This window comes from Lepidochelys olivacea (assembly GCF_965140295.1).
Source record: "Lepidochelys olivacea isolate rLepOli2 genome assembly, chromosome: 1".
NCBI lineage: Eukaryota > Metazoa > Chordata > Testudines > Cheloniidae > Lepidochelys > Lepidochelys olivacea.
The window spans coordinates 169,205,593-169,349,771 of record NC_140411.1 but is presented as its reverse complement, the minus strand read 5'-3'; the positions used below and the strand labels follow the sequence as shown (position 1 = coordinate 169,349,771).

General features: G+C 40.8%; 4 protein-coding genes and 1 long non-coding RNA gene across 11 annotated transcripts; 2 read left to right on the top strand and 3 right to left on the bottom strand.

Annotated features, from left to right (window-relative positions):
* Positions 1-42,088: 42,088 nt before the first annotated feature.
* Positions 42,089-48,912, bottom strand: LOC311527894. 3 transcript variants are annotated; one of them, XR_014713475.1, is made up of 4 exons: positions 48,791-48,908; positions 44,959-45,053; positions 44,367-44,587; positions 42,089-42,819 (listed from the first exon to the last, which is right to left on the bottom strand). It is a non-coding gene; the product is annotated as an uncharacterized lncRNA (long non-coding RNA). The 3 variants fall into 3 exon arrangements; XR_014713474.1 differs by lacking the exon at positions 44,959-45,053 and having other exon boundaries at positions 48,791-48,911; XR_014713473.1 differs by lacking the exons at positions 44,367-44,587; positions 44,959-45,053 and having other exon boundaries at positions 48,791-48,912.
* Positions 48,913-49,520: 608 nt separating this feature from the next.
* HEMK2 (HemK methyltransferase 2, ETF1 glutamine and histone H4 lysine) lies at positions 49,521-63,681 on the top strand. Its single transcript, XM_084642308.1, has 6 exons — positions 49,521-49,652; positions 54,598-54,684; positions 55,883-55,973; positions 58,650-58,733; positions 60,562-60,703; positions 62,836-63,681. Exons 1-6 carry the CDS (start codon positions 49,522-49,524, stop codon positions 62,940-62,942), a joined length of 642 nt encoding a protein of 213 aa, XP_084498434.1. The 5' UTR covers position 49,521; the 3' UTR covers positions 62,943-63,681.
* Positions 63,682-69,047: 5,366 nt separating this feature from the next.
* Positions 69,048-110,418, bottom strand: LTN1 (listerin E3 ubiquitin protein ligase 1). Its single transcript, XM_084635791.1, has 30 exons — positions 110,329-110,418; positions 105,779-105,982; positions 105,033-105,131; positions 103,569-103,799; positions 102,644-102,696; positions 101,626-101,806; positions 100,630-100,803; positions 97,686-97,876; positions 96,979-97,126; positions 95,734-96,522; positions 94,851-94,892; positions 93,531-93,723; positions 92,057-92,296; positions 89,098-89,251; positions 88,681-88,831; positions 87,182-87,383; positions 85,973-86,132; positions 85,621-85,725; positions 85,188-85,330; positions 82,936-83,071; positions 81,787-81,931; positions 78,231-78,444; positions 77,661-77,898; positions 76,662-76,736; positions 75,935-76,121; positions 74,199-74,370; positions 72,666-72,886; positions 71,657-71,851; positions 70,869-71,036; positions 69,048-70,346 (listed from the first exon to the last, which is right to left on the bottom strand). The coding sequence occupies exons 1-30, from the start codon at positions 110,368-110,370 to the stop codon at positions 70,284-70,286; spliced, it is 5,316 nt and encodes a 1,771-aa protein (XP_084491917.1). The 5' UTR covers positions 110,371-110,418; the 3' UTR covers positions 69,048-70,283.
* Positions 110,419-111,841: 1,423 nt separating this feature from the next.
* On the bottom strand, positions 111,842-118,806 carry RWDD2B (RWD domain containing 2B). 3 transcript variants are annotated; one of them, XM_084646181.1, is made up of 6 exons: positions 118,708-118,806; positions 118,477-118,537; positions 115,708-115,937; positions 115,548-115,615; positions 114,469-114,834; positions 111,842-113,841 (listed from the first exon to the last, which is right to left on the bottom strand). In XM_084646181.1, the coding sequence occupies exons 3-6, from the start codon at positions 115,921-115,923 to the stop codon at positions 113,607-113,609; spliced, it is 885 nt and encodes a 294-aa protein (XP_084502307.1). In that variant the 5' UTR covers positions 115,924-115,937; positions 118,477-118,537; positions 118,708-118,806; the 3' UTR covers positions 111,842-113,606. The 3 variants fall into 3 exon arrangements, with proteins under 3 accessions (XP_084502307.1, XP_084502306.1, XP_084502305.1); XM_084646180.1 differs by lacking the exon at positions 118,477-118,537 and having other exon boundaries at positions 118,708-118,794; XM_084646179.1 differs by lacking the exons at positions 118,477-118,537; positions 118,708-118,806 and adding an exon at positions 118,339-118,467 and having other exon boundaries at positions 111,843-113,841.
* Positions 118,485-141,385, top strand: USP16 (ubiquitin specific peptidase 16). Of its 3 annotated transcripts, none has more exons than XM_084646149.1 (18): positions 118,485-118,617; positions 120,501-120,602; positions 123,765-123,943; positions 124,591-124,694; positions 126,793-126,896; positions 129,165-129,352; positions 130,999-131,091; positions 131,916-132,046; positions 132,439-132,526; positions 133,555-133,630; positions 134,125-134,216; positions 134,910-134,966; positions 136,328-136,501; positions 137,148-137,814; positions 138,511-138,605; positions 139,866-139,952; positions 140,820-140,976; positions 141,098-141,385. In XM_084646149.1, the coding sequence occupies exons 2-18, from the start codon at positions 120,539-120,541 to the stop codon at positions 141,217-141,219; spliced, it is 2,478 nt and encodes an 825-aa protein (XP_084502275.1). In that variant the 5' UTR covers positions 118,485-118,617; positions 120,501-120,538; the 3' UTR covers positions 141,220-141,385. The 3 variants fall into 3 exon arrangements, with proteins under 3 accessions (XP_084502275.1, XP_084502274.1, XP_084502276.1); XM_084646148.1 differs by lacking the exon at positions 118,485-118,617 and adding an exon at positions 118,896-118,999; XM_084646150.1 differs by lacking the exon at positions 118,485-118,617 and adding an exon at positions 119,335-119,432.
* The last annotated feature ends 2,794 nt before the right edge of the window (positions 141,386-144,179 follow it).

Here is a 144,179-nt window from a genome sequence, read left to right as displayed (position 1 = left end):
GATATGAATGGATAGCTTCAGAGTACCAGGTGCAGGATTGGAACACCACTTTGTACTGCACAATTGCCCTAGAAAGTTTTCTTTTGAGGAAAGGAGATGATCATCCTCACTGATTACATTATGTGCCCCAAAATGGAACTTTTCAAACACCTTTTCCTCTAACAATATATGTACTTCAGATGGCAGGAAAATCATTTTATGTAAAGTGTGAAGAGCTGCATTCAGCCAGTTTTCATCTAAATTAAATTTAAAAAAAAAATCTTATGAAGTGGTTTGCACAAATTTGGTTAGAATAGATTTCATAAGAATTTTTAATACCTGGTTTTTATACTTTGTGTACTATTCAAATACATATAATTGAAAATGACACTGTAGTTTCCTCTAAGTCTATACCTCCAAGAAGTCTCTTAATGGTTGTTTTGCTATACCTAGAAACAGTCCATGTTATTGCATTCTCTGTAGCAGCAACTTGAGTAACAAGCAGTCCAGCTGGTAGTACTTCCTGGAGAATATGACTGAAGAAACACTGCCTGCCGTCTGCTAGATGGTAGTGTCCTGATTAGTTCAATGTTGCTTATGAACTTAAAGATGCTTGAATCCATCTTGTAGCTAAAATGGGGAGGGGAAACCTTACTTTAGGCTTCCTTTTTCTCCCTAGTAAATCACAAGAAATCCCTTATAAAAGTTAATGATATTGTATCGGTTGCTAGTAGGGACCATTGCAACACAGTTAGCACCTGTTTCAGAAATACAAAATTTTCCAAAACACCCACTTTACGAGCTGAATTTCTACATGCTTGATCTGTGCCCAGAAATGATTGTTTTTTCACACTGAGAAAAATCCCTTCAGTTGACTTGAAATTGTAAGAAGATAAACAAAATACATTTTCCCTACTGTTAAAAAACACAGTGGGAGAAGCTAACCAAAGCCAGCAGAACCTTATATATATGAAATTTGACTTGTCCATTGTAAATGGAACCCTTCTGCCTGTCAGAGTTGGCAGCAACAAGGGCCGGGTTCAGTATCTAGGGGTTCCATTCCAATAACACAGTGCAAAACCGGCTCGAGCCCCCACCCAGTGACCTGGGACAAATATATACCACCCCTGCTGGGCGCCTCCAAGAGGCAATACTTCCCCTCTCGCAAGCACATAGTCTGAGTGTAGCAAAAAGCCTTTTAATAACAGAGAGAAACAATGTGGCATTATGTTGGGGAAACACCACCAACAGGATTCATAATACAACCCATGAGCAAAAACTCCACCCCAAGCAAATTGGGGCATGTCCTTTCCCTTTGGTTCTTGAGTCCAGCAACCCAAAATCACCCCAAGTCCCAAAAGTCCAGCGACCCAAAAGTCTCTGTCCCTGGTCAGGGCAGCCCCAGAGTTCGAAAGTTTATCTGCAGAGTTTTACCTCCCAACCTGGGTGGAGATGGGGCGGGGGTTTAAGGGGCACCTTATGTGGTCCCAAGCTGATGGCTCCACCTCTCCATGGGGCTCCGCTCTGCCAGCCGGCCCATGAGCTGCTCTAGGCATCCAACAAACTGCTCTGCTCCACCAGCCGCTCGGCTCACCGTCCCGCAAATTGCTCTGCTCCACCAGCCGCTCGGCTCACTGTCCCGCAAACTGCTCCACCATATATCTTCAGGCTCCCCCACTACTTAACACAACACTCAGTGATTTCAGCTCTTAGTAAGTTTAGCTCTTTTGTGATTTCAGCTTATAGTAGGGGAGCCTCAGTGCTGGTGCACCATTAGTCCAAAGTGAATTCAGTTCATCAGCCTGTAACTAGACTTCTAATGGAATCAAAATTAGCTCTGATATTCCACAGTGGAGCGAGGAGGAAGTGCAATTAGCATGTAAGGCCCTCACCAGCGGGCCCATGCCACCAAGTATTAATACCTGTCCCCAGCCTCTCTCCATTCACAGAGTTTTGGAACTCATGTCCCTTGCCTAGCGAGTGCTACTTAGTTGATGGCAAGTCCCTCCATCATAACAAAAGGCCACGTACAGTTCCACTGTCCTTGATTCCCATAATCAGGGTAATAACAATTTATTCTTCCTGCCCCAAAAACAGAGACACTGGGGATCCCACAGCAGCCAAAGTGACCATTTGGGCAGCTATGGCCTCATCCTAGGCTGGGTGGGTGTGCCTATGCAAATGAGATCGGCCCCTGAAGTTCTTTACCACAACTTGCCACACCTCACCACCAGATGTCAGGGTGGAGCTCATCCTGACTCTGCTTACATAAAAATGTAAATAAACAAAAATGAGCAGTACATACCCTGGGTCAAGTACATATACTGAGAAGGAATAGGAGGGCTTAGGGGAGGGCAGAAGTTCAGCAATTTAGAGAGGAAGGATGTTAGGGTTAGGGTGTTATTAGGGTGTTAGGGTGTTATTGTTAGGGTGTTATTGTGTGATATGCGACACCTGGGTTCAGATCCCCTGATTAGCCACAGGCTTCACAGGTGACCTTGGTTAACTTACTCAGGTTATGCTGATGTCAATTTTTGGGTGACCAATGAGATACCTTATTTAGAGCTTGTCTGCTCTGCACTTTCTAAAACTTTTTCACATTTAAAGTGTCTTAGGTTGATGTATGCAAGAACTGAGGTACTCAACATTACTACTCACTTTGAAAACGTTGACCCAGATGATATATGGTTCCAAAATGTCATTAGCAGTCCTTCATATGTTCATTAGTGTTTGCAGTCTTATTTATTGACATGTACACCATTTAAAATCACCAGTCTGTCTTTATTAACGCTTATATCAACAAGTAAATAAAAAACCACACACACACAAAAGAGACCTAGTCATCTTGAGCACAGCTGCTATAAACTATTCTGTAGCATTGGAAAGATTATTCCCAACTAAATAATTGATTATTTGGTGCATTCCATAATTATGATATTCAAATGGGAAAGTTTAATTTAGACCAAACAAAAATTGTTCTAGATGAATTTAGACTACTTGGTCTTTAAGCTTCATGCAAAAAGAACAGAAGTACTGTACTGATTCTTCAAATTAAATCACTCTTATGCCTCTTCTGCAAAAAGGATGAGACTCTTTTAAAGTCTCAGGAAGAAGCAGCCAAATTAGCTTTGCATTCACTAAAAGAAGTAAGAAAACAAAGTAAAGCACTGTAAATAATATGAGATGAAATATATAGGATAAAATTCAGTCAAATGCTGTTTGGAATAAGTAAGTGAAGCTAACAGACATTTCTCATCCAGATTCAGTAATGTTGCATACAGTGGTGTGAGTTCCTAGCAAAATGTAATTCAAACTGGCAGTGGCCACCAATTCTGAGAGAGGTTGGGAATTCAGTACACAGTATATACTTTACCTGCTGCTGACCTCTTCAGTTAGGCTTTTCTGAAGTGGTTTGACCCTCTGTGCTGGTAATTGTATGGCTCTCTCAAGTGGCTCCTTTGCAAGTGTAAAGTATCAGAGCTTTAACTTAAAACCTAAGGAGATGCCAGAGCCAAGTCAGGATCATGTATTTAATGTAATCTAACCATCACTTACTCAATTTACAAGAAATTCAGGAATCTTTATCCAGCACAGGAGTGTTAAAATATGGTAGGTAGATCAAAACCAGGCACACTTTCTTTTAAATATATTAAAGATGGAAAAGCTGAACAAACATCCCATCCAGTCATCTGTAAGGCATGGCTCCATTCTGTAGGTAGGCATGCATATTACTCAAAACACTGTGCAGATAATTTGCTAACTAAATTATGCTATTGATTACATAGGGCCAAAAGGAAAACATAGGTGCCTGAAGTTATGGTAGGCATCTACATTCATATTTAAACACCAAAAAAATGGCCTGATTTTAGTATCTGCAGCTTCACTTGCCTGTGGGTACTCAATCTCTGAAGCATCAGGCTGCTTTTATTTAGATGCCTAAATGTAGGCACCCAAATTGGAAAGTTTGAGTCCTACTGTACAGGTAAATGTAAAGTAATGTACTTTAACTGCCTAGTGTAAAGTAATGTATGTTAACTGCCTAGTAAGTATGTAAATTGTAATTTCCAATATTTTCCTGATTTATTGTTATGTGATCAGAAGGATGACATTCTACTATCATCTTTTCATACGTCTCACACTGAAACTGTTAAACTTCATGGCACAGTAAAGGTAGGCAAGCTACTGAATTTTTACTGTAGCTTCTTCATACACAGAAGTATCATGTACTATAAAACCCATAAATGGGAATCGTTAAGTACAATGGAATAAGAGAATAAAACTAGTTTAAAAGTGATATAATAAAACTAAGACCTAAGTGAAAATATAAAACTGTATCATACAGGCATTTACAGATTTAGCATCGGAGATATATGTTCCTAGGGAAAGTTACAGCTGTAAATTGTTTTAGGTCTTGTAGGAATCCATTGCAAATTCATCCATTACCATCTTAAGAAAAGGTTAATATTTTTAAAATGTTCTTCTTACATGATCATACGTTACTTATCAGCTTCTCTTCCATAAACCTCATCTTCTGAGAGCCAAGAGCTGTGTCCTAACCACTGGAACCAGAAGGTTTCAACAAGTTTTAAGTCACATGGTTTTTTCACTGTCACGCACTTTTTTTTCCCTAAAGACCTAAACAGCAAATGAGAGGCTGAAAAACTTAATTTCTTAAAAAACTAGAGCAATGCTCAGTTATTATTTATGTGCCCAATGGTCTCTGATATGGTGTTGAACAACTGAAAAATTACTTGTTTTTTTCTCAAACACCGCTAACTAGAACAAATTATATTTCTGAAATTGCAGGCTTATGTTTTGAAGTAGCTTTGACTGGCATTGTGAAGTACAGAAAAGTGATTCACAGTGAGAGAGAAGATATATGCTTGCATAATGGTTAGAGAGGTGCATAGCAGAAGTTAGGAGACAGCCCTACATTCCAGAATTTCCTTTTTCTTCTTCTATAACAAAGTAGTACTGTTAGAAGTCTGTCTCTTTGGAGAATTGTAGTAAACTTCCTCCTGAATATCGGTCAAGCTGGATGACATGGGATTTGAGAGAGATAAGGCAGAACTGGTGGTGTAAGTCCCCAGATACTGAGGAACTTTGAGGTGGAGGTGAAAGTCGATCTTAAATTTTAAGTAGGGTCTGAAGGTAGCTAGTTCAGAAATAGTTATGAAGCTTAATAGGCACAGACTTTGTAAAGTATTGGTTAACACTTAGTGGGGAAGGTTAGACCAGTGGTTAGAACACTAGCTTGGGATCTGGGGGAACTGATTCTCTGCTCTGCCACAGACTTTCTGTGTGACCTTGAGCAAGTTGCTTTAGGGCATGACTACACTGGAAACTTCAAAGCGCTGTCGCGGGAGCGCTCCCGCAGCAACGCTTTGAAGTGCAAGTGTGGTCATGCACGAGCGTTGTGAGAGGACTCCCAGCGCTCCTGATAATCCACCTCCACGAGGGGATTAGCTCCGAGCACTCAGAGCCTGTCTACACTAGCACTTCACCCCCCTGAGCACAGCAAATCTGAGCCCTTTGATTTTTCACACCCCTGAGCCAGCAAGTTAGAGCGCCATAAAATGTAAGTTTAGCCAAGCTCTTAGTCTCTGTGTCTCTCAGTCCCGCATCTCTAAAATGCAGATAACAGTACTTCCTCATCTCAGGGGAGTGTTGTACCTGGCTAGGTTGTTATGCAGTGCCAAGCCTTTGTGCCAGTAGGTGGAGCAGCACCAACACCTGTTGGGAGAAGAATTTTTCATGTTGGAAATCCCCTGTCTCCTTTCTAGAACAGTACTTGTTCTTTGGCTTTGTGTCTTCCTGGGAACATGCACTCATTTCGGGTACGTTTATTTCCTTGTCCCCAGTCTCTTCCCCGTGCCATATCCCATCACACAAGATGATGCAATGTCATATCGCCACAGGATGTGAACACCCATAATGACAGAAAAGCACCAGAACTGGTGAGTTCCCTTCTATTTTGATCTCTTTTTACCACTAGTGCGAAACCAGTTCCTTACAGAGATCTTTCCACAGAGCCCAGCAAATTAGATGTGGTGAGTCAGTGAACTCACAAAAACCTGTCCCTTGAAATCAGTCAAGCCAGATAGCAGGGCTGAGCAGTGTAAACACTCAAAGGCCTGTGGTTTGGCTTCAGCCTAGCAAGCTAGCACTTCTGAACTAGTATACTCACAGACTGCTACTTCCAATCTAGGAAGTTGTATCTACTGAGCCTGGAAACCTCCCAGAGACCTCAATGTCAGCTCAGCAAGTTGGAGAGATAGAGCCAGGAACTTTTAAGAGGCCTATAACCTGGCATTCTCCCAGCAAGGCAGAGATATTTAGTTAGTAACTTCACATAGGCCTATGACTTGATATCAGCCAACAAGATGAAAGTGCCCAGCCAGCTACCTCAAAGAGAACAGTGCCTTCATTTCAACCCAGGATGGTAAAGTAGCTGAGATAGTAACCTTGTCATAAATATAAAGGGAAGGGTAAACACCTTTAAAATCCCTCCTGGCCAGAGGAAAAACCCTTTCAACTGTAAAGGGTTAAGAAGCTAGGATAACCTCGCTGGCACCTGACCACAATGACCAATGAGGAGACAAGATACTTTCAAAGCTGGAGGGGGGAGAAACAAAGGGTCTGTGTCTGTCTGTGTGATGCTTTGGCCGGAGACAGAACAGGAATGGAGTCTTAGAACTTAGTAAGTAATCTAGCTAGATATGCGTTAGATTCTGTTTTCTTTAAATGGCTGAGAAAATAATCTGTGCTGAATGGAATGGATATTCCTGTTTTTGTGTCTTTTTGTATCTTAAGGTTTTGCCTGGAGGGATTCTCTATGTTTTGAATCTAATTACCCTGTAAGGTATTTACCACCCTGATTTTACAGAGGTGATTCTTTTTACTTTTTTTTCTATTAAAATTCTTCTTTTAAGAAACTTAATGCTTTTTCATTGTTCTTAAGATCCAAGGTTTGGGTCTGTGGTCACCTACACAAATTGGTGAGGATTTTTATCAAACCTTCCCCAGAAAAAAAAGGGGGTAAGATTTGAGAGGATTCTGGGGGGAAAGACATTTCCAAATGAACTCTTTCTCAGTAACCAGTGTTAGACGTTTGGTGGTGGCAGCGAAAGTCCAAGGGCAAAAGGTAAAATAGTTTATACCTTGGGGAAGTTTTAACTTAAGCTGGTAAAAGTAAGCTTAGGAGGTTTTCATGCAGGTCCCCACATCTGTACCCTAGCGTTCAGAGTGGGGAAGGAACCTTGACAGACATTCTATGACTTCCAAATGTACTTTGTGACCTAAACCTATTCCAAATGGCTGGAACTACTTTGCAAGACATCTGCAATACCAGCACATGTCAGTGAAGTACTGTTGTTTGCAAAACCTGGTTTCCCAGAACAGATAATCAATGATGTTCCAGTTTACTTAATCAGAATTTCACGAGTTCATGAAATTAAACAGAGCCACACATCTAGCCACTAACATAAGAACATAAGAATGGCCATACTGGGTCAGACCAAAGGTCCATCCAGCCCAGTATCCTGTCTACCGAAAGTGGCACCAATGCCAGGTTCCCCAGAAGGAGTGAACCTAACAGGTAATGATCTAGTGATCTCTCTCTCCTGCCATCCATCTCCACACGCTGACAAACAGAGGCTAGGGACACCATTCCTTACCCATCCTGGCTAATAGCCATTAATGGACTTAACCTCCATAAATTTATCCAGTTCTCTTTTAAACTCTGTTATAGTCCTAGCCTTCACAACCTCCTCAGACAAGGAGACCCACAGGTTGACTGTGCACTGTGTGAAGAAGAACTTCCTTTTATTTGTTTTAAACCTGCTACCCATTAATTTCATTTGGTGGCCCCTAGTTCTTATATTATGGGAACAAGTAAATAACTTTTCCTTATTCACTTTCTCCACACCACTCATGATTTTATATACCTCTAGCATATCTCCCCTTAGTCTCCTCTTTTCCAAGTTGAAAAGTCCTAGCCTCTTTAATCTCTCCTCATATGGGACCCGTTCCAAACCCCTAATCATTTTAGTTGCCCTTTTCTGAACCTTTTCTAATGCCAGTATATCTTTTTTGAGATGAGGAGACCACATTTGTACGCAGTATTCAAGATGTGGGCATACCATGGATTTATATAAGGGCAATAAGATATTCTCCATCTTATTCGCTATCCCTTGTTTAATGATTCCTAACATCCCGTTTGCTTTTTTTGACTGCTGCTGCACACTGTGTGGACGTCTTCAGAGAACTATCCACAATGACTCCAAGGTCTCTTTCCTGATTTGTAGCTAAATTAGCCCCCATCGTATTGTATGTATAGTTGGGGTTATTTCTTCCAATGTGCATTACTTTACATTTATCCACTTTCAATTTCATTTGCCATTTTGTTGCCCAATCACTTAGTTTTGTGAGATCTTTTTGAAGTTCTTCACAGTCTGCTTTGGTCTTAACTATCTTGAGCAGTTTAGTATTGCCTGCAAAATTTGCCACCTCACTGTTTACTCCTTTCTCCAGATCATTTATGAATAAATTGAATAGGATTGGTCCTAGGACCCACCACTGATTACCCCCTCCATTCTGAAAATTTACCATTTATTCCTACCCTTTGTTCCCTGTCTTTTAACCAGTTCTCAATCCATGAAAGGATCTTCCCTCTTATCCCATGACAACTTAATTTATGTAAGAGCCTTTGGTGAGGGACCTTGTCAAAGGCTTTCTGGAAATCTAAGTACACTATGTCAACTGGATCACCTTTGTCCACATGTTTGTTGACCCCCTCAAAGAACTCTAATAGATTAGTAAAACACGATCTCCCTTATAGAACCATGTTGACTTTTGCCCAACAATTTATGTTCTTCTATGTGTCTGACAATTTTATTCTTTACTATTATCTCAACTAATTTGCCCGGTACTGATGTTAGACTTACCGGTCTGTAATTGCCAGGATCACCTCCAGAGCCCTTCTTGAATATTGGTGTTACATTAGCTATCTTCCAGTAATTGGGTACAGTAGCTGATTTAGAGGACAGGTTACAAACCATAGTTAATAGTTCCGCAATTTCACATTTGAGTTTTTTCAGAACTCTTGGGTGAATGACATCTGGTCCCGATGACTTGTTACTGGTAAGTTTCTCAATTAATTCCAAAACCTCCTCTAGTGACACTTCAATCTGTGACAATTCCTCAGATTTGTCACCTACAAAAGACAGCTCAGGTTTGGGAATCTTCCTAACATCCTCAGCCGTGAAGACTGAAGCAAAGCATTCATTTAGTTTCTCTGCAATGACTTTATCGTTTTTAAGTGCTCCTTTTGTATCTCGACCGTCCAGGGGCCCCACTGGTTGTTTAGCAAGCTTCCTGCTTCTGATGTACTTAAAAAACATTTTGTTATTACCTTCTGAGTTTTTGGCTAGCTGTTCTTCAAACTCCTTTTTGGCTTTTCTTATTACATTTTAACACTTAATTTGGCAGTGTTTATGCTCCTTTCTATTTACCTCACTAGGATTTGACTTCCACTTTTTAAAAGATGCCTTTTTATCTCTCACTGCTTCTTTTACATGGTTGTTAAGCCATGGTGGGTCTTTTTTAGTTCTTTTACTGTGTTTTTTAATTTGGGTATACATTTAAGTTGGGCCTCTATTATGGTGTCTTTGAAAAGTGTCCATGCAGCTTGCAGGGATTTCACTCTAGTCACTGGTTTCAGAGTAGCAGCCGTGTTAGTCTGTATTCGCAAAAAGAAATGGAGTACTAGTGGCACCTTAGAGACTAACCAATTTAGTCACTGTACCTTTTAATTTCTTTTTAACTAACCTCCTCATTTTTGCATAGTTCCCCTTTCTGAAATTAAATGCCACAGTGTTGGGCTGTTGAGGTGTTCTTCCCACCACAGGAATGTTAAATGTTGTTATATTATGGTCACTATTTCCAAGCAGTCCTGTTATAGTTACGTCTTGGACCAGATCCTGCGCTCCACTCAGGACTAGATCGAGAATTGCCTCTCCCTTTGTGGGTTCCTGTACCAGCTGCTCCAAGAAGCAGTCATTTAAAGTATCGAGAAATTTTGTCTCTGCATTTCATCCTGAGGTAACATGTACCCAGTCAATATGGGGATAAATGAAATCTCCCACTATTATTGAGTTTTTTATTTTGATAGCCTCTCTAATCTCCCTTAGCATTTCATCGTCACTATCACTGTCCTGGTCAGGTGGTCGATAATAGATCCCTACTGTTATATGCTTATTAGAGCATGGAATTACTATCCACAGAGATTCTATGGAACATGTGGATTCATTTAAGATTTTTATTTAATTTGATTCTACATTTTCTTTCACATATAGTGCCACTCCCCACCCCCACCATGACCTGTTCTGTCCTTCCGATATATTTTGTACACTGGAATGATTGTGTCCCATTGATTGTCCTCACTCCACCAGGTTTCTGTGATGCCTATTATTTCAATATCCTCCTTTAACACAAGGCACTCTAGTTCACCCATCTTTATTATTTAGACTTCTAGCATTTGTGTACAAGCACTTTAAAAACCTGTCAGTGTTTATTTGTCTGCCCTTTTCTGATGTGTCAGATTCTTTATGTGAATGTTTCTTGTCCGATCTGGCCCATACTTTATCCTCTTTCATCCCCTCCTCCTGACTAAAACCTAGAGAATCTCTATCAATAGACTCTCCTCTAAGAGAAGTCTCTGTCCGATCCATATGCGCCTCTGCAGCAATCGGGTTTCCCCCATCTCTCTAGTTTCATAGATTCATAGATATTCAGGTCAGAAGGGACCATTATGATCGTCTAGTCTGACCTCCTAGAATCTTTTTAATGATAAGTGCCAGCGGTCTGGATCCACTTTGGTTTAGGTGGAGCCCATCCTTCCTGTATAGGCTCCCACATCCCAAAAGTTTCCCCAGTTCCTAATAAATCTAAACCCCTCCTCTCTACACCATCGTCTCATTCACGCATTGAGACTCTGAAGCTCTGCCTGCCTACCGGGCCCTGCATGTGGAACTGGTAGCATTTCTGAGAATGCCACCACAGAGGTCCTGGATTTCAGTCTCTTTCCTAGCAGCCTAAATTTGGCCTCCAGGACGTCTCTTCTACCCTTCCCTACGTCACTGGTACCTACATGTACCACAACCACCGGCTCCTCCCCAGCACTACACATAAGTCTATCTAGATGCCTCGAGAAATCCGCAACCTTCGCACCAGGCAGGCAAGTCACTGTACGGTTCTCCCGGTCATCACAAACCCAACTATCTATGTTTTTAATGATCGAATCTCCCACTACTAACACCTGCCTTTTCCTCATGACTGGAATTCCCTCCCCCGGAGAGGTAACCTCAGTGCAAGGGGGTACCCAAACGTCATCTGGAAGGAGCGTCCCAACTATGGGAATGTTTCCCTCTGTTCCCGTTGACTGCTTTCCTTCTCTGGGCCTTTCATTCTCCTTAACAGTGCAGGGGTTGTCTGACCGGAGGTGGGACAAATCTACGGTGTTCCGGAAAGCCTCATCAACATACCTCTCTGCTTCCCTTAACTCCTCCAGTTCTGCCACCCTGGCCTCCAAAGCCCGTACATAGTCTCTGAGGGCCAGGAGCTCCTTGCACTGAATGCACATATACGCCACCTGTCCACAGGGCAGGTAATCATACATGCTACACTGAGTGCAGTAAACAGGATAGCCCCCACTCTGCTGCTGGTCTTCTACCTGCATTTTCTCCTATAGTTACCTAGGTTAATGATAGGGTTTTTGTTTAAATCAAGAAGTTGTTATTATAGTTTAGTTTAAAGGTTTTAAAGAATGGCAAGTGTACCTCACCTCCTTCCCACTCCCCTTCCAAACTCCCTCTCGAAACTCCCTGTTAGTGGTCCCTGGTCAGAAAGCTCCCTGGTCGCTTGCTCACTTGTCATCCATCTTCCAGTACTTTGGCTGAAATGTTTGTTCAAACATTACCAAGATTAGTCTTTGAAGTCAGAAAAGGGCACTCAGAAAGTGAAACTGGCTAGCTTACTACTATTATTACAGTAATACCTAAAGGCAAGTCAGAGCAATATCCCATTTCAGAGTTGAATTTTGATTACTTGATCAACAGAAAGCCAAAACAAAGAGGAGACACAGGCAGTTTACCCACCCAAATCAGCTGCATATTTATTGTAAAGGGAGCTGCTGCCTCTACTGTGTATGCCTTCCTCCCATCCCCCAAAAACACACACATAGCCCTCACACTACAGTGAATAAACTGCTGTCTGCTGGGCCTGTGGCAGACACAAGTCAGAAGGGAGAGAGGAGATTCCTGAGAGTTTATTTAATTGTCACTCATATCCTGTTGCCAAACCCAGATCCTGTCGGCATATTTGATTTGTTCAGAGCATGAGATATTTACCCAAATATATTTCCTATTGACACTCAAACACAAAATATGGTTTACTGTCTCAAAGAGCTTTTGCCATCCTATTTTTAGGATCTTTGGCACTAGCCTATCTGCCCCTATGATAGTTTCTGAAGCTTTTCTCAGCACTGCAGGATTTGATGGCTCCTGCAAGACATCAAAGAAATGTATAATTCAATAATTCCTTCTTCAGTGAGGAATTTCCAGTGCTTATATACAATACTTTTCAGCTGTTCTCACTGTATGACAGTAGACTAACTCTGACTAATTCTTCCTCATAGCTGTTACTGAAAAAAAATCAGTATTAATTTTGTAGTGTGGTGACCAATGTAACATAATACATTCAAAAAGTGATCAGAGAAGCCCCACATATGTCTATTCCTTCTCCGCATATACAGAATAAAAACAAGACTTGTTTGTGCTTTTCACTATCACTGAACACTGGGCAAATGGCTCTATGGATTGTCAACAATGACCCCCAACACTTATTCCCTGTGGATGAAGTCCTGGCCCACTGAAATCAATGGGAGTTTTGCTATTGATTTCAGTGGGGCCAGGATTTCACCTGATGTCTTTATCTAATGCTATATTTGCTATAAGGCCAAATATTACATTGTACAAACTGGCTAGATGAATCTTTGACTTTAGTATATAAGCACAGTTTGGAATGTGAATGCCAGGATTTGAGCAATGACATGAATACTTGAGTCTTGGCTGAACAGCTGTGCTCCCAAACAGATGTGTTCCCCAAAATTTTCAACCTCTCTAAGTAGTATTTTAGTAGTGTATTTAACATACTAGATTTATCCAGAGAGATGGTCTTGAGCTCAGTGTGCCTTTCACATTGTAACTTATTTTTTTACTGCAAGGAGTGATGCCTTGAAATCTCTAATGTCCCAATTATGACGAAAGGCCTGAGATTTTTGAATGAGAATTTTAACGGGTGACATGCCAACGTTTTCAGGATTTTCTCCTAAATTGTTCAAAAGTGTTTGACTGGTAAATTTATTAATGAGAAAGAAGTCCCACTGTGTTACTCAAGTTACTCAAGCATAGCATTTTGGTTTCTTGTGCAGGAGCAAGCCTACACAGGGTATGTTTACACTGCAATTAAAAACCCACAGCTGGTCCCTGTTAGCTGACTCGGGCTCACAGGGCTCAGGCTAAGGGGCTGTTTAATTGTGGTGTGGACGTTTGGGCTCAGTCTGGAGCCTGCGCTCTGGGACCCCATGCAGAGAGGGAGTAGAACTGTTGCAACCAAGATATGAGTCACTTTAGAGATATAGATTCCAAGTTGCATTCAGATGAGATGACAAGACCGTTTTGTAATGAGGCCACACCTCCAGGTGGACACAGAGCAGATGTACTGGTGTAATGCAGATGTGAAGAATAGAATTGAGACATAGAAAGCATATTTAATGACCCCACTACAGCTTCTATGAGGCACAGGTTAGGCAGACCAAAGAATCGAGCCCCACATTTTTAATATATTCAGTAAAGCTAAAATACTTTTGTTTGTAGCTAATGTTCATAGTGCAGATTAGTAAAGCTTCTTAAACATTTGATAAAGATGGCAGAGCCAGTATGCAAGGATTGAAATGTTATGGGATTTTAATTACTGCTTATTATTAGTTACTTGTATGATAGTAGTGCCTAAAAATCCCAACCAAGATTGGGGCCCCATTGTTTAAGCACCACACCCACAAGAGACCATGCCTGCCTGCAATAGCTTACAATCTCAACGGAGAAGACAGATAAAGGGTGGAACAGAAAGAGGCACAAACATAATGTGATATTTCTTTATTCCTAAAAGTAACTTTTTCAATTTGTATTTCTCAGTACATCATTAATAAAAGAACAAAACTTACTAATTAAGAGCCCCCATCCAATTCCTATTAAAGTCAGTGGGAGTTTGTCATTTATTTCAATGGGAGCACGACCAGACCCTAAATGATGGACCTTGTGAATACCAAGATTTAAAAAACCAAAAGACTTTTGGGGTTAAATTCTCGACAAACAAACAGAACCACCATGTATTATTTAAAGGAACATCTACTAAAGAGCTAAGCAGTTCTATAAGCAGATAAAACTGTGTTATGCTGGCATACAATGTCCAACACTAAGAGATATCAAGAGAAGTCAAAATAAAAATATTCAGATTCTGGAAGTAAAGATTCATTCAATAATTAATTCATTTCTTTAAGTGGCAATTGCAATGTTAAAGTTATTAAGTTCTGCCTTCATTCCTTCAGCACCCCACACTGAAAAAACACCCTGCAACTATTTGTCAATTCTCTCAACATTAGGAAACAACATCTAACTAACTTAGAAATGTTTGAATTGCAGCTGCTCCAGGAAATAGCTGAGCAAGTTTGAAAATTGGATGGCTATACTTCTTGCATTGAATTAAAGCTGGTGTTGCTGATAAAAACAATTAGATTGTGCAATTTTTTTTATTTGTTATTTTTGAAATACAAGACATTGGGCTACATGAGTGGCAGAATAGTTTTCTCTGTTCCAGCTGGCAAGTTGGACAATGCCTACAGCTTTTTTGCTGTTACAAGAACACCTCCTACTGGCTGGATAATGAAATTGTGATGCTAGTGGTAATTAACAGGAAGGTGCATCTTGCAATATCAGGTTATGTCTACATTGCAATTAAACACCCTTGGCTGACCCGTCCCAACTGACTCTCAGGCTCACAGGGCTTGGGCGGTGGGGCTGTAAAATTGCAGTGTAGATGTTCTGGGCTTGGGCTGGAGCCTGAGCTCTGGGACCCTCAATGGGGAGGGTCCCAGAGCCTGAGCTCCAGCCCAAGCCCAGTGTCTACACCTCAGTTTTACAGCCTCACAGTCTGAGCCCTGCAAGCCCGAGTCAGCTAACACAAGCCAGCCACAGGAGTTTAATTGCAGTGTAGACATAACCCCAGAGACCTCTTCAGGTAAGCCCTCTCTAGAAGTCTTCTAGGGGGATCCTTGGCCTAAATAGCGTGAGACGGGAAGTGCAGCTAGAAATCTACTCTGAGATTTAGATCTTCAGAAATACTGTAAAGTTTGAATCTAAACATCAACATTCAATGAGAATAGGCACTTTTAGATGCCTTAGTCTGCCCTACATTTACTTTCATGCCTGTGTTATCTAATCCACCTCTCCACTTCAAATCTGTAATTAGACTCTCTTACTTATGTTAAATGTTTGTAAACAATTTCACTTCACGAAACGTGTTCTACTTTCCTGTTCTATTTCCAGTTTCTCCAAGGAGGAAAAAAAATCACATTGCTCACAAATCACCTTTGAATATAGTAGTAATTCTAAATGGCTATGTTTTTCCAAGATTGCAAACATTAATGTGTATCCTCAAGGGTGAGTTGTACTCCCTAGGACTGTGCGCTGAAGGGACTCTAAATTGCTTGTAATGGAGTAAGGCTATAACTAACTCTATAATATGTTGAGTCATTACATTTTTTCTGCTAGGCAAACAGAAGCTCAGTTCTGTTTCTCTGGCACAGTTACCACCTTTACCATCATACTTTTCCAGTTGCAACAGTAACACGTAAAAGGAGGCTGAAGCCCTACCCGGTTGCTAAATGTGCCCAGATATGTATTTGGAATTCTGTATTAAATGTCTTTTTGGAAAAAGGATCCATTCATGAACTGTCCATTACTTTTTAAATGGGAATAGAGAATAGCTGGAGACAGATGCAATTCAGTACTAGAAAGGAAGTTTGACCTTAACAAACCTCACCAGTACTTAAATGGATGACTCAGGATAGAATACAAAACAGACTAGTCTAGAGCAATCATCCATTAATTTATTATAATCCTGCCAAATCTCATGTCTTACAAAAGATTCATGCAAGAGAGTATCATGCCATCTACAGCCATCTCACATGAACTAGCAGTTTTTCCTTTAAAACAGGAGCCACTCTCCCTAATAGCTGCTGCATCCACTGGTGCCAGTTGTTAACTCACTCTTACCCCTTCCATGTCCAACACAGAAATTCCATCGGTTGAAAGGAAGGCTGAACAACCACTTTGCCCCATGCTCCACATAACCTGCTCAGGCTCCTGTCTGAATCCCCTTTTTTCCTTTAACTTCCCTCCCTACAGTTTCCCTCCTTGTTCTCCACATTCCCTTTCAAGTGTGCAGGTGGGTCCACATGTGTGCGCGCGCACACACACACACACACACACACAAGCACCAGTTTTCCTCAATTCCATTGAGATTCTCCTGCCCTCCTTGTCCCATCATGTTCACCTAGTCCCCACAGTGTGTCTGTTGGTCTCCTGACCGCTAACATCCTCTGAGAGGGCAAGCTAGGTTCAATCCTTTGGGGACAATGTGAGATGGTGATCCTCTTTACCTAAACTTCTGCCTGACCAGGCTGCAGGGAAGTAGCAGCCATCTTAACTGAGGATAATCTGTGGCTTCAGTTCCACTGAAACAATCATACATAGCGGATACGTTGAAAAAGAGCAAATTTTTGTATTTACAGGAGATTTTATGACACTTAATCCTAAATATTTCTGTTCAGAAACTACCAATGGTTGCAGATCACCTTAAGAGTCACTTCTCAGCCAATTTTTTTTATAAATTTAAACATAAAATCTGAGGAACCCTAACAAATTTCAGCTAGAACCAATTTCAAACACTCCCTATTCCAAATTTATTACACTAAAACAAGCAAACAAAAACCTACACAGAAAATTCAAAGGACATAAAAACTAACACTGAAATTTCACACTGAAACCACCTACAGACAAGTAGAGGGGAAAAAAATGTATGTCCTACTAGAACACCATCTTATGTCTGGACTAGCACCTCCATAGTATAGTCTCATTATGATCTCTGATGGATTTTACACTGGAGTAAGTCCACTGATTTCAGAGAAGTTAATCCTGATTTACATGGATGTAAATAAGAGAATCACTATTATGGGGAAGATTCTCCAGTCTTTAGATTTGGAGTATCCTTATTCCACAAGTAGTCCCCGCTTAAATTTATTCACGAGTAGACTCATTAAATCTATGTGACTACCTGCACGCATGAAGTTATGTTGACAAGCATAAACATTTGCAAGGTTGGGAGCTAAGGTATTTCTTGATATGGGTGTAAGAATCTGGCTCTGTGTACGTATTTCTAATCCATCCACTGTGCAATGGGGTTTCTGGGCACCAAAAGGGAAAGATAATGAAACAATTTTTCATAAAAGAAAATTCTGTAGGATTCTTGGCTCCTCATTTTTGAGGAATATTTTTCCCCTAATCAAAATTCAAACCACAGTTTAGCTTTTCTCTTTCCTGAGAGTGCCTGGATTATATCAAATCTCTGCAACTGAGCTAATTCTGCTTTTGTGTGATTAAATTAGTTTTGACATTAGGCTAGACTTGGAAACATTTTAAGGTACATATCACTGGGGAAAGGTGAAATTGTAATAACTTTTGTTTCCTTGATTATATTATAAATCTATCCAATGGAATCTAAGTAATTTAGACAAAAGTGTACTGAAGCAAATTGACTTTTATATAGATTTAACTTTTTTATAGAGTATATATTTTAAATCCTATAGACAATATTAGTATAACCACATTTTATATCATGAATCATATGGAATAGTAATTTGTTTTGATAACAGATTTGCTTTGCCAACATTTTAAATTATTTTATAAAGGAGCCTGGATATATCCAGAATTTTATAGAATTTTTGTGGAATAAAAAATTTGAAGAATTACTGTAGTTTATTTATTTCCTTAAATGAACCACACGATAAAACTAGCCAGAACTTTAAAAAAACCCATTTCCATAGATGCTCTTAATTGTTGGCCTGCTGCACTACACCGCTATGAAATGGCTGATGGTCACCATCTGGAGTTCTTTATTACACAAAGGGAAATCATTGAATTAATATATTTAATTATATAACTTGATGACTGTAATTAGCCAAGATAAAACATAATTACTCCAAATATAGACTTAGAATCCTACCATGTCTTGGCTGGATGTTTTTAAAAATAGCTTTTCTCCTGCAAGGGGCTTAGCAACATGGGTTAATGTGCATTCAACTCCACCTATTTCTTACCCCAGAGTGTTTCTGTAGTGTATGTTGACAACTGTAGCCTGTTTATAGTACAAACTGTACTGTGAACTAGGCATTTAAATTTGTTCAAGCTTTTCTAATGTAAGAAGAATGTGGGCAAAGCTAGGGAAACAAAGAACAGGTTTTCAAAATTTCCCTTCATAAAAAAAGAAACTTTTTATCTACAGTAAATGTGATGTGAATGGGACAGCAGAAGAACATTGTTTTTGTTTAATGAGCACTGTGCATTTTGCTAGTGGTTATGTTGTCAATAGTGTGTGACCATATTAAACTATGACATCTACTCAGATTTATAATAAGCACTAAATAATGTTATTTTGGATGGAAATTACTGTGTATCAGTTTATTTTAGAACTGGTTATTATGTTAGCTCAGAGGTGGGCAAACTTTTTGGCCCAAGAGTCACATCTGGGAATAGAAATTGTATGACGGGCCATGAATGCTCATAAAATTTGGGGTTGGGGTGCAGGAGGGGATGAGGGCTCTGGTTGTGGGTGCGGTCTCTGGGGTGGGGCCAGAAATGAAGAGTTCAGATTGCAGGATGGGGCTCCAGGCTGGGGTGGGGGAGTAGGGTCTGGGAGGGTGAGGGTTCCTGCTGTGGGGTGCGGGCTCTGGCGATGAGGAGTTTGAGGTGTAGGAGGGTGCTCTGGGCTGGGATCAAGGGGTTCAGAGGGTGGGAGGGGGATCAGGGCTGGGGCAAGGGGCTGAGGTGCAGGAAGGGGTGCAGGCTCCGGCTGGGGGTGTAGGCTCTGGGGTGGGGCTGGGGATGAGGGGTTTGGGGTACAGGAGGGTGCTCCAGGCTGGGATCGAGGGGGTTCATAGAATAGAATCATAAAATATCAGGGTCAGAAGGGACCTCAGGACGTCATCTAGTTCAACCCCCTGCTCAAAGCAGGACCAATCCCCTGGATAGTGGGAGAGGGATCAGGGCTGGAGCAGGGTTGGGACATGGGGAGAGGCTCGGGGTGCAGGCTCTGAGGGGTGCTTACCTCAAGCGGCTCCCGGAAGCAGCAGCATGTCCCTTCTCCGGCTCCTACGTGGAGGTGTGGCCAGCCGGCTCTGCATGGTGCCCTATCTGCAGGCACCGCCCCTGCAGCTTCCATTATTGCGCCGGAGGTGGCCATTGGAGCAGAGCCATTGGACTGCGTAGGAGCTGGACGGGTCCATGCTGCTGCTTCCGGCTCCCCAGCTGGAGTGCCGGAGCGGGGCAAGCCCCAGACCCTGCTCCCCAGCAGGAGCTTGAGGGTCGGCTTAAAACATCTCGTGGGCCACATCAGTTTGGTCACTCCTGTGTAAGCTGTAGGAGTTAAAAATTTACTTCTCGACACAGAATTTTGTTCAATATGCCATTTATATTTTAAAATGCATTCGTTTAGTCCTGGATATGTTCAGACAAGAAACTTGACTGCACATCAAATTTTCAAAAGTGCCTAAAGGCCTTTCAATGGAATTATGATCTTTTGGGCTTCTGCACTGCTCTGAATCTCCTGTGCTGTGGTCCCATCCTTAACATGCTCTTCCTGGCCCCAGCCTTGCTTCCAGCATGCCCCTATATGAGGCGATGCTCGGAAGGCAGACCTATAGCTGCCTGTCAGAATGCGTGATAGAGGAATCCTTCCCCACCAACTTGATCAGCTGGCAACAGCAAATGGGACAAATGCCAACTTTTGTCAAAAAAGCGGCATGCGGTACAGAGGAACGTGCAGGGGGATGAGTGGAGATACCAGCCCCTTGCAGTGGAGAAGGGCTTGTGCGGGGGCAGGCAGGGTTCCAGCGACCCTAGCCTCACGTGTGCAGAGAGGGCAAGCAGGGTTCCAGTGACCCCAGCCTCATGGGGGGTGGGGACCCCACGCAGTGTCCCGTTTTCCTTTTGGGAAATATGGTCACCCTGATCACACACTATTTTTCCACAGAATTTGTCTCATTCAGTGAACATTCAATGTACTGTTTCTTCTTATATTAGGCGCTGGAACTAGCGGTGCTGCCCCACCCCACTGGCTTGAAGTGGTTTCCACCATATACAGGGTTTACAGTTTGGTTTAATGGCTCTCAGCACCCCCACTATACAAATTGTTCCAGTATCCCATCATCTTATCTTCCTCATTCAGTGTGTTATTTAATGCACACCATTCAAACTCTGCGCACCTAACTCTGCGCTGAATATAAAATTATATATAAAATAATGAATAATTAATAAAGGAATAATTTTTCAGGTGTGTAACTCCTACTGATTTCAGTTGATTGCCATTGATTTAAAGGGGATTTTAGGCACTTCTGAAAATCTCACTAGCCACCTATCTGCATCTTTAGGCACCTGAATACCTTTAAAAATCTGGTCCTTAGTTAATATACCATATATCTTTTCCTGCCACATAAAAATGGAAATAAATCTGAGGTAAGGTCAACTTGCTGTACATACCGGTATCTATTTAGTTAACCAATTCTCCATTTCTACACGTCTTTTCAAGACAACAGGCATTAACCAAGGACTGACTAGTAGCAGATGTTCAACTGAAGAATTGGGTTTTGTAACAGAACTGAAAAGAGAACAGATCCCAAGTCACACACAGCTTGAATTTAGCTTGATTCAGTTATTAGTATTTATTATTTGTATAGAGGTAGTCCCTAGAAGTTGCAGCCGCGGACCAGGGTCTTGTGATGTTTTGGGGATCTCCCAGATCAGTCAGGGTTCTGTCACCCTTGTAACTTGTAACTTTGCTGTAATGCTATGCTGCTATGGCTCGTACCCCTAACCAGTAGCCACCCCACAAGCATTAAGGTCTCACCCTGACTACCAGCAGCCTAGTTACTCTGAAAGCATGAAACCAGCCCCCCCAGTTATCAGTTCAGTTTGGCACACACTCCACGCAATTTACACAACAGAGACCCGCTTGGGGTAAAAACAAACAAAAAGATTTAATAGAAAAATCACAGATTCAAAGATGAAATAGTAAGAAAAAGAAAACACATACAAGTTACACAGAAAACAAATACAGAGATGCAACTTTAGGCTTTGCACTTCTATGTTAGATAAATTCCCTTTTCTCATACAAGTTACCTATTGCCTTTGAATAGTTTCCCAACATGCCCCCTAGCCCTCCAGGTGGATCCAGCATGCACAGAAAGCCCCCTGCCTTTGAAAGAGTCCCTCCGTTTGGATAACTTTCATTTAATCTCTGCCCTTCTAACAGGGTTTGCAGGATTTTTTACCCCCTTTCTCTCAGACAGCGGTGATTCATGGTGGGAGAAATTCCCTCTCAACGTGGTAGTCAGGACATCTCAGTGTTTGCCCCTTAACCGTAATGGTCCATTGTTTGTCTTTTCCTGAGTTGTACCAGGGATCGTTTCTTTCATCTGATTTTGTTCAAACACCTGGTTTGGGAGGAGGCCCTCCCTGCTGTGAGGTTTATTTAAAATTGTAGTACACGCCATGAGCATAGTATTCTATATACATAAATACATAGATTCATAGCCACAATCTGTACACATCTCATAATAATCAACAAGTTCAGAACATTATAAGCTTTCATTAAAGATCTTACTCAACATATTTTTAAACACAACAGCATTGTATATAACTAGTTGATTCAATTGCTTATTTTTGGGGGTTCAGACCCACTGTTCTCCCCTTGAGATGTCTGGACCCTGATTGTCACAGAGGAATACTAAAGATAGGTCTGTCAGAGTTCAGGGCAACTGCACCTGTATACCCTCTCTGTGGTCCAGCAAGCATACCCATTCTAGGCTCCCGACTCCTCAGCTATTGCCTCTCTTGGACAGAGACCCATGTCTCTGTCCCTTCTGACTGGTAGGGTTGCCAACTTTCTAATAGCAGAAAACTGAACACCCTTGCCTCACCTGCTGCCCCGCCCCTTCCCCAAGGCCCTGTGCCTGCCCTGCCCCTTCTTTGAGGCCCTGCCCCCTGCTCACTCCATCCGCTCTCCCTCCCTTGCTCACTAGCTCATTTTCACCAGACTGGAGCAGGGGATTGAGGTGCAGGAGGGGGTGAGGGCTCCGGCTGTGGGTGCAGGCTCTGGCATGGGGCCGGGGATGAGTGATTTTGGGTGCAGGAGGGGGCTCCGGGCTGGGGCTGAGGACACTCAAGTGTGGGAGGGGGTTTGGGGCAGAGGGTTGGGGCATGAGAGGGGGTATGGGCTCCAGGAGGTGCTTACCTCAGGAACCTCCTCGGAAGCTGCCGGCATGTCTGGCTCCTAGGCGGAGGTGTGGCCAGGCGGCTCTTTGTGCTGCCCCTGCCCACAGGTGCCGCCTCCACTCTCATTGGCCACAGTTCCCAGCCAATGGGAGCTGCGGAGACCGTACTCAGGCAGGGACAGCACATGGAGCCCCCATGGCCACCCCTATGCTTAGGAGCTGGACATGCCAGCAGCTTTCTAGGAGCTGCATGGAGCCAGGTAGGGAGCCTGCCTGCACCACCAACCAGACTTTTAATGGCCCGGTCAGCAGTGCTGACTGGAGCTGCTAGGGTCCCTTTTTGACCGGGTGTTCCAATTGAAAACTGGACACCAGGCAACCCTACGGACTGGGGTTTTTCCAGGATGCATAGTTCCCTGTCTACACTGATATTCCTAGTCAGACTGCCTAAGCAGGCCAGCATCTGAACGGTGTTTATTCTTTGAAGACTATGAACAATGTAATTGCCAGCAGCCAAGATACCACATAACTCTTTATAAGCAAGCACATTTATTCTTAAGGTGAAAACATTACAGAGAAAACATATTAAAAAGAATAAAAGAACTTACACGCATGCTAAAAATCTTATTTGGAGCTGGCAAGTGCCAGTCCTTCCAGCCCTTCCCAGGAAGGATTGGGGCCACTTTGGACATATCAAGTATTATCTTTGGCATTTAATACAGTAATACCTCCCAAAAATATTGCAGGAAACTGCCATATCTGTCACAAGGTCGTGTGGCTGTTAAACCCTTCATTTATTGAAATAACATGAGATCAGGAGTATAAATGGGCCCTCAGATTATGTTATGGAATGACAGAAACAATAACCTACTCTTACCTTTGTGTTTTCTGGTTATGACCCTGTGGTTTGCCCTAAAAACACCATGGTATGTTAAAATATACTGAAAAGCTAGAATATTTCATTAAAATATTGAAATTTTGCCTTGCAAAAATCCCTGCAACTGGGATAATTTGCAAAGCATTCATCTAATTTATGTTACAAATGAATAGTTCAAAGGAAAAGCATTTAACCAGAAAACTATATGTAAAATGATACGTAGCATATGAAGACAGATGACTCCCCTCCCGCTTCCCAGTAATAATCAGTGTTTCCACCATAATAACAGTCCTTACAAAGTAGCTGCTTTTGATTCTCCTGGGGCAACTACCCCTTCGCTCGCCCAGACTGAAGCTGTAGTGAGCCAGAAATTACACCAAAAAATGTTGGGTCAAGTCCAGGAAAAAAGAAAAACAAGACATTTAGTGGCTGTTTTATTTTTAACCCTGGGTTTTGCTCCCCAAGACAGCTGACCCTGAGAATGCTGTGGAGACACTGAACTCAACCACTTGTGGGAAGAGGTGCCTCACATCCAACATCAGTAAGCTTTCTGGTTGATTCAGAAACAGCACTCAACACTTCCAAGCCCCCTCATCCAGTCTTCCTTGGCCAGAAAGCTGGTATCCACAAAGCAAGGACTAATCAGCAAAGGATGGAACCCTGAAGGATATAGGAAGCTCATCAAAAATGAAAGAGGCTTCCCCTGAAAATGTGCAATTCCAGATTAAATGAGCCCTCGGTCTCCTTAATGAACTTCTTTAGAAGATATCAGTAGGGACTAAGTGTTAAGTGTACAAGTATTCACATTCACATTGTGGTTCCTTCTCATTGAGGAAGTTGTTCATGATGCTTTTGACAAATTATAAAATCTGCTTGGGCAGGTTTCATATCTCTAATTTCCATGGTGTCAGTTCTGCTTTCACAGATTACTCTGGTTTTCAGTGGAATAGCTGAGGGCAGAATTGGGATCAACATTTCTATGGTTCAGCTACATACGTGAGGCTCCCATTGACTTCAGTCAAGTTGTCTTACCAAGGTACGATGTAGTGTATTTGTTAGCCTGTTCAAACGCAGGGTTACAGCTTCACAACTACATGGCAGAGGTTTATATTACTAATGCTTTGCATAGTTGTCCGTTATTCTGGTAACCATTGCTCCAGCAAACTGAGCACAGGTACCTGCCTAAACTGCTTATGAAACTGTGTTTTGAGTTGTGTCCCGTGTTGAGTAGAATGACAAACCCACACAGTGAAAAACACAACAGCATGCAGCCAGGGGAAGAAGCTGGCCTTCAAGGAAATCTAAAACTAGATTAAGAACAGTTCTGGATCTGACACATTTTTTCATTATAAAGTGTATACCATTCTATATGCATTTGAGTCCTAGTCGCTACAAAGTTTCACTTAACAGGAGACAGTTTACCTGGCAAAAATCCCCTCCTCCTCTTCGTCGTAGGAATGGTAGTAGGGCTGTCTTTCAGCTCTACCAAATCTCTCCCCTGCATTGCAAAAGATACTGGAAGCCAAGAAGAAAAATGGTATGATGAGGGAGGAATCATGGTGCCATCGTCATTCCAAGCAGGATACAGCTGTACAAGACTTGCCCTGTTCCTATTCATTCTGTGCTCTGTATGAGCATATGTGTCCTGTTTGTTTAAAACTATAAACAGATGCTAGCCAGGAGGGGGCCTTGAGACGGTTCAAGGCAGAAGCTCTACAGCAAAGCAGTGAGAAAAAAAAAAAAGGAATAATGCCATTTTCCTCCTTCTAATGAAGTTACTTGTTCAGTGTTAGAGGAAGGAGACTCTTTCTAGGACTTCTTACCAGTCATAGGACATGGTCCTAAATTGATTTATTTTGAACCTCCATAAGTCAGAGAAAAACAAAAATGTCAAAATTTAGCCCTGCCCAAGACATTCAGTGAGAAAAATCCACAGAATGGCTTGACAGGATGAAGCATTAAACTCAGAATCTGTTAGAGAATTCTCATCCCTCCTCTGCCTCTGACTAGTTAGGAGACCATGGGCAAATCAGATCCCTTCTCTGCCTGAATTTCCCCATCTGTAAAATGGAGATTGTAATTTTAGCTTCCTATTTCACAGGCAAATTGGGCAGATTAATTATTGGGCACAAATCTGAATTCATTTACTCTATGTTTAAACCAATATAATTCCATTGTTCTGATTTACACTAGTACAAGTGAGAGGAAAATCCAGCCCAACAGCTTTATAATACTTTGAAGAACTATATACATATCAAGTATTATCTTTGGCATTTAAATACAAAGGTAATAAGTGCTTTAGAAATAACCAAACTAGACAGCGAGAGCCAGAGTCAATTTTATGTACTATGAAGCTCTTCAGCAAGTGCACTGATAGTCTCAGATGGAAAGCGACAATATGTGAATGAAAATATTACAGTATTACTATTGCTACAAAAAGTATGTTTACTGTGATTTGTGTTTCTAATTTCTTGAACTTTGCAGACTCTGCTTTTAATAGACAGTAACTTTGTGAACTACTACTTTTACACACTTTGCAATTCCTGAGGGGTTTTTTAATGAATTATATAAACAATAACAATCAAGGTGTAGGAAATTTCCTGGGGATTAATGACTGGCTGGGAGGAACTAAAGGCCCAAGGCACAGCCAAGGATCGTTAACCCTACTTGATCATTAATCCAAACAAATTGTCTTGTGCCAAGGTTGTTATTGTTATTATAAACTGCAGATGGAAAAAGATTGTCATATGGATTTTTATTGGAGATGCAGTTATCATTGTTATATTAAGCACATTTCAGAATTAATTATATTCAGGAAAATTACATTAGCCAGTCTGAATGCCAGAACCATCTTCAACATTTCATTCATCTTATTATCTTTAGTATATCTACTGGAACTCTCACAAGCAAAAAGGATTTATGGAATTATTTTCCATGTGCTATTGTTGTGGACTTACTAAGTAATGGTGTTGTTTGTGCACAATGCTTTTATACATTTTGATTCTCCTCCTAAATGTTACATTTCTAAAGTTTGTTTCTCACCCACACAAAACACCTTTTTTGTTGGGAATACTGTTTTAAATTTATTACATTTTTAAAACTGATGTTTCAAAATATTAGCAAGACAAAGAGGGTGAGGAAATGTCTTTTATTAGATCAACTTCTGTTGATGAAAGAGACGAACTTTTGAACTTACACTGAGCTCTTCTTCAGTTGAAAATATGGCTGTTCACAAAGGCTTGCCATTTGGAAGAGGTTATATTTAACGAGAGAGCTCTTACAATAGTGAACCCCATAAGAGTCATAGGAATTCTTTTAGGGGAAAGGTATACTGGTGACTTAGCTTAGATCTTCAAAGATATTCAAGCAGTTAACTCCTATTGAAGTCAATGGGAGCTAAGCACCTAAATACCTTTAAGGATCTAGGCCTTAGTGCTGTAGGCTAACACTCACATTTAAATCCATCACCTAGTATTCTAGTGGTTTTTAAATTAATAAAAAGCACTAATTGTTTTGAATTGGAGTGTACTATATTTAAATACATAGTTTACTTACATTTTTTCTCAGTCAGGGCCTCACCCAAAGCCCAATTAAATCTATGAAGGGACCACAATGACTTCACAGGACTTTCAGTCAAGACCTTGATCATGATCTATCCCAGTTCTTTTCACTTGTTAAGGAGAAGGAAGAGAAAACAAACCCTAACTTTGACACTGTCTCAAAAGTAATGGTTCTCAAATGAGTCTATTACTACAGGGCAAAGATTTAGTCCATGAGGACCTGTATGTGGAACTCTAAACAAAATATTTGCATTGTTGGTAAGTCCCCTGTGCTTTAACCTCAGCTGAATTTTCTGATTTATGGCACTAAGAGCTAAGTGCTGAGCTGGATTGGGGTCACAATATATGAATGCAAAGTCTTAAGGTATTATTATAAAAAGCATTGTTCACTATGATTTGCGTTTCTAATTTTTATTTGTGTTCCAATTATTATCCTTAGGGTACGTCTACACTAAGAAATTAGGTTGATTTTATAGAAGTCGATCTTTAGAAAGCGATTTTATACAGTTGATTGTGTATGTCCCTACTAAGCGCAGTAGGTTGGCAGAGTGCGTCCTCAGTACCACTGCTTGTATCGACTCACGGAGTGGTGCACTGTGGGTAGCTATCCCACAGTCCTCACTGCCCATTGGAATTCTGGGTTAAGCTCCCAGTACCTGATGGGGCAAAAACATTGTTGCCGGTGATTTTGGGTACATGTCATCAGTCTCCCCTCCCTCCCTGAAAGCCTTTTATCCTGGGTTATCTGTGCATACGCCATAGCATGGCAAGCATCAGCTGTGCACTGTTGTTGTGAGCACTGCAAACACCTCGTGCATTATCCTGCAGTATGTGCAGAGCCTGGCGAGGAGCCGCCAGCACGAGGATGATTGTGAGGAAGACATGGACACAGACGTTCCTGAAACCACGGGATGTGGCAATTGGGACACCAACGCGGCGGCAGTGGGGCCGGTTGATACAGTGGAACACCGATTCCGGTCCCAGCAAACAAGCACAGACTGGTGGGACCACATAGTGTTGCAGGTATGGGATGATTCACAGTGGCTGCGAAACTTTCGCATGCGCAAGGCAACTTTCATGGAACTTTGTGAGTTGCTTTCCCCCACCCTGAAGCGCAGGAATACCAAGATGAGACCTGCCCTGACTGTTGAGAAGTGAGTGGTGATAGCCCTGTGGAAGCTTGCAACGCCTGACAGCTTCTGGTCAGTCGGGAATCAATTCGGAGTAGGCAAATCTACCGTGGGGGCTGCTGTGATCCAAGTAGCCAAGGCAATCAATAACCTTCTGCTAACCAGGGTAGTGACTCTGGGAAATGTGCAGGTCATAGAGGATGGCTTTGCTGCAATGGGGTTCCTTATCTGTGGTGGGGTGATAGGGATATGCATTCCGTCTATTTTGACACTGGACCTTGGCACTGGACCTTTTTAAACAGTACATAAACCACAAGGGATACTTCTCAATGGTGCTGCAAGCACTGGTAGATCACAAGGGACGTTTCACCTTCAACATCAACATGGGATGGTCAGTAAAGGTGCATGACACTCGCATCTTTAGGAACTCCAGGCTGTTCGAAAAGCTGCAAACAGGGACTTTCTTCCCAGACCAGAAAATTACTACTGGAGGTGTTGAAATGCCAATAGTTATCCTTGGGGACCCAGCCTACCCCTTGCTCCCAAGGCTCATGAAGCCGTACACAGGCAGCCTGGACAGTAGTAAGGAGCAGTTCAACTATAGCCTGAGTAAGTGCAGAATGGTGGAAGAATGTGCCTTTGGACGTTTCAAAGCTCGCTGGCACTGTTTGCTGAGTAGGTTAGACCTCAGCGCAGTTAATATTCCCACTGTACTGCTGCTTGCTATGTGCTCCATAATATCTGTGAGAGTAAGGGGGAGACGTTCATGGCAGCATACGAGGTTGAGGCAAATGGCCTGATGGTCAATTTTGAACAGCCAGACACCAGGGTGATTAGAAGAGCAGCACAGCTAGGCACGCTGCGCATCAGAGAGACTTTGAAAAACAGTTTCATGACTGACCAGGCTACAGTGTGACAGTTGTGTGTGTTTGTCCTTGATACAAAACCTCCCCCTTTGTTGAATGTACTTCCCTGTAAGCCAATCTCTCTCCCCCCTTCGACCACAGCTGGCAAAAGAAATAAAGTTCCTACTGTTTTGAATCCATTCATTCTTTATTTATTTAAAAAAAAAAAAGAGATCACTGACAAGGTAGCCCAGGTGGGGTGTGGGAGGAGGGAAGGACAAGGCCACATTGCTTATTGTAGCCACACTACAAATCAAAACTGCTTGACTGACAGCCTTCTGTTGCTTGGCCCATCCTCTGGAGTTGAGTGACTGGGTGCCCGGAGCCTCCCCTGACCCGCGTTCTTGGGCATCTGGGAGAGGAGGATATGGAACTTGGTGAGGAGGTCAGGCGGTTATACAATGGATGCAGTGGGGGTCTGTGCTCTAGTTGCCTTTCCTGCAGCTCCCACCAGATGCCTCATCATGTCCGTTTGCTCCCCCATTAGCCTCAGCATCTCCTCCTGTGTGTTCTGATCACACTCACTGTATGCTTTCCTGGCCTCTGCCACCGAATGCTTCCATGCATTCAGCTGTGCCCTATCAGTGCAGGAGGACTGCATGAGCTCTGAAAACATGTCATTGCAAGTGTGTTTCTTTTCGCCTTCTAATCTGCGATAACCTCAGGGATGGAGTTGATACGGGGAGCATAGAAACATTTGGGATAAAAAGGGAGAGTACAATTTAAGAAGATACATTTCTGAGAACAAAAGGGAGACTCTTTCACAGTGAATCAAGCAATTCATAGCAGACAGCACATGTGCTTTAGGTACAAGGTCACATTTTGCCTTTTATATTGAGCACCTGCTGGAATGGTGACACATCACACACGGCTGGGCAACAGAATTCAGTTTCCAGGCAGCCATGGTAAACCAAAGGGTACACGGGGTTGGCATCTTCCGCCTTCATAACATGTGGGAATGGTTTCAAACTGCAGTGCCCTCATTTCCCATAGTAAGCAATGCCAGTTGGGTTTGCCATTTAAAAGGAGGGGCTGCGGTTTTGGGGTAAATGTGCAGAACACCACTCCACCCACCGTGTGGCTATTCTCCAGGATGATCCCTGTTAGCCAAGCGCAAACAGCCCAGCATGAATGGGGTCCTTTTACTGTTCCCTTACAAAAATTCCCCTATTCCAACCAGGTGACCATAAATGATATCATTCTCCTGAAGCTGACACAGAAAGATAAAGACCGAATGTTGCATGAATGTGACCAAAACCCAGGACCATTTGCTGCCATGCTTTGTGCTGCAATGATTCCAGACTACTTGCTACTGGCTTGGTGTGGTAAAGTGTGCTACCATGGAGGACGAAATAAGGAAGCCCTCCTCAGAAACCTTCTGCAAAGGCTTTCAGAGTACCTCCAGGAGAACTTCATGGAGATGTCCCTGGAGGATTCCCACTACATCCCCAGACACGTTAACAAACTTTTCCTGTAGCTGTACTGGCCACAAATGCATCTCAATTCTTCAGGGCAAATCAAACATTAAACACAATTGCTTTTAACACCTGTAGTGTAGTTACAAAAGTTCACTCACCAGAGGTGCCTTCTCCACCTTCAGGGTCCGGGAACAATTCGCCCTGAGAGATTGTTGGCTCCAGCGTGATGAAAAGGTGCTGGCTGCCGGGGAGAACGGATTCTCCGCTTGCCTGCTGCGCATTCTCCTCCTTCTCTTCCTCATCCACAAAATCCTCCTCCATGTTGCATACGACTCCCCCTTGCAGGTGCCCAGCTGATCATAGCCCTAGAATGGCATGCAGCTGATCATAGAAGCGGCATGTATGGGGCTCTGACCAGGAGTGACTCTTTGCCTCCTTTGTCTTGTGATAGGCTTGCCTGAGCTCCTTAACTTTCATGTGGCACTGCTGTGTGTCCCTGCTGTAGCCTCTCTCCACCATGCCCCATGCAATTTTGGCATATATATCAGCATTTCTTCTGCTGGATTGGAGTTCTGCCTGCACAGATTCTTCTCCCCATACAGCAATCAGATCCAGTGTCTCCTGTTTGCTCCATGTTGGAGCTCATTTGCGATTCTGGGACCTGTTCTGCTGAGCTCGCCATGCTGACCAAACTGGAAATTAAATTCAAAAGTTCCCGGGGCTTTTCCTGTGTGCCTGGCTAGTGCATCGGAGTTGAAAGTGTTGTCCAGAGCAGTCACATTGGAGCACTCTGGGATAGCTCCCGGAGGCCAATACCGTCGAATTGCATAATCCTGCATCTGCACTACCCCAAATTCGACCCAAGAAGGTCGATTTTAGCGCTACTTCCCTCGTTGGGGAGGAGTACAGCAGTCAATTTTAAGAGCCCTTTAGGTCGACGGAACGGGGTTGGTTGTGTCGCCGCATTGCTTATAAAATCGACCTAACACAGCTAAATTCGACCTAACCTCATAGTGTAGACCAGCCTTAGTCACAACCATAACATACTTTTACTGTCATGGTAAGCCCCTCTTAAAGTTCTAATTATTATAGCTTTCTTTACAAGTCAAATTCTATTTTTAATCCGTACTGCAGTATTAGAAAAAACACAGCCATTGCAGTATGACCTCTGCTTCAGTTCTTTCAATTAAACCATTAAACTACAGCTGCTCTCAGCGTACTACACGTCATATCCTGAAAGAGTGCTCACAAATTCTTCTGTGTTAATGAAAGGTTCCCACTGAGTAAGGTGAAATTCAGACCACGAGCTTTTCCTATTTACTCATAATATCTCAAAAAACATGACAGAAGCTTGGTACGTGGACAATTTCTGCAAATAAACAGACCTTCTAAATCCTTTTAGGAGCAAGACTGTGATAATTCGATTATTTTAGAGAACAGATTTGTCTCAAACTCCCTGATGGATTGGAAAACATATTGAGGATAAACCCCTAAGTCCTTCCAGAGCAGCGTGGCAGGAAAGTGGAATAATAGCATTAATTTAAAACACACTGCCTCTTCTATTATTAGCTTTTCCATCAGTACTTAATTTTCGGAAACAGTACTCGGTGCCTTGTGTTTCAGAATGGATAAAAACAGAATGTTTTCAGGAAATATACCACTGAGATATTTTAATACTGTCAGCAGAGTTGTCAAGCGTTCGGTTTTCAAACGGTATGCTTGGTTGAAAAGGGACCCTGGCGACTCTGGTTGGCACCGTTGACTGGGCCATTAAAAGTCCAGTTGGCAGTGCAACGGGGGCCCGGGACTAAGGCAGGCTCACTGCCTGCCCTAGCTCCACACAGCTCCCGGAAGTGGCCGTCAGGTCCTTGTGGCCTCTAGGCGCATAGGTGGCAACGAAGGCTCCGAGAGCTGGCCTCACCCCAAGTGCCTGCTCCAGCTGCCATTGGCCAGGAACCGCGACAAACGGGAGCTGCGAGGGCGGTGCCTGTTGACGTGAGAGCAGCATGTGGAGCCTCCCTGGCTGCCCATGCACCTGGGGGCTGCAGGGACCTAGTGGCTGCTTCCTGGGAGCTGCAGTAAGTGCCGCTGGAACCCTACACCTCAACCCTCTGCCTGAGCCCCCTCCTGCCCCCCAACCCCCTATCCCAGCCCGGAGTCCCCTCTCACACCCAAACTCCCTCACGGAGCCCACCCCCCCCCAACACCACAACACCCTGCCCCAGCCCTGACCCCCCCTCCTGCACCCCAAACCCCTCATCCCTGGCCTCACCCCAGAGCCTGCGCCCCCAGCCAGAGTCCACACCCCCTCCTGCACTCTGAACCCCTTGGCCTCACCCTCCTATGCCCCAAACACCTCATTTCTGGCCCCACTCAGAGCCCACAACCCCCAGCCCAGAGCCCATACTCCAATCCCTTTCCCCAGCCCAGCACCCTCTCCTGTACCCCAAGCCCCCCATCCCGGCCCCACTCCAGAGCTCATACTCCCAGGCCACTTCTGGGAGCCACATAAGGTAAGTGCCGCCCGGAGCCCACACCTCAACCATCTCCCGCACCCCAACCATCTGTCCCAGCCCTGAGCCCCCTCCCACACACAAACTCCCTCCCAGAGCCTGCACACCCTCCTGCACCCCAAACCCCTCATCCCTGGCCCAGAGCCCCCTCCTACAGCCCTCATCCCTGGCCCCACCTCAGCGTCTGCATCTCCAGCTGGACCTGTCACCCCCCACACCCTAACTCCCTGCCCCAGACCAGAGCCCTTTCCCACACTCTGAACCCCTCATTTCTGGCCCCACACCAAACCCTGTACCCCCAGCCAGAGCCCTCATCCTCTCCTGCATCCCAACCCCTGGCCCCAGCCCGAAGCCCTCTCCCACACGTCGAACACCTGGCCCACACCCCAGCTAGAGCTCCCTCCTGCACCCCACATTCTTCACCCCTGGCCCCACCCCAGAGTTCACACTTCCAGCCGGAGCCCTCACCCTGTTCCACACCCCAACCCCTTGCCCTCAGCCTGGTAAAAATGAGCGAGGGGCGGGGGGTGGGCAACACAGCATGGGGAGAAGGTGGCCAGTCCTCTGTGGAGAAAGAAGTGGTTAGGGACTATTTAGAAAAGCTGGACGTGCACAAGTCCATGGGGCCGGATGTGTTGCATCCGAGAGTGCTAAAGGAGTTGGCGGCTGTGATTGCAGAGCCATTGGCCATTATCTTTGAAAACTCATGGCGATCGGGGGAAGTCCCGGACGACTGGAAAAGGCTAATTAGTGCCAATCTTTAAAAAAGGGAAGAAGGAGGATCCTGGGAACTACAGGCCAGTCAGCCTCACCTCAGTCCCCGGAAAAATCATGGAGCAAGTCCTCAAGGAATCAATCCTGAAGCACTTACATGAGAGGAAAGTGATCAGGAACAGTCAGCATGGATTCACCAAGGGAAGGTCATGCCTGACTAATCTAATCGCCTTCTATGATGAGATTACTGGTTCTGTGGATGAAGGGAAAGCAGTGGATGTATTGTTTTTTGACTTTAGCAAAGCTTTTGACACGGTCTCCCACAGTATTCTTGCCAGCAAGTTAAAGAAGTATGGGCTGGATGAATGCACTATAAAGTGGGTAGAAAGTTGGCCAGATTGTCGGGCTCAACGGGTAGTGATCAATGGCTCCATGTCTAGTTGGCAGCCGGTATCAAGTGGAGTGCCCCAAGAGTTGGTCGTGGGGCCAGTTTTGTTCAATATCTTCATAAATGATCTGGAGGATGGTGTGGATTGCACTCTCAGCAAATTTGCGGATAATACTAAACTAGGAGGACTGGTAGATACGCTGGAGGGCAGGGATAGGATACAGAGGGACCAAGACAAATTGGAGGATTGGGCCAAAAAAACAAATCTGATGAGGTTCAATAAGGGTAAGTGCAGGGTCCTGCACTTAGGACGGAAGAATCCAATGCACTGCTACAGACTAGGGACCGAATGGCTAGGCAGCAGTTCTGCGGAAAATGACCTAGGGGTGACAGTGGACGAGAAGCTGGATATGAGTCAACAGTGTGCCCTTGTTGCCAAGAAGGCCAATGGCATTTTGGGATGTATAAGTAGGGGCATAGCCAGCAGATCGAGGGACGTGATCGTTCCCCTCTATTAGACATTGGTGAGGCCTCATCTGGAGTACTGTGTCCAGTTTTGGGCCCCACACTACAAGAAGGATGTGGAAAAATTGGAGAGAGTCCAGCGAAGGGCAACAAAAATGATTAGGGGTCTGGAACACATGACTTATGAGGAGAGGCTGAGGGAACTCGGATTGTTTAGTCTGCAGAAGAGAAGAATGAGGGGGGATTTGATAGCTGCTTTCAACTACCTGAGAGGTGGTTCCAAAGAGGATGGTTCTAGACTATTCTCAGTGGTAGAAGATGACAGGACAAGGAGTAATGGTCTCAAGTTGCAGTGGGGGAGGTTTAGGTTGGATATTAGGAAAAACTTCTTCACTAGGAGGGTGGTGAAACACTGGAATGAGTTACCTAGGGAGGTGGTAGAATCTCCTTCCTGAGAAGTTTTTAAGGTCAGGCTTGACAAAGCCCTGGCTGGGATGATTTAATTGGGGATTGGTCCTGTTTTGAGCAGGGGGTTGGACTAGATGACCTCCTGAGGTCCCTTCCAACCCTGATATTCAATGATTCTATGAGAGCAAGCGAGAGAGGGAGGGGGATGGAGTGAGCGGGGCCATGGCCTTGGAGAAGGGGCAGGCAGTGGCAGAGCCTCAGGGAAGGGCAGGGCTCAGGTGGGGCAAGGGTGTTTGGTTTTCTGCAATTTTTCTGCAATTGCAATTCTGCAATTTGGTTTTTGGCAACCCTACGGAGGTGGGAGAAGCTCTCTGGAAAAGAGAGGATCTTGGGGGTGAGCTGAGGGATCCTGAGGAAAGAACCACAGGTATAGCCAAGACTGGAAAGAAGGTTTGAACTGCTCGTTATGTTATCTTATTGTTGTTATCATTATTGATAATACCAAACTCTAGGGAAGAGGTGAGTTTGGGCTTTAAATATTATATAAAGAATTTGGAAAGCATCTGCTCATATGTCTATTGGGTTATTTTTTTTTTTTTGCACCTTCCTTTGAAGTATCTGATATCAGCCACTGTCACAGATGGCATCTTGGGCTAGAGAGACCACTGGTCTGATCTGGTATGGCAATTCTTATGTTCATAAATGTTATGTCTCTTTTTCTCCTGGTGTTACAGATAGGCACTCTCATCCAATACTATTTCCTGGACAGTTTTTATGTTTGAATAATCAAAAAGGGAAAGTATATTATGTAACTAAACAGAATCTGTGTGCAAGTATATCTTTGGTGGCAGTTTTCTCTGTGCGTGTTTTAATATGAAAAACTAATAAAGAGAATATTAAAAACGATTTTTGTTTCAAAATAAACATGTTTTTCATAGTGACATTTGATATGCCAGGGTACTGATGAATGGCAAGTAGTGAGATTAGGTAGCTGTTTACCAAAATACTGTATCTTGATTAGCAGCTTTAGTCAGTACTAGATGGGACCATATTATTAGCAGCAGCTGAGGAGGGTTTTCCAGAGGACACTAGTGGGCTGTATAAATAATGCATCTTGACACCATCAGCAGAAAATGACCCAATGTTACTCATCCTTTTTCTCTGTCTCTACTTACTGTAGTTAATTCAAGAACTGTAAAATCACAGCTCATTTTTATGTATTCATGTAGGGTCAGATTTAGTGTCCCTTACTGAGATTCATTTCAATAGAATCACTTGCGGAGTCACATGCTATTCCCTGAGAAAGGGTGGCAGAATCTGGCCCATAAGGAAAGACCATAATGCAATGTAGTCGAGTTACGGTTGCTATGGAAATGTTCTAATTTAGACCCAGTTCTATTGGATACTGACATTTTCTGTGGCTTTGTACATCGACAAGTATCTGTTTGCACACCATGAATAATGAAATATTAACTGAATGTCATGGGTATTGCAGGTTTAAACTTAATATTGTTTTGAGACAGTTCTTTACACACACATTTCCTAGGGAAAAGCACAATAGAAAGAAGTGAAAAGAATGAAAAGTTAAAAAATGAAAGATTGGTGGGGAGGCACAGGACTAGCTTGTCGGACAAGTTACTTTTCTTTCTGGCTGCAGAATCGGTATCTGATCTTCTGGGAATTATTTTTTGGCTTTTAAGGCAATGCAATTCAACATTTTATTGGATTGTGCTCATGTTGAGCCTTTGTCAAGCAACAACAGTCCTCTTAAGCTCTACATCTTTTCATGTGCACATCTATTAACATATTTTAAAGGAAACTGTAAAAGAAAACATATTAAAATTACAGACAAAAGTATATGCTGGTAAGAACATATTAAGTAATTTGGAATAGCACACAGATTGCAATTAGTAATCAAGGGGACTGTTCTTGTCTCTGTTGTTCAGTGATTTCCAGCTTGAGTGATTCTAGATTTCCCAAGGTGGGTTATGGCGGCCTAGAAGAGAAATTGTGGAGGTAACAAAAATGGAATCATCTCAGATTCCAACTAACGCCACTAAAAAAAATAACTTCATGTTGTCTGCTTTCCCTTCCTGCTTCCTTGCAAGGTCAGTTGGCTGTGGAAGCAGCAAATACGTCAGTAGAGGGGAACAACAATGGGAGGGGGAGAACAATGGTGTTACCCATTGCAAGCACAATAACATGAAAAAACAGATCTGTGCATACATATTTTTGTCTTGCTCTTATATCTGTAGAAGCAGAAATGTGTTAGTTTGGCCTGGAGATTTCCACCCACACTTTGCTTCTATCAACCATTCATAACCTTGTCATGGAATCACAGAGTTGAGGATGTCTCTGTATGAAGAAACACTGTTTCCTCAGAGTGTAAATGGAAAAAATGATATTGGCTATGGAGGGAGCCAAACTCTTGGAAGAATTCTGGCTCTTCTACATAATAACAGAATTGTGAGGGAACTAATGCCCTCGCCAATAGGAAAGGTAACAGTAGCCTTCTCAGGTACATCTACACTGGTGCGCATACTCAGTTACCTGACCCTGTACATGCTTGTGTGCGTTTCCTATTCCGAGATGATTGTTCGCATATGCTGTGCTGGACATGAGCATAATGCTGTGGACACACATATACACATATCCACACTGCTGCTTTTGTTACGTGACATTAGTGGTACCCATCTTAGGGGAGGTATCCCACGTGTCTGAGTGTCAAGGGAGACACTCTAGGAATTGCTGTGCTGTTGGTACTGTCCCCCACCCTCAAACATATTTGCCAATGACAGTTCTTTTTCATATTACCAGGGCTTAAATTCTCATCAATTCCAGGAGCCCTATGGCTTGGGGCTTCAGCCCCACGGAGGGCAGAGGCTCAGGGCTTCTGACCCGTGGAAGATGCCAGGGCGTCAGCCCCACGGGTTTGAAAATATTTACCATAGCTCTGTTCTGGACAGCTCTGGATGAATTTAAGCCCTGCATGTTACCTTCCTGCCAAAACTGATGGAAGCAACTGGATGATGATCTGGTTCTGCTTCTACTTCTTATTGCGGGACAAATGTTTACGCAGTGGAGTAGGGGACTGGCAAGATGCAGGAGGGAATCTGAGCAGAACTTTCTGACACGATGGAGATGGCTCACCGAGAAAATGAATGACAATCCTTTTGGGTCCTGTGGAGCAGATATGGTGAGTGTCGGTATTACCACAATATACCAATAAGTGGACAGTCACTTCTGGTCCAAGAGAACCAGCATGGTGTGGTGGGATCATATTATTCTGGAAAGCTAGGATGACCAGCAGTGGCTTCAAGACTTCTGAATTACAAAACAGACCTTCATGGAACTGTGTAATGAGCCTGCACTACACCTTTCACCACTCCGCCAGAACTTGATTCAGGGAAGCCATATTTGGGTAGAAACCGGTGGCTATTGGTCTGTGGAAGCTGGCAACATCAGACAGCTATCAGTCAATTGCAAACCACTTCAGGGTTGGAAAGTCCATTGTTGGGGTCATGGTTGTGTAGGTTTGCATGGCAATTAACACTGATCTATCCACAGGTGGTTGCCGTAAGCAAAGTTCCAGAAATTCTAGCTGGATTTAAGAGGATGAGTTTACCAAACTGGGGCATTGATAGCACCCACATCTCAATATTTGCCCACCAAAAGGGGTGAGTATAAGAACCAAAAAGGTTACTATTCACTTGTTCTTTAAAGCTCAGTGATCCACACAGGCAGTTTCATTAATACCAAGGTGGGAAACACTGCAAAGGTTCATGACACCAGGGTGCTGAGGAGATCTGGATTGTACTTGAAGAGGGGAGAAAGGACTTCATTCCCAAGAAATGATGTGTTTCTCTATGATATGTCTGTGCCAACAGTTATTTTGGGGGACATCGCATACCCACTCCTAACTTGGCTCATGAAACTATACCCCATCAATGACGCCGAAAAAAGGGAATTCAATTATAAACTCAATAGCTGGAGAATGATCATAGATTGCGTGTTTGGCAGGCTGAAATCATAGAATCATAGAATATCAGAGTTGGAAGGGACCTCAGGAGGTCATCTAGTCCAACCCCCTGCTCAGAGCAGAACCAATCCCCAATTAAATCATCCCAGCCAGGGCTTTGTCAAGCCTGACCTTAAAAACTTCTCAGGAAGGAGATTCTACCACCTCCCTGGGTAATGCATTCCAGTGTTTCACCACCCTCTTAGTGAAAAAGTTTTTCCTAATATCCAACCTAAACCTCCCCCACTGCAACTTGAGACCATTACTCCTTGTCCTATCCTCTTCTACCACTGAGAATAGTCTAGAACCATCCTCTCTGGAACCACCTCTCAGGTAGTTGAAAGCAGCTATCAAATCCCCTCTCATTCTTCTCTTCTGCAGACTAAACAATCCGAGTTCCCTCAGCCTCTCCTCATAAGTCATGTGTTCCAGACCCCTAATCATTTTTGTTGCCCTTCGCTGGACTCTCTCCAATTTTTCCACATCCTTCTTGTAGTGTGGGGCCCAAAACTGGACACAGTACTCCAGATGAGGCCTCACCAATGTCTAACAGAGGGGAACGATCACGTCCCTCGATCTGCTGGCTATGCCCCTACTTATATATCCCAAAATGCCATTGGCCTTCCTGGCAACAAGGGCACACTGTTGACTCATATCCAGCTTCTCGTCCACTGTCACCCCTAGGTCCTTTTTCGCAGAACTGCTGCCTAGCCATTCGGTCCCTAGTCTGTAGCTGTGTATTGGGTTCTTCCGTCCTAAGTGCAGGACCCTGCACTTATCCTTATTGAACCTCATCAGATTTCTTTTGGCCCAATCCTCCAATTTGTCTAGGTCCCTCTGTATCCTATCCCTGCCCTCCAGCGTATCTACCACTCCTCCTAGTATAGTATCATCCGCAAATTTGCTGAGAGTGCAATCCACACCATCCTCCAGATCATTTATGAAGATATTGAACAAAACCGGCCCCAGGACCGACCCCTGGGGCACTCCACTTGACACCGGCTGCCAACTAGACATGGAGCCATTGATCACTACCCGTTGAGCCCGACAATCTAGCCCACTTTCTACCCACCTTATAGTGCATTCATCCAGCCCATACTTCTTTAACTTGCTGGCAAGAATACTGTGGGAGACCGTGTCAAAAGCTTTGCTAAAGTCAAGAAACAATACATCCACTGCTTTCCCTTCATCCACAGAACCAGTAATCTCATCATAGAAGGCGATTAGATTAGTCAGGCATGACTTTCCCTTGGTGAATCCATGCTGACTGTTCCTGATCACTTTCCTCTCATGTAAGTGCTTCAGGATTGATTCTTTGGGGACCTGCTCCATGATTTTTCCGGGGACTGAGGTGAGGCTGACTGGCCTGTAGTTCCCAGGATCCTCCTTCTTCCCCTTTTTAAAGATTGGCACTACATTAGCCTTTTTCCAGTCATCTGGGACTTCCTCCGTTTGCCACAAGTTTTCAAAGATAATGGCCAATGGCTCTGCAATCACAGCCGCCAATTCCTTTAGCACTCTCGAATGCAACTCATCCGGCCCCATGGACTTGTGCACGTCCAGCTTTTCTAAATAGTCCCGAACCACCTCTTTCTCCACAGAGGGCTGGCCATCTACTCCCCATGTTGTGATGCCCAGCGCAGCAGTCTGGGAGCTGTCCTTGTTAGTGAAGACAGAGGCAAAAAAAGCATTGAGCACATTAGCTTTTTCCACATCCTCTGTCACTAGGTTGCCTCCCTCATTCAGTAAGGGGCCCACACTTTCCTTGGCTTTCTTCTTGTTGCCAACATACCTGAAGAAACCCTTCTTGTTACTCTTGACATCTCTTGCTAGCTGCAGCTCCAGGTGCGATTTGGCCCTCCTGATTTCATTCCTACATGCCCGAGCAATATTTTTATACTCTTCCCTGGTCATATGTCCAACCTTCCACTTCTTGTAAGCTTCTTTTTTATGTTTAAGATCCGCTAGGATTTCACCGTTAAGCCAAGCTGGTCGCCTGCCATATTTACTATTCTTTCGACTCATCGGGATGGTTTGTCCCTGTAATCTTGTTGGTGCTGCCTACGCACCCATCTGGATGCCAATGAGGCCAACGCTATTTGCATAATTGTCACCTGCTATGCACTGCATAACGTTTGAGAGAATAAAGAGGAGTACTTCTGTCCAGAGCGGTCACAGGACATGTCTGATTTACAAACTGCATAAAGGAAGCCAGATCCCACCCACATGCACACTGATCGGTTCCCAGGAGGCAAAGGAAATCAGGCATGTCATATGTGCACACATCTTGGCACAGCAGTGACGCAGACGGTGATATCTTCCTGTGCCGAGGGACAGCTTCACATCCTGTGCAGCTGCTAGAAAAGCACAAGGAAACATTGGCACATACTTGTGGGGCTACATACCTTTGTGAGGACTTTGGTTCCTTGTAGCTGATGGTCATTACCCATTCATTCCTATGACTATTCACCCATTACAGACAATTATAACAAGGCATTTCCACCGGGTTAACAATTTAGGGGTTGGCTTGGTGCTGTGGAGGGTAGGACTGAGTTGCAATGTGGACATTGTGCAGTGCTTTTATCTTAAGCATTCACATTGGTTTACCAACCTCTGTTCTCAGTAACACTCAGTCTCTATTAATGACCTTATCTATATTTGGGTTGAAAGGGGGGGTTCACCCCCCTTTTTTTTTCCCCACCATTCATTGTTGATGCTAATTTCACTTAGTAGCTATTATGGAGCACTAACCCCAAGGTTGTAACTGGTCGAGGTTTGGGGAGGTCAGAAAGGGCTGTTTAATGACTGGGTAGTGGCAGATACCTGTATTGTTAGTTTAAATGTTTTGTTGTTCTGTATATGAACCAAGCCATAAAGATGCTTATCTACCCATTTTCTGTGTTGTGAGTTCTGCTTTTAAAACTATCAGTGATTTTTCTAAGCACATAACAATGCACCTTCCCCTTCCCTCCCATGAATCATGGAGCCCAATTCCAAACCTGAAAACATCTTACATTCATCATACTTAGCAAGGAGGGTCGACGCAGAAGTCAAGGAAATGATGACATTTATTATAAGTAGTATATGAAACATGTAGTTGAAATATTTTTAAAACGAGTAAAGCAACAAAATGTAATGGGACTGAATTTGTAAAAAACGATCAAATATTAATGTATTTGCATGCCCTCCCCCACCACCTAAAAAAGGGGGAATGACTGTGGAAAACTGCTCTTAGGGACATTTTGTGTGTGTAGTCTGGGGGGCAGGCACTCGGTGGTTTCAGGGATTCCCATAGGCTCATCATTCACTTGGATGCTCGGTGGGGTCCTGCTGTGAGGGGTTTTGGCTGCTAGCAGAGGGTGTGGTCCTCGGAGTCCTACAGGCTCCTTCCATTCTCAGGAGGTTTGGGTCCTCTGCCTCACCAGCACCCTGGGTGGCAGCCGGAGGAGGAGGAGTTAGGGCTGGTTCACAGAGAGGTGCTCTGGCCATGACAGCAAACAGACTCCGAAATTGTTCAGTTACCAGTTCTATGAGCATCAGGAAATGCTCCTTTTCCCTATGGGAATGTCCAATTCCCTAAGCACACCTCCTGCTCCAGGAACCAGTTCATTAGTGTTTCTTCCTGCTGAAGAGCCTGATCCTTCCATGCCTGAGGAACTCAAACTGCTCCTGATTCCTTCTGTTCATGCCAATGAGCAGGTCCTATGGCGGCCTTCTCTGTCTCTGCAGTGCTGCCCTTGCCCTCCCAGCAGAATGGTTTCCCTCTCAGGAGTCAAAGGTACTGCCAATTCAAAGAAAGTATATGTTGTTTTTCCTTTGGAAGAAACCAAGAAATCCCCCCATATAACATAAATTTGCTGTAGAAGGCTACAATTTTGATAATTTTCAGCATTTCAGGAATGTGACGGTTAAGACTACCCTTGGTTCTCAGACAATTTTTGCAGCCCCTGAGGAAAGAGCAGAGGCTACTAATGGTAAGATACATGTACTGAAGTTTTTTTAAATGTAAAATTTTCATAGTGTCTTATGCAGTGTATGGGGAGGGAGGTGGCAGTTCCATCAAGGCGCTATTACCAGTTTGCAATTTTTTCTTTAAGGACTAGCCAACATTTGGAGAACATAGCAGTTTTCAAGGTATCAGAATGGAAAAGAGAGGTGGCTTTCCAGCCCTGTGGAGAAGATCTGGCAATCTATGCCAGAAATATATTTCTGCTAATGGTCACCTCACTGCATATTGCTGAATGGAAGGGTTTGAACAGTTATGAAGGTGGACTAAGCACATTTGCGCTGTTGTTGAACCTCAAGAACCCACTGGAGTGTCTGCTACCCCAAAAATTTGCTGCAATATTCTTACAGGATTGGGAGGCAATTTGTTGATAAATTGACTATATTCTCACTTAGCATTCACAGTTTCCATGCAATTTTATGGGCATGGTGCTGCTGGAGGTGCTGTCTTTTCAGGTGAAATGTAAAACCAAGGTCTTGATTACTTGTAACTTAAAAATCCCATGCCAATTTTTCCAAGTAGTAGGGTTACTCCCAGGGTCTTGGCCTAAATCCAATTCAAGCAATTATATTCTACCTACCTAAACATTTCCCTTTATGTTCAGTTGGTTATGGTATTCATTTTTTCTCCTGAAGTATTGCATAGTGCTACTCTATAATATTTAAAAAAGTCTCTTGCCTTCTCTTCTGGGGTGGCTGCATTTCAATGATGCATGATATGATACCTTGCATATAATAGTTTCTAAAGTTTAGTATGTACTTCAGGATCTTTGAAGGAAAGGTACTAAACAAGCATCAGTCATTTTTACTCCTAAGTGCTTCATCTCTGAAATGATGTCACAAGCTTCTGCAAATTCCACTTTCGAAACACTAATCAGACAAGTATGACATTCAAAAGTGCCCCGTTCAGAAATGAAAAAAACTTGGCCATCAAATATTTCTCACTGTAAGTACTTTAAAACATTTTCAAATCTAGGATCCTACAGTCAGGATCCTAAATCCAGAGTTATGCTCCTGTATGAATCCATTTATATACTCCTGTATAAAAATGGCCTAGTTTTCAAATGTTCTATGTACTTGCACCTTCCACCAAATGTATTTCACTGGTGAGGGAAGTGATTCCGTTACAAATAGTTTAGAATCTCTTGGCTCACCAAATTTGGATCTGTGATTAATTTCTCTTGTGCCACAGAACACTGAAACAATATCACAATATGACGGCAACATTCTCATCAGTCAGTGGGGGAGTGAGAGTGAGGAAGGGTAAAGGAAAGTATCAATCTATCAGCCAGCCTTTCATGGTGGAATAGAGGGGGAATTCACCTTTTTCTCCTCCTCTCCTGGCTGACTTGGAAGTGGATCCACTCTTACATACTGAGATAATCCCAATGGCTCCTTTTCACCCCATCCACACGGAGGAAAATCTCAGCTATTTCAACACAGGTGGTCTGTTTGCTCAGACTTCCAGTGAATTGATTTGCCAAATCTAAGCAGAGGAGTGGAGTGCCACTCAGATGTGCACAATTTCTGAGCCTCATGAAGACCTGTAAAGGGCCACAGGCAGCTAAAGAGTTGTGGATTAAGTATCAGTAGATTAAATTAACTGCATTGAGCTCCAAAGAGGATGGGCCATAAAGCTTAATCAGTGCAAACAGGCAAGTTACAATTTCCGTCAAAAAAAAAAATTAATCTCAATAAAGCCTAGTTAGTAACATGGCAAAGATACCATTCAAATGGGAATATTAACAATTTTCAATAATTTCTAGAAATTGAAATAGAATCTGTTTTGGCAAACACACTGCAGTCTTCTACCAAGAAAAACATTTTATGCAGTTATGCAAGCAATAAAAATAAATGTTCTATAAAATTTAGCCTGAAGGCCTCAGAAAGTATTAAAAAAACAATAATAATTAACCAGAGTTCTTGACGTGTAGAGCAGCCAAAAATAACATCTAGTACAGCTGAAGATGGTGAGGTCATTTCTTGTATTGCACTCCAAACACTGACCACCTGCAGAGATGCAAAAATATTCAAAAGTATCTATTTCCCAAATATAGACAGACTGAAAAATTCTCAGTCTCTTACATGATTTTATTTTGCCGAAATAATGGAATTCAATACACATTTAATGTGCATTACAAGTAGTTGTTCCTATGGTGCAAAAGTTCCCCATCCATTTATGAAGCTGATACTGTCTGCCCCTAGAACAAAAGTGCCATGATGCCAGTCTTCAGTATTCTTTTCCAGCTAATCTAAACAGTAACATTGGCATCACCACTTTAAGTCAAACTTTTGCTCTTACAAAAAGAGATAATGTGTCTCTGTTCTACCACAAACAATCATACAAACATAAAATGAACTTTTGTCTAAGGTAATATTTGATGGGGATGTAGCAAATGTCTAATTTTAGCATTCTACTGAATATCAGATATTGTAATATGTATCCAAAACTGAAACAAAGGCCCATAGTGGATATCACAATAAATATAATAGTCACATGTTTTAAATGAGTCATGATCCAAAAGTCATTATTTCACAAACTGCCCAAAAAACCCTAATTTATTCTTCTTTAGGTATGGAAGGAGTCCTCTATATCACAGGGTGAGTGGCTGATTAGCTACTGGAAATACTTGTATGAAATTACTGGTTGATTCTAAACCCACAAGAAGGATACAACAGATATAAAATTTTACACTTGTATCTTCCATTTGAGGATCTCAGTGTACTTTATAAACATGAATTAAGCCTCAGAACACACAATGAAGGTAAGTAATAGTATACACATTTTAAAGATGAGTTAAGTGACTTGTCCTAGGGTTCCACAGTATTAAGGGTCAGAACCAGAAACACAACCTGTGAATGAAGACTTGCAGGTCCCTCCTTTAATCTTTCTAGATATTAAAGTCAACAGAGGTACTACTAGTAATGAAACTTGCCCAGTGAAAACTGTCATTTATTGTTTGATGCGAACTACTTTACTTTGAAAATAATTTGGAAGTATTTTTGCATTCTGTACAATTTCTTCTCACATTGGTTGATAGTTTGACTCCACCTATGGTCAATGGGATGCTTGTCACAGCATTAATATTTTCAAACAGCACAATAAGAAATAAAAACTAAAATTCTGAAGTCACCTCCCTTTTCATATTTAGACCTATTCATTACCTCTTCAGCTCAGGTGTATCACCTTTTTCCTCTCCTTAATGTAGGCTTTTATATCACTATCTTCCAGCTAGTCAAGCACCTTACAAAATTAAATACAAATACTTCAGAGGAACTAAAGTTCATTTACTTTCTCCTTACCATTACTGATCATATTTTTGGTTTGTTCATTTTTGTTTTGTTCTGGAGGATAGGCCAAATTTTTTGTCCCGAACTATTTTCGCCAAATAAATAATAAATAAATAAAAATGCAGATTCGGATTGACCAAAATATTTTGTGAATATGTGTTGGATTGATCCAATTGTTTGGACTGCAAACATTAAAATAAAATCTGAAAGAATTGAAATATTTTGTTTTGACATTTTCTAAATGAAATGTTTTAATCTTTCAATCAAAACAACTTTTAAAAAAATTATTTCAATTTTATTTAAATATGTTTAAGAAACCTTGAAAATAAAATGAAATGTTTTGTTTCAGGCAAAATGAACCATCTGACCTGAAACAATTTTTTTTTTTATTTTTCAGTACAGAGAATGAACTGAAAAATTAGTTATTTGCTCTACTGCTGCATGAAATACTATATTATCTGATTTTTTACCTTGAAGTTTCCCCTAAGTCCTGCACAGACTCATTCCCTTTAAGACTAGCTTCCCCTGACTGGAGACTAGGGCTGCTGTCATCTGACAATGGCAAAAAAATCACTGAGCCATTTTCTTCTAACATTGAACAAAGAACTTTATTACTTTAGTAAAGATAACAATATTCACCCTAAATCTACTCTTTTCTCTTCAGAGTTGCAGCCTAGAACCTTCCTCAGCTCCTCTCTTGCCAGGCTTCCCTTCCTGCTGGGTTGTTGGTTTTTTTTAAGTTTCCTTAATGGTGGAGATGGTTGTTTGAGAACAGGTACAGCACTAAAGTATAGAAGAAGTAGAGAGCATGCAACCAGCTGGTGCCACTTTTGTGATCAACTCTTGGGGATGGACAGGGAAACAGATGAGAACTGCTGGGTATGTTTAGACTGACTCTTCCTCAAATAACCATCCAAGACCCAATTATTTAAATTCAAATGTATCTGGCCAAACCCGAATATAAGAATTTAAGATGAATACTCACTGGCAGTAGAAATCTGGTACAATTCTAATGAATACATGGCTGTAATTTTCCTAACTCCATATTCTGATGTTTTGAAATATTTATTATTACAGACACCAGAAGCAACATCACTCCTCTTCATACCACATCTCTAATCATCTTATGAAAGCAAAGCCACCTTTTTTCATAAACTGAAGATCATTTTGGTGCCCAGTCTCACAGCACAGGCTATGTCCAAAAAGCATGAAAAAACATTCCTTTGTGAAAGGGCTGGACAAAGCTCAAAAAGGCTAGCAGGATCCACTGCTGGAGCATAAGATTTCCTGGTCACTTAAATGCAAGGTATAGCACTGGAACTGGTCTGCAATATTGGCAGCATCTGGATTTGTTTAAAATATTACTGTATTACACACACAGTGGTGTTGTGTTCTACTTGATATTTTTCTTTTAATTGCTTTCATTCCTGAGCAGGTCCCAAAAAAACTGAGCATAGGAACTATATAACTTACCTACTTTGGGACAGGGTGCCATATGCCAGTAAGGTCATCATCATCCTGAGTTAGGATTAAATCCAAATGGGCTTTTTGTGTTTTCCACATTTTTTTTTTAAAATGGCCAGTTCATTTATGCTCAGCATAGGAAGAAAAGCTACAACTGCACCTAGAATCTTGACTGAGCGTGCTAAAAAATGGTACAATAGTTACCACTGGTGTGATATGCTAGACAAGAAAGTCTTTGCCTGAACTGGTAGAGGTAGTAGGCCACATTTAGTTTTAATACTGTTAACATTTCAAGCAAATATTATTATTCTTGTAACAGGGCAGGCTCCACTGCTGTCCTGAGATCCCACACAAAAGCTTTGGACACTTTGTTTGTTAGCACTTCGGTGAGTTTTATTTATATTACCTCCACCAACACAATCCCATGTAGCAATTCTATCTCCAGCTTTCCCAATTTTTCAACCCTTTGTCCAGGGAGATAGAGAGCTCTCACCACCCTGAGATCTTACTTCCTCTGGGCTCTGTTAAGGGTTTGTCGACACTTAAAATACTACAGCAACACAGCTACGCCACTGTAGTGCTTCGGCGTAGACACTACCTACGCCAACAGGAGGAGTTCTCCCATCAGCTGTCAATGGAAGAATTGTTCTATGCACTTAGGGCTGCCTACATGGGGACTTAGTTCAGACTAACTACGCTGCTCAGGGCTGTTGGTTTTTCACACCCCTGAGCAACGTAGTTATGTCAACCTAATTTTCTAGCGTACATCAGGCCTTAGCCTCTCCCTGCCGTACTTCCAATGCTTTTTAACGACCCTCTCAGCTAACCAATAATTAGCTCGTCCGCCCCAGTCTGATTAGGTAATTGACTATTCCACTTCTCCGTCAGGAAGGGGACTGAGGAACACTTAAGTGACCAGAGCGCCAAGCCAGCTCCTGGCTCTCAGCACGCTGTCAAATCTCTTGACTAGATCTGAAGTCAGAACAATATACCTTGGATAGCTTCTTTCACAGCAACACAGATAAGACCTAGTAGAGCAGCCCATCGTGTCCCGACCAATGCAGGATTGTTCTGCAGCTGCCACTTTTGTGATCAGCTCTTGGGGAGGAGGTGTCTAGGGAAACAGATGTACCACGTTACATCCCAGTAATGCCCTACACTGGTCCCGGAGGTCAGATTTTATATCTGTCCACCCGAAGGGGACTGACGCCGGGCAGCACAGACAAGAGGGGTGGGGAGCAGTTTTCAAAGGAGCCGGAAAAAGGAAGCTCGAGAGGATTTTGCCGGAAGACATTCGGCATTTCCGCTCTGACATTCAGTGACCCGCCCGGCCGGGTGAACGGGGTCTCCGGTGCAGGTCCCCGTGCGACGCGCCGCCCGCACACGCTAACGGCAAGTCCCTGCTGCGGGCGCCGCGCCCAGCGCCCCGCCCGTCCCGGGGGCCCCTGCGCAGGCGCGCCCGAGCATTCCACGAGAGCAAGGCGGGATCCATCGCGCCGGGCTCGCCCCGAGACAACCTCACTCGACCGCTGATTCGCCGGGATCCTGGAGGTCGAGAGGCGGGGCCGAGGCTGGCCCTCGCCACAGTAGTGACGGCAGCGGCAGCTACGCGCGTGCGCGGCAGTTTGCGTATCTGCGTCCCTCTCCCCTCACGACAGCGCGAGTCGGTGGAGAATCCGCACATGCGCACTCCCGCGCGGAAGGAAGGGGGCGGCGCTGGGCCATGATCCCCACCCCGCGGCACCAGCACGTGGGACCGCACGGGCCCTTCAGCGAGGTGTACGAGCCGGCCGAGGACACCTACCTGCTGCTGGACGCGCTGGAGCGGGACGCGGCCCAGATCAGAGACGCGGGGTGCGAGCTGGGGGGGAGGGGAGGAACCAGCGAGGGGCCGGTCAGCAGCCAATGGGAGCAGCCGCTGGTGGGGTGGGAGGAGTCGGCGGCGCCGTGAGCACGTGCCGGTGACAGCCCGCGCAGCGGCTGTTAGGGAGGCGGGGCTGGAGCGAGGGCGGGGCGGTAGCTGCTGAGGGGCGTGGTCTGGGCGTGGGGGTGGGCAGGGCTATTGGTCGGCTCCCCTATTGGCTGTCAGTGGTTGCCCGTTGGTACAGTCCAGGCCCTGGCAGGGGCGGCAGCAAAGCTCTCGCTGGCTTCAGCGGAGTCTCGCCTTCGCCCTGCGAGGTCTCGCGCCGGGATTCGCCTCGGCTGCGCCGCCCTCAGCGCCTGCGTCATCGGCGTCACCCTGCGCGTGCCCGGGCAGGGAACCGTCCCACGTGCTGGGCGGGGCGCGGGGCGGTCTGAGCCTCGGGGGAGGGGGGACCCGGGCGGACCCCGGGCGCTGTGGGTGCCGCCCTGCTGCGGCAGAGTCGCGCGGCAGCCAACGGACAGCTGGCGTGACGCCCGGCTCGTCCGCGGCTAGGTGTGCTGCAGTGGAAGAAAAGGAAGAGGCTCCGATTGTCCTAGTTGGGGTGACCCGCCCCTCACCCCTTTTCAAAATGCAAAACTGGGACACCTGCCGGAGCCCCGCCCCCTCCAGGGCCCCTGAACCCCCTGGCCATGCCAGAGCCTGGTGCTGGTAAGAGCCACCCAGGGAGCCCTGGACCCTCCACCTGTCTTTGGTGGGGGCTGGGGTACCCAAGAGCAGTCCCCGGCCTGTGTTCCTGTCCCCCTCCCAAGGTGCACTGCCAAGCGCTGATGGAGGGTCCATGGCTCTCCACAGCAGACTGGGCTTCTAGGGTGGCTCTTACCACAGCCTGGCCAGCTCTGGCTTCTGGCCTCCCCTGGGGCAGGGCCTCAGGGAAAAGAGGAGGAGCAGGGGGTGGGGCCTAGTGGTGAGTGGAGGGGGCTAAGGCTCACTTGAGAGCCACACACACACTGGAAAGAGGCTGGTGCTGCCCCTAAGCCGGGGGTAGGTGCAGAGTGATGCCACAGGGAATCCAGGATAAATGTAGTCCTGGAGTAGTTTAGCCCGGCACTGGGACTTGAAACTAACATTTTGGGACTGTCCCACTCAATTAGGGGCAGGTGGTCACCCTACTCATAGCTCCCAAGTAGTTTCAGTAAATAATGTAAACGTCTGCCAGGTCTCAAATCACTGGGTAACTTAGTCCTTGTCGTGATGGTCAGTTTTTTCAGGAATGATGTGCCCCAAACTAATTTTACTCTGTGAGGAGTGGAATGATTTTAATTTATTGGAATATAGATTCAGATAGGACTTGGTTCTGTGTTGCTCTTTTTCATACTCAAAATATCTCAAAATACATTGCAAATATAATTTAATTTGAATGGGCTCGATACAATGAAATTATCTTGTTGCTTGCCTTGAAATTTCTATTATTTATACATGTCCAGAGCCAGCTCAAATGTGGACCCGTTAGAACAGTTACTCGGCTATGTCTACACTGCAGCTGGGAGCGAGCCTCTGGACTCAGGCTAGTGGAGCTTGAGCTAGTGCACTAAAAATAGCATGGACATTGCACCTCAGGCAGCATCTTGTGCTCTCAAGCCCACTTGATCCCCTTGATCTGTGCTTGGGTGGCTAGCCTGAGTCTCCACAGGAACAACAACATCCACACTGCTGTTTTTAGAGTGCTCACTTGAGCCCTGCTAGTGCAAGTTTGTCACCAGATGCATTGGGTAGACCTATCCGTGGGATTCCGGTTTCATTGTAACCTGCTCAAAACTCTTAGGCCTTGGCTGCTTGGTGGAGAAGGTGGAAATGCATCTAGAACTGTTGTTTTTGTGTTGTCAATGGATGTTTCCTGTTAACAGAGGGAAGGAAACCTACAATGTGCCCCAGTGAGGGCTGTGATAAGTAGGAAATATCTTGATTCCCCAAGGGACACAAGTTATGACTGGAGAGCTGTCGGTCAGCACAAAGCAGATCATAGAATCATAGAATATCAGGGTTGGAAGGGACCTCAGGAGGTCATCTAGTCCAACCCCCTGCTCAAAGCAGGACCAATCCCCAATTAAATCATCCCAGCCAGGGCTTTGTCAAGCCTGACTTTAAACACTTCTAAGGAAGGAGATTCTACCACCTCCCTAGGTAATGCATTCCAGTGTTTCACCACCCTCCTAGTGAAGAAGTTTTTCCTAATATCCAACCTAAACCTCCCCCACTGCAACTTGAGATCATTACTCCTTGTCCTGTCCTCTTCTACCACTGAGAATAGTCTAGAACCATCCTCTCTGGAACCACCTCTCAAGTAGTTGAAAGCAGCTATCAAATCCCCTCTCATTCTTCTCTTCTGCAGACTAAACAATCCCAGTTCCCTCAGCCTCTCCTCATAAGTCATGTGTTCCAGACCCCTAATCATTTTTGTTGCCCTTCGCTGGACTCTCTCCAATTTTTCCACATCCTTCTTGTAGTGTGGGGCCCAAAACTGGACACAGTACTCCAGATGAGGCCTCACCAATGTCTAATAGAGGGGAACGATCACGTCCCTCGATCTGCTGGCTATGCCCCTACTTATACATCCCAAAATGCCATTGGCCTTCTTGGCAACAAGGGCACACTGTTGACTCATATCCAGCTTCTCGTCCACTGTCACCCCTAGGTCCTTTTTCGCAGAACTGCTGCCTAGCCATTCGGTCCCTAGTCTGTATCTGTGCATTGGTTTCTTCCGTCCTAAGTGCAGGATCCTGCACTTATCCTTATTGAACCTCATCAGATTTCTTTTGGCCCAATCCTCCAATTTGTCTAGGTCCCTCTGTATCCTATCCCTACCCTCCAGCGTATCAACCACTCCTCCCAGTTTAGTATCATCCACAAATTTGCTTAGAGTGCAATCCACACCATCCTCCAGATCATTTATGAAGATATTGAACAAAACCGGCCCCAGGACCGACCCCTGGGGCACTCCACTTGAAACCGGCTGCCAACTAGACATGGAGCCATTGATCACTACCCGTTGAGCCCGACAATCTAGCCAACTTTCTACCCACCTTATAGTGCATTCATCCAGCCCATACTTCTTTAACTTGCTGGCAAGAATACTGTGGGAGACCGTGTCAAAAGCTTTGCTAAAGTCAAGAAACAATACATCCACTGCTTTCCCTTCATCCACAGAACCAGTAATCTCATCATAGAAGGCGATTAGATTAGTCAGGCATGACCTTCCCTTGGTGAATCCATGCTGACTGTTCCTGATCACTTTCCTCTCATGCAAGTGCTTCAGGATTCATTCCTTGAGGACCTGCTCCATGATTTTTCCGGGGACTGAGGTGAGGCTGACTGGCCTGTAGTTCCCAGGATCCTCCTTCTTCCCTTTTTTAAAGATTGACACTACATTAGCCTTTTTCCAATCATCTGAGACTTCCCCCGATCGCCACGAGTTTTCAAAGATAATGGCCAATGGCTCTGCAATCACAGCCGCCAATTCCTTTAGCATTCTCGGATGCAACTCGTCCGGCCCCATGGATTTCTGCACGTCCAGCTTTTCTAAATAGTCCCGAACCACCTCTTTCTCCACAGAGGGCTGGCCATCTACTCCCCATGTTGTGATGCCCAGCGCAGCAGTCTGGGAGCTGTCCTTGTTAGTGAAGACAGAGGCAAAAAAAGCATTGAGCACATTAGCTTTTTCCACATCCTCTGTCACTAGGTTGCCTCCCTCATTCAGTAAGGGGCCCACACTTTCCTTGGCTTTCTTCTTGTTGCCAACATACCTGAAGAAACCCTTCTTGTTACTCTTGACATCTCTTGCTAGCTGCAGCTCCAGGTGCGATTTGGCCCTCCTGATTTCATTCCTACATGCCCGAGCAATATTTTTATACTCTTCCCTGGTCATATGTCCAACCTTCCACTTCTTGTGAGCTTCTTTTTTATGTTTAAGATCTGCTAGGATTTCACCATTAAGCCAAGCTGGTCGCCTGCCATATTTACTATTCTTTCGACTCATCGGGATGGTTTGTCCCTGTAACCTCAACAGGCATTCCTTGAAATACAGCCAGCTCTCCTGGACTCCTTTCCCCTTCATGTTGGTCCCCCAGGGGATCCTACCCATCCGTTCCCTGAGGAAGTCGAAGTCTGCTTTTCTGAAGTCCAGGGTCCGTATCCTGCTGCTTACCTTTCTTCCCTGTGTCAGGATCCTGAACTCAACCAACTCATGGTCACTGCCTCCCAGATTCCCGTCCACTTTTGCTTCCCCCACTAATTCTTCCCTGTTTGTGAGCAGCAGGTCAAGAAAAGCTCCCTCCCTAGTTGGCTCCTCTAGCACTTGCACCAGGAAATTGTCCCCTATGCTTTCCAAAAACTTCCTGGATTGTCTATGCACTACTGTATTGCTCTCCCAGCAGATATCAGGAAGATTGAAGTCACCCATGAGAACCAGGGCGTGCGATCTAGTAGCTTCCGCGAGTTGCCGGAAGAAAGCCTCATCCACCTCATCCCCCTGGTCCGGTGGTCTATAGCAGACTCCCACCACTACATCACTCTTGTTGCTCACACTTCTAAACTTAATCCAGAGACACTCAGGTTTTTCTGCAGTTTCGTACCGGAGCTCTGAGCAGTCATACTGCTCCCTTACATACAGTGCTACTCCCCCACCTTTTCTGCCCTGCCTGACCTTCCTGAACAGTTTATAACCATCCATGGCAGTACTCCAGTCATGTGATCATATGGCACACCACTCATCTTGAGCTTGAGGGCAGTATAACCAGTAAACTTCATTATTAGTGCGGTCTCCAGTGGCTGCAGGTTTGACAGCATTACCTGATCCAGGCCTGCATATGTCCATCCTAGATACTCTTGTGAATCGGGTATTTTAATTACTTTGCACTGATTATTTTTATTTAAATTTAGAGTTGAGATCTCCCTTGAAGTAGGATCTGGATCGGGTGTGGTTTCAGCATTTCTGGCTTCCATTGTTGGACCCAGTGCATTGTACATGTAAGTATTATAATACCAATTTTTTAGATTGTTGCAGCTAATAATATAGAATACTTAGCTCTTACGATATATAGTGCTTTTCATTTCAAAATATTTTACAGTCACCAACCATGTAGAGAAATAGTATCTCCATTTTACAAATGGATTTTTAAAGACATTTAGATTCCTGTCCCCCCATTGATTTCAGTGAGAGTTTAGACACCTAAATAGCTTTGAAAATCTGGCCCTAAATTCCTTGCTCAAGACCACCTATTGGTTTAGTAGTAGAGCCAGGACTAGAGTTCTGAAATTCCTTCTTCCCAGCTTGAGCTCCATCTGTAGTCATGTTGTCTCTACCATGTTTACTCAGAACTTGATCCTGCAAACACTTGTCTAACTTTACTCATATGAGTTGTTCTGTTGAGCTCAGTGGGAATACTCACATGTGTAACATTAAGCAAATGCTCAAGAGTTTGCAGGGCTGGGCCTCACTGAGTACCTATTATGCAGTGCCATAGTTAGAAAGGCAGTCTCACTATAAACACTTGTTTTCACAGACAGAATCATTTTAGGCTGAATATCTAATGTCTGTTCTCAGGCCATATTTTGTTTGAAAGTCTGGTAAAATTCTCTTGGCCTTTTATGAGTTATCTGAGCACAAAATGTAGAAAACGTTGATATTGTAGTATGTTGTATTGCTTGAGAAATAGTATGTCATAATTTAATTCAAGACAATTGTAATGCATCCGCAGATGAGGACAAAGTTATAGTTATGTCTGAGCGTGCAACCTTAACTTTAACATTTCCTTGACTTTTGAGTACTTAGGCAACCTTAATGTTGTCTTAGCATAGTGTTATTGCATGAAATTTCATATGTGAAGAGCCACAGTACGAGCGACAAGAATTGTATGTTCTTTTCAAAGCTTAGATGATGATTATTCAGTAAGGCTATGTCTACACTACAAGATGGGGTGAAAACAGCGGGTCTGTACTCAGCATGGCTCAGCCAGAACTCTGCTGCTGCTACCGCAGTTATGCTGCTATTTATACTTCTGCTAACTGGATGAGAGCTAGTGTGAGTACGTGTGCGTGAGCAGGGGAATCACATTCATTTACACACAAGGCTTGAGGTCACATCACATAATAGCATTCACATTCTTACGTTAATTTTTTAGTTATATCTTGTCATGTTGATGTGATATTAATATTTTGCTTTCAGATGTACAGATATCAACCCTATAGCAGCTTTTTGTACCTTGGAGACAGCTGTACTTAACAAAGTTCACATTCACCCAGTAATTACTGACTTGGTAAGATACAAATTCCTATAACTGGACCTTCTAATAGTTTTGCAGTTCTTACAATGTACTGTGGGAGGCTTGCTTGTAACCATTTCAGATACTGTCCCTTCATGTTGAAAGAAAGAAAAGGGGCAATGGATGTGTTTTAATTAGGCCACAGTTTTATTCACTTAACATATCTGGGACTACCCAACAATAAATTGTACAGCAGGTCATCATTATTTCCACCTACTCGGGAGGGCTGCTGTCAGCCCTCCCCCGTTCTCAACCTGGTCCTAGCCAGCCTATTGCTGCAACCCCACTACCCTCCCCTCGTATGAGGCGTTAAGGGGGCTGGAAAGCAGGGAAGGGATTGGTTCCCCACTGTACCTCATGTTAGGAGCCCCAACCTCCCTTGCCCAGCTACCTTAAGGGATGCTTTCCTCTAAATCTACTTCCAAATCTATTTAATCTGAGAACCGTATATGTAACGAACACTGGACACATTTGTTGTTAAGTGATGACATTTTGACTTAACCTCCTCGCCTACCCCACTGCGTCCCTTATCTGCTGTGGAGAAGATGGAAAAAACCTGCCCCACCTCGTCCAATCTGGTGGTGAGGAGAAAATTCCTTTGCAGCTCCAGAAGAAGTTGAGTAGCGTCATGCTCACAGCAGATCATGAAGAAACCAAGTCCTACTCGGATCCCATCACTAGGAGGGTGGGTGTTGCCAGCCTGATCACAGTGAAAGTATGTTTCTCTGGAACTGTTCAGGGTATAGTTGCCTTTAGGCACATGAAAGGACAGTGTCCCCCTTCTAACTTGGTCCAGCCACTTCCTGTTCTTCCCTGGTCTGTCCACGTAAATTTTCCCCTTCCTCTCCCCTCTGCCACCCACTTGCAGAGGGGGCCCAAATAAGAGCAACAACCCTTCCAGCCAGACAGACAAAGAACCCGGTGCACTCAGATGGTATTCACTGCCATATGTTAGTAAGGTACAACAGTCTTGTATGCCACAATATATATTTGTTTTATTAAATTGTAAAGCACTCTGGTGGATGGCAGTAGCTTGGACACAGTTGCAAGCTTACAGAAAACTAAGTAAAAACTGATCACAGCGCCCACTGTTCCCTCAAAAATTGGTGCAGAAAACCCAAATAGAAAGGCTGATGAAAAGAGAGGGACAAAAACAGCTGATAAGGGACCAAACTCAATCTGAAAAGAAAATGTACTTCAAATGAGACTCTAAAGCAATACAAATGTAGAGCAAATACTACATAATCAGGGAATGGATTTGAAACTGTTAACACCTGGAGCTTTCTTATTAATGTTGTACCCATGACAGTAATGCTCTGCCAATGCACAAGTCTAAATCTTTTTTTGTTATAAATTCTGGTTGCTAATGATTTAAAAAAACAAAAACAACAACCTTCCAAGCAGTGCATTATGGGAAACTTAAGTTTCACGTTTTCCTCAGTGAGCTCTTTTAACTTGTAAAAAATCTTGAGAATTTAATGAAAGATGACAGATTCAGCTAATTCTAATTATTGGCAAATGAACCCTTCTTCATTTGGGAATTAGACTATACACAGAGGCCTGTATAAAGTAGTTGATGAACAGCTAACAGATGATAAACTTTTAATCCCTTCTGAACAGGGATGGATATGAATCTGTAAGCAAGCTCTTTTAATTAGTATAGGTTTTTCTTTCATCCTCTTACTATTCTGTATCTCTAGTTCATGTTTTGGGACCCTGTTGTGTATGTCGTCATACAATAAATTTATATTTTTACTTGTCCTGTTCTGTGGGCTGCCCTTGCACGTTGAAAGACAGGTTTAGTGTTGTTGGACCAGGAATAGGGGCTGAGCTATTCAGAACCAAAGAGGCCAATTTAATGCATTGCTATGAATGGAAGGTGAAATACGAGTGGTCCCAATTCTATTTATTTTGATTTATAAAAATATGAAATAATCCAACCCTTCCTATGAGGAATCACTTGCAGTATAGTCATCCTAGAAGAAGGAATGCTTGATTTTATAGAGAAATTATCTAGTTCTCTTATTGAGATAAATTACTCAACCTTGTAATTTAACCACATATGAAATGAATTATTATCTCACAACCAGGTCATTTTTATTGTTATCTACTAAATAAAGCACCTGTAATTAGCATGTATTTAAAACATTTTGCTTAGAAAGGGTCCTTGAAATTTACTTTTTCATATTGTCCATTATTGACTTTTGGTTTTGGTAACTAAAAAGATAGAAAAATAGATGGTGGCAACATGGTCACCTTTTGCTTGGCTGGCTAACTTTATGGGAAATTGCACAGATTTGTGTTTTTCAAAATACTTCCCTTGTACTCCTGTCATACAGAAAATAAGAAAGAAGTATCTTAATTAACCGTCTGTTTTGGGTTAAGTTGTTTGAAGTAAGTCAGGATTCCATAGCTAAGTACAGGACTTTTTCTATATCTCAGTAGTGTATAACTGTTCGTAAACCTATTAATTTTCTTCCTGTCTTGATAATGATTGATTATATTCAAAGCTTACTCTCTCATTTTAGTCCCATATATGACAAATCTGCAGTCTCACAATACATACTGTATAATGAGAAATGTGTGTTCCTGCTATAAATAAAAAATGTAGCTAATAAAAGAACTGCCTAAGTATAACTAACTTGTTTCCCACCTTGCTTTCATCTCTAGGTCACAGGATTGTTACCAAGATTAAGTGGGAAAGTTGATCTCCTACTGTTTAATCCACCATATGTGGTAACCCCTTCTGAAGAGGTAGGGATCGCTGAGATTTGAGGAGATGCAATTAAAAAAAAAACTTCTGCAGCTCAGTGGTATGAAAAATTACTCGTTTCTGATATGATAAATTGGTTTGTAATCTCTAGTCGTGAGTTGCAGTGCTTTGAAAAAGTAGTGAGGGGTCATGTGGAGCCAGTGGTGATAACAGAACTGTTTGCAGTAAATATGAATCACTCACCTTACTGCACTTTCTGCATAAGAGCTAAAGGACACTAGTGACCACTGTTCCACAAAATATTGCTCCATCCTTGTAGGTGGAATTCAGTAAATCCATGTCTACACAGGGATACTTAGGAATCACTAAAGGTGTGAAGTCAGGGCGCATAAATTAAAGCATGCTTAATCCCCCATGTCAGTGCTCTTATTCAGGAGTAAAGTGGCTTTAGTTCTCGAACTTTGATTAAGGGCTTGTCTACACTTAAAATACTGCAGTGGGGTAGCTGCACCGATGCTGGCGCACTTGTAGCGCTACAGTGAAGATCCTACCTACACCAATGGGAGGGCTTCTCCCTTTGGCGTAGGTACTCCATCTCCTGAGAGGCGGTAGCTGTGTCAACAGGAGAAGCACTCCCATTGACATAGCGCTGTCTATCCCGGGGTTTAGGTCACTATAACTGCATCACTCAAGTGTGTGGATTTTCCACGCCCCTTGAGTGACATAGTTATACTGACATAAATTGCTAATGTAGACAAAGTTACAACGAACTAATTCCACTTAATTCCTGAATAAGATCCACATGGAGGTTTAACCATGCTTTAATTTAAGTGCATTGACTTTACACCTTTAGTTGATTTGCCTTAACTTTCCTGATTAGCTGCATGTAGACAAGCCCTAAGAGATTTTCATTTCGATCTGTCAGATATTTTCCATTGGAATGATTTTCTGGTGGAAAATGCCTTTTTCACAAAAACAGAATTTTCAGGGATGAGTGTCTTGGCTCTCACCTCCAATGGCAGCCTACCCAAAGGCTCTTTATGCCTGCAGGGAGAAACAGAAATTGACGAGAGCCATCCAGATGGGCAGTTGACAAGCTGAAAAATTCTGTTTTAGTTCTCCCAAAATGGAATCTTTCAGAATTTCTGGCTTGTGAAAAATCTTGAGCTATTTACTTTTTCGTCCAAAATTGGGATTACATTTTTCCAAAACCTCAACGTTTTCTATGGGACAGAAATTCCTTTTTCTGGACTGCTCTAATTTTCGCCTTTCATTTGTATTCTTCAGGAATCTTGAGGCATGTCTACACTGCAATAAAACATCCACAGGTGGCCCATGTCAGCTGACTTGGGTCGTGGGGCTCAAGCTCCAGGGCTGTAAACTGGAGTGTATAAAACTGTGAAGGAGGAGTTCCGAGAGTCCAGGCTCCTGCTCTAATCCAAACATCTACACTGCAGTTTTATAGCCCTGCATCCTGAACCCCCAGAGCCCAAGTCAGCCGCAAGTGTTTTATTGCAGCGTAGACATATCCTTGGTGGAATTTATGCAAATACTTTCCATATGCATCTAGAGGAAAGTATATGCTTTGAATGTTACAAAACGTGTCTATTTCCAAACAGCGTCAACAAAGACCTTTAAATCCAAACAGAGCTCATCTGTTTGGAGGATAAGTCTGAAATTTGACTTGTATGCTGCATAAACAAAACTGCCATGTAGCAATTTTGCGATTGAAATGGTTTTAATTCAATAAGCTCCTTAGGATAGGGACTGTGGTAATGCTCTTCCTCAAGTGTCATGAACATATATAGCACTCTATAGTCATATGTAAACGATTAGTAAAAAAATTCATCTTCCTTTAATTTCTCCTAGGTACAAAGCCATGGAATAGAGGCAGCCTGGGCTGGAGGCAAAAATGGCAGAGAGATAATGGATAGACTTTTTCCTTTAGTGCCAAACCTGCTTTCAACAGGAGGATTATTCTATTTAGTTACAATTAAAGAGAACAACCCAGGTAATAAAATCCTTCTGTTTGCTAAACTATATATTACTAATGCATACATAAAAACTATGAGTACAAGACTAAGGTGCTATAGCTAATCAGACATTGCCACTATTACGCAAGAATGGAAAACCTTGGATTGAGTAATATCTCAGAGAAATGAGATGGCCTGTACATGGCAGTAGCAAGTCACACTTGGTTAATAACATTTATTAGTATGGAAACATTTTGGGCTAAATTCACAGGGAGGACTTGGTTGAGCATTGCAGTACTCAACTTTTAGGCACCCTTCTGCTAAGTTGTATTCATGATCCCAAGTCAGGTTCCCTATACAATGCACTGGGAGACTTAGGTGCCTAAAAAGATTCACAGAAGTCAGCATGCTAAGCCAGCCAATAGGAAATGACAAGGAGGGGGTGTGGCCTAAACCCTGTCTCTCAAAGGAGTTATGTGCCTAACTCTGGCCTTGATGGAGGCACCTCCCTCTACTTGGAATTCATAGTAGTGAACCCTCTCCTGGAGTTGGGTGCCTAAGCCAGGTCAGCCCTTTTTGAAGAAATATCGTGGTGGTCGTAGTGCCTCCTTGCATGCCCAGTAGCCCAGTGCTTAGAGTATCACCCAGGATGTTGGAGACGCTGGTTCAAATCCCCACTCTGTTGGATTGGGAGCAGGGACTTGAACATGGGTCTCACTTCCCAGCTGAGTGCCCTAACCACTGGACTTTAGAGACGCTCTCTTTTTCAATGAAGAGTTAACTATTGTATACAAAGTGGAACAACTTCGACAGGAGAGACTAAGAGAGACCCACCCCAGACTAGCCCATTGCCCAACAGTTAGGGGACTGACGTGGGAAACCCACATTCAGTTCTCTGCTCCACATTAGGCAGAGTGGGGATTTGAACGCTGGTTTCCCACATCCTGTGTGAGTACTGTAACTACGGGGAGTAAAGTGCGTGGGAGGGGCAGCACTGCCTCTTCCTCAGCTGTCTTGTGCAGGGTCCAATCAAGTAGATGTGCTCTATGGCAGCCTCTGAGCATGTGTACTGGATTGTGCTCCGCAGGTGAGCTAAGTGAGGGGGAATGCTTTCTTTGTGAATCCTGCTATGGCTTAGGCATGAGTAAGGTGCCAAGCTGCTTGGTGGTTTCAGGGCTGAGGCAGCTGAGCATGTGCCCATTGGCTGAAATTTAGGCACCTTGGGGACTTCACCAGTGAACACTGAGGTGCCTAGGGACTTTAGGCTCCTACAAGGTTAGGTGGCAGCTGAGTAGGGGTATAAGGTTCTAAATTTCTGCTTAAATACTTTACATGACAGCCCCACTTGTGAATCCTACCCTTTCTGGCAAGTTTTACTGTAGGGTTTTCAAATTAATTTGTGTGCTTTGTACACACCCTTTCATCAAAGCTTCTGCCTTTATAAAACCTTTGTTCAAGCCACTACTTAGTATATGCAGGAGAAAATACTGTCCATTACAACACTGACCCAAGTAGTATGGGAAATATGGGTTTCATCTGCTAAAGTGAAACTAACACTGAAGTGTGGAATTACTCCAGGGTGCTCCCACATTTGAACATTTTCAGACAGGGCTTAAATACCAGACTTGCAGTTGTACTCTGCTGGAAATTTACAAAAAAAACAAGCACCAACCCTTTTTTATTAAATACTTGAAACCTGAGTATAGTGGTGAATTTTTTTTTTTTAATTGAAGCAGTTAGTTAAGATAGGAATATTGATTCATTATACTGTGATTCTAACTAATTTGCAGTTTCAGTATAACTGCACCTAATTCTTTCTGGCTTTTGTGTTAATATACAGAATATTAAAAGCATACAAGCACTTAAACTTTGAGCACATTTTTTAATCTTAAACTTATTTACCAATACAATTACGTACTTAGTATATTTTTCAAAGACATTAAAATCCAACATTTCCAGTAGAAAGCCAAGTTCATGTGGTTTTGTTGGATGACTACTTTAAATAAATTGTTCTAATCGCCTGAAGGAGCATGATGGATATTTTATGAGACTATGTAATCTTTCGTTTTGTAATTTGCTTTTAGCAAATAAATCAGTTTAAGGCAGGATGGGCTTTTTAGGTGGCGATTAACATAAACTGAACTGTAATGCTGTACATTTTTAATTACAGATGAAATTTTGGAAACAATGAAGAAATACGGTTTAAGGGGTACTAGAGTACTTTCTAGACAAGCAGGAAGAGAAACTCTCACAATTCTCAAATTCATCAAGTCCTGATGACTGCTCTTAAATCTTCCATTGCTGAAGATGTTGAAAGTTAAACACAAATGGTGTTACAATGGCTAGGCTATTTTGTGACTATAAACTATAACTCAACAGATTTTGAAAAAATTATCCTGTCTCCTGACCTGTGCAGGAAAATTGAGCAAAATGTTCATTGTTGTTCCCTTAACCTGGCCGTCAACCCACTGTGATCTGTGTGAGGGCAAAGTTGTTTCTGGACTTGGTTTTCTATGTAGCATAGTGGAACAGTAGCTGAAATGTAAACTTTAAAAATTGGCAGTCACACTTTAAAATGTGGAAATTCACTGGTATTTATTTCATTTTATAACTGGAATATTTGTATGTGATCACGCATTTAATATTTTTAACTACTTTTGTCGTTCATTATGGGTTCTCAAAACCATGTTCTTGCTTTAGTACTTTGTCTTGTCTTATGGTAATTATTCTGTACAGATAGCTGGTTTAAATTAATATTTAAGAAGCCACTGCTCTTGAGGTTAGTGGCCTCAGTCTTACATTTTGTACTTGTTGCAGAATCCCCAAAAGCCTAGTGCATAGAAACTAATTTTGCTCACATAGTCAGGAAAACTCTTGATCTTATCTTGCTACTGTATTATCACTATGACTATTCCAACAGATGTACCCAATATGGCGTTCTGTTATATGTCATCCAGGGTCTTTAAGCTAAATGCTATGGGTTAATAAACATTGTAAAAGGTTCCGTTCAATTTAATCAATTGTACAAAATTATTTTAGGGTAGAGACTAATTTTAGACTATAAAAAGGAAGGCTTCGTTAAAAGGTACTTTCAGTAGAGCCTAGAAAACTAACCAGTGACAGTTCTTTGTGAAGCAGGTCCATATATGACTATGGTATGATACCATTCCTATACTAATGCACCATAAAATGTATGGGCTGGAGACTTGTATGGTCTGATTATCTCCCTATATTTAAGCCCCTTTGTTTTCAGATTAAACCGGTTTTTACTGAAAAATTCCTGGGTTTTACAAGAAGTATTATTCATTTTTTTTTCTGATTTTCACCCTACTTTTGTATCATTCAAATATATAAAAAATAACTTGTTTTATTGGAAAATACAATACATTGCATGAGATATATGTATTATGATAATACATTAGTCTGAATAGAATATCAGGGTTAGAAGGGACCTCAGGTGGTCATCTAGTTCACCCCCCTGCTCAAAGCAGGACCAATCCCCAACTAAATCATCCCAGCCAGGGCTTTGTGAAGCCTGACCTTAAAAACCTCAAAGGAAGGAGATTCCACCACCTCCGTAGGTAACCCATTCCAGTGCTTCACTACTCTCCTAGTGAAAAAGTTTTTCCTAATATCCAACCTAAACCTCCCCCACTGCAACTTGAGACCATTACTTCTTGTTCTGTCATCTGCCACCACTGAGAACAGTCTAGATCCACCCTCTTTGGAACCCCATTTCAGGTAGTTGAAAGCAGCTATCAAATCCCCCCTCATTCTTCTCTTCTGCAGACTAAACAATCCCAGTTCCCTCAGCCTCTCCTCATAAGTCATGTGTTCCAGTCCCCTAATCATTTTTGTTGCCCTCTGCTGGACTTTCCAATTTTTCCACATCCTTCTTGTAGTGTGGGGCCCAAAACTGGACACAGTTGGCCTCCAGATGAGGCCTCACCAGTGCTGAATAGAGGGGAATGATCACGTCTCTCGATCTGTTGGCAATGCTTCTTCTTATACACCCCAAAATGCCATTGGCCTTCTTGGCAACAAGGGCAAATGTTGACTCATATCCAGCTTCTCGTCCATTGTAACCCCAAAGTCCTTTTCTGCAGAACTGCTGCTTAGCCAGTTGGTACCTAGTCTGTAGCGGTGCATGGGATTTTTCCGTCCTAAGCACAGGACTCTGCACTTGTCCTTGTTGAACCTCATCAGATTTCTTTTGGCCCAATTCTCTAATTTGCATATAATATATATATATATACACACACACACATCATAGAATCATAGAATTCTATGATTAGGCTGTGTGTATATGCAAAGCTGCCCGTTGAAGTAAGGCTACGTATTAGTCAAGAAGATACACACAGTAAACAAACAGGCATGCACGTGCGCTCTGAAGTGGGTGTGCATCTGAACATACTGTTGAATCTCACGCCCACCATATACACATTTCAAGCTGTTAGCAGATAACGGTTTAAAGATTCGACACACTAAAATGGGACGAAAATGAAAATCTGTATCAGAATATGTTTCAGAACACAAGAAAGTATTCGAAAGTTTTAAAAAAACAAAAACAGGAGAAAAGGATGAAGTTGAGTGTATGCGCTGCAAATGGTGTGGCCCAATAATTAAATGTAGATATTTATACGCTAATAGTTCTAAGTCTACAACAGTAAACTGTTTATTCAAATGAAAAGTTTTGTTTTCTTAAACTCACAGGTGGCATTGTGTTTTGAGTTCTTTTAGTTCTGCAATAAACCATGCTGATGAACGGAATTCAAAGCATTAATCTACTGAATATTTTTTCCCCTGTCTTTCTGTCCACCACAATAAGCCCCATTATTTACCGAGAAAAATTATTAATGTTTTTTTGGACTGATTTTCAACTGTTTTTGTTCTTGTGGTAACAAACACTAATAAATTCCCAGGAAAAATTAAATAAAATAAAAACCAAAAACAAAGGGCTCTACTTATATATTTAAGAATAGGAAGTTTTCTAGTCAATAATTTCCTTTCTGCTAGCGGAGTCTCCCACAATTCTAAGAAGTATGGGCTATTCCTCTCCTACCTGCAGTTCAGTGCTATAATGCTGGTTTTACTGATCATGCTCCCTTCTCCAGCTTGCACCAGACCTTTTATTTCAAATGTTTATAAAAACTCATAGAACGATGAGTAACAACCGCTTCAATGCCAGCCAGTAAACATATGTGCAGTAGGCTAACTAGCTAACAAACTAGATAAAATTTAATTTTGTTCCTTTGCTACAAAGCCATCCGGAAGGGGTATAATTATGGGAGACGCTACTACCAGAATGGAAGTTATTGGGTAAGAAAGGAAGGGATAAGATAGTAGAATGAGAGAGAGAAAGTCTTCCCCCAAAATTAATGATCAAAATGGCTGTCTCAGGCAGTGATATGGAAAGAAGATATTTGTCCTTAGACTTGTGCTTGTTCCAGATCTGGCTCTGGATGGCAGATGCAACCTTTCTGCATGTGGTGTTAAACTTATTGGGGGTTGGAAACCTTTGCTGCTTTTTTTCCTGAGCCCTTCTCCGAGCCTGAATCCGAGAGCTCTCTTTCCGCAGTAGAGATAGTGGAGTCAGAGGATGAATACCTGGATAAATTTTTTACATTTTTTCTTACCCTTTTGGCCCTATGCGTCTGCTTTGCAGGAATTGCTACCCAACAAAGGCAGTGGGAACTTGCAGCTATTTAGTGCCTTCAGCCCTCTAGCTATGTCTCCCTGTTCTCCCCCTCAATCCCAATCCCACTGCTCATTAGATGGGGTCTCATTGTGGCAGTCCCGATTCATACTGGGGAGAAGGGAAGCTAGGTAGAAGCCCTGCTGCATTAGCCAGGGAGAGTAGGACTCACTTCTTTTCTTCTGGCTCATGTCTACCCTGAGAACAGCTGGCCAGTTGGTGAATTGCTTTATCTTTGGATTCTCTCCCTAATATGTTCTATCACCTCTTCCCAATTTTCCTTTATTGGAGTTTCAGCTCTCTGGGCCAAGGTGGTGACTTAACCTTACTGTCTGCTGAAGTGAGCTGTAGCTCACAAAAGTTTATGCTCAAATAAATTTGTTAGTCTCGAAGGTGCCACAAATACTTCTTTTCTGTGGGCTTACTGTGGCACTGCAAGGGTGGGCTAGCTGTGAACAGGCAGGGCATAATTCACCCTCTGAAGAGCCTATAAATGCTGCATCACCTATAGAACACTGCTTTGATGTGGCTTAGTGTTTATAGGTAGGGCCCCAGCAAATTCATGGTCCATTTTGGTCAATTTCAAGGTCATAGGACTTTAAAAATCATAAATTTCATGATTTCAGCTATTTAAATCTGAAATTTCACAGTGTTGTAAAAGTAGAGGTCCTGACCCAAAAAGGAGTTGTGGAAGGGTTGCAAGGTTATTGTAGGGGGGAGTGTGTTGGTGCTACTTTTACTTCCCTGCTGCTGCTGGCGGTGGCCCTGCCTCTAAGGCTGAGCAGCTGGAGAGGGGCGGTGGCTGCTGGTCAGGAGCCCGTGAAATCTGGTGTTTTGTGTGCCTTTACCCTACACTATACAGATTTCATGGTCTGTGACGTGTTTTTCATGGCAGTGAATTTGATAGGGCCCTATTTATAGGTCACTTCTGTCATAGTTTTTAGGTGAGAGGGAGGCCTGCAGTGGCGATTCCAGCTGGCTGACATCACAATACACCTGATGCAGAGGGATGAAGAAGGATGAGTAAACGTTGTCACTACTGTCCACAAAATCATTAAAATTAAAGTTGGCAAAGAAATGGTTGGGAGTAAAGTCAACTACCACTGAACTGCTGCCATGGAGGCAGAAGATTAGGCAGCAAGCCAAAGGGGCTGTGGGCAGCAGCAGCTGTGTTACCATCCCCATAAAATGCAGGCACGAAGGGAATATCCCATATGTCTCAATGGTGACTGACGCTGAGCTACATTTAAATGCATTTAAAATTAGAAAATTCTACAAGGGTCCAGCTAAACAGACTGTTCTCAGTCCTTGAGATATTTATAAAATGGGATTAGAACGGCTAGATGTTGTTATAACTAGGACAGTCGATGTTACTCATCTATATTTTGTGACTCAAGTATTTGTAGTAAAACATAGCAGAGCACACAGTATGTAGGCAACTAGTATAAATTGGGGCGAAATCCTGCCCCACTGAAGCCAATGAGTTTTGCCATTGAGTTCAGTGGGGCCAGGATTTCACCCTTAGAGGTAGCAGTGACTTGAAGATCAAGACCCTACATTTCATATTCTGCTCTACAGTTATTCTGCCAATGTTTTAAGGTTAATCCTCTTTCAAAAATTGTTAGTGTAAGAGATTAAACAGTTGTGGATCACCAAAGGGCAGGCACTGGCTAGCAAAAGAGGTGCCACATCCAGATACTTTATAGAAGAAAGGCATTGCTTCCCACTACTGAAGTCTGGACTACAGGATACGGAACAGAACCGACTTGCGAGCCATTTAAAGCTTTCTGTGGTAGGTGCAATTCACAAGATCTGGGCTACTAACTAATAAAGGTGTCCAGCTGTTTCATTAATCCAGCAGAAATTGTCTCCTAATCTGCAGTAAACAATCATGTAGACTAATGATTAATATTTAATAAAATTACTATAAAAACATGAGAAGCATTTCTGTTAAAGTATCAAAATTATGGAAACTAATTGTTTCCCTTTAATATGTTTTTTCAGAGATGGATGTTAAAATACCACCTTTTGCTTTCTTTAATAAAAGATCATCAAAATGCAGAAGTTCTCCACAAGCAGCTTCGTGCTGGCACTACTGATCTATTGTATCTACAATACATGTCAGCGTGTCTTTTCAAAAGCTACAAGTGATTCTGGGTGCCCACCTTGAAAGGGCCTGGTTTTGAGACAAGGTTGAGCACTCACCTTCTGAAAATCAGGCCCCTTTCAAAGATCTGTCTAACTCAAAGGTGGGCAAACTACAGCCCTTGGGACCGTCCTGCCTGGCCCCTGAGCTCCCGGCCGGGGAGCCTAGCCCCTCGCCCCTCCTCCCTTGCAGCCTCTGCGTGCTGCGCTGCCAGTGCTATAGCCTGCTGGGCAGCATGGTGGGCATGGTAAGGGGGTGGAGAGCAGGAGATCCCTGGGGGCAGCCAGGGGACAGGGAGCGGTTGGATGGGGTGGAGGTTTGTGGTGAGGAGTAGTCAGGGGATGGGGAGCAGTGGAAGTTGGATAGGGGGTGGGATTCTGGAGGGTGGTTAGGGGTCATGACAGTCAGGGGACAGGGAGCGGGGGGGTTGGATAAGGGGTGGGATCCTGGGGGACGGTTAGGGGTCAAGGAGCGGGGGGGGGGGCATTGGATAGGTCAGGGGTTCTGAGGGGGGCAGGAAGTGGGAGGGGGTGGATAGGGGGAAGGGGCTAGGCTGTTTGGGGAGGCAGGGGCTTCCCTACCTGGCCCTCCATACAGTTGCACAACCCCGATGTGGCCCTCGGGCCAAAAAGTTTGCCCACTCCTGGTCTAACTGGATACCTAAAGCACGAGTCACTTAAAATTTAGGGTTTGTTTTTTTTCCAGAAAATCCATTGGCCAAAAGACAAAGAAAAACAGGACAATCCCACAGGCTTCGAAACATTGACATAATAGGCCTATTTCTCCCCTTGCACTGTGTGACTTTATGGATCCACATATTTAACACATGAAATAACATAGCTTCAAAGTAAAAATGGGCTATATGTTCTGAACATGTTTCTCTGGAAAATGAACTTATATGAATGGAAGTTACTAGTGAAACAATTTTAAATTGCAACAAACACTAAATTCAGTTATTAAGCTAAATCCCTATGATCACTGGAGAATGTCAGTGGAGCATAAAGTTTCATTAAAATGTTAAGGTTTTCACCAACTGTAGATCAAGAAAGCAGCACTAATGAGAGCACAACAGCTGGTTGGTATCCTTCCTCTTCTTTAACTTCTCTCTCTGACTTTACCTGCTGAACTTTTCAATCTTAGAAATTAAAAAATGGGGTTATACTATTAACGTTCAGTTTATAAATACTTTAGATTACCTTGTATTTCAGATCAGGATTTAACATTAAATTACCACTGATGTTTTATCACATGCTTTAAATTAACTTTAATGCAATAGCAGCTGCAGCTAATAATTCAAATATGAGAAGCATTTATAAATGCAAATTTAATGGTTCCAGAAATTCAGATCTTCATGCCACCTACACTAAATGCACCTGTAAATTAGAAACGCCATCCTGCTTAAGTGTGTAACAGTGTGTTGGATTGTACTTAGGTAGGTTTAATTGACTGAGTTATTGTTGAACAGTACTTCGGTGAAAACATAACTATTGAAATCACCTCTGACTTTTTAGAATACTTTAACATTTTAAAAAATATACAAATTAAAATAAACTATTCTTACATATATTTTCTTTTATATCAAAGTCTTTCAGAACCTTTACAACAACAGTCCAGAGATCAACATGGATCATCCCTTTAGTCAAACAATTTAAGATATTTCTGATATTATTTCCCAAAAGTAAGCTGACTTCCTTCAATGTACAGTTCTTGACAGGACCAGTGCCTCCTCTTCATTTACTACATTGTTCATTTTATTGAAGAGGAAGAGCACTGTATTTCAAAAAAAGGTCTCTCGACAAAGTGGGCAGGTGGATTTGTTGCTAGATGTGAACCATTTGTACTGAAAGAAAAACAGAAACATATAAAATGTGAACATATGATGAATTTTAAAAGAGCTTTACATTAGAACACTTTCATTCAGTTTTGTTTGACAGGTGTAAGGTTTTATCAGATATAGTGACATAATTTGCCAGTGAAGATAGCTACCAAATACTAAATAGTCTAGTAAAAGTTATTTGTCCAATAAACCATGCATAAGTAACTTCCCCTAACAGAAGCAAAGTCATCTGAAATACAAACATAAAACACAACATTAGTTTCTGAAAGATACCCTCCAGGATTCTCTCTGTTGTCTGGTGTCATTTTAAGAAGATAGGATCCACAAGTGAGAACTCTCTTGGAATTATATGGTTAGAGAAGCAGTACTTTTCTTTTGTATGGCAATACAGACATCAACCTTTTCTGATATACTCATGATTACTATTTTGTCAGCTTTAATATAGTTTACATACTGCAATTTGAACCAGATTTTAAATTTAGGCAAAATACAAACATGTACACAAGACCAACTCTGGGTACTTACCAAACAGGCTGAATGGAATTTTTTCTTGCATGTTCTACAGGCTTTTTTGGGAAGAGAATAATTGGAACCATGAATGACTGAAAAACAGATCATGCAATCTTCAATGCCCTCAAACCGTTTATCCACGTTATTTTTCCACAAAGCCAAGCCTTCCATAATACTTCCATTCTAACAGAGGGAAAGAGTCACAACAGCAATCAGTGATGTGTTAACATTTTAGAACATCTCTTATTTCTATTCTAGTAACTCCCAGAAGCCCCAAGCAGGACCGGGGCTCCATTGTATGAGGTGTTGTATACATACATAGGGGGACTTGGACCCTATCCTGAAAAATTAATCAAAGATGACATGCTATGTATGAAAGGTGTGCTAAAGGGATGAAACGTACAATTTTAATGTACATAATCAGATAAAGCCATGTATTTCAACTACAATGGACAGTATCCTAGAACGTATCCGTCGGCTTCCAGACATGTTCCTCTCTACAGAACTTGTAGCGGACAATGTGCATTTAAGAGCATTTATAAAACTATCTGCATTAATCGTTTTGTTAGTTTCTTATCATCACAAGTGTAGAGTGACATCCATAATTACCAACCAACCCACCCAATTTTAGAGGGTCTCATGTTAGGGGAAGTTTTGAGACTGTAATGGTTCATCATCCACAGATGTAGACCCTGGTGTTATATTTCAGTCAACACTATATTGCTAAGATTGTTCTACCATTTTTGTGTCACTGTTTGTATGTCCTAAGTTGTCAAAACCAAGGGTTTTGCCTAAAACTTCACCTGGTGAGTGAGGTATGTGCTTAACTGTAGCATCCAATTGCGCCACTGCTGAACAGCCACACCAACCCTCTTTCCGCTCTCAACTGTTATTGAGCCCAGTGGGTAATTTGGCGGAAGCTGTATTATCAGTTCAATAAATATATCATCAACTGAATAGGTAGCAATCACTTCCCGAGTAGCAGACCGAGCTTTTACCTACAGAAAAACAGACACATTCAAAAAACTGGCGAGATCTCACTTTATGTTAAACATACACTTTCTCAAGGCTTTTTCTATTACATGAAACATCCATAATTTACTGCATATACTTGGACCAGGAAAACAAGTGACTGACAAATCTTTTCATTAAAGAAAAATGCCAACCTTTGTCATGCCAACTAAATAGAACTGGTACCAGCCAATCAGATTGAAAGATGACTGACAATCATGGATAAACTTAAAAAAAATTACACTAGCCAGAAGGTACCATATTGCTAGTGGTCTTGCAGAAAAGAGCACTGATATGGATAACCTCTCTGACTGAAGTACATGCACCAAGATTGTCTACACTATTCCATGTACAGGAAGTCAGCAATTCTATAACGAACAAATGTCATCCTACTAAACCAGTAACAAATTAAATTATGCTATCAAACATTTACAATAATAGAAATAAAGTTGGTTTATTTATTTTTAGAGGATCAGTCAGGTTCTGAAAAAGCAACATCTCTGCTTTGACCATTACAGCATTTTGATAAAGATCTAGGGTAAAATCCTGGCTCCACTGAAGTCAAGGGCAGAACTGTTGACTTCTACAGGGTCAGGATTTCGCTCCAGTCACAACTGCAAGAGACCACTATCCTTTGATAGTTCTATTCCATTGATATTATCTCAATGATCTTTACTTAGATGGCACTTAAAACACCTTATTGTATTTAATGCCTGGTTTAGAAACATTGAAAAGTTTATAATTCAGTTTTTACAAGACAATTCACAAACAACTTTTTGAGAAGATAAAGGCCTTACTAACCGTCATGCCATTAAATAACTGGGTGCTAGTCTGCACAGAAGATATTTCTTGTAAAGAAAGTACATTGCTGACATATTTGCTTGTAAATTTATCTACAACATTGAAGACACGTTTCTCACAGCTATTCCACCAAAGCCTAACCATGGCTGGCAAGTCCTTCAATGTCATATGATACACCGAGCAAGCCAAGTGTGGAATCTGAGATGACAGTATTGTTGTATCTTGGGGGGAAAAAATCAAAAACATTTTGTCAAATATCATATAGGTGACAAAGCACTGTTTCTGCCCCATTCCTATAGGAGCATTATTTTAATAATTTGATTACAAGATAGAGCCTGTTGCCAGCAGTGGAAAGCATACCAACAATTCCCAAACCCTCTTGTCCATAAATGCTATCCTTCTTACGAACATTCAGATTTAGAGCTGGTTAGAAAAACTTAAACGGAACCATTTTCCCTTAGAGAAAGCAGCTGTGTCTAAACTGAAATGTTCTGCCAAGTTGTGTTTGTTTTGCTGAAATTTTACCAAAAAAGGGGAAAATCGTTCCAACAACGTCCAAGTGTTCGTTCCATTTGGTTGTTTTTAAAATGAAACGTTTCAATTTCCTTTCTAAACAACTTTTCATTTTATTTTGGTTATGTTATATAGTAATATGAAAATGATGAAATCAAAACAAACATTTTAATTTTGAAACTGTATTTCCTTGCCTCTGTTACCAATATCACTTTAGATTATTGGAAAAATAATGTTCAAGTTTAACTTGCTTTTTGCACTTTTCTGGTAGAACAATGAAAATTAACTAATCTACTTAACTTCTGTCTCTAGACAATTTAACACTCTGTTTCTCATGCATTAGCACTATGCTGCAACATTTGTATTTGCAAATATGTGAATGCAAATATGAATTAAGTATTTTGAAGAAATGTTTATTAACTTCATATATATTTTTAAATAGACAATCTAAAAGTTGGCTTAAGCTACCTGAAAGTGTCCATTTAAGAAACGAAGCAAGAAATCTGCATGCAGACTTAACACATTGTAGGCTTAAATATTTTCCCTTTCTTGCACCATCTAAACCAGTGGTTCTCAAACTTTTGTATTGATGACCCCTTTTACACAGCAAGTCTCTGAGTGTGACCGCCCCCCCTTATACATTAAAAACACACTTTTTTAATATGTAACACTATTATAAATGCTGGAGGCGAAGCGGAGCTTGGGGTGGAGCTGACAGCTCGTGCCCCCCCCCCCCCGTGTAATAACCTCACGACCCCCTGAGGGGTCCCGACCCCCAGTTTGAGAACCCCTGATCTAAACCCTGAACGTGTGCAGACACAGGGCACTATTCTTTTCAGAGATAAATTGGTATTAAGGATTTCCCATCACAGCTTTTTCTGGAAATAACTCAGTGATGAGACTAAGGAAGGGAAATGTTTCTCTAGGATTTATCATTTTATTTCACTAAGAAGCATATTTTAACCTTATTAAGGCTGAAGTTACTCCGAGTGAACAAATATCATCTACATTTTTACTAACCTTTGACACCTAAATGAAGTTCTTCTGTAAAGAAAGTTTTTGTGTCCTTATCTGGGACTTCAGTAGCTGGCCCTGAAAAGGCAGGGTTTTCTGGCATAAGCCTGAACAGGTGATAAAGCAGTTTATTCAGATTCTTAGTTCTTCGAAGGTACTGTGAATATAAAGCCCGCAGCTGGTGCAGGGAAAAATAAAGTATGTATGAGTCCTAATAAAAAGCAGCTCGTTCTGATATGAACGTGTCCATGTAGAGAGGAAGTTTGGTTCAGCAATTAGGGCATTAGCCTAGGACCTGGGAGACTCTGATTCAATTCTTTGCTCCACCACAGACTTCCTGTCTCCACTTAAGCCTGTCTGTAACTCAGTTTCCTATCTTGAAATGGTAGTACTTCCCTACCTAACAGGGGTGTTGGAAGGGTAAATACATTAAAGATGGTGAGATGCTCATCTACTAATGATGATGAGGATTATATAAATACCTAGGACAGACAGACATCTACATGTAAACATTAAGCATGGAGATAAACTGGTCAGGGCAGTCCAACATATAGGCTTATCTGGAAAAGCATTCTGACACCAAAATCTATTACTATCTTTTAAGTGAACTGATGGAAGCCTCATGGTTCAGGCTATTGAATTAGACTAGACCAAGAGCTCAAGAACATACTGTAGAGAACAATCTTGTGCTTGAATAGATGAGCTAAGAGAAAAGGAAAAATCTAAATTTAGAATGTTGTTTTAGCTTTGTTTCCAATGAGCTGTTAACACAGAATTCATTTCCATTACATCTATACCTACAAATGTGAACTCCACAAATGGAACAGGAATCCAAATGGTTCACTTTGGTATATGTGATATATAATGTCATAACGTTTCTATCACTCTTTAACAGTAATAAATTACATTATTTTGGACAACTCCTTCAATGGGATTTAGATACTTTGTAACATGATACTAAATTTAAAATTAGGAGTCACTGATGCATAGAGTAGATCAATTGTAAGAATGACAATGTACGCAATATGCCTTGTACTGTGAACTATCACATTACCTTAAAAAATCTGTTCCACATCCCTCAAGTATTGTTTACTGATTGAATCACAAGATCTTCTGGTGGTTAACTAGTAAGGTTAACTACAGCTGTCTATTTAATTAAATGCACCAAATACTTCCTATTTACAAACAATAGTTTGAATTCAAATTAGGTATCTCTTGCAGCAAGATTGTTCTCCTTACACGAACATTAATATACAGGTTCTACAGTGATGATGTCTTGCTTCCTGTTGAGGAAGATTTCTAAATATTGTAAAGTAAGCATTTTGCAGGTGGATAAATAGAATATTAATAAAAAGCCAATGAGGCTGCTTAAAAAGTGCTTACAAATTATATATTTTAATAAAATTCTTAAAGCATTATATTTACTACTCGGTGTAATAGCAGCTCTCTGCATTGCCATGCCAAACACATGAATTCCACTACTAGCTTAATGGCAGAGTACTAGTGCTGTGTAAGAAATGCTCAGCACTAGGGAAAGGGGAGTTCTATCAGTGTATTCAGTGTTGATGGGTTCGAAAAAGAATACCATTAATTCTGCATTAGCTGAAGGCCTGAAACCACTGAATACTTAAAAGGAAGAAAAATATTACGAGGAAACTTCAGGGCCAGGTGTAAATGGACCCTGGCCAGATAGGAATGTAAAGAAAACCCACTGGGAGAAAAAACATTAATTAAATACATACTTGAGAAGAAGCTGCCTTGAAGAAAGTTAGTATTAATTTCCATGTGAGAAGATATCCTAAAATAAAGCAGAACTCTTCGCTCAGCGGCTGAACAACTGCATACTCTCCAACTGGAATGCATTCTAGGATGTTTTCTAGAAAGAGTTCTTGAGTGGCAAGAACAGACATAAGAGCTGCAGGTGGTGACCTACAGAATGATAAGGCATTATATATTTGGCATAGTGATGAAATATACAAAATAAAACTTTCTTAGAACACAAAATGGTTTTATTTTTTACAGTCTGCTCAGCATCCTCTTGGTACCAAACATGTAAATATATCAAAAGAAGCTCTCTTCTTACAGTGAAATACTCTTCTCAGTCCGCACAGCAGTATTACATTTTAATACTCCTCTCCCCTTAAATAGACAGACCTCCAATTAACTTCTTGTAGGAAGAGCAGAATATAGCGATTGAATGCTACCATGGGGATCTGAACGGAGGACTCTGGCCTTTATTTGAATTGCTTTAACTTATATTTGGGCAGAACTCACAGTGTGCTCCTGCTGGATAAACACAATAGAAAGCGCAATCCATTCTTACCACCTAGGCAAGTGGTAATACTGAACTAACTGCTCCTTTTTGCAATGCTGTATATCGGATTAAAAGTCCCTCTTGACCCCATGACATGCAACACCCCATCCCCTTTAAAAATGCAGAACTGAAGTCAAAACAGAAAGAAAACGTACAAAGCTGATTCCTCTTCTTCATCACCATAAGATTTGAGATCCTCATCATCAAATTTAGGCAACTCGGGCATTAACCTGTGGAGTTGAGAGAACCAGTTTTCATTTTTACTGCCTACAATATTTATGTCGTATATCAAGAAAAGCATTAAACTGTTGGCAATGTATTTATTAAAAATAGTGCAATGTCTATAAGACACACATCCAAAACTGGTTGCTTAAATTACAGGTGCCAGAAGGCACACAGTCTTGCTCAGTTTTTCCCTTTATTCATCTTTATTTTAGGAGGACTCAGAAGTCCTAACATCTATACTTCTGAACAAGCCTATCATCAGCCTTTACAGACCTTTGAGGGCACTCTAAATGAGAGGCATAAGCTGCTATGGAGCCTATGTTTCAGGTCATATGTACCTTATAAATTGCATGAAAGGTAGTCAAGTATATGTACCAAATTTCAGGCACTAGGGCTGTCCAAAGAAAGTTCAGAAGAATCTTGAGAATAAGGAAGAATTATTCCCCACTTTCCTCATACACAAATGTCTGAAGAGTTTTGGCTCAAACGCTTGAGTAAAATTTACCTTCAGGCAGAGACCAACCCAGGAAAATTTCAGCTCAACAGACAAAAGTTTTGGAAAGCTATGAATATCTCAAAACACAGGGCTAGACTGAAAACACTTAGGCAACCCTGGATTGTAGTAATATTGATACTATACTTAAAGCACATACACAATTCTGTCAGAAAATCAAATTACATTTGCATGTTCCTTAAAAACGAAAGTTTTTCCTTTATGTTAATACATTAGGCTAAAATTAAAACAGTTCTAAAATTACTCAGTATTTACACTGAATATATGTATATCAAAGTTCACTACATGTGCATAAATTACCACTTAGTGGTTTTTCCAAATGGAAAACTATTTCACTAGTCTCCTCACATTTCAAAATGCAAAATTCTACAGAGTTTAAAAACAGAGAGGAAAAGATCGCTGGTTGATTCCTTACTTATATAGCATGTGGTAGACAGTGATTTGTACAGGTCTAGCTCTGAATAGCAGCAATGGAGATAATGTGTTTAACAAAGTCTGTAGGTTATCTGGGAGGTTTGTTTTCTGGCCAGCAACAAACTTGGCTGGCAGTTTGTGGTTCAACAATTGGTCCTTTGAAATGTATGTTAGAACTTCACCTAAGGACTTCAGGATAGAGTTCTGAAAGGATTTTTCAGATGCATCTTTGCTTTCCCCTGTTCGTAATGGAGAAAAACAGAAAATTACATTTGTAGCTCAGTTTGTTATGGTTACAACTGAGTTCAATCACAGACAACCACTTATCTAAATTATCCAAGACTAAATATTTTTAAAAATCCACATGCAATTTTATATCCCTTAAATATTTTTCACCGATTGTTGCTCGTCCATTATGAGTTAGTTAAATACTGTCTAACAACTATATGAATAGAGCACTCAATATAATAAAGTCAAACCTAGTCTGTCAGCTATTCTACTTAAAAATACCTCTACTCAGGTCACTTGTCCTATCAAGCTACTACCCTGCTTGTCATTGCCATATACTTGCCTGTGACTTTTACCAACAACGTTAACAGCAAGTTGTGAATGCCTTCACAAAAGAATTCCTTCCATTCACTGATCAGGTTCATAGGAAGATTTTTGATAGCCTCAGGAGTTGCTGCCTGGAAGTAAGCACTAAGGGCGGAAGCCAAGTCACAGCTGACACAGGCAAAAATTTGCACAAGTGGAACATGATAAAGCGAATGGTTTTCCCTTGTTGTCTGGAAAAAAAATGGCAGTAATTTCTTAGTCCTCACTCTGCTTTAAGACAGTCGTGTTATACTATATTTATACAGAGTTATATATCACTGCAGAATTTGTAGTTCATCAAGTGCTTTGAGATGTTTGATGGAAAAGCAAGCATTAGTTACCGCTACATATACTATATGAGAATCAGTAAATAAGACAAATCTGCGCTCACGCCACTTCAGAGCTCCTTGTATTTGACCTCACAAGGTTATTAAAAAACTTCTGCTGGATCCCAATGAAAGTAAATAAAATACAGTACAGGTGAGTCGCATCATACACGCATTTAACTTACGCGAATTCAACTATACGCGCTCAGCAAAAAAAAAAAGAAAAACACCAAGATACCTGTAAATAGCGCGGACAATTCCGCCCACCTTTCCACTCAATGAGCGTATGCCTTGGAGTCAGCGAGAGATGGGAGACGTGAATCTGCTGTTTCCACAGTCGGTCTCAGTTCCCGTGTGCCTCTCATAGTGTGAGCATCTCACCACGCTGAGTGTGATTCTAGTGTTTAAAGATACATATTTTTCGTACAACATGGCCCCTAAATGCAAGCCAACTACTTCATCTGGTGCTCAGCCGAAGAAACAGCAATCTGTTCCAACGCGGGAGGGAAAACTGGCTACGTTGGACTTATTGAGAGACAGTAAGTCGGTTTCCAATGTGGCACGTAAATATGGCCACAACGAATCTAGCATCCGTGCCATCAAGATTCGGGAGAGAGAAATTCGTCAAGCCGTGGCATCAAGTGCTCCAATAACTGCTAAGGTGACGAGCCAGGTGCATGATAAGACTTTAGTGAAGCCTGAAAAGGCATTAAACTTATGGCTGGAAGACATGAACCGTTAACATGTGCCTATCGATGGCAACACGTTGCAAGAAAAGGCTCTTAGCCTCTACGTGCTGTTCAAACCTCCTGCCAAAGAGGGACAGCCTTCTGATGAGAAGGAATTCAAAGCCAGCCAAGGTTGGCTTAACAGTTTTAGGAACTGCTTCAACCTCAAAAATGTGCAGACTACTAGTGAAGCTGCATCTGCCAATGAAGAGGCAGCAAAAGCCTACCCCGAACAATTAAAGAAAATCATAGAAGAAAAGGGCTATCTCCCGGAACAAGTTTTTAATGCTGACGAGACTGGGCTCTTCTGGAAAAAAATGCCCAACCACACTTGCATTTCGAAATCAGAAAGACAAGCCGCTGGTTTCAAAGCAGCTAAAGACTGTGTGACTGTGTTGTTTTGTGACAATGCGGCCGGGCATTTAGTAAAGCCGGGCTTGCTCTACAGGGCTGCAAATCCCCGTGCCCTAAAAGGCAAGAACAAAAATCTCCTGCCTGTGTTCTGGCAATCAAATAAAAAGGCTTGGGTGACGGCAGCATTATTTCTGGATTGGTTCCACAAGTGTTTCATTCCGGAGGTCAAGCGGTGCCTCAAAGAGAAAGGACTTGACTTTAAAGTGTTGCTGATCGTAGACAATGCTCCTGGCCACCCTGCAGCACTCCGGTTTGCGCATAACGACGCTGAAGTTGTCTTTCTCCCCCCCAATACCACCTCCAACCTCTTGACCAAGGCGTGATTCGCTGTTTCAAGGCCACGTACACAAGGCTTACGTTCTCACGGATACGTAGCGCTATGGATGCTGATCCCAATCTTAATGTGATGGAGTGTTGGAAGTCCTTCAACATTGCCGATTGCATCGCTTATATTAAACAGGCAATGGGTGCAATCAAGCCTGAAACAGTCAACGCATGTTGGCGAAATCTATGGAAAGAATGTGTGAATGATTTTAAGGGTTTCCCGACCATTGACAAAGAAGTGAAACGCGTTGTTCAGGTGGCCAGGCAAGTGAGTGGTGATGGCTTTGTCGACATCCTTGAGGAAGAAATTGAAGAATTAATTGAGAGCCACAGAGAAACATTGACTGACGAAGAGTTAGAGGAACTGATAAAATCGTCTACAGAAGACGAAGATGACGACGACGAACAGGAAGAGCCAGCAAGTTGGAATCTTCATAAATTTGCTAAAGTGTTCCAAGCAGCGAAACACTTGAATGATTTAATTTCTGAATACAATCCCTCTATGGAACTAAGCCTTAAAATAACATGTAGTATTACGGACGATTTGAGACCGTATCAAGAAATGTTTGAGCAGCTCAAGAGACAACAGTGACAGTTGCCGATCACCATGTTTTTCAAGGAAAAACAACCAGCAGCAGATGAGCCTACGCAAACTTCTCGAGCTGAACCAGAGCCCACCACTTCGTCTACGACTCGCTCTCCGTAACCCTAGCTCTCCGTCACCTCCATCTCCTGGATCGACATCAAGCCCTGATGACCCCCTGTAATTATAATTTTACACTACTGTATATTTTCCATATGTACTCTTTATTATATACTGTATATTACTGTATACATTATACATATTACTGTACAGGGTTGTATGCACAGTATACCTGCATGGGCAATTTAAGGAATTTTCAAGGGTAATTTTGACTATACACGATTTTTGCCTTACGCGCTGACTTTAGACTAACCACCGCGTAAGATGCGACTCCACTGTAACTTTCCCCAGCTCTTATCAAGGTTTAGAATAATGGATTGTTTCCATTTTTACAGAACCCTTTTACATAATGATAGGCAGAAACTGCCACCAAGTGGATTCAAATAGTAATGTGTGTATTTGCAACACTAAACCTTACATGGCCAAGCAGGCCAGAACCATAGTTTGAAAAGCACCCCCGTTCCCTCCCTAATATAAAAACTTCATAAGCTTCATTCATTAAATCATTTCCACATTGTGGAAAACTTACGTACAACCAGAAATTACTAAAATGGTGCTCATTCCCTTGGACAAAAATCAATCCCTTTCCTCAAATTGGGCTCCTGCTTTTATTTTAGTGTCAAGATCCACAAAAAGTACTATAACTAACTATAGAAAATCCTCTAAAATGACACGTCTATATAGGAAGTCCACAAATGTAGCTGCTACTATGTTTTGGGCTACTGTCTTTAAATTAACATCCATCCTTCCATTTTGTAATGATACTGGTGAAAAACGAATGTGTTTCTAGCCAAGGTAGATGATGCAACTACCTGTATAATATTATGTAAAGCACTTCCACACCCTTCAGATGAAAGCTGCTATAAGAACATACAGAGAAAGGTATTAAGGCTTAAATATCTGTTCGTTTGCCTCCTTATTTTAAATACAGAAAAAAACTAGTCGAGTGTCAAATTAATAGGTCTTGAATGTCATCTATTCTGAGAGTCCTATTTCAGGGTGCAATATACTGTTTAGCGATGATGCTTATCATTTTACCTCTAACCAAGCCAGCATGGAGCACATTACGAAGTCCCACTCATCGTCCATCAGTGGAAACGTGGAATATTTTAGCAACAGAGGAAAGTAACGGATCATCTCTATATTGAAACCAAGCAACTGAGGCGTTGCTTCTTTAAGATTGCTGCAACAGAAGTACAGAAGTTAAAACCCATACTCATTAATGCAGAGGAATAAAATATTTCTGTTCTAGCCTTAGTGTTTCCTCTTAGGCCAAATTCATATTCTATACTGGAATCTGCATAAGTGCTTAAAATACCCTTGCTTTCTTTGAAGTTAGTTCCTATGTAAACTAATAAGTCTATATGACAGGAACAAGATAAACCAACATGCAAACAAACAAGAAGTTCTGTGATTCTAGAAAGGCCACCAACTGCACATTATACTATCTATTTGCTCAAATAATAACCTAAAGTAAATCAGTAAATTTAGTAATTAAAACTACAGTTTGCCTTATACTCCAGGTCACAATTCAACATGGGTATACAAGATTTAATGATTTCCTGTAGCCAATAAAATATATGAATGAATCACACAGAGTTTAGTTTCGAGTGTGAGCACCTGGGTGTGTAAATCTCACAAGTTAATGCACAAATTGATACACAAACACCTACAACGACTGCCTACTTTAAATGCATAATGCAGGCACAATGAAATTCTCTTGCCAGTTTGTCCCCATTTCATTACATCATTACACAGATCTCTTCAGTAAACCCAAGATGGATGAACTTCAGACAAATGAAAGTATTTCTTCTCTGCATGTTAAGTCTTTGCTCAGATTTTCAGGCCCAGATTTCTAAAATACAGGTGTCTGAAATTCACCTCCCAAGTCTTTATTTAGGTGTCTAAATAAGTGATCTGATCTTCAAAGTGCACGGTATTCAGAAACTGCTGGATGCGTAACACCTTTTGAAAATCCATCTATTTATTTAGGTTCTTCATCAAGGATGTAACCCCCAATCCTGAAAAGACATATGCATGTCCTTAACTTCAAGTATCCACGTACTCTTACTGAACGGGAACTTTCAAAAATAGATTTTTATTTTTAAACTCTTTGTCCCTCTAAATAGGCTGTTTTAAAATACATAGTAAGAATTGGCTATGTTAAGTTATAGCAGAGTTACCCACCAGCTGAAAAGGAAGCTGTCCTCATTATCATTTCTCCATGACATGATGATTTTTAGTATTCCAGGCAGTAGCTCTCGACAATCAATGCTTCCACTATGTAAGCAGGAGTTTAAAATGGCAAGATATCCAAAAGCTCCTACAATACATGTAAAAAAGCACATAGAACACATTGAATGCTCTTGAATATATTCATGTATTTATTAACAAGACAACACCACCATAGGAAAGGAAAAATGCATATCCAATTACTACTTTACTTACATATACAAACATACAAAAATTTATTCTGGACAATATTTAGATCTCTCTTATTCTTTCAGGAGCTAATCCACTGTTATTACAACTAAATGCTCTGGTAAGTTTACACAGTTAATAATAAAAGTGATTAAAAAATGCAAACTCAGGTTCTAACACCACATTTATCCTTTGCAGCACAAAACAAAAAGAGTAATAGGTTAAACTATACATTTAATGAGATAATTAGGAAAAGAAAATATTACAATATGCAGAGTTAGCATAGCTCAAGGAAACTTGACACTCATGTTAACTGTGAACCCTTATTACTGCATTAATGTATTTTTTTAAATTTCCATTTTAAAAGAAAGAAGAAAATATGCATTTATACCTCCTGGAGAGCAGATACATTTTTTACAAACACCATACCAATGACGTGAGCATTCCATTAACTGCACCCTTTATATGTGCATGTCACCTCACACAAGATCTGGTGCTGTATTTACAAGAACTTTACCAGCTCTTTCATAAAGTAAGTAGAGTACAGAGTCAATGGGGAACTCATTCCTTGACTAAAGTTTAGAACACTGGGCACACATTCCTTGGCCAGGACCCACTGGCGAAATAGGATGGGGGAGAATGGGACATGTGGACCAGAGGAGCTGACTGGGAATCTATTCTCCTCAATCACAGAGGACTGTGCCGAAGAGATACATGGGGATCTCCTATACAACCAGGGAATAGTCTGAGGACCCACTCCATTGTTATCTACGTAAAATTTCCCAGGTCAGGCCCTGGTGGCCAAAATACAGTCTCAGAAGCAAAGACAGAGAGCCCAGAAAATTTTAACTGAATGTATAACCCAAGGATAATATAGTCAAATACACACTAGTTGTGGGGAAAATAAAGAATCTGATGGGGCAGGAAAATTCAAGATTTTGATCAACTGTTCCCCCTTAACCAGTGTTTAAAAATTCATACTTACAAAGCCTTTACAATATGTCTATTTGCAAGTGCTCACCTGAAGATACAACACAGTTTTGCCCAAATGGTCATGAATTTGTTTTAACAATGCTAAGATTTTCAAATTCAGCAAGAGATATACTCCTCACTGAGGAATAGTGACATGACAAGTTTTTATGTAGCTTCGTCAATAAGAGCATGGCCAAAAATGAATGAAAACAAGGAAGAAGAGGGAGGAAGAGTGTTTTGTTTTTTATTTTAACTACACCATATTCAAACACCTGAAAGGATTTTGCTTATACTTTCCCACACAATTCTACTTTGGGCAGAAATCCAACTATAAAAAGTTTAGGCTCAAAAGCAGTGGTTCTCAAAATAGGGCCGCCACAGGTTCGGCTGATCACTGCTCCCACTGGCCGCGGTTCGCCACTCTAGGCCAATGAGGGCTGCAGGAAGGGTGGCCAGCACATCCCTCGGCCCCCGCCGCTTCCCGCAGCCCCCATTAGCCTGGAGCAGCGAACCGCGGCTAGTGGGAGCCACGATCGGCCGAACCAGTGGACACGGAAGGTAAACTTAGCGGCCCGGCCCGCTAGGGGCTTTCCCTGAACAAGCGGCAGCCCTAGTTTGAGAACCACTGCTCAAAAGGGTAATTTTTCAGGAAGTTACACATTTTCAAAAGTGACATAGGGCACTTAGGAGTCTAAGTCACATTAATTCCCACTGCAACACTGAGCAGTGCTATGCCTAAATACCATAAAAATCTGGACCTGGGTCATTTGCCTCCCATTCTGGATGGGCCACGTGGGTAATAGTTATATATATGAGAACAGTCCTTAATAGTTTATAAAACCGTTGGTACAACATGTAATCAAAAGACATAATAAGCTGACAACTGAAGATAATGCATTTTCATTCCACTAACAACACTTTGTTTGTAGTAAACAGTTGCCTTATCAAATAGTCTATGAAGCATTACTACGAAGAAATTAATTACGTCATCCCACCTTAAATTAATAAACCAAACTGGCTGAAGAGTGTATAGTTATGTTACTGACCATCAGTACCGACGAGGTCGGTTTGCATACATGCCATAAGTTTAGCAGTACACTGGATAACTAGTTCTTCCTTTTCTTCTTCAGGTAAAAATGGAGACAGGCTCTGAACTGTATGCAAGTTGCCTTCTGATAATGGGAAAAACCTGTTCATGTAAATGAGATGCCAAGAATGAAACGGGGAAACAAAAATCAGTTTTATTATATGAAAATGTAAATTGGCTCCTGGGAATCATGGATCAAAGAAAGATTATTTCATATTCTGCTTCTTTCAGGCCATTTATATAAGTAAATTGCATTTCTTTTACACTGCATATATAAATGATAAATAGTACCCATTCTACATATTTCATTCATCAGAACCAGTAGCAACACAGTATCATCAACAACATTAACTCACAACTACAAGGAATTATGAATTGTAGTATTAGAATACCCTTCTGTCATCATATAAAGTTGTTTTATTTCACTGGATGCAATATTCTTTGTATGGATCAATCTAACCATGGCTAAGGCCCAAAGTCTTCCACACTCTTTTGATCTACAGAAGAAAAAGGAAAAAAAGAACTATTTAATTTACATGTAGATTGTATACACGCACCCTACATATGTGACCATATCAAGGAAAAGACCTTAACGAAAGAAGTCAGAATGAAATCACATCAGTAAAAGCGATCTCTGTAATAGATCACATCAATAAAAGTAATAATCTCTGTAGTGCAAATGCCAAAGCCAGAATAAATCAGGAATGTTATATTTCATCAAGTATTTTCTAAATCTGTACCTACCTGTTAAATAATATCTGCAGAAGGTTGGTGGTATTACCAAATGCACTTAAGTCCTCATATGTAATACTGATTACTTGAAGCATGTTGAGAAATTCAAAGAGGAGACAAGGAGGATCATCAAGTTCTTCAATCCACTGCAATGAGTACAGCAGTTCTGCAACTAATCAAACCAACAAAAGTATCGGTTTTAAAATAAGCCTGGTGTATGCGGGGAGCCTCCACTTACATTTCCATGTATCTTGGTAACTCAACACAAAACAGCTTACATTCACACAACTTCAGGTGCTCAGAGGAATGAGCTGGCACCAAGACTTATGTACTTTGGGGTTAACAATAGGTAATAATACATGATTAATTTAAGCTATTCTAGATGCTTAGGCACTATTAAAATGAAGAAGAAAAAAAAAAAGCATGGAAAGGACTCTAGTTAGTGACTCCTCTCCTACACCTTCGTATTATCTTACTCTTCCTGGCTCTAATTTTCCTGGCTGCTGCTCCTAAAGTAGGCAGTCAAGACCGAATTTCAGATAGTAACCCCAGTCTGAAGTTAAAACCAGTTCTTGAATTAGTGTGTTTGTTTCTTCTTCGTCCTCTTATAAAGGACCATACTGAGAAGTTACATGTCTCTTCAATAGCAGCAGCAGAACAACATGGAGTGGCATCACTACTTCATAAAATGCACAACATCCATGGTCAGATCTGATTTAAGAACATGAAAATAATTAAGCCACTTCACAAGTAAAAGTGACTGAACAAGAGGGAGGTACGGATAGAGTGATGAGGAAAAGAAAAATGATTGCAATAACGTCTCCAATCTCATGCCTAACACTCAAAACGTACCAATACGCTATCATGGATACATTGCATGTATGCTCACCATGCAACAGGCAGTGTTTTGGGATAGCCGGTATTTTGACAAAGAACTATTTTTACCTCAGTGTATGCTAAGAGGTTAGTTGAGAGAGTATGAATACAAGAAAAAAATGAAAAGCCAGAAGGGTTCTAGATATATAAACACCACACTAAAAGATACTTGTGGACTTAAAGCAGGATCAGAGCAACAACTGTAAAAGATACAGGATAAAGTAATAATGTCAGTTAGCTATATTCCAAACCTTTCATTAATAACTGCTTCCACCAATTGATACAATCTGGTTTACAACTACTATATAAAATCAACTGCTCTTTAGTTTTACCATTCTTACTTACTTATCTTCTCAATTTTCTTCCTTTCTGCATCGTGGTTTTCAAACACCACCCCGTGTTCCTGTATAAGTAGTGCCATTTTACTTAACAACGCTGCAGTGCACAGATGGTTTGGAAGTTTAGTTGTTTTGCATAGCTTAACCTCTGTTCCTGAATGCTCACAGTTCACGCTCAGTCTTCCTTCCAAAAGAGGCTTGTGTAACCACTGTAACGAACACAAGAAAGGAGCTGTCCACAATTACTTGCAACTTTTACAGAATAATATAAAGACTTAGGCATTTGTAAAAAAGAAAAGGAGGACTTGTGGCACCTTAGAGAATAATCAATTTATTTGAGCATAAGCTTTTGTGAGCTACAGCTCACTTCATCGGATGCATTTATGTAACTTTTCAGATTCAAAATTACTTACAATGTCACTTAAAGTTCCCACACTGAGATTCCCACGTGTTCATAACAATAGCCCGTAAAGGTACCCTAACTGGAGAACTATTCCCAACACAGGTCTAACTGCTGTAGCAAGGTTATTGGTAAGGGATTTCTAATTTAAATTTAAAGTCCTTTTCTGTCTAATTTCAATCATATTGCCAACCAAATTAAAAAGACACTTGTAACTTCAAAATTGCATTTATGTCTGAAAATTGTATACACAGTATAGTTGCAAGTAATACTATGAGTATTATACCCAGACAGTAGTTAAGGAAAAATAGATTTATGTTTTTTTCAGTTTACTCTGCCTATTTGACAGCACTTTGAGGACAGTAAGTTTCACTGTTTTCTCTCTATAGCCACTAAATCAGTTGAAAAGACTATAAACAGCAGCAGAGGAACAACACAAGTCTTATAAAAGGATTATTTTTACACAGGATTTACTTTTAAGAGGTCACTATCAGAAACTGCATTTTTTAACCCAGTAAATTGCAAAGTAAAGCAAGTTGACAATGTCCTTTAAACAGTATTTTATGTAGAATCCAAAAGCAGGGGAGTTTTTATATTTGCAAATTTTGTATAGCATCATTAGGGATACAACAGCCTAAATGTTCTGTGCATATATGGCCCTCATACGCATGCACATACCCCTACCTTCCCCTCCAATATGGAAAGGGACTCATCCACCTCTGCTGCTTTCTCATCTGGACCTTGAACTACAAGCTTCTGAGCACTTTGGCCTTGTTCCAGCTCAGCACTTAAACATGTGCTTAATTGTAAATATTCACTGACTTCGATGGGACTATTCCTATATGTACAGATAAGCATGTGCGTAAGTGTTGTGCTGGATCATGGCCAGAGTAGCACAGCACCACGCAGCATTTTGCCCCTGGACCTCACAAAGTTGAGGAGGTAGAAACTAGACAGGCAACAGAAAGAGAGGCATACTTCACATCATTTCCAACCACACTGCTCCAGAGATTAAGCAGGAAAGATTACAGAGAAAGCAGCCCAGGTTGTACATATAGCAGCTATTTCACTGTGCAGTAGCTTTCAGACTGCAGTCGTTTTCATACCTCAGTGGGTAGAGATTCTCGCAACTTTTCCCATTCAGAGCTGTTTGGAGTAATACATCCAAAATAAGCTTCCAGAAGACAACCAGACAGTTCACCAGCTTCCAGTAGCTTAGTCAACAAATCATTAACTGCAGAGATCAAAACCTGAAGGCTGAAAAAGTGGAAAAAAAATTCTTCCTGAGAAATTAAGCACAATCATGTGACAACAAGATAAGACATTTCACATCAGTACCAGGCCACATCAATGGCTTTTCACTTTGCATTTTAGGTCATGCTCTTACCTCACAGACAGAATAATAAACATTTTCATTATTTAGGACTTACGTATAGGCAGATGCTGTAAAAGCATTAGTTTTGAATTGATTATTTCATATTTTAATATCCCAAAACCAACAGATATGCAGTAAACATAGTTACCTTTTAACATCCAAAGAGGAAAACTGAATTTGATTCCTGACCCACAATGCAGATTTATGCAAGAAGGTGCTCTGTTTCTGCATATAGCCAACCTCATGCACAAGTGAATTGAGGCCAGACAACCAAGTGTGCTTTAGTTTATTGACAAGTAAATCTAAACACAAAAAATAAAGTAATTAAAACATGAATTGCAGAATTACAAACTGCATAATGGTGGGCACATTCACTACATCACTGCTCTGTTAACATGTGAAGTAGTGTTTCTCAAACTTTTTAGGTTGGTAACCAATTATTTGAAGTCAAAAATGTGCAGGACCCTCTTACATTTACTATAAAAGTAAGTAAAACATGTATATAATTATCACACACACACCTTGAAAAGTCAAGCATACAAAAGTTGTTAGGAAATGTCAGAATTAAGGATGCCTGAGCAACCTTAATTTGGCCATCTTGTGCATATGTATTATGATATCGTTTTTAATTACATGGAATCATAGAAATGTAGGCCTGGAAGAGACTTGAAGAGGCCATCAAGTCCAGCCCCCTGCACTGAGGCAGGGCCAAGTAAACATGGACTATCCCTGTTGGTGTTTGCTCCCAGTGTATTTGAAGAACCTCTTCTTATTGCCTCTTATGTCCCTTGCTAGGTATAACTCACTTTGTGCTTTAGCCTTTCCTATTTTGTCCCTACATGTTTATGCTACTCTTCTGTATTCCTTCTTAGCAATTTGTCCAGATTTCTACTTTTTGTAAAATTCTTTTTTGATTTTCAGGTCATTAAAGAGCTCCTGATGCAGCCATACTGGCCACTTCCTAGTCTTCCTATTGGGATAGTTGGCAGTTTGTGTGTTTAATATGGTCTCCTTGAGAAACTGCCAGCTCTCCTGAACTCCTTTATCTCTTAGATTTTCTTCCCATGGGATGTTACCTACCAGTTCTTTGACTTTGTTAAAGTCTGCTTTTTTAAAGTCCATTATTCTTATTCTGCAGCTCTCACTCCTTCCTTTCCCTAGGATCGTTTTCATGATCACTTTCACCCAAACTGCCATCCAACCAGGGGCGCTGGAACAATCTGTATAGTGGGGGTGCTGAGAGCCACTGAACCAAACTGTAACACCCTGTATATGATGGAAAACACTTCAAGACAGGGGGTGCGGCAGCACCCCCCACACGCTAGTTCCAGTACTACGCATCCAACGGTTTCATAACCAATTCAGAATTAAGTATAAAACAGCTGTCCACCTGGTTACTTCCTCCACTTTCTGAAACAAAAAGTTGTCCCCAAATCACTCAAAGAACTTATTGCACATTTTGTGTTTTGCCATTTTATTTTTCCAACAGATGTCTGGTAGTTCAAGTCCCTCATGACCACATACTATTTTTCCCCACAGGACCCCAGCCTTAGTCAGTGCACAGAATGGATGGTGCTCACTTAATGAGCAGCCACTCACTATTTTATTTTCTCCTCATTGTTCACTTGTGATCCCCGGCCTTATTTACTGCACACTATTCAAACACTTTCTAAAAACAGAATTATTAATTTCTTCATGGGCTTCACTATGGTGCTCTTTACTATATCATCAGAGTGTTTCACAAATACTAATGCATTTATTTTTACAACACCCCAGTGAGATAAGGGTGTAGCATTATATTCATTTTACAGACGGGGAACTAAAGCACAGAGAGATTAAGGTAAAAAGTATTCATTAAATTTGAGATGCACAAAATCTGATTTTTCAGAGTACAAAGAATTATACAGCAATGTTCAAAGCACAGCTCTCATTGACTTCAGTTGCAACTGTGAATGTTTAGCAAATCAGACCCTAGTTCTCGGCGAATCAGACACTGGAGTCTCAAACCAAGCATACAGGGAAAAAAAAACACACTGCTACACCAAACTTTAAAAAACAAACAAAAAAACCCCCAAAAACACAGGTGGTCATGATGCGACTTGATTAGCATCACATAGGAACTCTGTGGCAGATGCAGGGACAGACTCCAATTCTCCAGGACAACATTCAACTGCCTTAACCATGAGACCCCTCCTTCTTCTTCCTGCAATCCCTTCCTTCATTTATTCCACACCTTCCAACTTCTTCAACAAATAAAGCAGGGGTCCCACAGGCAACATCTCCTTCAATACGCAACCATTGTCATTCTCAGTAACAATTCATAGTCATTCTATGACTATCTGTTGTCATCATGGACCAGGAAAAGAAAGCAAAAATGAGTCTATAGCCTGGGGATTAGGGCACTCACCAGAGAGGAAGGAGATCCAAGTTCAAAGTCCTGGCTCTAATGACTAATTATTTATTAAAAAGTAGAACAGCTTCATGAGAAGAGAATGAGAAAGCCCCATATCAAAATATCCTATAGACCAGTAGCTAGGGCACTCCCCTGCAATGTGGGAGACCCAAATCCCGCCTTCTCATCAGGCAGAAGGGAGAACTGAATTCAGGTTTCCCATATCCTAAGTGATTGCCTTGACCAATGGGCCACAGTGTAAAAGGGAAGTACCACCACCAGCACCTGTTCTTGAATCCTTTCCTTTTGTCAAAATGTCTGAAAGTCTAAATAAAGTTTTTCAGGTCAAAACAAAATGTTTCAACATTACCAAAATGTTATGACTTCTTCAGTTTGGTCAAAACTATTTGGCAAATTAGAGAATAGTTTTGGTCAACCAGAAACTGCAAGTATTCATCTGAAAAATGTTGCACAGCTCTAGCTATCACTGAACAATTGAGAAACATTGATCCTGCTTTATGTGAATATTACTTGGAGTTATGGGGGGTTTTTTGCATAAAATCTTAAATTTCTGGAGGTGGCTTTTCTCTACTACTGCCATGAAGATCAATCTTTAATACAAACCAACACTAAACACACATGCAAATATAATCAGAAAAATAAATGTTCCAAAGTCAGATTTTTAGTTTGCAAAGTAATTCTTGCATTGGGTTACCTGGCAAGTGCGTAGCGTCCTGGCTCTGAGCACACAGTTGGAAAATAGTGAACAACAAGTCTTCGGAAGATGTCATCAGTAAGCACCCTTTAACTGAGCTGAAAAAGTTAGATGCTACATCACATATGAACGATACTGATGGTTCAGTATTTCCAGCTTCAGAAAGATCCTTAGCTTTTGAAAGAGCTGCTTGAAGTTTATCAATAATTCTTTCAACATAAATTTCACCAATCAAGGACTCTATTAAAAAAAAAAAGAGAGACTTTATGATTACTCTGTGACAAGTAAGATCCTACGGAAGCCATCAGATGCTATAAACAGTGTCTGCCTGCTTTTCCAGATTCACTAATCTTGAAAGCAAGATCAAGGGGAGAGCCTGCTTTAATTTGTGCTAAAGCTTGATTCATTTCACTCTGGTCAAAGATGTCCTCGCTCTTCAACACCTGATGGAACACACCCAACATATTCTTGGTAGTTTGTTACACAGGCACTCTGCACAAAATCATAGAGTATCAGGGTTGGAAGGGACCTCAGGATGGTATACGTCCAGTAATACCTCCAGTCCCATAGCCATCCACTGAAATGCCTGACCCTGACTCATGATAAGGCAAACATTCAATCCTGGAGCACCGCATTAGGTCATTTAAACCGACAAATCTGTCTGACTACTTTTCTGGAGTGGCGAGCAAGTTTCCCGCACCTTCCTCTGGGACCCAACAGCAAAACACAATAGTATTATGAAGATCTATCTATTCTACAATATGCATTCATCTTACTGGTGCATCTCTTAGGAAATTATGAACCACTTCTTGGGCACCAAAAAGAATTCAGCCTTCAAATAAACTAGGAAACATTACTGCAAGCATTTTAATAAATACCAGCAAGCTAAACAAAATGATAGCATTATAAATACATTGACTTTAAAATTGGGTAACACAGCAGAATATGAAACTCATTAATACCGAGGTGTATGTGACACTTGCCACACAAGAGAAGCAAAAGGTGGAACAGGTAGTTACTCACAAAGGTGTACCCTACATCTCTCAGTGTATGTGCCCCAAATAAGTAGATTTAGGACTTGTAAATTGTTTCTGTTGTCTGAGGTCAGAGGGCTCTGATGTGGATCCATAACCCTTCTGATTTGACACTACTTTTTGAACAGTAAACTTCAGATTGTATGGTCTATTCCGCAGTTGATCATTTAGTAAAACCAATCTTTGCACTGAAGAATTATACAATTAGAGAACAGGAAAATCTAAAAAGAAAGAAGATTAACACTAATCCTGTCAACAGGTGCATGGAAATGGAAGGATATCCAGTCACTATTCCAGGTTAGTTTTAATGAAATTAAAAGGACATAGTATACTAGCTCAGGTAAATATAAACAGAGAAGCAGCTAGAGGTTACAAAATGTGATAGGGTGAAAAACCTCAAGAAGTTCTTTTTCTTTTTTTCCGAGTAGCAATTCACCTACCATTTTTAACATGCTGTGATAATACCAAGCTCAGGAGGGTCCACCTTTCTGAACAGTACAATTCCGATGAGGCTGTTGTGGCTTTCAAACCCTTATAGCACAGATCATCTGCTAGTATTACGAGCTTCTCCCCTAGTACATCGCCTTTCAGCCACCCAGAGACTAATGAATGTTTCACTGAGTCCGAGCATGCCTGAATTACAAGACAATAACTATTTTTGCAAGGTTAATAACTTTAAGGGTATAGGATTAGTATGTATTAGCCTTTATACATTAATGCCAAGTTATAATGTCAGCGTTTTTTCAGAAACTAATGCCAAGTTATATACTGGGGGAAAATTCTGCTAGGTGATGAGCCAATTATTATTATAAATAATAAAAAAGAAAAAATAGGAAGGAATTTTGAAGTGTGAGGCATCCATAAGTGAGGAGGGATGACATTGATACTGGGCATCACAAGATCTGGGTTCAGTTCCCAGCTCTGCTACCAACTTCACATATCACTTCAGGCAAGACACAAATTCCTCTGTGCTTCTGTTCCCTATCTGTAAAAATGGGGATAATAATACTTTACTTCACAGGCATGTTGCAAGAATAAATGTATTAATGTTTGTGAGTTGCTCAGATAATATGGCAATAAACACTATACAAATGCCTATAAAGTAAAATAACTTGGTCCTAATTAGTCAGTATTTCTGGGGTTTCCAAATAGTGGTTGAATTTACACATCATTCTTTCTAAAGTATATATGCACAGTGTTATCCTGTTTTGTAGAGACTAAATGGTTCAGGGGAATGGAAATCTGTATAACATCATGCCACACAACTGACCACATTAGAGATTCTTATCTATGAATGAAAAAGGAGCCCGTCTATATCAGAGATGAGATATACTGAAGATGGAAGTTTACAATACAGGCAATGCAGTGCCTCTATCAGTGGTTTTCAAACTTTTTGTATTGATGACCCTTTTCACACAGCAAGCCTCTGAGTGTGACCCCCCCCACGCCCATATAAATTAAAAACAGGAAGAAGGGGGTAATTTAATTTTATGGGGGCTCAGGGCCGTCAGCAACCCCAGTTTGAGAACCCCTGAAGGAAGTGCTTCAGTTTCTAATGCTATCTACCATGGGCTTGTGAGAGAGGTGCTATATTTAAGTTATAAAAAAACAGCACTGTTTCAAATTTAATTATTACTAGATTTTCAAACTACGAAAATCAGACTAGTTTGTAGTCTACTCCAGTTTACCTATCACTTAAAGATTGGAAAGTATCCAAAAGTATGCATGCAAAATAAGACTAAAATTCCCAAAGAAGATACCTTTTGAATTACTTGTAGGAAAATACTCCATTTCAGATCCATCTAGTGGAAAAACAAATAAATAAAAATATAGTTAATAAAACATATTCCATTAGGAAAACAAAGCTTAATGCAATCTCTATTTATTGTCTAATTTTAATTTCTGAAAAGGATGTGTAGAAGTTGTCAAGCCTTAGTAGTGAGCAAAGATTAACCCATAATTATGACTATTTAGCAGCCAATAATCAATGAAAGAAATTATAATTGCCCAATTCCACGGCAACCTAAGTTTTCCCCATCAACTAGATCAAAATGGGTAGAAGTCACTGTGGTTAAGAGAAAAGGAGTACTTGTGGCACCTTAGAGACTAACCAATTTATTTGAGCATGAGCTTTTGTGAGCTACAGCTCACTTCATCGGATGCATGCCGATGAAGTGAGCTGTAGCTCACGAAAGCTCATGCTCAAATAAATTGGTTAGTCTCTAAGGTGCCACAAGTACTCCTTTTCTTTTTGCGAATACAGACTAACACGGCTGTTACTCTGAAACCTGTGGTTAAGAGAAAAGCTACAGGTTAATACTATAAATCATATTGTATGAAGAAAAAAGGTGGTAATTTAGGAACAAAAATCTAAAGATGTATTAATTATTTTCAGTACAGTATATTTATATCAAGTGAGAGGGATAAGCATATCAATGTCATAACACCTTTCCTAGTATTCGAATTCCAAACTCTCTTAATTCCATCTTCCCTTTGTCAGATTTATCCAAAACAAATATGTTACTCTGAGTCAGAATACATTTTCCAGATCCAAAATCACTATTATTCTCATTCTCTGTTGTAGCCCACAGGATAGTCATTATATAAATTCTTCTATTTGCAAAGTAAAAAAGAAAGTCTTACCTTAGTTAAGTCATCAAGAATATTTTTTCTTTCTGTATTATTGTTACAACACCTAAGGACACTATACAAAATATCAACCAGAAAATCTGTCTCTTTCCTCCAGTCTTCTTTCAACCAAGCTATTAAATTCTGATGCAGAAACTGTACTGATGGATTTTCATGCTGAAGTTTTACATCTTCCTGGGATTCAGTCTGAGCAGCATTCACACCATTTTCCTGCTCTAGCAGCACTTGAAAAACTCTGCTAGAAGGGAAGGAGTTGAGCAGAGCAGAGAGAAACTTTAAGTGCCGATCAGACTTTTGTTCACTGATATACACAATACTCAGTTCAGCGAGGATACAGACTAAATCTTCTAAAGGTTCTTTCCTTAGAAACAAAATATGTGGTGGATCAGTCAGTATTTCAGATTCACCATTATTTGTCACTTCAGCAGACTTCCCATTCTCTGTGTTTCTTTCAGATTCATTCTCATCTGTAAATCTGATCTTTATGGTTCTTCTTTTGCTTGGTTTCACAGAGCTCTCTGGGCTCTGCAGAATTTGTAGCATACAGGATATAGCAACCAAAGATTTCTCATCAGCATCTGCTGCATCAACATGGAGTACATACATTTTTGAGAGACTGTCCCAGAAATTAGACAAGAGTCTCCGGAAAGTTACAGCTGTGCCATCATCATTTAAGATTTCTGTCTTTGTTTCCCAGGAGCTCAATATTTCTGCTATTTGGTAAAACAATGGACCAATTTGTAACCTGGTCTCTTTAAGCACAGCTTCAATGAGAGGAACTAGCTACAAACAGAAATGCAAGAAAGTTTTAGTAACTAAATATTTACACAACTGGACAACAGTTTTAATATTAACAATCTCAGGAAGCTCTGCAAAATAAAGTGTTTAACATCTATTAAATATCAATTTAACAGCAATCCTGAAAACAGAATTGGCAAAACGTCTAACCCACCCAACCTCTTCTATTAAACATTTACAGACCCCTATCCATTACATTTATACTTTATTGTTAAAGACATTGGGGTTTCAATCAAAAATTCTGCACTCTGTCAGGTTTGGTTTTATGGGAAGGAGGATATAGAAACACAGCTAAAAGTTATTTTTTCTTAACTTCTCTGGGATTTTTTTTTTATTGGTGAATACATTTGCATTGACGTGTTTCACAATTTTGTTCAAGTTAAAATTGTGAAATTGCAAAACCAAGAACAAGAACTTTTAAAATATTTACATAATATATACCTGATCACATATAAGCATCTGCTGAATTTGTTTTTGTTCATCTTCTTCACCTAAATTCTGTAGCATGGCAAATCGTAAACATTCCATAAATGCAGATATGATTGCAGAACACTCTGAATGGCTAGCTATGGTTCGCTCACTTGACAACCTAAATACATGTAAATCAGGAGACATAAAAAGAAATAGTCATTGTTCTTTGATTACAATCTGATTACCATGCTTTAATGTAATACCGTAGGTGCTGTTCATTTGAGGAAAAAGGGATAAGAAAATCTATAAGTGACCTCAAAATAAAAATTCAGGAAAACAAGTTCTACATAAATCAGAACTAGAAACGTTGGCATTTAAGCATGGCTTTTTAGCCTAGTTTACTTATTCATAAAAATACAATTAAGGATTAAACACATTTGTGGCTTAACAGAAAAATGCAGCCTCTACAATTTAAACTGAATCTAAAGTTTTAAATGCACCCAATATAGTGCCACTTTTTAAACTTATGCTTTGTGTGTGCAGTCTTGAAGAGAGAAAGGGACAAGGGATCACAGCAGGAAGAAGAAGACAGGCAGACAGCGTACAGAATTCAGTTTCTGATATTTACATATTTTAAAATGCTTTAAGTAACGTAACCTTCTTTCCATTTGGTTCCAAACATAAATAATTTATTATAATAAATATTTAATCTAATGTCATGAATTTGTGGCTCATACCCTTGAATTATTGAGCTGAAAAAAGTTCTGTAAAAGTCCAGCTTTGGTTCTGTAATGCCATGAGGTACCTTGCTAATCAATGGCAAGAGATTAGGATATATAACAGTAGCGAGACCTCGTCCGCCCTCTCGAAGTACTATCCATAGCTTTGGTAGAACTCCTTTTTTGGCATTTACATGACTCCAACAGTCCTACAGAAAGAAATAATTATAGGAATAAATTAAACCAGACTCAGTTGGTTTGGAAGACCTCTCAGGTGGGTCATCTAGTCTAGTTCCCTACGCTGCAGTAAGAGCAAGCTATCACCAAATCTAAATTGCCATGAGTATTTTTAAAACTCATTTTCTCTCTAAACATTTCCATTTAAATTAGTGAATTTTAAGGTTTAGGAGACTTCAGAACAAAATCTTGTTTTACCACAGCAGAGATCTTCTGGGTAATAAACTTAAATCAAGAAGGTTTTGTCTTCAGTTATCTTTTGACCCATTATACTGCTTTGTAAAATAGCTTTCTATAATATATTGCTACTTTTATGACAGTCCCAGGTTTAACCCATCACCCCCAAAAAACAGGTGTTAGGTTTCATAAAGAGTCACTACAGTTATAAATATTAGTATTTTGCATTGAGTTTTAAATTATGAACTGTGACAAATCAACTATAAGTATATTTTTTTATTAAACCAACTTCCTATCGGTAACAAAGACAAGTTTTCAAGTTAAACAGAGCTCTTCTTCAGGTCTGGGAAACTTATTCAGGGCTAGACTTCATGTACAGTGCTGCATCTGCACTGCTGTGGTGCTTCAGTGAAGACGTTCCTATGCCAATGGAAGAGCATCTCCTGATGGCATAGTTAATCCACCTTCCCAAGAAGCAGTAACTACTTTGACGGGAGAAGCTGTCCTACTCTCATATCGCTGTCTACACAAGGGGTTATGTCTACCCCTGAGCGATGTAGTTATACCGATACAGGTCTGTAGTGTAGACCTGGCCTCAGAGTGTCACAGCTAAATACAAGGTGGAAAAGACTGTTTAGCATTAGTTAACGCACATTTCAATGGACATTCAAGGTGAAGTGGCCCATAACACCCTTCCAGTCATAGGGAGGAAAGGGAGGGAGGGAGTGGAAGGTAGCTGAGGGGGAAGGTGGGTTGTTAGTTGGTTATAGATTGTTTAATAAGGCCTAAATCCAGTGTCTCTATTCAGACCATACTTGCGATGATGAGTTTGGAGAGGTTGGAAGGTTGTTTGAAGGCCAGAAGAAGTAGATCACATCATGGAATGAGCCACTCAGATACCCTGAGAGAACCTGTTTCAGTACAGAAATAAAACCCCCTCCAACTGCACACACCTAGTTATCACCTACCACCCTCATTGAAACCCATAGAGGGTATCATCAAACAACTACAACCCATACTTTCCTGAATCCCCTCTTCTGGCTTTCAAACAAGCCCCCAACCTCTCCAAGCTCGTTATCAGAAGCAAGCTCCCCACAGACCAGGACACACCAACTCAAAGCGGCACTAGAACCTGCCAGAACAACAGATGCAAAATCTGCAGACATATCTCCATTCTTACAATGATCAACACCCCACACAACACAACTTTAAAGATACATGGGTCCTACATATGGCTATCACAATATCGGTGTACCTCATCCAGTTCACTAAATGCTCCAATAGCAAATATGTGGGTGAAACCAGACAGTCACTACACTCTCAAATGAGCTCACACAGGAAAATGATAAAAGACAAAAAAAAACCCACATCATCCGTGGGTGAACACTTTTCACAAAGCGATCACTCTAAATCTGACCTCTCAGTCCTCATCCTCACAAGAAACCTACACTACACTTTCAAAAGACAAGCCTGGGATCTTAAATTCATAATTTTGCTAGACACCAAAAATCATGGACTGAATAAACTGTATGTATGGCTTATTAAAACAATCTATAACCCACTAACAATTCCCCGCAGTTGTTTCCCCCCCACCTTCCTTCTCCCATCAGTGTAGTAGTATCTTCACTGAAGTGTAGACCTTCCCTGAGTAAGTTTCCCAAACCTGAAGAAGAGCTCTGTGTAAGCTCAAAAGCTTGTCTCTCTCACCAACAGAAGTTGGTCCAATAAAAGATATTACCTCGCCCACCTTGACTCTTGAATAACTTGGGACCAAAACAGTTACAACAACACTGCTTATAAGTTAAATTTTGTATGAAAGCCAAAAGGCACAAAAAAATATTCTAGGGGGAAAAAAACATTGTCAAAGTTACATTTATTATATGAACTGATAATGTATGAAGTAAACAGAAGGCTGATTTTCATACATGATTATAGGTCATGCCAACAATTACAAGATACATCCAACACCAGTTACAAAAATGACACTATGGAATCACTAAACGAAATTCTGGCCCCACTGAAGTCAATGAAAAATTTCCACTGACTTCAGCGAAACCAGGATTTTATCTGAAGAGTTGAGTGGCTACAGTATCAGGCTCTAACTAAACAGTGACTAGAGACCAACTTGGACATCATTTTTTATAAATTCTAATAAATAATTCAATAGAGAAATATTTGTATTTTTAAAAGCTATTTTATGTACTTGTGAAGTTCTTAAATGTCACAACTTCAGTTTAATTACATGCTAAATTCCTGTCTGCTTTTCAGAGATAATGGACATACACAATTTTTATTTACTTTTAGTGGAGCTGTGAGTGCGGAGTACCTCTGAAAATCAGGCCCTTATAGTGGAGGGAGGGGAGGAGGAAGGGTTGTTTGCAGTAGTAAGGGGTTCACAATGGTTACTTTATGTTAAACTGATATCTTCTGCTTAACCCCAAACCGAGGGCACTGGTATGATGTGAAAGATTAAGTCTGACATATTTGAACAGACCACTAGCCTCTGACTTTTAAAGAAAAGAAGTTCTCATTTAGTTTCCTGCATTACCTCAATGGTAACAAGGACGTAAAGCACAGATTCCCAAAGAGCTGGACACACCACTGCATCACTGTCATCAATACTGAGAAGAACTGCGGGACAAACTCTTGGTCCTTCAACTTTCATTGATTCAGGAAGGAGCTGACAGAAAGTAGAAACTAACTCAAAAAAAGCGGAGCGAACCTAAAGTAAGCCACAAAAACAAAATATTTCAGTAAACCATGGATTACAATATTTATTCACTACTACAAATCAAAAGTCTAATTTCCCCATGCTTGTTAATTACATACTTTGATTTACTTTAAAAAGAAATGGTATATGAACACAAGCATGTCTGAAATACATTTGATTTAGCACACACAAAAATCAAAACAACAGATTTTCAGTTAGTGCACAGAGCTGTAACAGATTTTTAAAAACAGGGAAATTATGTGACAAAAGTTTTTTAAGAGATCATATACTGGAAGAGAAGATTATATATTTTTTAAAAGTACAACATTATGCAGAATGCTTATCTTCGTTTTATGGAGTACCTTTTATCCACAAGCATCCCAAAATGCTTTGACAGACTAAACGAATATTTTATGCAACACTGAAATGTAATGCTGTAGTTGTTCTGCACTGATAAACACAAACAACAATTCTTGGCAGAATGAAGGTCAATCCAATAATTTAGAAAATTACCTGCCTAAATGTATCCATAAGTTTATGGAGCTTGCTTCTTTAACAAGAATTTTAAAGGGCTGTATTTCAGCCACAAATTCCAAATAAGCAGATGCCTACCTCAAAGGAACAAATTGGAGGAGATTACTCAGACGCTTGTTTGCCTATAGCAGGGTCAATATGTCTTGTGATTGGAAGACTCTTTTAAACACAGCTGGGCAAGGCACCCGGTTCTTTCTTTCTTCCACAATATTTGGGATGGCTTAGTGCCCTAAGTTTTCAAGTGTTGCTTTTGTAGAAAAAGCCTATAAAAATAAAGATAGTATAAAAAGGTTCAGATACCTGAGGTATGCTGTGCTTGCCATATTTCCAAAATTTGTTCTGAGATTGAAGGGGTATTAGCTTTTCTTCCAGGGAATGAGTCTCATTCTTTGGCAACATGCAAAGCAACTTCTTTAAGGCTAATAAGGAACATGTCAGAATTCGAAAGTATTTGGCTTCCCTTTCTTCCTCCGGTACAGTTCTCAGGTAAAAAACAAAAACAAGTTTAACGCATTAATTGAAAACTAGCAGAATGTGTATACTCTTTAATGAGCTTCTCATACGATTTTGAAAAGAAAATCCTAGCATTCATCCTAGAGATTGTAGCTATGTGTATTTAACTACACTGAACTTTCCATAAGGCGTGCGTGTGTTAAACAATAAAAACGTTTACACTGCAAAATTCTAGCTAAAACAGTATTTTCAGAAGTTCATTTTCCCCCTCTTTTGTTGTCTCCTCCAGTTCCTAATGCCCTGTGTCAAGCAATTCTGCCCTCCAGCTACTCAATGATACACATAAATCAGACAGAAAGAATTACTAGACAATGGGTAAAATTTTCAGAAATGAATTAGGAATTTTGATGCCTAAGTCTCATTGTAAGTCAACAGAATTTAGATTCTTAAGTTTGTAGGTGCTTCTGAAAATTTTAGCCAACACTATCAACATTGCTGCTGCCTGGCTTTGTTCCCCACCACAACACAGGGTTAAGCGTGCTGCTAGCCCAAAAGCACAGTTCCAGCAAGATTCCCAAGCACAGTTGCCACCCATGGTAGCATACTGAAATACAGGCTGTTGTGGCAGCTAGCTGTACAGGCTTGATGTGAAGAATAGAAAAAGGCACTTCCCTAGAAAAAATAGTATTTTCTATAGAACTGCATAAGGCATAATATGTCGTCAATAAAATTTACTTTTTATTTTCTGCAAAAATCTACAGTTTGTTCCCTTGTGAAATACATTTTACATTTACTGAAATTAACAAAATACAATTTTTGAAAGAAAAAACTTTTAAACTATAAATTTTGAAGTAGAAAAACATACTGTGGGTCACTGAGTGTATCAGGTGTTTCTTTCAGAAGGTGGTCTTGCAGCATCTAGACAAAATACAGGAAAACTTATTTTTTCATATGTGAAAGTTAACCACGAGCTGTAAGTTAGTCACATGAGAGTAAGCACTAAATAATGAAGCTTCAACACCCCTCTGATGCAGGCAGGTAGTTATTAGGCACATTTTACAAATGAGGAAACAAAAGTAAAGACAGTTGAATTGACCAATCCAGGTCATAGGAGACAATGGCAGAGCCAGGGTCAGAACTTTGGTTTCCTGACTCCTGGTCCCATGATCCGATCACTGCTAGACCATACAGCCACTGTTCTGACAGAGAGTAGTCCCATATAAAAAACATTAAAAAATTCCATATCAGGGCTTTATAATAACAACCATCAATCTTGTAATCTAATTTTTCCCTACTTCAAATGGCTCTGCTCCAGACATAGATTTCCTAACGTAGATACATCTTGCACAGCACAAGGTTCAACCATGCTTTCAGAAATTGGTCGAGTCTACTACTGCAGTTAAACCAGTTCAACTGAATATTTTGCCAGCATCTGTTATCAGTGACAGGTAAGTGCTGTTTGGAACCTACATGGTGACTGAGCATCATCTGCTGTGCATATGGAAATGCAAAGCAAAGAAATTAGTTCCTATACATCCACATAGCTCTACAGACCCATGCAGCCTTAGTGTGTATGAAAAATTAAGGGAGATATTGGGGAATGTATCCTCATCTCAATCTCCATTAGCGTTAATAGGAGTTTCAGTTGGAAGAGACTATACCTTTCTGAATGCAAATGCAAAGAATGCATGAGTTAACATTTGCAAGAAAAAAAACCTTCTCTCTTCATTAACAGATGACAACAACTTGCATAAAGCTTTAAAGACATAATATTTATTCTCTAAACTCACGTTCAGAACTTCTTCTTTACAAAATGCTAAGGCTTCAGGTTGTTTACTTGAAGGGAAAGCTGTCTCAAATGCCACTTTAGCTGCCGATGCTGCAGGGGAGTAAGTATCACACTGAGCAATAAGCCAGTATCCCATGATACTTTTTAAATAAGGAGCCAAGTGTTTCTTTACTTTAAGAATAAGTTGCTCAAAAGCTTGCTGTGTTGCTTCTCGAACACGGCGGTCATGATCCTGTTTTAAAATAAAGATTTTTTAAAAGAAACACATTTTCTGATACCAAGAATACCAAAGCACAAATTCTTTTGCTCTGCTATCATGTCCCAACTTCCCCCACTCAAAACAATAAGTTGTCTGTATTCAATTGTATGGTTTCAAATTAAGTCATTATACCCCAAACCTAAAGGCTTATATTCACTAATCCCCCATCCTTGTCATCAATGAAACAATATTAGTCATAAACAATGCAAAACATTTCAGTTAATAATGTCTAGAAGTAAAGTCTTAAGAACTAATAATTGATTTGGGGTGTATATCTTCTAACTTTTAGGATTAATTGTTAATTGTGCAAGTAATCCTGTTGATTCAGTGACTTTAATGGGACCAGTAGCTTGAATACAGATTGCAGAATCCAATCTTCATCACAGGAATGCCCTTCAATTTCTTAAATAACCTTTCTATATTAACAGTATTGTCATCAAAGAGAGTGGGGATGGAAAATAGAGGAATCATATCTTAAAGCAACCTTGAATCATATATGACAGGATAAGTTAGTTTGAGTATTTCTGTGATTTTTTTAGATGCTGGAATACAGACAAGAGACACAAACTACTTTTAGTATAGTTTTGTTCAGAGCGTATTTGTCTTTTTAGTTTAACCACCAACGCTATATTACACTTTGCTTAGAACAGTTATATTGATTAAAGATGTTAGAGGTGTTAGTTACACCTCCATAAGTGTACAGGGCTACACACCTTCCCAAAGGTTGAAGAGTATCCTAAAGATTACAAATATTTTGATGTAATATGAATACCTTGGAACCCCTAAATGCAGACTATAGACCAATTATTTATCCTATCTCATAGAACTGTGGATGTTCTCATTGACTACATAGGCATGTATGTGGACAAAGAGCTTTCTTATGCTGAAACCTGAAGCTGAAAAACCTGGATAATGCTCATTAAATGTGCTAGTGATTGAAAGCTTCTATCCATAGGGCAGGCACAGCACAGGCAAGAGCAATGAAAGCTTCCCCACATTGCCCTGATGATACATCCCAAGTGCACTTAGGACCAAGTGCTTTTCTCCAAGTTCTAACAGTTTTTTTTTTCTTTAAACTAGCCAACCCACAAAAATATACAATTAGGTGTATCGATCTGATTGCCTTGTGGATTACCACAGAAACTGCCCAGAGCAATTTTATTTGTTGGTTTACTTCTGTCATAACCTAAGTCCTTTAATACTTACAAGTGAGATTTTACAGTAAATTCTTGGCCAGTAAGGAAGAACACCTTTAACAACTTCTGATTCTCTTTCCTTACACATCGCCCCAAACTCCTGCATAGCCTAAAATCAAAATACCAACAGTGTGGGATTAGAAAAATTGCAGGTGAAAGTATATCTTAAAATTTACTAAATTTACCAACTACTGCCTGGTACTGTAATTCTCATGAAACTAGAAATTGGTTCACTTCTTGCAATTGGGTCGAAACACACTAGTTAAGTGGAGTTACTCTTGTAAATTCCCAGTAGGATCAGAACCAGGTGACAGACATTTCTAAAGGTCTTCCAATACATCTTAAAACTGCATACAATCAAAATCAAGCTTTTGAGGCATACAAAAAGTATTTCAAAGATGCTAAACAAATTACAGTATATGCTATGGAATTTGCTAGTGTGAAAGTAAAATTGACTATTTTGGTAGATTCCTTTCTAGCACTTTACACAAAAATATTCCTCTTCCCAAGAAAAATATCAAAAGAACCCTTGCACAAGTGAATATTAGAAATGTCTCATACGTACTTTTGTTACATCTAATTTTGTCACCATTTTTTTTTTTTAGATTCTATGGCTTAAACCATGATCTCATTGAAGTCAATGGGAGTTTTACCAATAATTTCTGTGGAAGCAGGATTTCACCCTATAAACCTTCAAGTTATATTTCTCTTAAAGGATATTTAAAAAGTAAACTAAGGGAAATAGGATACACATACTTTTAATTTTGTTATGACATCTCTTTTGGAGAGTTTTCGCAGCACCATTCGAAAATCAGCATCTACAAGGCTGTCTATTTCTTCTGCTCCTTGGACTGCCGGTACATATCCTAGATCACTCTGAGATGTTCCAAAGCCAATAAACCCAGGCACTGTTCCACGTTCCTTGGCAAGGAGCTCTGCAGCTCTGCCACTGCTGGAGGGCTGATATAAACAAGAGAGAGAAGTCAATTAATTATTCATATCCTTTTAAACCATTGTATTTCTTACTGAAATACTGGTTTTTGAAACGATTTTCATGCACAACCTAAATCATCACACTTGAAGAAATGAGCCTGCAGGTTTGCGTCTTATAATTGATCTGCTGCTCCAAGGGAAAAATTTCACATTATATGCCTTATCATTAAGAAATTGAACCAGGACTTTAAGTAGAGAAATCTGAAATGGTAACTTTATTTTTCAACCTTAGGATCAATATTTTCATTAATTTTCACAATATAAAATTAATCCAAAGAGCAAAAAACCCCAAATATTAAGACCATTCCAAAAGGAAAATAACTGAGTGTACTTTACCCATTAAACTTTGTTCATTAAGATGTTTACTTACAGTAGGACTGCAACAGTACAGCAAACTTGATAAGAGAACATTTACTCCCCCCCACAAAAAACATTTGGTTTGCAGTTTGCTAACTTCCCTTTCTCCTTGCTACTGGGTATTATTTATACAGCTCCCAAAAAAAGTGTTAAATCTTTTAGAGAAAAAATAAAATAAAATACCACAGTCTCTGCCCTGAAGATTTTATCAGCAACAAACACAAAGGTGACCAGAGAAGATTTAAGGGAATGGAGCAGATAGGGTACATAACAACGTCACATGACTTGTTGCATTATTATTGAAAATTATTGCTTTTCTTTTGTTTAGCTTCTCCTCTAACTTGTTCCAGTGAAGTTAATCCTGTGCTTATTTTAATCAATGCCTCACACTTCTTTAAGGCCCGGAGAACAGATGTTCCAAAAAGATTGATGCTTTGAGGTGTTCCATAGCAGATCTATGAGTTCCAAAGTAGGACTGCCCAACGATTAAAAAAATTAATTGCGGTTAATCACGAGATTAAAAAATATAATTGTGATCAATTGCAGTTTTAGTTGCTCTGTTAAACAATAACAGAATACCATTTATTTAAATATTTTAGACGTTTTCTACATTTTCAGATATATTGATTTTACTTACAACACAGAATACAAAATGTACAGTACTCACTTTATAGTATTATTTTTATTATAAATATTTGTACTGTAAAAAAATAAAAGAAATAGTATTTTTCAATCACCTGATATAAGTACTGTAGTGCAATCTATCATGAAAGAGCACCTTAAAAATGTAGATTTTTTTTTTTGTTACATAACTGCACTTCAAAACAATGTAAAACTTTGGGGCCTACAAGTCCACTCAGTCCTACTTTTTGTTCAGCCAACCACTAAGACAAACAAGTTTGTTTACATTTACAGGAGATAATGCTGCCCGCTTCTTATGTACAATGTCACCTGTAAGTGAGAATAGGTGTTTGCCTAGCACGGTTGTAGCCGATATTGCAAGGTATTTACATGCCATATATGCTACACATTCATATGTCCCTTCATGCTTCAGCCACCATTCCAGAAGACACGCTCCCACACTGACTATGGGTTCTGCTCGATAACGATCCAAAACAGTGTGGACTGACGCATGTTATTTTCATCATCTGAGTCAGATGCCACTAGCAGAAGGTTGATTTTCTTTTTCGGTGATTCCAGTTCTGTACTTTCTGCATCAAAGCGTTGCTCTTTTAAGACTTCTGACAGCATGGTCCACACCTCATCCCTGTCAGATTTTGGAAGCACTTCAGATTCTTAAACCTTGCGCTGAGTGCTGTAATTATCTTTAGAAATCTCACATTGGTACCTTCTTTGCGTTTTGTCATATCTACAGTGAAAGTGTTCTTAAATCAAACAATGTGCGCTGGGTTGTCATCGAAAACTGCTAGAACACGAAATATAAGGCAGAATGTGGTAAAACCACAGAGCAGGAGACATATAATTCTCCCCCAAGGAGGGCAGTCACAAATTTAATTAATGCTTTTTTTTTTTTTAACAAGGGTCTTCAGTGTGCACTGTACACTTTGTATTCTGTGTTGTAACTGAAATCAATATATTTTAAAATGTAGAAAAACATCCAAAAATATTTATAATAAATTTCAGTTGGTATTCTATTATTAACAGTGCAATTAAAACTGTGATGAATCACAATATTTTAATCGAGTTAGTTTATTTTGAGTTAATTGCTTGAGTTAACTGCAAATAATTAACAGCCCAAGTTCCAAAGTTTTAACAAAAGTGTAACTAATATCAGTTAACTTTCACAAGTTGTTGGTGTTTTCTTTAAAAAAAAATAAAAATAAAAATAAAACAACAATAGAAATTTTGTGATCATTAGGCATAAAATTACTACAAACTTGGGGGCTAAGCTACACTTGATGTGGCCACCATAACTTTGAATTAAGTAATTTCTGTGAATTTAAAATCTGCCATAATGATGCGTTTCCCAGCATTCCTTTGCCTTCCCTAATATAAACACATAGCAATGTGTACATATTAAAAAAAAAAACAACCCTACCCAAACTAAACACTACACTGCACACACAATTCTTACCCTGGGAAGAGAATGAACAAACCACACATGACAGATGTCACATCACTTCTGGATTGCACTCAGGTTCAGATCCACAGAGGTATTTAGGTAAAGCCCAGTGCGGATACAAAATTTGTATCTGCATCCGATCCGTAAATACAGTATGTGGATATCCGCAGATTTGCAGTGCTCTAGATATAAAATTTGGATCTGCATCCATGCACGATCCACAGACATGGTTCATGGATATCTGCAGATTCGTGGGGCTCTATATCTAGGCTCCACCCTACCTTCCACTGAAATCAGTGGAAGGTAGGAAACTAAATACCTCTGTTGATCTTGGCCTCAGATACCATGCTGATGTGGCAATAGAAGAGCCTATACAAAACAGAAGCTGAAAACTAGTACATTTAAAATAAATTAAGTGTAATTACAGGTACTACATTCGTTCAAGACCCATGCCAATTTGTCATCACATCTTTCTATTCTTAAAAGACGTCTCTTCCCCACAGCTGTCTGAAAGGCCTACACAAGCAACAGAGGAAATGAGGTCATGAGCCTACAGATGTTTATGCACATACTTAACTAAGCATGTGACTAACCCCAATGAAAAGTCACTATGCTATACCAGGCAATCATGCTAGTCCTGCCAATTCTACTAGCAGACAAGAATCCGCCTATGGAGATGATAGACGCCTGAAGGCAGTGCTGTATTTCAGGATGGTCACATTGCCTTCTGAGTCTCTGCAAGCTGCATCCCCAATTTAAATATAAAAGGGTTTTCAACCTGCTCCATTTTACACCAGCTGGCTGCAGGTCATAGTCCCCAAGTGAATCAACAACAAAGTGAGAACAGGCATACAAATTTGGTTAGCCAATTATTTCCTTGTGGATGATAAACAGACTTTTGAACAGTGATTCTCAACAGAAGGCCCCTGGGTCACTTGCGGCCCAATCAGCAACCAGATGTGGCCCATGTGACATCCTCAGGGCCATACAGGTAGTATATATATTGTGTGGAGACAAGGCCCATATAACAGAGAGAGAGAGAGCTGCATATCCAGCCCAAAATGGTAACCAAGCTGAGAACCACCACTTTAGAGTATGGCCTGTGAACCCCTGTGTTAAATTTCAGATTAGGGCCATAAGGGCCCCCTGATCTCCGGGCCCCCTGATCTCCCGGCCCCCTACCACAGTCCACAGAATGCCACCCACCGACTCCTGCAGGGGAGGGAATTATTCCCTTCCGCACGGAAGCAAGTACTACTGCTCTTTAGCCCGGCCTACACGAGGCATTTGTGCGGCTGCAGCCACGCCGGCTAAGGAGATGGGTTTTGTTTTTTTTTTGCAACACTGGCCTCTGACCAAAAAGATGCGGCTGCCCCAGCACAGAAGCGTTGTTGTCAGTCCGGTTTATTTCACTGGGGGTAAGGGATACGACCGACACCCAGAACGGCACTTCTTTGCCCACAACACGGTGCATCGCCACCGGCCGGGTTTGCCACTGGCGAACCTTCCCTAGCGCAGCCCTGACCCTGGCAGCTCCGACTGGGCTCGCTACACCGGTTAGGAAGGTCTCCGGCCTCAGGCGAGCCCCCTGCTCTTCTCTGCCCAAGGTCGATCCCCCCCGTCGGGCAGACCCCGGGCCCAGCGTCACCCCCAGGCACGCATCCCCCACGGCTGTGGGGCCGGGACCCCAGCGGGAGGGCACCGCCGCTTTCCCCCCAGGCCTCCCCCGCCGCACAGGCCGGGGACGGGGCCAGTCACCCCGCTGCTGCTGGGGGCTGGGAGCGGCCTGGACCCCCGCCCCCGCCCAAAGGGGAGCAGCGGCCTCCCCCTGCCCGCTCCTGGAGAAGCCGCCGCCCGGCCCGGGCGGACTCACCCGCACGTTGCCCTTGGTTCGCTGCTTGTTCTTCCCCCCCATGGCGGCGGCGGCGGCGCAGCAAGACGCGGCCGGAGACGGACCCGCAGAGAGCCGGCCCAGGCGGGGGCGGCGCTTGCAGGCCGGGGAGCCTCCCCCAGCGCGGAGCAAGGTGGGGACCGTGCCATGGGGGGGGGGGAGGAGTCCCCTGCCCGCACTGCCCCCCCTCACCCCGTGAGACACCCCCTGCTTTCCCGGCCACAACAACGCCCCCCCCCCCATCATCATCATCAACTGGCTTAAAAATCATATGAGTTTTTTTAAACAAATAATAAATGTGAGGTTTTTATGTTCCCTCTGGATTTCATGCCTCGGGTACACTGGGTGCACGTTTTTGCTTTTGTCCTTAATAATGGGACCAGGGATAGAAATATTTTCTTATTTATTGTAAAGAAAGTTGAGATTCTCATGAAATCACTTGATTCCAGGAGCTGGGTCTTGAAGAAAAAACAACACATGCCCCAAGATTTGGTAATATTGCTTTTCACAGATCTAGGATTTCCTTCACCAACATTGCACCTTCCCCAGCTGGCATGCAAGGTCCAGGGTGCTGGCTGGTTTCCACTAAGCCAGAGATGGCAGCTTGTCCATGATGCTGCTGTGTGTGGACAGACACAGCAGACTCCCATATCCCTCACACTTCATTAAACTGCATACTTTACAATCGACTATTTGACCTTCAATACCTTTAAGCCTTCATGTTTTGGCTTGATCCAAAACCCACTGAAATTAATGAAAGTTATTCAATTTACTTAAATGGCCCAATTATTACACTTTCATTTAAATGGCAACCAGAGAGAAATCTGAAAGTACATACAGTAAAGCTTCCTAAAGAGTCATGACTTAGCCTTTCAGATGATAAATGCATGAAAGTACTTAAAACAGGAGTATGCACAAACATGTACATTTTGATGTACTTGGAATGCTTTTTTTCAAAAACAAGACAGCTTGATATGATGTTCCTTAAAAATAGTTACAAACATCTATATTAGAATGATTGTAGATGTCAGATAAATGGGAAATGAACATTTTTAGTAATTGCTGCTGTATCTTTGTGATAATTACATTAACACAGTTCCAAACTGAAATATCTTTTTAAATCATAGCTTCTACTAATATTTTTGAAAATACTGTAATTCCCTAGTACACTTTGGATAACTTTACTAATCTTAAGTAAATCCATTCTAGTACAATTAAAGACGAACACTTTAGCAGGGTTTGAAAGAGGAAACAGAATTGTGTTGTGAGCTGAAATCAAATATGCACCACAAAAGCTCTCTCACCACTTTTTGCCTACGTAAGAGATTTGAATGTCAAGATTATTACTGAATTCAGCCGCTAATATATTAATCGCCACCATCCATGACACTCAGTGTGTGCTACTTATTAAATGTACACAACTTTCAAAGTCCTTTACAATGTAGAATACTTGCTTTAAGGAAAATAATAAAGAGTTCAATCTTTTCTTATGAATTCATGTATATAAATTTATTGAAATCTGACATAAAATTATACAGTCTGATCCTGCAAATTCTCTCCCATGTGAGTACTTCTTAATCATATGATTTCTATTTAAGTCGGTGGGAGTAATTATATAAAAAAGGGTTTGCAAACTGTAAACTTTTCGGGGGGTGACATGAATATAAAGGGAAGGGTAAACACCTTTAAATCCCTCCTGGCCAGGGGAAAAACCCTTTCACCTGTAAAAGGTTAAGAAGCTAAGATAACCTCGCTGGCACCTGACCAAAATGACCAATGAGGAGAAAAGATACTTTCAAAGCTGGAGGGGGGCGGAAACAAAGGGTTCTCTCTGTCTGTGTGTTGCTTTTGCTGGGACTAGAGCAGGAATGCAGGTCAGATCTCCTTTAAAGAGTTAATAAGCAATCTAGTTAGATATGCGTTAGATTCTGTTTTGTTTAAATGGCTGATAAAATAAGTTGTGCTGAAAGGAATGTATATTCCTGTTTTTGTGTCTTTTTGTAACTTAATGTTTTGCCTAAAGGGATTCTCTGTGTTTTGAATCTGATTACCCTGTAAGGTATTTACCATCCTGATTTTACAGGGGTGATTCTTTTACTTTTTCTTTAATTAAAATTCTTCTTTTAAGAACCTGATTGCATTTTCATTGTTCTTAAGATCCAAGTGTTTGGGTCTGTGTTCACCTACGCAAATTGGTGAGGATTTTTATCAAGCCTTCGCCAGGAAAGGGGGGTGTAGGGTTTGGGGGGGATTTTGGAGGGAAAGACGTTTCCAAGTGGACTCTTTCCCTGTTATATTTGTTAGACTCTTGGTGGTGGCAGCCATAAGGTAAAATAATTTGTACCTTGGGAAAGTTTAACCTAAGCTGGTAAAAATAAGCTTAAGAGGTTTTTCATGCAGGTCCCCACATCTGTACCCTAGAGTTCAGAGTGGGGGAAGGAACCTTGACAGGGGGCAAGGACCATCTTTTTGTTATGTGTTTGTATGTGGCTAGCTCAATGGGGCACCAATCCTGATCAAAGCTTTTAAACACTACTAAAATAGAAATAATAATAGAATTCAACTAATCAATTATAAACTTGTTAGAGCAACCACTGTGTCTTACCTGAGGGCCCCACATTGCAAATCTTTTTTTCCTTATGTGAGAAGTCCTTATTCATGTGACTAGTCCCACTGGCGTCAATAAAACTACTTGACGTATGAGTAAGGCTTTGGAGGATCTACCCCTATCTTTATAAAGCACCATGTTCAACTGAAAGTATTATAAGCAGAAAATATTTTAAAAATGTTTTGGAATCAAAACATCTGCTGGTAGTGTTTGTAAACACAATGTTCAATTATGTAAAAGACAACATTTCTTTCCAGAGATGCCTGCTTAAAATAACTGTAATCACTGGAAAATCACACACCCATGTTTGGATCTTTTTTTTTTACTATATTACATAGATATAATCAACTTCTCCAAAGTGAAGTTTTAATCGTTCAGATTATAAATAGTATACAGCATCTCTCAAAAAGTTGTCTTTGTAATTAGCATCATTATATATCTTTCCCTTTAAAATATGTTTATATTAAAGCATTGATGTAGTCATTTTCACGAGCATTATTTAAAAATATTCGTTTTCATGGAAAACTGAATTCATCTTATAAAGCAGAAGTATCCATTTCTCTCCCTGATCAACTATTTCAGAGGGGAAAAGAATAATTTACCCAAGACTGTCACATAATTTTTCAAGTACATAGATTGGATCCTTGCTGATCTAACATCCTTCAACTCCAAAGTACATCTGAAAAACATCAGCACACCCCTTTTCATCTAAAAAATGATACAGCTGCCCCAGATCCATATGCTTTCCTCTGGTACCAGGCGCATCAAATACTTTTTCTTCAAAAGATGAGAATTTTCTTTGTTTCTGCATCTCAGCATGTGACCCATCCAGAGAAATATCCTCTCTGTGGCGAATTAAAATTCTCCGCCATGTTAATCTTCTGATTCTGAAAACAATGAGGGAAATATGCATCGATAAAATGTAGCATGTTTTTTTGAAGCAGGTATTATGAAAGAAGGAAAATCGACAAATTTAAATTGTGTAGATATCTGGTATACACGTTACAGTTCATTAGCCAATCAGTCAAACATACCTGCAAACATTCCTAGAACCAGAGCATTGTTTCTTTACACCCATATCTGCCAGATGATCAAAGGCACTTAGCCTTATACCTCACAGAGCAGTCAATAAAGTTGGGATTTAAATATAACTGCACACTTCCACCTTGTCTGTGCTAGAAATTTTCTTACCCTTTTTCTTTATTACTAAATGGGCAGAGCTGAACCAGGTCTATACTACACAAGAATACAAATAATAAAAGCAATATAAAAAATTGGCAAAGAGAACCCCTTGCTGGCTAATTTATGGCCCTGATGTCCATAAGAAGTGGCAGAAGGTGGGAGGTGTAAATGTATTGTGATAAAATATTTACTTTTCATAGACAAGATGTTGATTTTACCAGTACTACGAGTTGCCCATCTTCTGCCAAATGTACAGAACCACAACATAACAAGCACAATATTCTAACTACCAATGTTACTTAAAAACAGAATATAGTACATAAAAAGCAAACCTTGACCAGAATTCTTCACAAGCACTCTGTGGGCCTTCTACACAAACAACACCTGGTTTCCCAGGCATGCTAAACCCCGACAGAGCGAGCTCCTTAGACCAATCAACAATATTCTTTCTTTTATGCTTGTTGTAGATGTGATGACTATAGATCCATAATCTAGTGAAAATGACATCTTCTGACTGCATAGTCCTTAATGTCGTCTCTGAGGAAGATGAAAGCTCCTTATCGATATAAGCAGCTGCATGATCTTTAACCCATTCTCTTGCATTTAATATACAGACCTCACCACTGCAGTTTCTCTTCAAGTATGTTTTTAGATCTGTGTTCAGATTAACCTGCTGTGATCGGCTTAATGATGGTGACCTAAGGAAAAAATATTAACACGTTTTGTTAGCATATCTTTTTCAAAAGGTAGGAAAATCAAAATTTCTAAAAACTCTATTATGTTGTTAGTTTAGAATTGGTGTATAATATTGCTCTACAAAAGCATTTTGTTTGGCTAAAACATTTAAGTTAATATTTCCTAAGAAAATCCCATTTTAGTCTTTAAGGACTAACTGCAGATTTAATATATAGCACTATAGATCTGTAAATTTCAAACAGGGAAAGCCCAGATGGGAATTTATGATGGTCACTGCAGTAGTGTTCTGAGATATACAATGTAACAGAAACAAACAAAAATACTAAAAGAGAAATAATGCAGGTCAGTGAGTAACAATATTCTGCCAAACAGAAGGATGAGATTTATTAAACAACCTTTCACTTCTTAGGTTAGAACCGACTGGAAGCATTGTCACGATGGACTATGGCCCAGATCCTCAAAGGTAATTAGGCACCTAACTCCCACTGAAATATCTTTGGGACTCTGAGCCTATGTTCCTTACTTGGGCAATGGTCCTGTAAAATGATCCACACAGGAAGACCACCACTGTGTCCACATGGAGCCACACTAATTTCACTGTACTGGGAGCTAGCACTCCTATGTGTGCTCTTTGGGGCTGTCTCTTGCTATTATGTTTGTACTGATCTAGTGAATTTTAGCTTTTAGTTCCCTGTCTAGTAATTTCTGACAGTACCTGACAGTAATTTCTGGTAGAACAGCTGGGTAGTTAAACGGTAAAGCACAGAATAAAGAAAGCATTACCTAAAAAGAAAAAAAAAAAAAAAAAAGGCATTAAAATCTGATCTGAAATGTCTTTTTTTTTTTCTTTTCTTTCAAAAATATGGCTACATTACCATAGTGGCATCAGCAACCTCTTGCTTTACATTCAGTGTAAACTGAACTTTTGAAGATGGGATCTCTGAAGTCTTATTATCAATATACTGTTTTAGTTCTGCTACAGCCAGCTGGTCAGTCACAACAAACTCATCTTCATCAGGAAACATACTAGAAAGTAGGTCTAACTCAGAAAGTTGTACTTCAGCTTCTTCCAAGTTAGTCATTTTGGCCATGTTTTAGCTGTTTCCTAAATAAAGAAATTAGGAAAAAATGAAAAGACACAATTCTAATAGATGTAAGCACAAGTGTAAGGCCCAATCGTGCAACTCTTACGTAATATTAATTCATATAATTCCACCAAAATCAATGGGATTGCTCATAAGAGCTGGTCAGCTAAGGGTTTGCAGGATGGGGCCAATATAGAAATGATGGCTGAAATCTTGGCCCTATTTAAATCAATGGGAACACTCACGACATCCCATTGATTTCAATAGGGCCAGGATTTCACCCTGTGTTTCAAACTCAAATGTTTTTAGATTACACAGTGTGATATGTTTTGAATTCCATCATTTGTGTTGTTTTGGTATTTGCAGTGCTGGATAAGGCTATTGGGGACACTGGGGCATGGCCACTAGGTAACTCGAGGGGATGGAAGACCACGAGTGTCGATGAAGCCCCCTCGCACTAGGCCCAGGTGTCCTTGGCCCCGCCTCCTGCCTGGAGGCACTCGCAGCAGCTCTGCGTACTAGGCCCAAGTGTCCTTGGCCCCCCCGCCTGGAGGCACACACAGCAGTTATACTGAGAATCTGCAACAATCTGTTGCAGAGTCAGACTGCCTGAAACTAAGCAAGGCCAAACAGGGCAGATATGGAAGAACAATGCTGAATAAAGCAGCTTTATGTATAGTTTAACAAATGATACAGAGAACCAGGGAACAGCTGGGAACTGGATTGGCTGGTATATGGATACTTGGGGCAGCTTGCTATTAGATAAGTATGCTGGGGAAAAGGATGTATAAAAGCCTGTGTAATTTCCTGCTCTGTGTACAGGATTTGAGATTCAAATCTCCCTGTACCTTTTTGAAGCTTCAAATAAACTTTTCTGCTTCTCCACCCCGTTGTGATTATTGGGTGTAGCACACCGGGTAACGACCCACCCAAGCTGTTGTTCAGCCTCTTGGCACTGGGTGCCGGCAACAAGGCTATGCTTACAGGTCTGTCCTTCCAACAACATGTGGAGAAACTAGGCATATAGTGCCAATTTAAGCATCAAAGTGCAATTATGGTCAGAAAAGTGATGGTAGAAATGGTACATTCTTGCTCATTGGAACTGCTCACTGTGCATTCAAAGACATATTTACTGTAGTGACAAACTCTTCTACATTTTGCTAATATTAGCCTGCAGAGCCAATATAGACGTGGGAAACTGTGATGAATTTTACTAAGCCTTACATCTCAACCAAATGGTTAACTAAATTCTAATTAGAGAAATTTTTACAAGTGATGATACATGAGCCAAAAGAATCTCTCTGGCCCTTCAGACCCCACAGTGGGGTTTCCAGCACTGACAGTTGTTACAGTAAGCACTCCTATCCTTAGGGGAGGACCCATTCTAGAAAGAGGAACAAATTACATTTTTCAAAACACACAAAGTCTAAAAAGTAGAGCTAGTCTATGCTAAATCCACAGCAAATTTCCCACTAATAATAGAGATTTGCACAAAGATCAAGGTTTGAGTATGGTACTAATAACTTTTTAGGCCTCTGTCCTGCAAATACACACGCAAAGGCTTAACTTTGTGCACTCTTGAGTAGTCCTGTTGACTTCAGGGGCACTACCAACAGTGTGTAAAGTTAAACATGTCCATAAGATTTTTGTAGGGCCTGAGCCTGAGTAAACAAGTGTTGAATCAGCAGTGTTAGCCGTGTCAGTCCCCGGCTACTAAAGAGACAAGGTGGGCAAGATCATATCTTTTATCGGCCCAAACGTCTGTTGGTGAAAGAAACAAGCTTTCTGAGCGACACAGAGCTCTGCTTCAGGTCTGGTAAAGGTTTCAGAGTCGCCGCCGTGTTAGTCTGTATCCGCAAAAAGAAAAGGAGTACTTGTGGCACCTTAGAGACTAACCAATTTATTTGAGCATAAGCGTTGGTGAGCTACAGCTCACTTCATCGGATACGCCCAGCCTCACACAAGGGGGAACCGATTGCTGAGCATAAGTCGCCGGAGCGTCTTGCAGGTGCCAATGGGCCACGCTCCCGCGAATGGTCCCTTCGCTTTAGCAAGACGCTCTCACAACTCCGCTTGCTGAGCCGCCGGTCCCACCGCGCGTGGAGCGGCCAGGGGCTGCCGGGCGCCCCTGCCCCAGACCGGAAGAAGGGGCCGGTGTAAGCTCAGCTCCCACCGACCGCAGCCGCGGGCCCAGGGAGAGGCGTTACCTCCCCGCACCGCTGTGGGGGCCTGGGCGCAGGCGCTTTGGCCGACGGGGGACGACACAGGGGCAGAAACGGTTCCCCTGAATGATTTGAAAATCTGAGCTTTAAATCACCACGCTGGGCCCGGGATCGGCCCGGCCCCGCCCCGCTTGGGCAGCTCGCAGCGCTACAGCGCCCCACGCAGCCGCTCCCTGCCCAGCACGGGCCCGCAACTCACCGCCCCGGCCGTGGGCTGGGAGGGAACACAGCCACTGCGCCATCGCGCCTGCGCTGCGACTCTTGCCCTTCCTGATTCGCGGTCTCTCGCCGACCGACCGACCTCAACTCCCCTCCAGTTTCCCACTATGCAACGCACCGGAAGTGATAAAGAGCCGTTGCCTCTCGTCCTGGGCCAAGTCACGCTCACAGCTCAGCTGCTGGAAGAGGGCGGAAGCCGTAAAACTACGCCGAGCCGGAAATAGGTGCCGTAAAACATCGCGCTTCACGACACTGGCAGGTGAGGGGCTTAGGCTCAGCGAGTTTCCCTGGATTCCACCACGTTATTTACCCTCCCTTATTCCCCCCCACCTGTCTCCGAGTCACTTACTCTCCTAGCCTGAGGCGCCTCGTGTCCGCTCCCGGCCCAGCTCTTGCGCGGCTGGGACGGGGCTGTGGGGCTTTCCCACTGGTTCTGGTGCCCGTCCGTAACGCGTCGGAGGCGGGCTCAGGAGAGGCTGACTAGCCAATCGGAGCCAGCGGGCTGCCCCCGAGTTGCCGGGCGAGTTAGGGTGCGCGGCACTCCAGGCTTGGGTTAGTGTGAGAGGAGGGGCCGGCTGCCGTGGCTGCCTCGCTGGGGGCAGCAGCTGGAAGACTCGGTGCTCGTCGCTCCACGTGGGCGGGTAAGCAGCCCTGTGCGCCCGCTCCCTGGGGCGGGGCGGGGAAGGGGGGCAGCTGCAGCAGCCTTATCCCGGGGCCCCTTGGGGCTGGGAGCTGGAATGGCAGGGGGCGCTGGAACAATTTGAATAGTGGGGGTGCTGAGGGCCATTGAACCAAACTGTGAACCCTGTATATGAGGGAAACCACGTCAAGCCAGGGGGTGCAGCAGTTCCAGCACCTATGGCAGCGAGGTCTCCTTGTGCTGAGAGCGTGCCTGGGGGAGGCTCAGGGTCCCTGGGCAGATGTGGACCAAATAACACGTGTTGTGCTGTGTGACGCTCACTCTGCATGGAGGGGGGAGGGGGGGTGTAGCCCAAGGGGCTACATCTCCTGTGGAGGCATGGCGGTGGTGGTGGGAGAAGTGGCTCGAGATAGAGAGGTTGCATACCTGGTACGGTAAGTCTGCGTAGGGTAGAAATGCAGTACTTTGGTTTAGCTAAAGGTTGACAATTGCAACTTTATTTTTGAGTGTGCAACTAATTCCTTTTCCAGATCTATAATTTATTTAGTCTGAACTTTCAGTGTGTTAAATTTGCCACACCCTCTAAAGTGCTACTTTATATTTCACATAAATGAATGTAGTATATCTTTACATTCGTTACCTCCTGGGTAAACTTGTCCTTTTAAAAATGTGGTGGGAATTCGTTTTTGTGTCAAAGGTCGGATATCTGACCTTTCTTTGGGGGATCCCCTCTGAATTCAGCTACTCTTGTCCTTTTTCTGTTTATATACGTCCAACCATACATACAGTACCTGATTTTTGTTGTTGTTATTTAAGACAAGCATAAATGCAGAGTTTGCTTAAGGCTCTGTCATGAAGTTAGAGACTGATGCCTCTCTAGGTCCTTTTCTAAGGGTATACTCAAACAGTTGTTCCAAATTGCATTATTTACTAGATAGTTGTATGAATACAAAAACTGAAATCTCCCAGAATTGAAGAGACATTGATGCCAGAAGAAATCTGAATCTCCAGTATATTGTCAAATGCTGTTAGAATAACAATTTATTTAATGTTGCTGAGCAAGTCATTTAAAAAAAAGAAGGCATTTCCAATAAATCAAAAGTAGAGAGTTCATTAAATAAGTAACTTCAGTATTTAAATGTGATAAAGCTGCTAATATGACAGTTGCCTCCTAAAACTTTTGTGGCCTAAAACATTAAGGTGAGCCATAAAAGGTGTAGGGGAATTTTGCTGACATTTGAGACCCCACTCTTACGAATTGAAGACCTCTGTGCCCTTGTGGAGTCCCATACATCTCAGGGTCAGATCAGGTTGCAGAAGTGGGGTCAAAATGTGCATTAGCTGTAATGTACAGAAATATTATGAATTCATGTGCCCTTGAAATTCAGTTAATTTAAAACTAGTTAATTTGTTAGATTGCTGCTACCTTTTGTATAACCTCCTACAAGCAGAATCAAAATCTAGTTTTGAATTTAATGTTTTGGTTTTTTTCCCCCCATTAGGTGATTGTTCTGTGTAAGGAAAACTACAAAGCAGTAATATGGGAAAGAGGCGAACAAAGGGAAAAAATACACAGGCTGATGATGAGTCTCAGGATATTTTGGGTATGTTTCATAACAAAAAATTTTTCAGAGAAGTCTGAAGTACTGTGGAAGAAATGTTTCATTGTCTTCAAAGTGAGGAGCATTGAAAACCCATTAATAATCAGAAGGCATTTACAGTAGTCACTTTTACTACTTTGAATGTTTAATTGTAAAGAATGAGTTTATCCAGCTGAAACTTAGTCCTTCAGAAAGCCTCAGTATTGCTTCTCAAACTTGGTAGGAAATCTACAAAATATCAAAGATTCAATATTTACTGTCATATAGGTCCAATCCTGAAAACCTCTTCTCAGTAGTCATTTCAATTCACATGGAAATGCCCCGGAATCCCATGAGACATTCATGGTATAAAAGGCCTGCAGAGCCAGGCCCTGTATGTGTAATGGCAAGTACACATTCTTTTTCCTTTTTTTTTTCTTTTCTGGGTGGATCGGTATGTTAACAGGAAAAGGGTATGAATTAAAATGCACAATTATAAACACGTATGACAATTATAAATGCGTTTCAGAAAAATTATTATTCCTTGTAATAGCAGCATCTTACTCCATCTGGCTTTGAAGGTCAATGCTGCCTCAGTTTCCTCACTGCCATCTGTCTTCCATGAACTTACAGGCTACCATAACACTTTTTGACCTTTGGTCAAAAGTCTGCCCCTCTTTCAGAGTAAAATGAAGTTCTGAACAAAATGAGCATAATCCTTCCTTTCAGCTTCATTACAGGATCCCAGCCCTGCTTCAAAGGTCTGTTTTCTCCAAGCTGTAGCTTTTCTTTTTGTATACTCTTCCACCAGCCTCCAAACCTGTTTCTATTTGGCTCTTAGGAAAATCTTAAAATGCATTGCTTCAGTTTACTGACTCACAGGTTATGCATAAACAGTGAATTGTAACCTCTTTGTACATAAATTAAACCTCTTGACATGTAAAAGGCAAAACCAACAGCTTCTCTTCACTCAAAGCCTAGAAATAACCAAGTCTAGAAATAAAAAAATCAAAATCAAACTCAAACAATATCCCTCTCACTAGCAAATACTAGCACTCAGCATATACGTATACAGCACTTAAGTATATTAAATCCTGCATCACTGTGGTGGGATGAAGTAGATCGGGGTAGTCAGTTGGATCGCAGGCCAAATCTGGGTTGCTAGATGCTTTTGAACTGACCCCAAAATCTTTTTATTTACTTATTATAATTACTGTTGTTTGATTATACCTGGACCAAGAAATTTGGACCTTGACAAAAAATAATTGACTACCTCTGGATTAGATGACCTCTTTTGTTCCCCTCCAGCGCTGCATTTCTATGGTTCTATGACAATATCGATTCTTCCTATTAAAGCCTGGGTAAATAGATGGACTTCAGACTGTGCCCAAAAAGCCAAGAGATGCAAGTTATTTCAGGCAAACATGGAAAGTGGCCCCTCATGAAGAATAAACTGCAGGCAACTCCCTCTTTTAAACTGAAAGACCCATCATCTCATGCCACTGACTGTAGCTCTGGCAATATGGCATAGGCAGTCTGTCAAGTCGTTACGAATTTATAGATCAAAACCAATACCTTATACTTCATTTGGAATCTAACGGACAAACAGTGAAGATCCTGTTGCCTTATGCTTCTGCTGAGAGAAGCCTCTAAGGTTACATCTACACTTAAAACACTGCAGCAGTCATACTCACTACAGCAACAGGATCGGTTCTTCCACTGCTGTAAGTAATCTACCTCCCCAAGAGGCAGTACCTAGGTCAAAGGAAGAATTCTTCTGTCGACCAAGTGCTGTCTACACTGGAGATTAGGTTGGCATAGCTGTCTCTCAACTGTGTGGATTTTTCTTCACTCCCCTGAGAAACATAGCTGTGCCAATGTAAATTTCCAGTGTAGACCAGTCCATAGTGGCTAACATTCTGCATCGGCTTCAGTTTCTGGGTGGATTTAAGATGTAACTCTACGTAGATAATGTGGCAAAAATAATAATATCCTGCACAACTCTTACTTAATTGAATTTACTGACTTTAGGATCCATTGTATTAAAAATCAAATTTTGTCATTGTGAGATTGAGTGCAACTTCATATGTGCTAATGTAATTCCTCCAGTTATTAGCCCTTTGACACAACCCCCCTGGAGAGGCGCGCATATATTAGCTCAAACTGGATTTTCCAGGGACCAACAGACAAAGAAAGGATTTTTGGGTAAATAGCCTGGTTTTAAACTGGCTCAGTGCTTTCTTCCTGATGCAGCAAACAGACAGGACCCCTGGTCCCTGGAAGGCCCCAACCCTTAGGGTAGGATTGGAAGGACTTGGACTATTGAGAGCCCATGAGACTGGGTGCTAGTTTTGAACTGGGGCTGTTACGAACTTGTGATCCCTTTGTGGGGGTTTGAAGGACTGCTTCTGCCAGATCACATGTTAGTTGTCATGATCTCTGGAAAGTTTATTAGCATGCATGCACATTCTTTTATTGTTTTAATATGTTTTCTCTGTAATGCTTTCACCCAAAGAACAAATAAGCTTGCGTAGAAAGAGTTGTGTGGAAAATTATAATTGTAGCAATTACACTCTGTATCGTCTCTGAGAAGAGAAGCTAAGCAGGTCTGCTTAGGCAGCCTGACTTTGCTGGTGAATTCACAGTATAATCAGGAAACTGTGCAGCCTGGAAATATCTTGGTCAGGAGGCAGAGAGACACATGTCTCTCACCCAAGAGAGGTGATGGCCAGGGGAGCGGGAAGCCTGAGAGTGGGTACCTTTGTTGAACCACTGAGGGGAAATACAGATGCAGCTGCCTTGAATTGTGACAGAGCACAATTCAGTTATCTAGTCTTGAAATGACAAAGGCATAGATTATGGTGGCTAGGTCTGTATCCAGAAGAAGTTTGACAGTCTTATTCAGTAATGCTATTTGGTCATATTTGAGCAAGAGCTGACAGTCCAACAATATCTCCAGATTGCGAACTCTTGTAATGAAGGATGGACATGCACTCTTTGTCAAATCTTTGCCACAGCTTCCAGTTACTTCCCCTAACCTGCCATTGTCTTCTTAACTATGAAAAGGCCACTTGAGCTCGTGGGCCTGTCACCTTTTTTATGACATCTAGAAGTCTGTGTCCATACTGACTACTTGGCAAAAATGTGACTGTTCCTCATTTTATCTCTGTACTTTCTGTTTCATAGAACCTGCTTGCAAGCACATTCGCAAGGGATTGGAACAAGGCCATTTGAAAAAGGCATTGCTGAATGTGGAGTGGAACATTTGTCAGGACTGCAAGACGGACAATAAGAGACAAGATAAATCTGAAGAGGAAGCTGATGAAAGCCCTTCAATATGGTTATGTCTAAAATGTGGCCATAGGGTATTTCTCTTTTTTTTAAATACCCTTCAATGTTGCATAATGCAGTTAAGAAAGAGAGCGTCCAATTAACCCTCTAAATTTTCATTTACTGTTAAACTTGTAGCCAGATGTGGTGCTACACAAATGATTTAATATAGTTCAATCTGGCAAAAAGTGTCTGCTCTGAATTGCTACTAAAAGTATCTAGAAACTTGGCACAAAGGCATTTAGCAGACTTACGGACCAGACTCCATCATGATGACTTCCACTTCTTGAAAATACAGACTATTTTGCTTGTAATAATATTTAATATTTCTATTAATATTTCTATTGCAGGAGCTTATATGTAGTAGTAATATGGGTTACTTAATTTAGAATCATGTACGCCTAATAGTTTTTTTCATTTTTTAGGACTTAAAGTTGGGATTTTCAAAAGCACCTAAGGAAGTTATGTGTCCAAATCCCTTACTATTTGATAATTATCCTTTATTCAACTAGTACCTTTTGTCTGTAGACATAAACTTAAGGACGTATTCATACTAATTATTTTATTTGCTTAGCTAATTGTTAGCTATTTATTAAAAATTTGTTTATAGTCTGAATTTATTTTTTTTTTCCACTTGATAGTCCATTGGGTTTTGTGACACTTCTGGTTATCAATGTTATAGGGCTGTGGCAGAAATTCTCAAGAGCAACATGCTTTAAAGCATTATACAACACCAAGATCAGAACCCCATTGTTTGGTTCTCAGTTTGGACAACTGGAGTGTGTGGTGAGTTTGTCAGGCAACAGTTATAAGTCATAACTGGAAGAAAATAAAAACTGGGGTGTGATTTATTTGTGTTTTGTTTGTAGACTTCTCAAAATAATACACTGAAACTTTCAGGATATTTCCATACAAAAAAACTTTTTACTTAGAGTTATGGTTGCTGAAATAATTAATAAAATCTTTTACTACAGTGTTACCGTAAGACTGACCCTGACCAGTTAGTTAATATTGTTAACATTTAATACATTCACTTAATAATATTGAAATGTGAACAGGTTCATGTTAACATCCCACATCAACCTTAATGCTGTCACTCAAGAAACGCACTCTTTCAGTCTGAACATTACTAATATACATATATCTTAGGCTACGTAACATAATTAGTGATAAATGTTAAATCTTTCAGTCTTGTTAGAAATTAAGGTTTTAGTGGTCATACTGTAATTGTGCTTTTTAGATAAAGTTGCTGTGGTGATTTATACAATGACTAACTCTTAAGTGAAATATTTAGTGTGTAAATTTCCTTCTTTTAAAAGATATTCTAAATTGTGTGACACAAATATTGCACCTAGTTTATAAAAAAAAGAATTATTACATCAGGCTTTCTGGTGTAAAAACAACTGACTTCATGAAGAATTTAAAACTGATTGGTGTGATACAGTATTTCACTGGAAAGTGGATGTTTAAAACTAAAAGCCAAACATAGTTCTTCAAATCTCTTGGTGTGATTAATATACAAAGGAGATGCTAAAATCTTAGATTAATCTCTTGTACAGTATAAAAAGAACTTTGCAATCGCTCTCCTCCATTCAAAACTTTTTAGCTGATATAGAGACAGTGAAGAGGATGGTACCTGTTTAAGTTTTTGTCATGTGTTGCCCATTAAAATGGTGATTGTGAGCCTTTTTAAAAATTTACCAAGTTTCCAAAACAGTTGACAAAAAAATAGATTCCTAAGTAGGTTAGATGAAAGATTGGTTATATATAGATGTTCTTTCCGTGCTTTGTATTGAGGATCCTAGTGGGTTAGAAAAAAAAGCTTCATTATAAACGTCCTCTGCTCCCAAAAACGGGAGTCAATCCATACTTCCTTGTAATCCTGAAATCTGCTAAATGCATTTGTGCCTAACACTTTAAAAATAAGTGTACTTTATATATCCTCATTTATATGATGTTTCAGTATGTCAAAGCAGGTCTGTTTGGTTACATATGTTAGTGCAAGTCTATACCATGTAACAGGACAGGTGGTTCCTCAAAGTCAGAGTTGAGGTAGATTGACAGGACAGTATGGGGAAGGTTGCATTGTTCTCCCAATGCTGTATCTGCTCTGTGGATAAATAGAATATTTCCATCTAACAGTGTGGCTATTCTCAGCAAAATTACATGAAACACAGTGCAGTGATCTAGTGGTATACTTATTTGGTTTTTGTTCTCATAGAAATAAACACACAACTGTATCAGCAATAAAAAAAGGCAAATAAAACTAAACATTAACGGGATAAGCAGAATACACTTGTTCATGTCTTATTCAGACTAAATATAACAAAATAAATGTTTGGATAGAATAAACTTCAACTTTTATACTTGTATCCACTAATATTTGTAATCATTTCCTTTGGGGCCTGATCCTTTATTTTCTTTATTCAGGCAGAACTCCCACTGAATTTGAGTTTTGCATGAGTAAGGACTGCAGGATGGCCTAAAGTCAACATAGAATCATAGAATATCAGTGTTGGAAGGGACCTCAGGAGGTCATCTAGTCCAACCCCCTGCTCAAAGCAGGACCAATCCCCAGTTTTTGCCCCAGATCCCTAAATGGCCCCCTCAAGGATTGAACTCACAATTTAGCAGGCCAATGCTCAAACCACTGAGTTATCCCTCCCCCAGTTAGGGTTTATATGATCCCCACCTCCCATATCCCTGCACTCTTTTTCTTTAATGAAGGTAAATTGGTATCAAAAATTGTTATAAAATTATAGCATTTACAGATGTGTATAATGGAGTAGTTCAGAAATGACCTAGATGTTGTGATTTGATGCCATATAAATATAATTTTTTTTTTTTTTTTATTGCACTCCTTTGGCTTCTTTTTGGGAGAAAGGTGCTACTTGTGTGATAATGAAGTCCCATATAATAGTTCAAATCGATTGGGCCAATTCGTGGATTGTGTTAGAAAACAAGCTTGTGTTGACACACCAAGTACAGGTAAGTATGTGTAAGCTATATAGTACACTGAAAGCGCCTTGAGTCCAGCAGACATGGCTGTAAATCAAGACAATACAATATTAATTGTGGGGTTTAGATGTTAGGAAATGGGGTCATGATTTCACCTAATGTTTCTAAACCTTTTCAAAAGGAAAATATGGGAACAGAAAAAATTCTTTATGGAATCAGAATCTTGTTCTTAGAGTATGTGTTATGTAGATTCCACTCTAGGGGCACAAGATGCATATGAGATGAGATTGTGAAAAGTAGCATCCGTGCCTGTGTTGTGCATGTCCCCATGGGGGACCTCTCTGAGGCCATAAAGGGCAAGGTGGCTGCAACTATATCTCAGTTCTCTTTTATTTCCCATAGCAGCAAGGAATGTCTGCACCCTGTCCCTTAGTGGAATTTTCCCCTCCTTGCAATTTTTCTCTAGGTAGAGCAATTTCCCAGCAAATTCTCCCTCTTTTTTATATTTAGTTTTATTATTTTTTAAAACTTAACTTCTCAGCACTTTGCACCACTACCTTAATCTAAATAGACAGATTCAAAGCTGACCCTCCTTATGCAGTATTCTACAGAGAGAAGGTGATGTTGAGATCTCATCCCAAGTTTACTCCCAAAGTTATCAGATTTCCATTTTAAGTGGAAATCTATTAATGTCCCTGTTTTCTTTCCAAAACCCCATTCTCCTTCAGGGGATAAGAATCTTTACACCTTGGATGTTCTAGGTTCTTGCTATATTATCTTGATAGGCCAAAGCCCTTTGGACAGTCTCCCTGTCTTTGTTGCCATAAGCAGCACTTCTAAGGGGCAAGCCATTTCTTCCCAGCCAGTATCTCAATAGGTTGAAATGCACTAGGTAATCTATCACATGCTGCTACACCCCTTCCACCAAATATCAAAGCTCATTCTACTAGAGCACAGGCTACCTCCTCTGCATGCTTTACATGGATCCCCACTGAAGTCTGCAAGGAAGCTACGCCGAGTAATCTCACTGCTGTATTAAATACTATACCTTTGACCTGGCCACGAGATCAGACACCAAATTTGGAAGGCCACTGTTTAGTTATTGGCAATTAGGACTCCAGAATGGGGCACTGCTTATTGGCCACCTAGAGTGGAATCCGCAAAGAGTCCTACTCAAAGAAGAAAAAGCCATTAATTGCCTTATAGTAACTGGTTCTTCTAGATGTCATCCTTCTATTCATATTTGTTCAGAGTCCTCTTTACCTGAGATTTTGAATTAGCAGGGGAACTGAGAGATGGTTGTGGCTGCTCTGCCCTTTATGTCCATGGCTGGGGGATGGGGAGGCACAAAGACATTGCTATTCTAATTTCATGCAAGGAGCATGCACATCTAAAATGGGATGACAGCATCTCTAAGAACCAAGTACTATAAGGTAAATAACCATTTTTTCTAGGTGAGTATGACTGAATACAACTTTCTCTGAATTAGTAATGCTAATCCATTTCTTAGCAGACAAGTTATCGTCACAACTGGCAGTTTTAGCAGAAAAACTGAGGATTCAGTGAGATTCGCTGAACTCCACTTTCACCTCTAAAAGTGGTTCCTACAGATCAGAAATGAAGTATGTTGCCTGGGCCATATTTTATCTGTCCTGTGAACTATGTGGCTAAAACCATAACTGAAGTGTTCCTATTAATGTAGTTGCTTTGTTTCAAATTACATTTGTAGCCCTAGTCCACACTAGTTAAGATTTAAATTCCACCTCTCTTCACTTTGCTGGGCAGGCAGATGAGACAAATAACCTTTCCAATAGGTGAGGAACAGACAGGTAGCTCCACTGACTTCTGGGACAGACATCCTTAATGGTGATTATTGATGTATAAAAATTATTGCTAAGAAACAAGGCTAACATTTGTGCAGCATGATCTCAGATGCTGTAGTGGTGGGTACTGTAGAAAATGCTACGGTAGAATGACTTTTGACTCCACAGATATGGAATTTCCAAGAACACATTAAATTTCAAGGTGCATGTCTGTTAAATGACAGTATTCAACAGATGATTATATTAAACACCACAGTTAGTCTTGTTAAATTATGTTAGGTTTTGAAGTCACTTCTTGCACAGCATTGAAATGTAATATCTGAAATGTGATTCTTGAATGGCATGGGTTTAAAATTTAACCCTTGTAGTTTTCTACTGCTGTCTTTAAAGGTGGAGCATTTTTCCAGGTCCACAAAATATTTGAATGTTTCCAACTCACCCCAAGTATCTAACATTTTTCTTTTTTGTATTTCAGTGTCAAAAGATCAAGAAAACAAAGAATTTGAAAATAAAAAAGTAGAAAAAGAAAACCAAAATGAGCAGGAGAAGGAAAACAACGAGGGCGTGATCAAAGAAGACAATTCTTCAAATATCAGTGCAGCAGTGACTGTGAAAGGACTTAGTAACTTGGGGAATACATGTTTCTTTAATGCTGTTATGCAGGTACACTAAATATTGTTACAACCACTTCAGATTCAGATTTTTAATGTTGTATTGTAGTAGCCCCAAAAGGACCTAAAATAGGTCAGGGCCTAATGTAGTAGATGCTATACAGGCATGCAGACATGATCCCTTCCCGAAAGAACTTGCAGTCTAATTGGAGACCAAACAGAACAAGTCAGTTGTAGAGGAGAAAAAATGAAGGGTTTGGGGAGGGGAAACAGAGGATGATGGTTAATGAAAGCAAGATCACATAGGTACTTAGGTTGATGAAAGAAGATCACATAGGTACTGTGGACATCAGGTATAGGAGATTTAAGAATTTAAGAATTTTCAAATTATAAGTCTACTTTTCTCTTAAATCTCCGATACCTGATGTCTACAGTACCTAGCCATCATTTATAGGCAGCGCAGCAGAAATGGGTCTTGAGGGAAAGGTGATATTCCTGTTCCACATGGAAGCAAGTGGTCATTTGTGGGAGAAGCAGACAAATTGACATTCAAGGCTGGTCATGTGTAGTGGTTGGGAGAGAAGAACAACACAATAAGAGCAAATAACTAAAGGGGAACAGCTGCAGAGTTGTGAATGGTCCTCATGGTGAGTATTAGAAGCCTGAATTTGATAATGGTGAATAGGAAGCCAAAATAAGGGCACAGAAAGGTGGGTATGTGACCAGAACAACCTCTTGAATGGACTGGGGGGAGGGTCGGGGGGGTGTAATGTGTGTCAGTGAGGTCAGAAAGGAGGTAGCAGTAGTAATGAAAGATGAGGGCCTGAACTAGGGTTCTAGAAGTGTAACAATAACTTAGCTGCTCTGATATAGTGGTTTTTATTAGCATATCTCAAAGTGCCTTTCAAAGGGAAGTAAGCATTACTATCCCCATTTTATAACTGGGCCACAGATGCAAAGAGACTTACCCAAGGTCATTCAGCGGGCCAGTGACAGCGAGGACTAGAACCCAGGTTCTCTTGTGTCCCAGTCCAGTGCTCTAGCCACTAAGCTATAGTGCCTTGTTCACTAGCCCACATTTGGAACTGTTATGAAGTGGCAGGATTTAGATACTGTCTGGATGTGGGAGGCAAGAGAGAGGCAGGAGTCAAATATGCCCCCCAGTTTACACACCTCGGTGACAAACAGAACGATGGTGGTGGTAGGACGAGGAGAGCTGGGCAGGAAGTTTTAGCCATATGAAGTTAAAATGATTGATGATAAATCTTGGAGGAGATATGCAGAAACACGTTGGGAGTGGAAAGGCAGACTTGTGAGTGACCGGTACAAACTGTTTGCTGTGTTATATTTATTACACTATAATGACTCATCTGTTTTGCCTATAATATGAACTATAGACTAAGTCAGGGTATAGAGATTAAGGAAATAACTGAAAATGGTTAGTGCTAACTCTTTCAAATGTTAAATGTTTTAAACAAAAAGTTATTAATTAATATTCTTTAACTTTAGAGTTCAGTGAAAATAACCCCACTTTCTCAAACTTCCTACAGTTGTATCTAATGTGGTAGTTTGCACTCAACTTCTAGGTGTTGAAAAATAATGTTGTAACCACTACATTACTCACTTTTTTTAATTGCATGAGTAGTTGACTTTTCCTAATTACCAGACGTTAAGTTGATTTTTTTTGATCTCTTATAGAATTTATCACAGACACCACTTCTGAGAGACCTGTTGAAGGAGGTTAAAATGCCTGGAACAACAGTTAACATTGAGCCATTGGAATTTTCAACAGTATGTATGCTGCAATTTATAAAGTAATTTTTTAGGTGCATTAAAAAAACAGTCAGTTGTTTTTTGGGGTTTTGAAGAAATTTTAGGGAAAAACCTAAGTCCTGGCTCCATTAAAGTCAGTGGGAGTTTTGCAATTGAATTCAGTGGAGTCAGGAGTTCACCCAAGATGTACAGTTAAGTAGCAGATTTAATATGCTGAATATTGTAAATTCATAGAAGTATTCCCATTACATTAAAAAAATTATTCATGTAACTTTGGCATCAGTGAGGTCTGGTCAGATGCCACTTTCAATGAAATTTTAAAATTTGGAAAGGAAGGATAACCGCTGCCCTTTGATGTGATCCTGCTATTCCTTCAGCCTGGGGACTCGGGAGCTTACACATTTTTGAAAATTTAAATGAAAGCTAAGGAAATCTCCGGACACTTAACATTGAGGGTATTTTGGGGTTATTTTGTGCATTGTAAAACAAGAACAAACACAAAAATGTTGTTGTTTAAAAATAAATCAAAGAAACCCAGAACATTCACAGTTGAAATTAAACAATACATTATCCTTAGTGAGCTGAGTCTAAGACTACTGTGTAATGAGGAAATTCTGCCTTATGTTTCAACCATTTCTGCCTTATGTTAACTTATTCCCTGTAGTTTCATTTAGAAAATCAGAGAATTAGGCTTTTTCTAAATGTTTTATAATGGATCATATTTCAGGAAGTTAAAACAAGTGTTCAATTTTTATAATATTGAACTAATTTCAAATGACTCCATAACTCTGACTGAATTAAGAATGCAAAACAAAACTTGATTTTTGTTTTTGTTTAAAAAGGAACCTATGGTGATAAAGCTTGAGCAGCCTGGGCCCCTTACATTAGCTATGTGTCAGTTCCTTTCAGAGATGCAAGAGACTAAAAAGGGAACTGTCACTCCTAAAGAACTCTTTGCTCAGATTTGTAAAAAGTGAGTATCTGCACATAATGCATTATAATAATGACTGAAAGAATTAATGGAAACATTGGATTATGTAGTAGTAGGGCAGTTTTTACTATTAACAAAAAACGTTTTCATTTACTTCTCACCGTGCATGTCTCAGCAGAGGTTCAGATGGTATTTATAAACTTTTCAAAGACATTGGTGTAGACTAAAATAGAAATGAGTTAAAGTGAAATGAAAAATCATATAAAATGAGACTTTCTACCCTCTCAGCTTCATATTTTTCAGAAGTTTCCATATACATACAGGTATCTGTTTCATCAGCTCTTGAGACTTGTTTCTGTCTTCTGTGGACAAGTTGAAAATAATTCACATTTTAATTTTATATATATTATATCATTCTCATTCTGTTTAAACAGAGCAATACGGTTTAAAGGTTACCAGGAGCAAGACAGTCAGGAATTGCTTCGTTATTTACTGGATGGGATGAGAGCAGAGGAGATCCAAGTAAGTACTTATTTCATTGTAGTATATAACAGTGTGGGTGTTCAACAAAGTGCTAAAATCAGTATACTTAAACAAAGTAAGCTTTTTCTTAATGTCTTTTATTATTGTTAGGTGTATTGTAAACAGAGCTAACTGTTTTAAGTTTTAGCCCTTTTCGTTAGGTCTGCAAGGAATTTTTAGAGTACATCCCAGCTAATACTGAACTGATTTGTCCACATTGTCATTTGCATGATTGTGGGATCAACATTAGGATTATTGAGGAGGGCTAGTTAGAGGATTTCTTTATCCTCTCTCTTCCCAAACAATCATCCATAAAAGGAAGCTATTTAGGGAGTCCAGCTGCTTGTATTTGGGTCTGGCCACAGAGGGGAAAACAAGTCGATAAATATTGTTCTCTAGATAAAACTGTGGTCTTGAAGGAGTGCATTCTGGTGAATCTTGGGTTATTTTCTATCTTTTGATGATGATGTACTAATAGAATCAAGAGTACTAAACAGTGGGCCCAGTTCTGCCCATGTTGAAAGCAATGGGCTAATATTAACGTAACAAGAAGTTGAAATAGGTGTCTGAAGTCCCTCATAAATGTACATATTAATAAATTGCTGGCCTCATATTACTGTAAAAGCACCTTTAAAAGCAATTGGTTTGGAAGGTGGGTGGTTGTCTACAAGAGTTTTATAAAACAAATATTTTGTTTTAGTAGGGTGAGGGATCCTTCTGGAGGTTTTATGGTTTGTTTGCGTCAGGGCTTAGTTGGGAGACTGTTTCTTCCTTGGACTTCCTACTAAATACATTAACTGAAACACCTGGCAATGGCTTTAAAAAAGCCCAAATGTGGGACATATTTCATGTTTCTGCAGAGTGCAGTCTTGTTACTTTCCTAGTATGGTTATAGTTTATTAATCTGAATTATTTTTAATTGGTGAATATGGAATTCTGTCCAACTGAAATGCTTAACTGAACACACATTTAGGAAACAATGTTTAATAAAGTCTTATGATGGAATATTTATTTACTCTAACTTTCAGCGAGTAAGTGTTGGAATATTTAAGGCATTGAATGACTCTGACCAAAAAAATGAAGAGCTAAAAAAGAAAATTAAAGGTAAAAGAACAATTAAAAATTATTTTCGATAACTGAAACCTGGACAGTGCATTCATTACTCATGCATTTTTTAAATATTTTCAAATGCAATTTAATTGCATGATTTAGAATACATTTTCTAAATTAATATATTTTCTAGAGTATCAGGTCTAAAAATTTTATGCTCATCCTCCTCATTCAAAGATGCAGCTGAGAAATGTTATAAAGATGCTGATTTAAATTAAACAATTTAAAACTATTTTTCTAATAGCCTCGATCCTCCTCTCTTTCTCCATACCTTCGTGCCACCGCGTTTCCCCCCCCCCCCCAAATCTGTGAAGCTTATTTTTTTCTCTAGGAAAACAAACACAAAGCACAACAAATGCAAACCATAGACTTTACACTGCATCCTCCCTGTTTAGACACAGCTTAACATCAAACCAAAGCGGTCAGTAATGTACAGGTGAAGTTATTGTATATGACTTATATATTTGAATGAATTCTCTGATTTTCAGAGTATGAAAAGAAAAAGGCAATACCAACCTTTGTGGACAGACTCTTTGGTGGAGAATTAACTAGTACAATCATGTGTGAGGAGTGCAGAACGGTATGTAGATGGTCTGCTTGGTATAGTCTAAAACACTGTGTATAAGACTTGTGCACAGAAGAAACAAGTAGTAATATATATAGAAATAAGATGTATTAGATGGGAATTTCTGAAATGAAGAAAACTTGGCAGCAGGAGCTGCAGGTTTCTCAAAAGGTAAAAATTTGATAGAAATAACTGTTCACCTGTACTGCAAATCTCATCTGTACTCTCAGGACTTGATGGGGGGGATGAGAACTGAATGCTTGGAGAGGATTGTGTGGAATTTTCTCTTCTGAAAAACTGCAGGGATCTTGAGTTACGAGATTTAGTAGGGATGCTGGTTTTGGTTCATGGTTTTCCTGTTTTGTAAATGTAAATTTTATGACTGTTTATATTTGTATGTGCAAGTAAGAGCATGCATTGGGTGCAATCCCAGAAACAGGCAAAAGAGAAGGGAAATAAATGGCAAAGATGCTACATTCAAAAAATTCTAAGCCAGGACATTTTTTTTTTGTTTTTTGAGTGCCTAAAGTTAAGAGCTTAAGTCCATAGATAGGCATATAAATAAATGACCACACTTCAAGAAATGATGAACCCTTCTCTCCTGCCCCCCTTACATCAATAGGGGAGTGCTAGCTTCTAATTTATGTTTAGACTTGTAAGAAAAACAAAGTTTCTCTAATGATATTAAGTAAAATCTGTTTGCTTAAGGTGTCCTTGGTCCACGAGTCTTTCCTTGATTTGTCACTGCCTGTGTTAGATGATCAGGTAAGAATAAGAGGTTTGGGTTTTTTTATATTCTGTTTTGGTGTGCAGTTCTGTTCGTTGGATCTTAGAGAGGACATTTTTAAAAATAAATAATTGCAAAAGGTGATTATCTTCAATAATCTTACCTAATAAAGTTGCACAATAAAATGATAGAGAATGACAATGCATTTCCTTAAGATAAGCCCTATAGGTTCTGGATACACAAGCCCTCTTTGAAGATTATCTGATGGTTGGAAATGCTACTGTAGACAGGGCATTAGTGATTTTACTGCCTTGTCAGCTAATCTTCCTATCATTAGTTAGTGTCTTGGTCAGAGAAAAGATCTGCTACACTGAAAGGTTTGCTGACTTGTAAAGAACGTTACCTCAGGTAAGCATTTAGGTATTCTTCAGCGTCATGAGTCTAAAATTTAAATAGATCTCATGAAATATATCTCTGATATAGCTCAGATGACTCTTCAGATATTAAGTTCCTGTCTATTTACTGCATTGGGAACAGTAATGGAGGCTTCCTATCTAATGCTGATATTCAGAGCCTTTTCAAATATTCTCAAGGTGAAGAGACATATGGTTCGAGCAGCTAATGTGTAAATGCATTTATTTAACTGATCAATCTAAAAAATATTTGAACTGTTTTAGATTTATATCTGTGTTTCATTTTTGCCATCAGCACACACATTATCTCCTTTCATCTTTAAAATTTGTATTTAATACATGTAAGTAGTACTACAGGAAAAAAAACAAAATTACTAAGGGAAGAAACTTAAAATATATATATATTTCATCCAAAGGGTGCTTGGATAAAATGCTCCTGCATTGAACTGGCCTTTTTTCATATTAATAAAAGCAACTAGAGGGCCTGATCCTGCAAACACTTACTACCTATTTATTGAAGTCATTCTAAACTATCTAAAATATTTATCTTTTGTGGATTCAGTGAGATTCATATCAGTAAACCTGAACGTTAAGTTCCATCTTTAACTGTTTATGGCTTGGTTCTGGCACCCTGACTCTCAGTGAGTAGTATTGTACTCAGCAAGCATAGATTTCGGTGGGATTGCTTGTGGAGTAAGGTACTACTCAGTAAGCGTAAGAGCAGCGGAATCAGGCTCTTAGAGTGTGTGTGTGTGTGTGTGTGTGTGTGTAAATGTTTTGTTACAATACCTAAAAAGTCATCAGCTTAATTTGAAAATTCTCAATAATATGCCAATTTCTTTGCAATTTTATTTTGGGATGTTGTTTTTTTTTTTCTTTTCAAAATAACATAATTGATATTAAATTAAATCTTTAATCTGAAGTCTTTGTCTTTGAAACTATGATGGTGGCACCATGTTTGTTTGTTTGGTGGTTTTGATTTTTAGAGTGTTAAGAAAAGTTCAAATGAGAAAAATGTTAAAAAGATGAAGGAAAAGGAGGATGAAGATGGTGAAGAGGATAAAGACAGTGACAGTTATATGAAGGAAAGGGGTGATAATCCTGGTGTAAGTAAGCACCTGCAGAAGAAAGCAAAGAAACAGGCCAAAAAGCAAGCCAAGGTTGGTTATGATGCAAAAATAAATATTAGGCACTTTCACACTAGGCTTAAGATAAAATGCTAGACATTTTGTTTAGTCCACTTTTATGTGTAGGATGATCATTTTCAAGGGAACAACTAACAATTTCTCCCCACTCAAGTGCAAATATCTTATTTTACCTGTTGTGAAGTTGTATATATTTTCTGTTGCCTGCTTTCCTAATACAACACTAGTTAATATTCCCAGAACTGCTGAACTAGTTAGTCATATGTTGCCTGACTAAAACAGCATTAACATACATCAGAAGGCTTTTCACTGATCAGTAACAGCACTTAGATGGTTCTGAAGGAATATAGGCAAGAAAAACATTTTGGGGACATAAAAGAAATTCAGATTTACCCAGGAAGGGTATTCTAATTGGAAGTGTGGGGGGGGACTGCATCTGATTAGTTGAGTGAGAGTGATACTGGCCATAATCCTTTTGAGTTGATGCTTTCTAACTTTTATGATTGCTAAATTAGATCATTCCCTCTTTAAATGGCAATTCCTGTTGCTTAAAGTATTGAGGTATTTCCTAAATAAATGGTGCATAGCAGATAAAAATACTGCAACTTTTTCTCTGCTTTTATACAATATTGTACAGTACACTGCATATTTTTATTTGTAGAACCAGCGTCGGCAGCAAAAAATTCAAGGAAAGGTGCTTCAGATAACCAATGTATGTTCTGTGGAACAGCCTGAAGAAAATGTGAAGGAAGATGAAGAAACAAAGGAAGAAATAAACTCTGATGTCACTGACCTGAAGAAAGAGGAAGAATCTTCCAGTCAGTGTGAAGAACTTTGCATAAATCAGAAAGATTTAAATAATCAAGAGACCACTACAGGTGTACATAGTGCCCATGAAAGTATAGAAAATCCAGAACAAGAATATGAAGATAATGAAACCAATATGGATGTTGCTATGAAAGGCTTAGTTTCTACTACTGAATGTATTAGTGAACTTGACAATCTATCTGTTAAAGAAGATGATCATGGGGAAGAGGAAGAACTTGCTACTAATTTAGAAAAATTACACTTAGATGTTGTTACTGACTCTGATATGGATATCTTGGATGACCTTCATATGGCTGAGTTAAAGACATATGAGGTGGTGAATGAGGACCCAGAAACTGCATTTTGTACTCTTGCAAACAGGGAAGACCTAAACATAGAAGAAGGTTCAATTCTTCATTGTTTATATCAGTTCACTCGTAATGAGAAACTCAGTGAGATCAATAAATTGCTCTGTGATGTATGTACACAAAGACGTTATGGACCAAAGACTAGTGGAAAAAGTATGCCAATTAAGTTTTACTTACGAACTAGAAAACCAACTCTGAATCTGTCCATATCTGCTATCTTCATTCTCTTTGTTTTTAAACAGGTTTGCATGGGTAGTTTCTCTTGGATCTATTGATACCCAGTATTTACGGGCCAGACTGAACCCCTTTCTCCTATTAGTGAGCGCTTACTCATGAGTAGCCCCATGGTCTTCAATGGAACTACTTGTAAGTTACCACCAGTGTAGAGCAAGGGGGCTCACAGTCTGGCTCTATAGTAGGATGGAACATGAAACAATTTTTTTAACTCTTTAAATGTAAACTTTTAGTTACTGTAGCACATGAGCCATAGGAGGAAAACATGCAGAAATTTGCCCAACAGATTAACAAAAGCACCATTCAGCATGTAATTCTGTAGAAGTCCTAGAAATTAGTGTTAAAACTCACCCTATTCAAGCTGCTGATGTGGTGATTTGATATACACTAGTTAATTTCTTGAACTAGGACCATCATGAAGATGGCAGCTTATAAACCTTTATAATTTTGAAGGGAAATCATCAGTGTCTTAAACATATTATAATGATGGATGACATAAATTGTTTCCAGTCCTAGTACGTGATTTCACTCACTTTCATATTAGAAAAATTTTAGATGTTAAGTTATTGCATTATTCTTGACTATCTAACCAATGGTGCTTTCTCTTTCCTTTAGGTGAGAAGAAGCACGTTTACACTAATGCCAAAAAGCAAATGTTAATTTCTCTTGCTCCTCCAATTTTAACACTTCACTTAAAGAGATTTCAACAGGTATTGTTAACTGGTTAACTCTTGTATTTTAAAATTGTATATAGTAATAACCCATGGAAGTTAAAGGATCTTGACTTCCCTATAAATTTGTTCCATTAACTACTATTCTTTCTATAACTTTAGAAGTAATTTGAGAAATCTTCCTGATGCATTCATTCCTGCTACTCTTGCTGACTGTAATAGTTCTTAGAACTCTTGAGTTCTTTTAGCAAAAAGACATTTATTAAAACAACTTACCTACCAGGAATGCAAAATTAAGAAATACAGACAAAAATAAATTGACTCACGCTGAAAAACAAACTCACTAAATATGGAGAAGGATGATCTGCAACAGAGATTCACTCCAAGAAATACATAAATAGAAAGCAGTACAGCTAAAAGACATCTAAGTGCTGGTTGCGGGCAGTAAATTAGATACAAGCTTGCAATTTTTGAAGGGTGAGAATATACAGAGCTTTCAGTTTAGGGCTCTTCAGTATCAGAAAAACAGCAATAAACTAGAGAGAAATGAGAAGGGGGAAATGAATATCAGAAAGGATTGACTGAAAAGTTTAAAATTATTAATTACATAATGCACCCTGGCCAAACAATCAAGAAGGAATATAACTGTCTAAGTAGCTGAAACTCCAGGGAGTGAGGAATTGTGTAAGATGATCCAGTGGGATACATTTGTGATTAAATTAAAGGAAGGAAGCTGGGGAAGCTTTTCTTTATATTCAACAATAGTACCTATTGAGCTGTAGAATAGCATTTGAATGGAAGTGATTGAAGGCTCATCACTTGAGACTTTTAAAACCAGGCTGGAGAATATAGTATAAACAACCATTCTGCATTGTCTTTAGCAATGGATCAGAGGGGTCCTCCAACCAGAACTTTGAAAAGTATACTTTTCTTATAACTGTACTGCTATTGTCATTGATGCCAAGACATGCTAAATCTGTAAATTAAACAGCCATGTAGCCCTATGCTCCAGAGAAATGTGTAGAGAAACCATAAACAGAAGGAAATTTGGAACATGGCCATAAAGAACTGAAAAGCATTACTGTCGGATGTAATAGTTTGTCTTTCCTCTTCCCTACCCCCCAACTTTGTTTTCCATCCAAAGGTTGGTTGTGCTCTAAAATGAATCTTTTAAGTCTTTTTGGAATTTTTTTAAATAACTAAACTTGTAACCTTTTAAGAACAAACATGTATCACCTGTTTATATGTGTGAAGATTTAAAGCCCTGTTTGTGTTTCTTCATTTCTATCTTATTTCTAGGCGGGATTTAATCTACGAAAAGTTAACAAACACATAAAGTTTCCAGAAGTGATAGACTTGGCTCCTTTCTGTGCAACTAAATGCAAGGCAAGTAAAAAAATCCTTTAATTCTTTTTCAGATAGTTGGACCAGTCAACCCATAGGCGCCGACTCTGTGGATGCTCCAGGGGGAAATATTAGAGGGTGCTTCACACCCACCAACAGCCAAGTTCCTCCCACCTCCACCCCCTCCTTGCCGCCTCTTCCTCCCCTGAGTGTGCTGAGTCCCCGCTCCTCCCCCTCTCCCTCCCTCCCAGTACTTCCTGCTTGCCGCCAATGACGGTGCCTAGGACTTTCCAGGAGGGAGGGGGAAGAGTGGGAACGTGGTGCGCTCACGGGAGGAGGTGGAGAAGAGGCAGGGCATGGGTGGGGACTTGGGGGAATGGGGGCGGGAAGGCAGCGGGGCTGGGGTGGGAAAAGGCAGGGTGGGGCAGGGACTTTAGGGAACGGGTGGAATGGGGTGGGGTGAGGGCGGTGCAGGGACAGGGCCAGAGGTGGTGCACGGGTGGGGGAGTACCCACTGGGCAGAGGGGAAGTCGGTGCCTATGGGTCAACCCTTACAGCAAGAGATGTTTGTTTTTTGAAAACTGTTTTGGTATGTTCTCAAAACAGTCAGCCATTAATCAGAATCTCCACATACCATATCTCAGAACTTCACTGACCACATCATATGGCAATATATGATAGACTATATGTAAGTACAATTAAGCTCTGCTGTAGCATACTTCAAATTTTAAACATTGGTCATATCCATTGTCATTAACACATTGCTTCTATACTGACAAGCAGAATCAGAACTGACTTAGTACAGAACAATGGAATCAGAGCAGACTGGTGTGAAAGGCTGACATTTCAGCTAGCTTAGCTCTCATTATCTTACTACACTGATACTATAACAAAATTGTCCCTTCACAGAACATTGCTGAAGGGAATACAAGAGTATTGTACTCTCTCTATGGGGTGGTTGAACATAGTGGCACAATGAGGTCTGGACACTATACTGCCTATGCCAAGATGAGAACTGTGAGAAACCATCTTTCTGATCTTGTCCTCTGTGGAGAAATTCCCCAAGGTAAGCGTCACCGGTATTTTTACAACAGTCCAATCTTAAATGGAATTTCTCTAACTGGTGGTAACCTGTGACATTTCTGCTTCAGCACTACTTTTAAGATTTTTTTTTTTTTTTTTAACAGCTTTAGAAGCTGAATCAGCGGGACAGTGGTTTCACATCAGTGATACCCATGTGCAACCCGTGGCTGTATCTAAAGTGCTGAAGTCACAAGCTTATCTCCTGTTCTACGAACGACTGCTATAACTAACCTGGGATGCATTCCTCACACAATACTTTATGGTTTTTAAATATCTTAAAATAAAGAAATGTTAAATCAGAGAAAAATAACGTCTAAATCATGTTCAATTAGACTTAAAACTGTCTACCACAGAAATCTCATGTTTCCTAGAAATACTGGCAGATGAAATATTAATTTATACTTTTCTAATAGTTCCATTGCTTTTAAATAAAAAGCTATTTTGTCTTTTTCCATAACATAACTTCAGGTCTGAACCATTTATTTGACTGCTATGAACAATTACTTCTGGCAATGAACACATTTCTCATATTAATTGTTTTGAGTGGTGTTTGACTCTCCAGAAACTTTCCTGCATTTAATTCTTTAAGACACTGCTAGAATTTTTTAAAAGGGCCTCATTAACTAACTGCATGTAGCTATTTATATTCTAGAATGTTGGGGTATAGAACAAAACTCCTCTTTGTAGGGACAAGTTGGGTTAGGTAATAGGTTATTGGACCAACTTCTGTTGGTGAAAGGCAAGCTTTCAAGCCACACAGAACTCTTCTTCAGAGCATATGGTACCCTACCTTGCCAGGTCTCTTACAGTGTGTGCCAACTACTCATGCTGAACTATTTCTTCCACCTTGCATTTTGCTGTGACTCTGGGACAAAGGTGGGCAAACTTTTTTGGCCTGAGGGCCACACTAGAGTTGCGAAACTGTCTGGAGGGCCAGATAGGGAAGGCTGTGCCTCCCCAAACAGCCTGGCCCCTGCCCCATCTGCCCCCTCCCACTTCCTACTGCCTGACTGCCCCCCTCAGAACCCTCGACCCATCCAACCCCCCTGCTACTTGTCCCCTGAGCGACCACCCCCCCTCCCCGTGCCTATCCAACCCCACCCTGTTCCACATCCCCTGACCCACCCGCACCTCCGCCCCCTGACAGACCCCTTTGGGACTCCCACACCTACCATGCAGCTTAAAGCAGCAAGAACTTGCAGCCCCTCCGCCACAGCGCGGGCGGCACAGCGAGTTGAGGCTGTGGGGAAGAGGGGACAGGGAGGAGCTGGGGACTCGAGAGCCAGGCATGATGGTCCCATGGGCCATAGTTTGCCCACCTCTGCTCTGGGAGTACTTTTCCCAGACCTGAAGAAGAGCTCTGGGTGGCTCAGAAGCTTGTCTCCCTCACCAACAGAAGTTGGTCCAATAAAAGATATTGCCTGACTCACCTTGTTTCTCTAATGTGTTGGGTCTGAGATGGGTACAAGTACGCTGCATAATCTTCATAAAGGCAGTTTGCATGGTCAAGCTGTACCTTAAAACTCAGACTTTTTTTTATTAGGATAGAATCTACTGCTTATAGAATATCACTTCTCACTTCGACTGTGGATCGTATACTGTTCAGAAAAACTGGTCAAGCTAATTTAGTAATAATGCAATGGATAAACTTTAATCTCAGCTCAGGTTTGAATGAACAAAAATTGTTGTCATCTATTCACTCTATAGTGGATTCTGTAAAATGTGTTCACTTGACTTTTATCTGATGTCAGTTACTATTGATAGCAGTCTGAGCCTGAAGATGGAATGGACATAGAACTGAACTTTGCAATGTTCAGCAGAGCACAGCATCAAAGGAGCTAAGGAGCAGAAAAGGATTAAATATCTACTGTAAATGTTCTGAGATCAGCATCCTAGTGTGCCAGGTGTGGTACAAATATATTGTAAGTAGATAGTACCTATGCCGAGAATCTAGACAGGGTGTGAGGGGAAATACAGGCACAGAAAAGTGAAGGTCACACAACAGGCTTGTAATTGGGCAGGGAATATAATAAAGGGTTAACTCCCAAGCCAATGCCCTACACGTTTAACTAGGATACCTTATTGACTACAGCAGTGTGGGCCAAAAGCTTGTACGCTTCCTTGACACTTGAGTATATAGATGCTCTTTTGGATAGATCACAGAATAGGGGCTATGGCCCTATTGTTTGACCTATTCACCCCTCAAGTTTTTCAAACAAAGAGCAATGTGTGGAAAAAGTGTTGTTGAGATTTTATGTACCACAACCATGTACCTTAATTTCTTAATAGATTTGTATACAGAGCAAGTAGGGTTAGGGTCTGCCTTCTTCAGTAGAGAATGCAGAAAGACTACTAGGCCTGTACCACAGAAATACTTAACATGAAGCCTTGATTGTGTCTTTCTAGGGAAGAGAGCCTTTTCATTTTAAGAGGAAGGTTCTTGGCCAGCTACCTCATATAATATCTCCACCCCTGTATATGTTCAGTTTCATAGCAAAATTAATGTGAAAGTTAAAGGTAGTCAGCCCATATCTAAAATTAACAGCAAGTAAAACAACCAGCACAAAAACACATTGCTTGTCTGGCTATGCTGAAAGGAGGACAGGAGCCATTTGATTGGGTTTAATTAGGCTGCAACTTTATTATTAGAGGACTGGGACTACCTGGCAGATAACAATGTACAGTGCAGGTAACCCCATGTTTATTCCATAATTACCCAGGAGGCTTTCACCAGCTCCCTCCAGCAAATCCATTACTGGGCCCTTGCCATACCTGGGGTTGGAGGGCTTCCACCAGGTCCTGCCACCCAGGGCTGGATTACAATTATGAGGGGGCCTAAGGCTAATGGGAGAGAGGGGAAGGGTCTAAGTACAAATTACATATTGCAAAAAATCATGAAGTCAAACATTTATCTACATACATATTTAATTTTATATAGTGAATTTTATATAAAATTAAACAAGTTTGTTCTACTCTGGCTGCACTCAATTCTTTAAACAGATACTTCTGAGTCAGAGGTAGCATGAGGGATGCTACGCTGTCCTTCTCTTAGGCCTCCTTCCTCCTAGGTAGTGGAGTGCTCATCTGTATGGGGATGAACACTGCAACATTCCCCATCCTGCTCACCTCTTTCAGGCTTGTGCTTCTACCCTCAGCTCTCTGGATGGCACAGTACAAAGCTGAGCC

Coding starts and splice junctions, on each gene's coding strand:
- RWDD2B (XM_084646181.1), bottom strand. CDS start 115,923: ATGGCCAAAATGACTAACTTGGAAGAAGCTGAAGTACAACTTTCTGAG. Junction 115,616..115,707: donor AGGTTGCTGATGCCACTATG/GTAATGTAGCCA, acceptor TTTTCTTTTTAG/GTAATGCTTTCTTTATTCTG. Junction 114,835..115,547: donor CTACCAGAAATTACTGTCAG/GTACTGTCAGAA, acceptor TTTTTTCCTTAG/GTCACCATCATTAAGCCGAT.
- HEMK2 (XM_084642308.1), top strand. CDS start 49,522: ATGATCCCCACCCCGCGGCACCAGCACGTGGGACCGCACGGGCCCTTC. Junction 54,685..55,882: donor GGACCCAGTGCATTGTACAT/GTAAGTATTATA, acceptor TTTTGCTTTCAG/ATGTACAGATATCAACCCTA. Junction 60,704..62,835: donor AATTAAAGAGAACAACCCAG/GTAATAAAATCC, acceptor TTTTAATTACAG/ATGAAATTTTGGAAACAATG.
- USP16 (XM_084646149.1), top strand. CDS start 120,539: ATGGGAAAGAGGCGAACAAAGGGAAAAAATACACAGGCTGATGATGAG. Junction 124,695..126,792: donor TTGGACAACTGGAGTGTGTG/GTGAGTTTGTCA, acceptor TTTGGGAGAAAG/GTGCTACTTGTGTGATAATG. Junction 140,977..141,097: donor CTGTGGAGAAATTCCCCAAG/GTAAGCGTCACC, acceptor TTTTTTTAACAG/CTTTAGAAGCTGAATCAGCG.
- LTN1 (XM_084635791.1), bottom strand. CDS start 110,370: ATGGGGGGGAAGAACAAGCAGCGAACCAAGGGCAACGTGCGG. Junction 102,697..103,568: donor GTAAAGAAGAAGTTCTGAAC/GTGAGTTTAGAG, acceptor TATTTTGTCTAG/ATGCTGCAAGACCACCTTCT. Junction 71,852..72,665: donor AGTTATTTAATGGCATGACG/GTTAGTAAGGCC, acceptor GTTTTTCTGTAG/GTAAAAGCTCGGTCTGCTAC.